At 42.2% G+C, this 119,374-nt stretch overlaps 4 protein-coding genes and 1 long non-coding RNA gene across 10 annotated transcripts; 2 read left to right on the forward strand and 3 right to left on the reverse strand.

Moving 5' to 3' along the window:
- Window positions 1-812: 812 nt before the first annotated feature.
- Window positions 813-79,371, reverse strand: KIF15 (kinesin family member 15). 5 transcript variants are annotated; one of them, XM_086698463.1, is made up of 35 exons: window positions 79,275-79,371; window positions 70,898-70,940; window positions 69,972-70,155; window positions 67,383-67,459; window positions 61,834-61,871; window positions 59,753-59,850; window positions 58,260-58,439; window positions 50,015-50,224; window positions 46,938-47,063; window positions 46,655-46,777; window positions 42,854-42,977; window positions 39,192-39,268; window positions 38,750-38,959; window positions 37,683-37,860; window positions 35,452-35,593; window positions 34,197-34,338; window positions 27,367-27,564; window positions 26,437-26,544; window positions 25,905-26,010; window positions 24,778-24,943; window positions 21,619-21,769; window positions 21,325-21,410; window positions 20,263-20,332; window positions 19,788-19,874; window positions 18,873-18,977; window positions 17,818-17,940; window positions 13,177-13,323; window positions 12,288-12,389; window positions 11,854-12,018; window positions 10,040-10,149; window positions 7,245-7,317; window positions 6,734-6,771; window positions 2,151-2,316; window positions 1,797-1,928; window positions 813-1,463 (listed from the first exon to the last, which is right to left on the reverse strand). In XM_086698463.1, exons 1-35 carry the CDS (start codon window positions 79,354-79,356, stop codon window positions 1,401-1,403), a joined length of 4,230 nt encoding a protein of 1,409 aa, XP_086554589.1. In that variant the 5' UTR covers window positions 79,357-79,371; the 3' UTR covers window positions 813-1,400. The 5 variants fall into 5 exon arrangements, 3 of the variants coding, with proteins under 3 accessions (XP_086554589.1, XP_025771945.1, XP_086554588.1); XM_025916160.2 differs by having other exon boundaries at window positions 79,189-79,293; XR_015248438.1 differs by lacking the exons at window positions 813-1,463; window positions 6,734-6,771 and adding an exon at window positions 6,651-6,677 and having other exon boundaries at window positions 79,189-79,293.
- LOC147583639 (uncharacterized) lies at window positions 44,048-50,544 on the forward strand. Its single transcript, XR_015248440.1, has 2 exons — window positions 44,048-44,190; window positions 50,059-50,544. It is a non-coding gene; the product is annotated as an uncharacterized LOC147583639 (long non-coding RNA).
- A 24-nt stretch (window positions 79,372-79,395) lies between the features above and the next one.
- KIAA1143 (KIAA1143 ortholog) lies at window positions 79,396-86,112 on the forward strand. Its single transcript, XM_025916328.2, has 3 exons — window positions 79,396-79,576; window positions 84,259-84,403; window positions 85,079-86,112. The coding sequence occupies exons 1-3, from the start codon at window positions 79,469-79,471 to the stop codon at window positions 85,291-85,293; spliced, it is 468 nt and encodes a 155-aa protein (XP_025772113.1). The 5' UTR covers window positions 79,396-79,468; the 3' UTR covers window positions 85,294-86,112.
- Window positions 86,113-89,535: 3,423 nt separating this feature from the next.
- On the reverse strand, window positions 89,536-96,767 carry ZNF501 (zinc finger protein 501). The gene is made up of 3 exons (XM_086698465.1): window positions 94,916-96,767; window positions 93,421-93,495; window positions 89,536-90,802 (listed from the first exon to the last, which is right to left on the reverse strand). Exon 3 carries the CDS (start codon window positions 90,336-90,338, stop codon window positions 89,550-89,552), a length of 789 nt encoding a protein of 262 aa, XP_086554591.1. The 5' UTR covers window positions 90,339-90,802; window positions 93,421-93,495; window positions 94,916-96,767; the 3' UTR covers window positions 89,536-89,549.
- A 144-nt stretch (window positions 96,768-96,911) lies between these two features.
- On the reverse strand, window positions 96,912-113,010 carry ZNF502 (zinc finger protein 502). 2 transcript variants are annotated; one of them, XM_025916085.2, is made up of 3 exons: window positions 112,916-113,010; window positions 103,008-103,121; window positions 96,912-102,506 (listed from the first exon to the last, which is right to left on the reverse strand). In XM_025916085.2, exons 2-3 carry the CDS (start codon window positions 103,060-103,062, stop codon window positions 100,933-100,935), a joined length of 1,629 nt encoding a protein of 542 aa, XP_025771870.1. In that variant the 5' UTR covers window positions 103,063-103,121; window positions 112,916-113,010; the 3' UTR covers window positions 96,912-100,932. The 2 variants fall into 2 exon arrangements, with proteins under 2 accessions (XP_025771870.1, XP_086554590.1); XM_086698464.1 differs by lacking the exon at window positions 112,916-113,010 and adding an exon at window positions 112,254-112,909.
- Between the last annotated feature and the right edge of the window lie 6,364 nt (window positions 113,011-119,374).

The following is a 119,374-nucleotide window of genomic DNA, read 5'->3' on the forward strand; positions in this document are numbered from 1 at the left end:
GAAACCATTTTGAATATAGTTTAATTTTTAGTAAACTTACAGAGCTATGCAATCATCACAACAAACCAAATCATTTCCCCTCTATCAAAAAGTTTCCTCCTGCCCATACGGTCACCCGCTCCCATCCCCAGCCAACAGCAACCGCGGGTTTGCCTTCTATCTCTATAATGTTGCCTTTTCTGGACCTTTCCCATAAATGGAATCATACAGTATTCGATCTTTTGGGTTTGTCTTCTTTCACTTTTTGAGGTTCCTTATGTTGTGGCATTTGTCAGTTTGCCTCTTTTTTATTGCTGAGTATCGTGTTCTGTGTAACAAATGCTTAGTATCATTAGTCATTAGGAGAACGTTTACATGATGAGCCACTGCACCCCACCGGGATGGCTACAGTAAGAAACCTGACCAGAACAAGGGCTGAAGACATGGAGAAACTGAACGCCCTGCTGGTGGGAACATAGATGGTGCAACCAAATAGCACATCTGGAAAAGTAAACTGGCGTCTTAAAAAGCTAAACACAAACTTAGTGGCAATTCCACTCCTAGGTGTCTACTCAACAAATAGGAAACATAAGTCACCACCTAGACTTCTATACAAATATTTATAGCCACATTATTCAGGGTAGCCCCAAACTGCCAACGGCTCAGATGTTCATCAAATGGTGAGTAAATACAATGTGGCCTATCCTTTCAATGAGATATTCACAACAAAAAGGAATGAAGTGCTAACACACAGCAGTTCCTGGGGGACAGCAGGCTTTGTTTGCTGTGTTCACTGACAACCAGTGCCAGGCGGAAGATGGACGCTCATTAGGTACAAGTTGAACGAACAAGCCTTTAATTCAGCTTTCCTAAGTGAACAATGTAAATCACTTTACGAAACTGTGTTTAAGGGATTTTATTACATTTTGAAAACTGGCCATATTTACAGTCATAAAAAAAATGCTCATGAGAATAAAGTAGGAATACAAAATAACCTATATTAAACAAGTTTGCCTTTCATACATGCTACGCGAACATGAACCTCATGGCAAGTCCTGAAACCACCACATACTGTTAGAGCTTCTGCTACAGGCCTCCGAGGAGAGTATGATAGCATCTAAGGAAGAAATGACCTGGCCAACACCCACTGCAAACCTTAGCTACAGGTTTTTATTTTAAAAATGCAAAAGGTTTTCCCAGTATTTACAGTCGATTTAAAGCTCTGAAATGGGGTGGTAACTTCTAAGCCCACTGCCACAGGGTGCGTGTGGATGCAGAACTTGAATGTCAGCCCTGCTGCCCCACACTCAGGAATCATGCTCCTTAATTCGGCTCTGTTAAATGCACAAGTGTAGGTCTTACTTTTGCAAGAAGAAAGAAAGTCTCCCAAGAGGTGATGCCTACGTAGTTGACCGAGATCCTTACGATTCATTTCTTTTCTTTTCTTTTAAAAATACATTTTCAGCACGCAACTTTTCGGTCTCCTAGGGAACATATTTTTTAAAAAAGGAAAAGGAAAAAAAAAATTCAGGCTCTAAGGCTTACAGGAAGATATTCTTTGCATTCATTAAGTTTATATGTCAAATTAAGATGACAATTTTCAATTTGTAAACTACTAAATGTTAAACGAGAAGCTGATGTGTAAGAGTATGATAACGGATTGAATGATGCTTGGAAATGACAATGACTGACTTTTTCTTTTTTTTGATTCTAAGTTCCCCCCCAAAAAACAGTTAAGTGATTCAATGATTAAACTTTAATTACACACTCATTCTAAAACCTGACTGAGTTTCTTTAGAATAATTTCCAGAGCTTACCTCGGCGAGCCTGACATTCTCCTTCTTCAGCCGCACCACGTACTGAATCTTCTGATGGAGGTTCTGGTGACCTACCAGCTTTCCATTTTCCTCAGCAAGACTCTCCACCTGCTTCCTTAACATTTCCATCTCCTGCAGGCAGATCAATCCAGGGAGGGGAAAATGAACTGCTCTTAATTTTTCTCTTACAACAACATTATTTCATGCCTTCCAAGAGCACAGGGCGTTAGAGGGCCCGGGTTCCCAGGTTTCATGACCAGACATCTCCACGTGTGCTAGAGTGGCTCTGAACCACAGGACGTGTGGTCCTACACGCGTCCTAACTATATGCGAAAAACCAACGCACAAATGCACCTGGAATATTCTCTCCTTTTCTTCGTACAACTCTTCCAGCTTTGATCTCAGTTGTTCCTTTTCTTGGAATGCTTTGGATTCCAAAGTTCTGGTCCGTTCAACTTCCTCAGCCATTCTAAGGCAGTCCATTTCTTTGTTCTGAAGGGCACTCTGGACTTCCTCTAGGCTGTAGCAACAAATATCACTTTGTGGTATTCCAAAGGAACATAATTACAACAGTATTCAAATTAGACATTTTTCACCCAAGCCCAGAATTTTGATTTGAAAGCATCACAAATTATTCAGCCCTCCCCTAGTGACAGCCTAGGGAGATAGCGAGGGCTGCAGATAGGCTTTGTTGTTGTTACTTTACCAAAGACTTTCATTTTGGAAAATTCCTCAAACTATTTCTTAAATAATGAAAATTTAAAAGGTAAACTTTTGGATTCAGCCCATCCGGAGCAAATGTAATTTAAGTATTATGACGGTCTGCATCATTTATTCAAGGCTCCATATATTAATCATTTTTTTTTTTTAATGTTTATACATTTTTGAGAGACAGAGCACGAGCAGCGAAGGGGCAGAGAGACAGGGAGACACAGAATCTGAGCTGTCAGCACAGAGCCCAACACAGGGCTCGAACTCACGAACTGGAGATCATGACCAAGCTGAAGTCGGACGCTTAACTGACTGAGCCACCTAGGCGCCCCTATCTTAATCATTTCTGATTCCAAAAACTGGTTCTCAGACCATGGGACCTTCGTCATTTCTTCAAGGATGTGCTATTTAGAATTTATACACTTTTGAAAAGGAACATGAGGAACAAAGTTATCATGGAGTTCTATAGAATTTCACTGTTTTAATAAAATTGTGTGAATCCTAGAGGCTTCCCAAAAGAAACAAATACTTCTTATTGTATTTTTATGCATATGGAATAGAAGGATTATTTAATGACATAATACTCAGAATTTAATATACCACTTAAGGCCAACTAATTTCAGGAGCAGTGTTTTTAGACTACACTCCCTGAAACCTCAGAAGAATAGCAGGGGGCGGAGGGCACGGACCTTTCCCCCAGTTCACTTGGAGCTGTTCTCCATTTGTCTTGTGTATTTTGCTCCAGTTTGATGAAAAGGTTCTGAGGCATGGCAGACCCTGCTGCTTACCCAAGGGCCATTCCCTTACTTCCTTGCTTATAAGAACTCACTTTAGGGCGCCTGGGTGGCTCAGTCGGTTAAGCGGCCGACTTTGGCTCAGGTCATGATCTCACGGTCCATGAGTTTGAGCCCCATGTCGGGCTCTGTGCTGACAGCTCGGAGCCTGGAGCCTGTTTCAGATTCTGTGTCTCCTCTCTCTGACCCTCCCCCATTCATGCTCTGTCTCTCTCTGTCTCAAAAATAAATAAACGTTAAAAAAAAAAAAAATTAAAAAAAAAAAAACTCACTTTATGTGGGGAAAAAGGAAAAAAAAAAAAAAAAAAAGGAGAAGCACACCGAGTTCCCAAGGGTTGGTAAAAAAAAAAGTAACTGGTCTAAACTAAGCATGGATCTCTCCACCCCACTGCCAGGTACTGGTTTCCTCAGCTTGCTGGAAGTGTTAATTCTGTCCATTAGCACAGGCTGATTCTTGGGAGCTACTAGGAGCTTTTCCCCCGACAAAAGAAAGCCCTTTTGAACCCACCTCACCATAAGCCGGGATCCTCTTGTTGATGACATCTGGGGCTATGAGAGCCATCTCGTGGCAAAGAGGCCACAAGCAAGGGTGCCGAAAGCAGAAGAATGGTAAGGGTATGGGTCCCTGATGGCATCATTGAGTCAATGCGCCTCCAGACTGCTTGTGGTATGAAATTAAACATCTCGTGCCTACACCACTGTCAGCTGGGAATTGGTTTCCTTATAGCTTTTTAAAGGGGCCTCACATACACAAATAGATAATAACATTATGGTAAAAATCACTGCTGTGGGTTGGGACCGATAAAACCGGGTGTGCCATTTTCTAGTGCGTGCTTCTCTCGCACACAGTATCTTCCAGAGACAATGTATCACTCGAGACTCTTGGTCCCTAGATTATGAAATAAATCACGTGCCAACTTACACAGCTTTTATTCTTTTTGCTAGAAGGTCTAAAATGGGCATTATTTCTAAAATAGCCGCAATTCTACACACTATACAGCTGGATTCTCATAGATCCTGTAAGTGATCAGTATTTCTATCCTAGCTCTACAACAAACTGTCTCGGAGCCAGTCCCTGAACTGTATGTATGATCCAAGTATGAAACGAGCTCTGTTCCACATCTACACTCTTTGATGCTATAAAACAGATGACTGGGTAACAAATCTTTCACAAGATAGCTAGTTTTTGTCAGCTGATCACTAAAAAGAATTTTTGATGACAGATTATATAATCTTTGATGTACTAACTTGGAGCTCAAATAATTAATTGTATGACAGGATTCTAACAAAATTTCTTCTGTTGTCATTTACTTACTATATGAATAAGATTTCTCAGCACATATAGTTGTAAAAACAGAAAGTAGGAATAGAATTGATACTGAATATGGTCTCATTCCAGAATTAAGTATAACAGAAAAATGAGCTCATTGAAGCAAGAGCACTAAAATAAAATGCACTGGGATATGCATTTCCAGTGAAATTTTACCAGGTATACTAATTATTTATAAAAACTTATAATAAATTTAGGACACTGTGAGTAATAATTGTAATGAATACTCAATCCGGAAAAAAGACAGCACTAGAGCCATATGAATAAAAAAACACTTACAAATTATTTCCCACTTATATAAATATTTTTGTTGCCAAGGGTACAAAAAATTTTCCAAACAATATGTTAAATTAGGATATAATTCTGTGTAGGTATGGAACGGAAACTCAGTCTGAAAGGAAAAGGAACAATGTGCAATTTTAAGTTTGGTGATTTATTCCCGTGTTGCTAAATGGATAGAAAGTAGCAAGTCAGTTGGATACTTTTAAAAGAACACCACCTGAGCTTTATTTCTATGGCCAGTTCAAGGTGAGACTTTTGATAGGACAATGGCTGGAACAAAAATGGAGACAGGTCAGAAGTGGGATTCGAGCCCACACCTCCAGGTGGAGACCAGAAGCGCTGACCAGAAGCAGGAGCTTGAGGCTGGTGCCTTAGACCACTTGGCCATCCTCATGCCGAGATCTTTATTCCTAAATGGCACTATTTTCAGTATGAGGGAACTTCCATCCTTTCAATGAAAAATTTCAATGATTTCAATGAAATCAACTCAAAAATGTGCAAGAGGGTATATGGTGTTCCAAAAATCTCTTAAGAGGTATATATAACAAGTGAAAATGTTTGAGGACCTCTGTTCCAGATGAATATCTATTCATTTCTAATGTTTTACCATTTTATTTAACACCAACCAGTATACTTATTTTGAACTTGACAGAAAATACAGTATATCTTGTTCATCAAAAAAAATGAAGCAATTTATGGGGCCCCTGGGTGGCTCAGTAGGTTGAGCGTCTGACTCAGCTCAGGTCATGATCTTGTAGTTTGTGAGTTCAAGCCCCACATCAGGCTCACTGCTGTCAGCCTGTCAGTGCAGAGCCCACTTTGGATCCTCTGTCCCCCTCTCTCTGCCCCTCCCTTGCTTGCACTCTCTCCTCACAAAATAAATAATTAAGAAAAAAAAAAGAATGAGGCAGTTTATAAGATTACATAAATATGAAAACTGTATGAATAAACTAAAAATCCTGTTTACAGAACACATGTAAAGAGACCCAAAGTCAAGACAAGAAGAAATCAAGAGTATTGATCTGTGGGTCTCAGGGGGCCTCAAGGTTTTATTTTTTAATTTTTTTTAAATTTTTTTTTAATGTTTATTCATTTTCGAGAGCGAGCAAGTGAGAGAGAGTAGGGGAGGGACAGAGAGAGAGGGAGACACAGAATCCAAAGCAGGCTCCAGGCTCTGAGCTGTCAGCACAGAGCCCAACGTGGGGCTCAAACCCACGAACCACGAGATCATGACCTGATGTCGGACATTTATTTATTTATTTATTAAAAAAAAATTTTTTTTTAATGTTTATTTATTTTTGAGACAGAGAGAGAGACAGAGCATGAACAGGGGAGGGTCAGAGAGGGAGACACAGAATCTGAAACAGGCTCCAGGCTCCAAGCTGTCACCACAGAGCCTAGTGCGGGGCTCGAACTCACGGACTGTGAGATCATGACCTGAGCTGAAGTCGGTAGCTTAACCAACTGAGCCACCCAGGCGCCCCGGGCCTCAAGGTTTTAAATCAGAGGAAACCAGATGGCGTGAAAGAGTAACCGGGTCAGTTATACTGTTCTCACCATCCACGAGGAGAAGATTCATCAACTACTCAAGAGAAACTAAGCCTTTCGTGACACTTACTTCTTTAAGAATTTGTTTGGAATGGCTTCACGTGAGGAGCCCCATGAGCCAGTGGTGTTTAGGAAAACACCTGCTGTGTCGTGTCCACATACTACTGCAGAAGGCAAGAAGTCACCTACCTTGTGGATACAGGAAGTATTTCCTCCCTGAGAGAAGAAAGAGAAGACCAACAAGAACTTCAATTATGAACGAGTGCACTTACTCTGCTTTCATTTTCAGCATCTCTTCAACTAATTTATTCTGTAATAAGATAAAAAAAAAAGATGGCTTAAGTTTTTACTGTTGCTAAGAAAAAGACTGAAAGTAAGCAGTTCATCTCCCTCATGATAATGAAATTAAACCAACACCTTTTTCTAATATCCCAACTGCGCACCCATAAAGGGAGTACATGTCTCTAAGACTTCATGAACTGTGCCCTGGGAGGCCTCACAAAGATGCCCAAAACTTCCTTCTATTCTAAATGCAAAACTGTGTGCAGACAACCGAGCAGCAGACTAACTGTGGAAACGCATGAAGACAAATTCGCTCTCGATTATCAGTGATGTCTAAAAACTGATGGTAAGTATCAATCTTAACAGTGGGAATACAGAAAAAACAAGTTTCAAAAGTAAAAATGGTTTCTAAAAAACATATAACCACAAATGCTAAGTATAAAAGCATTTCTTGGACAAGAAAAACAACTATTATGTAAAAAAAAAAAAGAAAAATTGTACCTTAGCAAGTCTTTCTTTGATCATTTCTTCTTGTTCATTCTTCAGTTGTTGATGACCTGGATTATTCTGTTGGCTGCATAGATGAGAAAGGGAGGAAGGGGAAACACTGTTAAGCATATTCGAGTAGCAATTTCATATCTATTGTATGCAGCAATGCCAAATTCTGCAACGAAAAGCTAACTCTGGTGATTAGGTCAAGTTAGCACAGTTCACAAATGTGACTGATATATGGGGATGAAATAAGGCACCTCCCATGAATTCAGGATGCCCCTCATAAAAAATGAGGTGAACAGAGCAGGGAATCTAATCAAGGCTTGGCTGAAAGTAAAGTAGAAATTTAGCCAAGAATGGTATCTTATGAGGCTCAAATGTGAGCAAAAGGGGCTGAGAGATGGGTGGTCCAGAAGTCTGGTGATCAGCTGGGAGGGGGCATCTCTGGGTATGGGGAGGGTACCTTGGGCCGGCCTGGCACATGGAGCCCCAACACTCCATCTGCTTGGATTTCATGGTCAGCTGGCAATTTTCTGATGACACTCTGGCATCCCATGTATGCTGACACCAGGAAGGGGATTCCCTGAGCACCAGACATAAATCTCCGGACGGAAAAGGAATGCTCCTCTATATAAAGAAAATTACATTCTGGACGATGCATCAGTATCATGTGAATTTGATTAATGTGAGTTCATTCCCTGTAAGCTTGACCAGGGCAGGATCATAAATTGAGTGTCTGTGGGCAGCTCCTGGACCAGGAGGACATCCCCCAAGGAGAAGCTGCCTGAATGCCACAGGCTCCTCTAGAAATATTTCTCACTGATGAGGAAAAGATCGTTTCTTGAAAGAAAGCAGAAGCTCCAGTAGTTTCTTTCATTTAATGAATCTGGCAGCCTAGACAGAAATGGTAATGAGACCTCAGTGAGGAAAACGCCCGGAATCATTAGGGAAGTGTTTTCTATGCTCTACTCTAAAAGTGGGTAAACTTTTTCCTGTCCAGGGCCAGACAAAATGTTCTAGGCTTTGGGAGCTGTGGGGTCTCTGACACAACTATTCCACGTGGCTGCTGTAATGCAAAAGGAGCCACAGCAGTATTGAAATGAAACAGCGTGACTATGATCCAATAAAACTGTCTTTACCAAACGCGCTGTGGGCTGGATCCGACCCCAGAGTCACAGTTTTCTCCCACTCTAATCTTTCAGGAAGGAGGTTCTGTATGGCTCCTCATAAGGGACATGTGGCTATGAAATAAAGTTGTTTTTTTTTTATTTTTTTTTTAACATTTATTTATTTGAGAGACAGAGACAGAGCATGAGCATGTGAGGGGCAGAAATAGGAGGAGACACGGAATCTGAAGCAGGCTCCAGGCTCTGAGCTGTTAGCACAGAGCCCGACGTGGGGCTCGAACTCACAAACTGCGAGATCGTGACCTGAGCCGAAGTTGGACGCTTAACCGACTGAGCCACCCAGGCGCCCCGAAATAAAGTATTTTTTACCTGTGATTTTATAAATGGGCTAGGAACATTCTATCTTCCATGCTCAAACTAGCTCTTGATAAAAGACAATGTACCAAGTACAATGTTCTTCTTTATTGGGGGCGGGGGGAGGGGTTGATGGGGAGCATGTGGCCAGGCTGCGGACGACCTGCATTGGAATCACCTGGAAAGGGAAGTGAAATCCCCGGGAGGGGCGCTACTAAAATGAGCATGTGCGACGCTCACTGAAACCTGAAGCATTTGGGAAAGGACTGTCAGCACAGCCACCACTACCGTCTTCCAGTATCTGTTGTCTTCGTTAGGTTTCGGACAGAGCATCTCAGGCCCACTTCCGGGCAGGGAGGGGGAACTGCAGGAGGGGACAGTGTCTGCCCGAGACCTGCTGGCAGCAGCAGGAACAGCAGGCACCCTTAATCTGGGAAGCTGAATTCAGTAAGGGCCTTCATCCCAAACGGAGACCTCTCTCTGCTTCACTTCAACTTGCTATACGATTTTCCTGGTCACCCTCATCTCTAAGCCCTCACTCAGAAAAGTCCACAGAAGGGCAGGATCATAATTCCGCCTTGTATACCTAATATCTGCCATTTATTGACTGACTCCCTTCTGCCAACCACTGTAACCGGCACTTTATACATGTTATTTTTGGTGTTTAAAACACCTTGTGAGAGAGCTATCATTTTCCTCATTTGACGGCTAAGGAAACTAAGTCACTAGAAGTCAAAAACTGTGCCCAAAGTCACAGGACTTTCAAGTGTCAGCGATAGGACAAAGCCTAGCTGCCTGGGACATACTGCCCTGTCACTAGCAAATACAACTAGAAAGTGCCTTGGCTAAAGGCAAACCACCTGCACAGAGGTACCCAAACCCAAGGGAATGCTCCTCAGTAAAGCTCCTTCCTGCGCAGGAGCATTCCCTGGACCATGAGTCACGAAGCCAAAGAAACTGGTAGGAAATCCTCCCTTTTTCTGCTGGCCCTCTTGAACCTTCTCTGTTGCTTCCCCACCCCAACCCCCTTTTCTTAAAATAGAAGCAGACAGTTTGGTTCAAATTTTTCACAGGTTTCAAATTCCTTTCAATAGCTCTACAACAATGCGAAGGTTAACAGAGTAGGTGATACCATGAAGGCCTATTCTCCCACTCAAAAAAGCGACCCCCTCATCAGACCTGACTCCAAAGCAACTGACAGAGCACCCCCTGGACTGGGGGTGAACGCTGCGCATGCCGTGAAACCAATTTCAACCGCTTTTACCTAACTGTACACGGGCAGGCCAAGATTTAGCCCACAGAGTTCTGGTGGCTCTTTCTCACCTCTTGTGCTTTTCCCTTTCAAGATCATCCAGCTGACTTTGCAGGAGCCAGTTCCTTTCTCTTAGCTGCTCAGCTTCCAGGCGGAGGTTTTCCATTTCACACAACTGCTCCTAAGAAGACAGCAAATCATGTCTTTTTAGAAGATACATTGTAGTAGGTGTTATTTTGCTCCCCAAGGCCACAAAGGAGACACATATTCATCTTTTTAGCCCCTTCCTATGCACAGAACACTGCACTGGGTGTCGCTGGATAACAAGTAGACTACGACAAGCTTTTGGGGATTTTCATACCCACAGGGTGTTAAACATAGTCTCTTATCAATAGCACACAATTCATTAAAATGCCTTTATGAAAAATGATGGCCAAAAGTCCATACTTTCATAAATGTTCTATTTGATTCTATTTAATAAATTCTAATTAAAAACAAAACTGATACAGGGAATAGAGTCAGTAATACTGTAAAAACGTTGTATGGTGATAGGTGGTAACTACACTTGCGGTGAGCACAGCATAATGGATGGAACCATGTTGTACACAGTGTGCAACTGATGTGCCACAGCCATCGCTCAAAATCCCCAAGTGAGCTCTAATTTGAAAATCACGGGCACAACCATCCAGAAGAAATAAATGCTTGTCTGCAAGGGGTGTCCTTTTCCATTTACTTCTCCTTGTCCATTGTCCGATTTCTTTTAAGCTGACCCAATTTCCTCTGAGTACTAAAATCATGCCAATCTGGGTAACAGCCACATTCCTCAGCAGATTGAGAGCTGCCCTAATTAAAAAGGCAAGGAGTGATCCCCTCCACGAGGAACGAAGCCTGAGAGACAGCTAATTCTGTTCCTGAACAAAACCTCACTCCAGAGCCAAGGCCTCACAGCCTAAATGCGATCTTCTGTGAAGCATCCTATCTACTCCACCCACACCTGTCCACACCTCCACACCACACACCTCCCTCCCCTCGATACTCCTCGAAACACACTCTCCCTGTGCAGAATCACCATAACCCCAAGTCCCTGAGTAAAAAAAAGTAAAACAGAAGTTTAAAGGAATGGCAAACAAGAGAAGATTATTAACTACCTGAGACAAAAGCGAATCTCTAGAATATACAGAGAATGCCTACAAATTGTTAAGGGAAAGTCCAATGATAGCAAGACGGGCAAAGGATATAGGTCAGAGAAACAAAACGTGCTCCATCTTACTCTTTTTCCTTTTTAAGTTTTTTTTAATGTTTATTTATTTTTGAGACAGAGAGAGACAGAGCACGAACAGGGGAGGGTCAGAGAGAGAGAGAGACGCAGAGTCCAAAGCAGGCTCCAGGCTCCCAGCTGTGAGCACAGAGCCCGACGCGGGGCTTGAACTCACGGACTGTGAGATCATGACCTGAGCTGAAGTCGGACGCTCAACCAACTGAGCCACCCAGGTGCCCCTCCATCTTGTTCTTAATGAGAAAAATACAAATTTACAACCGTAGCAAGACAGCGTATTTAGCTATGAAACTGGCAAGGATGTAAGTCAGGCGGCACTGTGATCAGAGTAGCTGGCACAGCCTGTGTTTGACACCATCATAGAAACAGGGAGATGACGGCTGCAGACTTGGTTATATGGAAATGGGGCTACCGTGAGAGCCTCCAGGGACCGCCAGCCAGGTAGTCTGCAGTCTGCGGGGAGAGGAAGGCTTTTCTGCCTGCCCTTTATTTAGTTCTGTGCCTGATGAATTTTGTACCCTCAGTAACCATGAAAGATACTGTTTCTTTTGTTGATTTTGGATACTGTTTCTTTTAAAAGATTTTTTTTGAAAAAGACGATCCAGTTACCTTCATTCTGAGGATTTCAGCATTTTTGACTTCTCGGTCTTCGTTTAGCTTTGTGACAAGGTGTTGCAAAGAAACCTTAGATGCTCTTCCGTCTTCTATCTCTTGTTCTTGGGTTTCTAGGAGTTTTGCCAAGTGTGTTTGAAAGTGAGGTGGTGTTCTAGGGCTCTAAAATAAAATTAAATTCCATCCAAACACCTGATTAAGTGATATTTTATAAAGATTTCATTTCAAATGAAAACACTTAGCTATTCAGCCTATCATTCTAATTCCTGTGCAGGTGAAACAAATAAAACACCAGTACCTTTTTATCAAGTAAAGAGTAGAAAAGGTACTGGTGAAAATCTCTTTCTATAAAAACACAAAGCTACAGTCTTAGTAATGTCCACACTTGCAATCCCCCACGAAACCGTTCCATGTCCCCAGAGCACAGGTACCTGGGGATGCTCAGCAGCAGAATCCATTACGTGTTCAAGCTGTCTCATTTTGAAGTTATATTCATTCTTTTTCTGTTCTACTTCCTCTTTCTTCTGGTTTAGCTGAGAAAATCGAACAGATGAAGGTGGCAAGTTAGAACTGGGCACATGGCCCGGTTAGAACAGACAAACTTCCCAAGGTGTGAGGATACAGACTTTTCACATTATTTTCTCAGGCTTTCATTAAATACTGCTTGAAAAGCAGTAAGGTGTTAAAACCAACCCAAACCACAGCAATGCTCACAGTCCGTAGCTGTCGACCCTGCGGCTGCCGTTCACATCCGTAAACGCTGGTTGCTGCTACAACCCTCCCCTCTCCCTCTCTCCCACAGACTTATTTACACTTTTTTTAAAAAACATTTTTAATGTTTACTTATTTTGAGAGGAAAAGACAGCATGAGCGGAGGAAGGGCAGATAGAGAGGGAGAGGGAGAATCTGAAGCAGGCTCCACACTCAGCACGGAATCCGATGTGGAGCTCAATCTAACACTCGTGAGATCATGACCTGAAACAAAATCAAGAGTCGGACGCTTAACTGACAGAGCCACCTAGGTGCTCCTAAAAACAACTTTTTAAAGCTTCGCTGGTAATCAAAGGGTCGTTTGAGGAAAATAAAATGTAAAACAGCAGCCAAGAGGAGGATACAAGTCAGCCATAACCTTGCCCCAGAGGTTAGAACTTGCTGGCGCGTGTCAGGGGGCCGAGGGTGGGCAGAGAGGCAGCTGAGCAAGTCGGAACACACGTGAGCAACCAAGTTGTTCAGAGCCCGCAGTGCAGCCTGACCACCTAAGTGCCCTGTTGGCCCACCTTGCCGTATACAGAGAGAATGAGCCGCGGCACTGGACCTCACCTCGTGCTGAAGTTCTTGGATCAGGGCCTCCTTCTTGGCCATCTCCTCCTGGGCAGACTGAAGCAGCTCTGAGTGCTTCTTCGAGGCCTCGGTGAGCTTGTTCAGTTGCTCGGTGGCATGAGCCAGGTCCTCGCAGAGCATATCCCTCTGTTGGGATGATCCCCGCAAAGAAAGATTGCTTTCATAATTGTATACTCCACTAAGGATTTGCAAATCACTAGTATGTGCAAATTGCAAAAGGTTAAAAAGTCTTAAATAAGAACTTTTAACTTTTTTTTTTGCTTATGTGCTAATCCAGTCCAAAGCAAACAAGCAGTTATTATTTATTTATTTATTTATTTATTTATTTATTTATTTATTTATTTATTTTTAACATTTACTCATTTTTTGAGAGACAAAGAGAGACAGTACAAGAGGGAGAAGGACAGAGAGAAAGGGAGACACAGAATCCAAAGCAGGCTCCAGGCTCTGAGCTGTCAGCACAGAGCCCGATGTGGGGCTCAAACCCATGAGCGGTGAGATCATGACCTGAGCCAAAGTCGGACGCTTACCTGACTGAGCCACCCAGTCACCCCATTTAAGAACAGGTCTAAAGAGAAACATTACAGGAAATTCATACAGGTATCCCAATTGGGGTTTCAGTGCATTCCACCCCTTTCGCTTAACACTGAACATTTCCTCTGACCCCCCAGGATCTCAAAGCTGATTGGTCGCTCTTTCCGTATGAGGACTCCAGAAACAGGTCCCTAGCTTACCCGCTATCTGACCAATTGACTCTAGTCCTTTATACATTGGAAGGTAGATAGCTATAAAGATAGGTACCCCTCGGCCAGTTGGGGAGGGGCTGGGCAGTCACCAGGTAGTGATACATTGTCATAGGCCATCAGAGTTTCAGAGGAGTAGCTTGATGGAAAGTGGCAGAGAGAATTAGAAGTCCTGTGGGTTGCATACATAATTCTGTGTACACAGCATGTAATCCCTATCAAGTTAGAACAGAATCTGCTTACTCTAACTCTCCAAATGTGCATGTATATATGTACGTATACATATTTATATCACTATAAATATGTTAACATGTGTAATACTGCATATAACAGGTATATGTGATATATATTAATATGTGTATCACCTAAAAAAATGTACGTACATATATAAATGATATGATATAAAAGTATGTGGAAAATGTTTGTAATACGTCAGGCATACATGCACACACACACACATACTTGATGTATCACAAACACTTTTCCACATATTCATTCTTTTATCACATCATTTTTCATTGGGCGGGCTTGAGTTCATCTTAAGTATGCACCACAATTTAGCCCATCACTGAATACTTTGGCTGATTTGAATTTTTCACTATCATATGCATTATATTCTCATACCTAGATTCTTTCTTTTTTAAAAATTATTTTTTAACATTTATTTATATTTGAGAGAGAGAGAGAGAGAGAGAGAGAGAGAGAGCGTGAGCGGGGGAGGAGCAGAGAGAGAGGGAGACACAGAATCCAAAGCAGGTTCCAGGCTCCGAGCTGTCAGCACAGAGCCTGGCATGGGGCTCAAACTCATGAACCGTGAGATTGTGACCTGAGCAGAAGCCAGATGCTTAACCAACTGAGCCACCCAGGCGCCTCCCTACTAGATTATTTCTTTAGGCTAATTTCTAAAAAGTGCAAACTCGAAGCATATGCAAAAAAATTAAGGCTGTGTATTACTAGACCACCTCCCCAAAGGCTGAACTTAAACTTCATCACAAGTGTCAGTAATCACCTTTCTCTGCATATCTTAATATTTACTAGCTGTAAGATCAAACGGTAGCTTTGTGCTTAATTTCGCATTTCTTTTAGCAAGGTTTCTAGGCCACTATCTTCTTCCTGGGGGAGCTGCTCATGCACCTTCCTGTATCCATTCACCACCAGGGTGTGTCTGTCCTTTCTTGAGTATTGACCTAAAAGCTCTTCTATGGATTAAGGCAAAGATCCCTTTGTCATTAGTTGTAAGTACTTTAGCTGAGGAAGCCAGGTGATTAGTAAAAGGGGGAACGTGAAGTGACTGTGGGATGATTCCCCTCGAATCTAAGATACTTCAACATGCACTGTCACACATTTTTTAAGAGAAGAACGAGAAAGACACAGGAGACAAAGGGAGTAAGGAAGAGCCTGGAGGTGAATTGTACTGAGCTCCCATCATTAGCCACTCCCACTCAAACAGCCAGGCTTCCCTCCACGCTTGGGCAACAGGCAGTGTGGAACTGAAGATTTAGTCCCCATTTTATACTTGTACAAGACCTTAGGGTGTGACTTTTGTGTGCTACTTTCCACTTTCTTTTTTTTTTAATGTTTATTTATTTATTTTGAGAGGAGTGGGGGGACGGACAGAGAGAGAGAAGGAGAGAGAGAATCTGAAGCAGGCTCTGCACTGTGAGCGTGGGGCCCAACGTGGGGCTCAATCTCACAAACTGTGAGATCATGACCTGAGTCAAGATCAAGAGTCAGATGCTTAACTGACTGAGCCACCCAGGCACCCCTAAATTTCTTTTTTTTTTTTTTTTAATTGAAGTACAGTTGACACTGTGTACAAACTTTCCAACTCACCTCCTAAAAATACTGCCAGCTCCCACGGACTGAGCAACTCACAAGCTGCCAGTCAGTTCCTAAGCCCTTTCCATGTGTCACCTCATTTCACCTCCTCTTAGGCACTAGGCGGCAGTGTTATCTCTGCTCCAGAGACGTGACGAATGAGGCAGAGACAAGTGTAACTTTCACAGCGTCACACAGCCAGGACTCAGACTCCACAGCAGCCAGCTCCGCAGCCTGTGCCCTAACAGCTTATTACTCTTGTCTTGTGCTCCTGCGGCCTGGACCGTCCTTGTCTATTTTCATCTCCTTGCACTGCAGGTGTGTTAGCTTCGAGTCCTTTCTGGCATACAGGAGGCCAGAAATACAGACTCCTGGGTAAATCTGCCTTGGAGATCTATCCCCACAGGTTCTAACGCTCAAAACTAGCGCATACACCGTGTGTTTCACCAACTTTCCCCAGGCTGCTATTTCTCCATCTCAGACGTACAAGGAACCGTCTTCGGTCACTGTGGCTAGAGCCCTCGGCACCCACTCTGCTTGCTGTTGCCACGGCACACGTCCTGCGGACCCCACAACTGCCTGCTGAACTTCTAAAGCACTGCTCAGTTCTAGCTTGCCAACATTCCCACCACCACTTCTGGGCTCTGGCCTTTTCACCTTTGGCCTGGGCTTGAAGTCTATGCAGCCGACACTCTTGGAGACTCTCGGTGACACAGACTCCATCCGTCTCCACCTCAGCTCTCCCCCCACAGCCGGACAGGCCCCACCAACACCCACAGCCCCCTCCCTAGCGAAGCCCTGTACAAATACTATCTCCTTTGGGAAGTGCTCTGCGATTTTGGCACAGTCACTCCCCTCCTCCCTTTCCTGTGCTCCCAGATCCTTTGTTAGATCAAGATACATTTAACTCTTAAAGTAGATAGCATATTTTGACGTAAGTAACAGTTTCAATCATTCTTCCAGGCAAGGACAAATGGTAGGTGGGTTCAATAAATATTTGTTGTTTCTTTCATGGATAGCATAGTTTAGCAAGAAAGCTTTACTTCTAAAGCAACCACAGAGTAGTATATATGGTGGGTTACCATTTGTGTGAGAAAAAGAAAACTAAATGTATATGGGATTTGCCTAAAATGTCTCTGGAAGTAGGGCATCTGGGTGGCTCAGTTGGTTAAGCGGCCAACTTCGGCTCAGGTCATGATCTCATGATTCACGGGTTCGAGCCCCACATCGGGTTCTCTGCTGTGAGCGCAGAGCCTGCTTCAGATCCCCTGTCCCCCTACCTCTCCCTCCCCCATTCACACTTGCTGTCTCAAAAATAAACATTTATTTAAAAAAAAAAATCTCTGGAAGGATACATGACAGAATATCTACTGCTTTATGTAATTTGAATTTTGAGCCATGTGACAGTACTGCTTGCTTGCTTGTTTATTTACTTATTGAGAGAAAGAGAGAGAGAGAGAGAGAGAGAGCGTGCGCACGTGGAGGGGAGGGGCAGAGAAAGAGGGAGAGAGAATCTTAAGCAGGTTCCACGCCCAACGCAGAGCCTGACTCGCAGAGCCTGACTCAGGGCTCAATCTCACCACCCTGGGATCATGACCTGAGCCAAGATGGAGAGTTGGCCGCTCTACTGACTGAGCCGCCCAGGCGTCCCAGTACTGCTTCATTTAAAAATAGACACATTTACACCAACAACGAAAAATTAAAACCACTTTAGCTAAAACCTACCTCAGCTGGTTAACCTGTTAACCAGATCTTTCTTTGCTCCCTGCTGCTACCACTCCAAGTAAACGCAGTGGCCAATCTGCTCCCCTTTGGGAAGAGGGTCAGTTACAGGAACTTACCAGGTGTTAGCACAAATGAATGCATATCAACTGGATAAAGTATAACAATTTTAGTGTTATCTATTACTGGCCTAACTACCCTATGGGAAAATGGCTCTAATTATGACTTGTCCCTTTAAAAAGCCCTCTATTTCTTCATTAATAACCTCCACACACATACACATACAAACATTGACAAGGAAAAAGGCAAAAAAGAGTCAGGATGTGTTAACATGTACCTCTATGTCCTCAGAGAGTATTCTCAGTCTAAGGGCTTCCTTCAGGTCCAGAATCTCCACTTCCTGTTTCTTAATCAACACTTTGCTCTCTTCCTTGTCAGCCAAAGCAGAGTTGTGTTTGCACTGCAGAAAGAAAGTTGTAAGAGCTGTCTGCTTTCCTGTGCTTATTTTTTCACTAAAATAACAAGAAGGAGTCTGAGCTCCGAGGTGATGATGAGACTAACACAAATAGTTCAATAACTACTTATTGGACAAACGAATGGAAGAATAAGTGCATGAATGGTGAAGAGAAGTCAAAAAGTCCCACAGGGAGCGGTGAAAAACCACTCAGGTTTTCTTACTGTTTTTTGGTCATCTCTGCCCCTAACAATGGGGCTCAAACTCCCGACCCAGAGACCAAGAGTCGCACTCTTCACCAACTGAGCCAGCTGGGCGCCCCATATTAATTATTATCACACCTTTATCAAGAAACTGCCTTCAGCAACAAACGTGAGAACAGCAACCTCCCTTTGTAGCAGAGGAATGACCAACGTGGGCAAAAAACTTGACCTTGACCCGAGGTGAGGAGGAAGCACCAACATTCAACTTAGATATGTGCGCGCGTGAGGGGGAAAGTAGTTACTCGTAGAAAATACTTACTTGAGGAAACCAGAAAGTCCAATAATGGAAAAACTCACTCGCTATACAAGGAATGTCTCTGAACTTAACCAAAATGTGTCACTGTTTTTCCTCAAAGCAACGAAGGAACACCACATACCCTTAACTATCACAGTTTACAACCGGCCTGCTTCTGATCAGCAATTCCCAATCGGTGCACACAGAGCACTGAACCCAGGCCAGGACGATCAGAGCAGGGTGGCAGCGGGCACCGCCTCGCAGGGGTCAGCATATTAAAAGCTCTGTAAGTTCTGCGAATCCAGAAACCTGTTGAGGCTTTGACTAGGATTTCCAAACCGATTTGACCACAGCAATCCTTTTGTTCTGGTGTAGCATTTGTCAAACTCTTGAAGAATTTGGGGAGTGCTCAAATGTATCTTGTCGGTTACAGAACTTACACTGATGTCCTTCAGTTCTTGCTTCAGGGTGTCTATAGTTTCTGTTTTTTCACACACCGATGTTCTCAGCTCCTGGATCTGGCTCATGAGGTCAGCTACAACTTCCTGATGAGGAGAGAAACAATGTCTTCACACCCAATGACATTAAGGAGACCATTACTGAGGTAAACAACAGTTTACCTCTCCGAAAGACAACAGGAGAAGTCCATTTTGTTTTAGCAAAATACGTCACATTATATTATTATCAGTTTGTATATCAATGGCCTTACTCTATTTGATTTCATCATTTGCTTTGGTTTTTCTGAATGAGTTATAGGTAGGCATACAAGAAATTTATACCTAACTTTATACTTGGACATGCATATTTCATTTACTATCCTAATTAAAGACAACACACCAGAAATCTGACAGTTTGTATCATGGGACTCAGAGTCAACCAGAAAGGCTCACACTAACAGCAGCCTAGTGAAGAGAGGCAGGATGGGTTTTAGAAACAGTGCCACCGGCGGGCCACCTGGGTGGCTCAGTCGGTTAAGCATCCGTCTCTTGATTGCAGCTCATGTCATGATCTCACGGTTACTGGGATCAAGCATGCTTAAGATTCTCTCTCTCCCTCTCCCTCTCCCCCCACCCCAAAACAAAAAAAATATATAAAAAAATAATAAAAATAGAAACAGTGTCATCAGAAGTAGTAGAACAGTTTGCTCTTGAAGTTACGTGGAGAATTAATAATAATAATAATAATAATAATAATAATAATAGAAGATCCCCTTCTCTGCCGACCTTGGAAGACAAACAAGGCCTAAGTGTCTACAGGAATGCCAGCTACCAGTCACCCTGCGGGCAGGGGACGGGAACATTAAAGCCTCACTTATGAAGAAAATAAGGAGGGATTCAGCTTCAACCTCTACCAACCTTGTCAGCATCTCTAGACTTTTCCAGAGAACGAATTACTTTTTCGGTAGCATATAAACTCTCTTCCAGTTTCTGTACTTTTGCCATCTATGGGGAAAAATAACTGTTTTTAGAAAAAGAATTAAATTCCAAAGCCAACCACATACACATATAGGGGGGAAAAAAAAGAAGTTGAAATCTCCTTTTCATATTGTATGGTGCTCATCAGGTAACACTTGAAAAGGAGAAGCTGGGTTAAAAGGCATTGATTCTGTGGGTCTCCACCAGGGGGCCACCAACAAAGTATGATTATAGCCTTCCAGGAGTTAGAAAAACAAGAGTTCAAAAATAATACAACCAACCAAAAAGCCCATCTATTTTTACTACCTATTTTCGACACCTGAGAGCTGAAACCTTGTTCATAATGCACCTCTCCAGACACCGGACCGGGAGTTACAGACGTCGAAGGCTAGAATTAAGAGCACAGATCACTCACCTGCTGCTCGCATTTGGCTATCTCTTTCTGTTTCTCCTGGTGCACAACCTCAAGAACTTCTAATATTTCTCTGAAAGAAAAGAATGATCTTTTTTACTCATGACTTCATCCAATGGAAACAGGAAGTGGGTGCATTTGCACAGAAGAGATTCCGTGAACGGCAACGGAACTTTGTTTGGCACACGCTTGGCATCAGGCATTGCGTTCCAGCAGGAGTCAAGATCTGAACCCGTTTCTTCAACAAACCAAAGAGAACCTATCTTTGTGCTATGAGTTTCTCTTTCTTTGGAGCACTCAGGACTTGCTGACATAAGCATGTGTTTATTACCTATCTCTCTGTGCTAGAATGTGAAACTCACGGGGATGGGGATATTTTGTTCACTGTCTTACCTCTAAATAAATGTTCTGGCACTTACCAGAATAGTGCCTGGCTTGTTGGATATCACCTAGTGTTTGAACAACTAAATGGTTAACTGTTTCCCAGCTAAGATGTATGCCCACTAGATGTAGTTACCTCCGTATCCCCAGGCCTAGACGAGAAGCCGAGTCGTACTAAAAACTCTACAGGTATCTGCCGAATAAACAAATACTTCCTCTTGCTACAGTAATGATCATCCTGCTGGCTGAGGCCAAGAGACTGACAGAGATCACCAAGGAAAAGAACTTGGAGAGACAGGCAAGAAGGACAATGGCATTCCGTATTAAAGGACCAAGAGAAAAACAGAGCAGCTAGAAAAAGAATAGTAGAGACAGAAATAAAAATCAGTCCCCACCTTCCAGTTATAAAAATACCGAGATTTATTTATAGAAGGACCAGAGTTCTGATCACCATCAACTGCTATTCATTTCAAAAGTAGCGTAGCTACTTCCTGAATGCTTTTGAAAAATTAAGTTTCTCTACATAGCCTCTTATACAAAAGAATCGGATATTCACTTTGGAATGTTTTAAAAAAATAACCTTACAGGGCATCAGCAATAAAAAAAACCCAAACAACTCAAGATAAAGAATGTGATAGTAAATGATACTCTAGTCAACTAATGGAAAAGATAAATAGCACTCACTTAGAACTGTTTTCTTTATCTTCTTCAAATTGTAATAATAATTTGTTATTGCGTTCTTTTTCTGCCTCAAAAAGCTCCACCAAATTCTAAAAGACAATGTTATATTAGATTTTAAGAAATTGTTACTAGCAATGCACAGTCAACAAACACATCAAGTACCTTCTATGTTGGCAGGCATGAGGGGCCAGTACAGAAGTTAGGAAGAGGTCAATAAACAGGCCTTGCCCTGTGCTCCAGGGAACAATCACACATTCAGGACAAATTCATCAATAACCAATACCTTTCTTAACTTACATTCAGATCAGATTTCAGAGTTTCATTTTCATTTTTGCAGTTTTGGAGGTTTTTTGAAAGTTGGTCAATTTCAAACTTCATTACTTCTTGTAAGTTGTCATAGGAATCCTGTAGGCAGGCTTTGCTCTCAAGAAGCTTTTCCTTTTCTAATCTTTATCAGGAAAACATTTTTACAATGGTCAATATAAACATCAAATGTAGTTCTGCGAGTTCAATTACCGGCAGTTCCACTGCTCCTGTCTACAGACCGTGCCCAACTTACAGAAGCCTTGACTGACGTGACCGTGTGTGGGATGCCCACGATGCACAAACATGCAACACACAATGGACCACAGAGCAGTGTGACGGGGCCGGAGGAGACAGGGTGGGCATGTTAGCTTGAGCCATATACCTCCTCATTCTGCCTCCCATGGTCTCAACCAGACATACTTAACTCGTGGGCAATTTTGAGTCGTGGATTCATTTTAGGGAGTTCCAGACCTAACCCTTCCTTACATAAGCTAGGAAATGGCCGTTCACTTAGTTCTGTTGACACCTCACCTCTATTCATTCATCACATATCCTCTCAATTCTAGGAAGATTTTAAGATGGCAAACGTGGCTTTGGTTTGAGCAAGAGAGTAACTCCCTCAGAAAGAACCATTTCTTAATTCACATGATTATTGTTTCCCGCTTCTCAGGTTCTCATCCTCTCGTTCTGCGCTGCACCTGCTGTGACAGGCCCAAACATCCAGGGCTCGGCCAAGAACTAGTGAACAATGAACCTGACTCTGCACCATCCAAAAGAGATGTCCCAGCTTGTAAACAGATTAGGCAGGGATTCATCTGCTTTACTTGCTGAAAGCAGAGCAGAAGTGTCACATTACAAAGTGGTACAGGGGTGTCTGGGTGGCTCAGTCGGTTAAGCGTCCGACCCTTGATTTCGGCTCAGGTCATGGTCGGTTTGTGGGTTTGAACCCTGCACTGGGCTCTGTGCTGAGAGCGTGGAGCCTGCTTGGGATTCGCTCTCCCTCTCTGCCCTTCCCCTGCTCATGTGTGCTCTCTCTCAAAACAAATAAACTTACAAAAAAACCCAAAAAACAAAACCAAAGTGGTATAAATCAATTGCTAAAGAGAGGCATACAGACAATAGACCAGAGGAGAGATGTGTGTATTTATGATACAAACTGTGTATAGAAAGCAGCCAAATGATTCAAGGAACACATAGCGGTATTGGGCTATTTCACGCAGGGGCCTTCTCACCACTTGTGGGGCCATGGAGTATAAGCAGCCCAAAGAGTGATACACTCGGTTTGAGCAAGAGAGTTAAACCTGAGACACTGAGAAAAATTATATCAAATTTAAAAAGCAAAGAAGTACTCGCTATTTTTAGGACAGAATTTAAGTACATAGTCAAATATAGTGGATTCTTAATATTTTAGATCTGGTTCAAATGACTTATAAACATGAGGAAATTAAAATCCAACGAGATAAGTGGAGTGACCTTTCCAAAAAACTCACACAAAGTTCATTTATGACACAGCCAAGATCAGGGTCAGTGATTCAGATGTTAAAAACAAATGCCTGGTGGGGCGCCTGGGTGGCTCAGTCGGTTAAGCGTCCGACTTTGGCTCAGGTCATGATCTCACGGTTCATGGGTTCAAGCCCCGCATGGGGCTCTGTGCTGATGGCTCAGAGCCTGCAGCCTGCTTCGGATTCTGTGTCTCCTTCTCTCTCTGTTCCTCCCCTGCTCATGCTCGCTCTCTCGCTCTCTCTCTCTCTCTCAAAAATAAATAAAGATTTAAAAAAAAAAACAAACAAAAAAAAACCCCACAAATGCCTGGTAAGAAGAAAACAACAGTGCACCAGGGATGACAAATGGCAACTCGGTGCTGGGGAAACGGGCAGTGGAGGCTGACAGCGCCCGCCCAACTCACGGGAAAGGAGTCATCCAGGGGGCAGGGATGGGATTTCAAGGGATGCTGAAAGATGGATTTTTATAAGAAAGCTCTCAATCTTAAGAATGCAATGCGAAACTTTTTTTTTAAATGTTTATTTTTGAGAGAGACAGACAGACAGAGGCAGGCAGAGAGAGAGGGAGACACAGAATCCAAAGCAGGCTCCAGGCTCCGAGCTGTCAGCACAGAGCCCAAGGCGGGGCTCGAATTCACAAACCATGAGTTCATGACCCGAGCCCAAGTCAGATGCCCAACCAACTGAAGCACCCAGGCGCCCCTATGCTAAACTTTTTAAAAACCACACTGGGAAGATCCAGCAAAAACATGTTTATGGATGAATCCGGTCTGCAGATCTCAAATTTTCTTCCTCTATTTTAATTCCTCGTGCGGAAAACACATAAAAACTGCAGATTTAAACCTTTGCAACGTGTATCATGCTCACAGCATCACGTGCCAAATGTCCATTATTAAATTATTGCCATGGACCCATACGATGGCAACCAAAACACAAAATGATTTTATAAAAGGTTGAAATTGGCAAGGAAAAGAGTAGTAAAAACAAACCCCTTACATCTGTCATTCCTTTATTTCAAGATTACCAGCACTGACTCCTGCCAGCCTCTGACAAGTTACTGTGGACAACAGTGACAACTACTGATCTGTCCTACCTTGTACTGTCCCTTCTTCTAATAAGAGCATACCTCCCCCTCTGGGAAAGGTGCATCACCTATGTTGGGCATATATCACCTCAAACCCCTGGGAAGTGACTGGTCCACAGGTAAGCAGAGGACTCCAGCAAAACCAATTCAGATTTTCCCTGGGATTGATACATGCCTTCTGGGACAGAGGGTTTCATCACAGGGGTCATTATGCTAAGAGAATATGCAGCGGTCTGAGGCGATCTGTTCCCCGTCACAGAGAGGAAGGCTCTCAATAGTAGGACTGAGTAAGGGCAACATAATGAGGGAAGCAGAGCAGGAACTGAGAGAGACAGAGACAGAGAGACAGAGAGAGAGAGAAATGTGCACTGACGGTATCTTTTGAGACTCGGTCTAGTTTGCCCCTGAAACCAAAATCACCTCTATGCCTCCCCGTTATTGTGAGCCAGTAATTTACCTTTTGGTTTAACTAGTTTGAGTTGGGTTTATAGCACTTGCACGGCGAGCAGTCCTGGACTGCAGGCCCCAACCAGGCAACTGGACAGCATAACAGAACAACTCTACCTGACGCTATCCAGCTGGAGCTGTGTGTGCGCGTGTCGATCAGAGAGGCTACTCAGCTCTTTCTCCTGACTCTCTCTGAACGAACTATACTCCAGCCTCACGGAAGACAGCTCCTTGTCTGCAGAGTGAAGAACTACTCGCAGGTCATGCACCTCACTTTTCAAAACTAAAAAACAAAACAAAATACATTCTCAACAGGTTTCTTTACACACACACACACACACACACACACACACACACACACACACACACACACTTTTTTTTTTTTTAACAAAGTAGACAAAGAGGTTGGATGGATATTTTCACACAAACAGCAAAAACAAGTTGGAGAGACCAATCTTAAGATGTTGAACAACCAAGTGGTAGGTACCTAGGAGCACAGAGATTTCTATTTTATTCCTCCTCGTTTATGATTTTTGGTATATTTCTACAAAAAAAGTAAAGGGTTAACATCTGTCCCTGATCTGCAGGTCACTTGACTGTTCCACTTTCTCCTGAGGCATGTGTATGGCAACTTTTAATATAAGGGAGAAAAAAATCAACAGATTTAACATATTTTAAGTGACCTAATCTTACTTATTGAAAACCCTTTGGTGATACACCAGAACATTCCAAAATGGGTTAAACACTGCTGGTGTTCTAAGAAAACTCCAATTGGAGGTGACATCAAGTAACTCTTTAGATCAAAGAAAACATAATGGCCGCCTTTTGTTTTAGCTTTATTACAAACTGCTGCAAACACTTTGATGAAAGGAGAAATAAGCTGCAAAAAATTGGGAATCAAATGATACTCCCACCTCTATGGACATATACAAATACATAGTTATTCTTTATTTTCTCACTGTCAAAATATTATTCATCTTATGATTTCAAGACACTTCATTTTCAAAGCAGTATTAAAAGGTTCAGCAACCAGTTCAATCACTTGTTTATGACCAGTCCTGAAGCAAAGCACCCTTTCTGATATGAGACTATTACTTACCACTGCCTTGCAGACCCAAGTCTGGTCATCTAATTAAAAACAAAACAAAACAACCAAAAACATAGGGGCAAGATTTACTCATAGAGGTCAAAAGATACTGAGTCATGGTATTCAGATTACAAAGCTCCCAGCCGTTCGAACTTACACTCATTCTTAGTTTGAGCGTCCCGAAGCTGCTTTTCAAGGACATTCAGTTGTGAGAGATGCTCTTGCTGCTGTCTGGTCCAATCAGTTCTTTCTGATGAGAAAAGCTTTGAGAAAAAGATAAATTCATTAGAAAAAGGAATACTGGCATGCTAAGATACTCTCCAAATCATTACCTTGTTTCTGTTTTTAAAATCTAGCTTCAGGTGTCTGACAGAAGAAAGTCGGCTGTTCCCACGAACTACAGTGAGGAAGACCAACCAAGAGGCAGGGCCACTGCAAGCACCTGGGCCATCTACCCTGCCTTGTTCCGAACCGAGAGCAAGGGCCCTATCTGCGCTGTCCACTAAGTGAGCTAGAATTCAGCCTAGGCGGTGTGTGTCATTATCAGAGCAGTGTGTGAAGTAACACAATAAAGAATACAACCCAAATGAGCCTTGACAAAGGCTTTGCAAAGTCCTGTTCTTCTTGTAACACTCTTCCTTTGAGGATCTGTTTCATACATCTTCTGAGGCCCTGCTCTTGGGTCTCACCTCCCGCGTTTGTACAGAATGATGTTCCAGTTTGTCAATGTGCTGCTGAAGCTTCAGGTTTTTATGCTCTTCCTCATCCAACTTGACTTGAAGGGCACTCATTTGTTCCTGCAACACAAAAACTTGAGTTGTCAAAAATTCTTTTCAGTGGAAATCGCAAACATTCCACTAAATAAAATAAAATAGAATAAAATTCAAAACCTCACATAGACAAAGATATCAAAGGCCAGTTTGGAGCCAGAAAACAATTTCCAAAGACTACACTAATGACTTCTCATGTTTCAGAATTACACTTGTGGTCCATCAAAGCGGATAATTTGAAACACAAAGGGGAAAAATGATTCAATGGAATCAATCATAGAGCATCTTGAGACTTCTAAGAAGCTTTCCCAAGGCTGCATGGAGTGACTTTACAAGAATGGCCTCCATGCCTTGGAAAGGGCGAACTTTTGGAATTTGAGGGTAGTCTGGCTCACTCTAAGTATTGTCAAACAGCAGAAAAACTTTCTCAAAAAATAAATCACCAGAATTCTGAGACAAACACACTTCACATGTTCTTTCAAATACATCAAAAACTGTCTGCAATTTGATGTATAAGAAGATTCTTTCAATTACTTTAATTTTCTTTGCAGATACAGTACTGTGCTATATAAGCCAGTTCTGGAACTTGAAGCTGGGGACAAGCCTGGTCTCTTCATGTAGGAGACAGCCAAAACCTGAGGAGACTAAACAGTGGGACTTGCTAAATACCACAGAGCAAACAAAAAGAACGAGCAAAAGCAGGCTGATTTCTGCTTTCACACACCCATGTTTAACAAGATACAATTTTAATACCACACAGATTTGAACACTACATATTAGAGTTGACATGATACAGGGAGTTTCTCAATGAATGTCTAGTTACTTGCTTTTTCTAAAACTAATCATTACCTGCACCATCCTAAGCTCTTCAGAAATGGCCTCAAAAGCCTGTTCATTCATCTCAGGTGGAACTGGCTCATTCAAGATATTATCATCTAATGTGCTGGGATTCTGAGCATGCACAGGGCCAGAGCTCCCTGCTTCGGGGCTTAGTTTTGGTACTGGTCGAGACCAAAGTTGATAAGCCTTGGTTGGTGTAGTTATAATCTGCGGCAAAAAGTGATTATGGACAACATTAGCACTCGTGAACAACACAGCCATAGCACTGAGTAATAACCATGTGAACAGAAAGGATAAAATTGAAATTCTAATCATCAAAAGAAGAGTATCCTTGAGAGGCAGCAGAGAAATGCCCAAGTAGAAACAATCTATCAATTCAATGCGGTCTCAAGGAAAATTCTCTTAAGATTTTTAAAACTGAAACTAGATCAGCCAATTCCAAACTTCATACAAAGAGTAATTGTACAAGAAGAGACAAGTGAAAGGAGAACAAATTAGAAAGATTTCCCTGGCCTACATCAAATACACAGAAAAAGAGTGACTTATGTTGAAAGTTCAAATTAGTGAGAAAAACAAGGACTATTAAAAGTTAAATCCCTGGTGCGCCTGGGTGGCTCAGTCTGTTGGGCATCCGACTTCGGCTCAGGTCATGATCTCAAGGTTCGTGGGTTTGGGCCCCGCGTTGGGCTCTGTGCTTCGGATTCTGTGTTTCCCTCTCTTAGCCCCTCCCCGGCTCACTCTCTGTCTCTGTCTCTCTCTGTCTCTCTCTCTCTCTCTCTTTCAAAAATGAACATTAAAAAAAAAAAGTTAAATCCCTAAGTCACATCATTCAAAAATAAAATAGCAGATGCATTAAGCATCTCAGTGTAAAAATAAAATTATACTGATGATCTTGAGACTATCTGGGCCTTTAAAAATACATAAAAGAGGCTCTCTGCTCCTCCCCGTTGGACAGACAGCTTCATCTTCCGCTGTAGCCAGCCATGTCCCTGAGATACCATGGTGAAGGTCAGGGTAACCAGATTCAGCCAAATTAGTCACTTGGTCATCAGCGATGCTTTTAACTCCTGGCTAAGTGGATATTGTTGCCATTAATGATCCCTTCATTGACCTTAATTACATGGTCTACATGTTCTAGTACGATTCCAACCAAGGCAAACTCCATAGTACAGTCAAGGCTGAGAACTGCAAACCTGTCATCAATGGAGAGCCCATCTCCATCTTCCAGAAGGGCCCACCAACATCAAATGGGACAATGCTGGTGCTGAATATATTGTGGAGTCTGCTGGGGTCTTCATAACCATAGAGAAGGCTGGGGCTCATGTGAAGAGTGGGGCCAAGAGGGTCATCACCTCTGCCCCTTCTGTTGATGCCCCCATGTTTGTGATGGGCATGAACCCTGAGAATTATGAGAACTCCCTCAAGATTGTCAGCAATGCCTCCTGTACCGCCAACAGCTTGGCCCCTCTGGCCAAGGTCATCCATGAAAACTTTGGCATCATGGAGGGACTCATGACCACAGTCCATGCCATCACTGCCACCCAGAACATCAGCCCTGCTTCTACTGGTGCTGCCAAGGCTGCAAGCAAGGCCATCCCTGAGCTGAACAGGAAGCTCACTGGCATGGCTCTCCATGTTTCCACTCCTAATGTGTCAGATCCATGGATCTGACCTGCTGCCTGGAGAAAGTTGCCAAATACGATGACATCAAGAAGGTGGTGAAGCAGACATCGGAGGGCCCCCTCAAGGGCATCCTGGGCTACAGGGAGGACCAGGTTTGTCCTCGACTTTAACAGTGACAACCGCTCTTCCATCTTTGATGCTGGGGCTGGCATTGCCTCAATGACCATTCTGTTAAGCTCATTTCCTGGTATGACAATGAACTTTGCTACAGCAACCGGGTGGTAGACCTCATGGTCCACATGGCATTCAAGGAGTAAACATCTCCTGGACCACCAGCCCTGGGGAGAGCAAGGGGAAGACAGAGGCCCTCAGCTTCTGAGGAGTCCTTTCCCCAACTCATCCCCAACACACTGAGAATCTCCTGATCTCTACATAGTTTCCATCCCAGACCCCCTGAAAAAGGAGAGGGGCTTGGGGAGCCCTCTACCTTCTCACATACCATCAATCAAGTATACTGTACCCAGAAAAAAAATACATAAGTCACAAATACAAAAGATGAATAAACCTGGCTATATCAAAATTGTAAGTTCTTTTTAACAGAATCACATACAAAGATAAAAGACAAACAACCTGATGGCGAATACACTGGCAGTAGTACGTACGACACACAAAAGAGTAACACGTTAAAAACTACAAATCAGAAGGTAAAACAACTAATAGGAAAACAGACTTATTTTTCTTTTTCCTCCATGAAAAAGGACAGCAATCATAGATATGAGACTTTAACAGAAGTAAAAGAAATGAGAATTAAAACCTTCACAAGATAGGGGCGCCTGGGTGGCGCAGTCGGTTAAGCGTCCGACTTCAGCCAGGTCACGATCTCGCGGTCCGCGAGTTCGAGCCCCGCGTCGGGCTCTGGGCTGATGGCTCGGAGCCTGGAGCCTGTTTCCGATTCTGTGTCTCCCTCTCTCTCTGCCCCTCCCCCGTTCATGCTCTGTCTCTCTCTGTCCCAAAAATAAATAAACGTTCAAAAAAAATTTAAAAAAAAAAAAAAAGAAAAAAAAAAAAAAAAAACCTTCACAAGATAACATCCCTCACCCATCAGACTGTCACACATTAAAGAGTCAGACAATGCCAGTTCCAGGGGCTGGTGCTGGGCAGTGAGGGCTCCCAGACCTCCTGGGAGAGCACATGGTGCAGACACCCAGTGGTCACTTGAATGGGAATGACCCCACTCCTGAGACATCAGAAGATGACCACTCCGTCCACAGACTCCACCCCCAAAGAACACCTACCCTGGCAAACACCTAAACAAGCCATGGGTTGTCCAAAACATGGCAGCCTAGATGTAAAATGAGGTAGAGCTCTACGTGCTAGTTAATGTGGAATGACCCCAGCATAACCCAGAGTTAAGAAAGGTCCACTGAAGAATAACATACATAGGATGATTCCATTGAATTTTAAAAACAAAGCACAACAAAAAAACAATGTATGAAATAACTTGGCGTATTTTCCCAGTCCATGTATATTTACCATAGAAAATTGCCAAGTAAAAAGATTCCTAAACTGATAACAAATGACTCCCAGGGATGGGGGATGAAGGACTGGATTAGAACCCGACTGGCAATAGTGCTGAACAAGAACTTGAACCGAAACTTACAGATGTATGTATATGTTTCTTCTAAACAAGAAGAACGTATTCATAAAGTACTCATATAGTTGAAAACGAACAACAACGAAAGCTCTGAAGGGCTCGGCTACTCTTGGCAAAACATTATCACTTTAGTCTTATGTGCGGAGCTATAAATGGAGGAAGTAGGACTAGCCTGCCATGCATGGTGCTTCAAGCTCTAGAATTCTACCAAGGTAGAGGGCTACAAACACAGAATTATAAAACATTTGGCAATGTTGTACAAGTATTTTTTTAATGTTTATTTATTTGATAGAGAGAGAGAGAGTGGGGAATGGGTAGAGAGAGAGAGGGATGGAGAATCCCAAGTAGGTTCCATAATGTCAGTGCAGAGCCCAACTCAGGGCTTAATCCCATCAACCGGAGCAGAAATCAAGAGTCAGACACTTAACTGACTGAGCCACCCAGGCACCCCAGGAATTTTTTTTTTCTTAGTTTATTTTGAGAGAGAAAGAGAGAGCGTGTGCAAGTAGGGGAGGGGCAGAAAGAGAGAGAGAATCCCAAGCAGACTCCACACTGTCAGTGTAGAGCCCGATGTGAGGACTGAACCCACAAACTGTGAGATCATGACCTGAGCCATAACCAAGAGTCAGATGCTTAACCGAATGAGCCACCCAGGAGCCCCTCTGCAAATATTTAAAAATAATCTCCTACACAGAATTTAAAGGCCATCATTTTTAAAGACCAAAGAAATACATTCTACCTTTATTTTTTAAAATAGCATTTTCGAGGTTAAATAAATCATGATACATCCATAGAACAGATTTATGTGCAGCTGTCAAAAAACAAAACAAAACAAAACAAAACAGAGAGAAAGTTCTTTTTAGTCATGGGACACACTCTAAGGAAAATCCAAAAAAAAACCAGGTGTAGAATGATATGTATAATACGTTACCATTTGTGTAAAATAAGAAAAAAGGAATAAGCAAGTGGGACATCAAAGTAAAAGGCTTTTGCACAGAAAGGAAACCACCAACAAAAGGGCAACCTACTGAATCGCAGAAGATACTTGCAAATGACATTCAATAAGGGTTTAAGATCTAAAATATATAAAGAACTCATAAAACTCAAAACCAAAAAACCCCAAATAATCCAATTAAAAAAGGACAGAGGACCCAAATAGACATTTTTCCAAAGAAAACATCCAGATGGGCAGCATGCACATGAAAAAATGCTCAACATCACCCATCATCAGGGAAATACAGATCAAAACCACCATGAGCAATCAACACCTCACACCTGTCAGAATGGCTAGTATTAAAAGGACAAGAGAAAGGAAGTCCTCCTGCACTGTTGGTGGGAATGTAAATCGTGCAGCCACTGTGAAAAACAGTATGGAGGTTTCCCAAAAAGTTAAAATAGAACTACAATAGGTCCAGCAAAATTCTACTGCTGGGTATTTACCTAAAGAAAATGGAAACACTAATTTGAAAAAAATATATGCACCCCTATGTTTTTCTGCAGCATTATTTCCAATAGCCAAGACATACAAGCAACCCAAGTGTCCATCAATAGATAAATGGATAAAGATGTCACACACACACACACACACACACACACACACACACACACACACACAAATATTACTCAGCCATAAAAAAGACTGACATCTTGCCATTGGTGACAACATGGATGGACATAGAGGGTATCATGCTAAGTGAAATAAGTCAGAAAAAGACAAATACTATATGATTTCACTTAAATATGGAATCTAAAACAACAAAACAAGGGGTGCCTGTGTGGCTCAGTCAGTAGACTGTGAGACTCTTGATCTCGGGGTTGGGGGTTCAAGTCCCACAGTGGGTGTGGAGATTACTCAAAAATAAACATTAAAAAAATTTTTTTATAAATCTTTTTTTAATGTTTATTTATTTTTGAGAGACACAAACACACAGCACGAGTTGGGGAGGGATAGAGAGAGAGGGAGACACAGAATCCGAAGCAGACTCCAGGCTCTGAACTGTCAGCACAGAGATGTTTCGAACTCATGAGACATGAGATCATGACCTGAGCCAAAGTCAGACGCTTAAATGACTGGGCCACCCAGGGGCCCCTATTAAAAATTAATTAATTAATTAAATACAAAACAAAACAAAGCAGAAATAGACTCATGGTGGTTGCCAGAGGAGAAGGGGTTGGGGAAGATAGGTGAGATGGCCTGAGGGGATTAAGAGTTACAAACTCCCAGTTATAAAATAAATAAGCCAAAGGGATGTAATGTACAGCATAGGGATTACAGTCAATCATATTGTAATAACTCTGTATGGTGACAGATGGGGACTATACTTACTGGGTAAGCACTGCACAACGTATAGAATGGTCACATCACTATGTTGTACATCTGAAGCTACAACAATAATATTATATGTAAACTAGAATTCAATTAAAATTGAAAAAAAGAAAAAATTAAAAATTAAAGGATGGAAACCAAAACCAAGACTGAGTAACAGTGACTGCTTCCAAAAAGGGCCTTGGATGGTCGGCAGGAAGGACAGCAGGGAGAGACTTGTCACCATATATTCTTTGTACCTTTAACAATTCCAGTCATGTGAATTGCCTATTCAAATGAATGAATAAAATTTCTTTTAAAAGAAGTCTCCTATTAAGCGACACCAAAAATATCCCTTGTAAAATAACCAGTAGGGATAAACATCTATTTTTAAGATGTATAAGAAACATTTTTTTAGCCTTCAGAGAATTTGGTCCAAAAGCTCAATCACTGGCATCAGCATCATCACCTCTTTAATCTTTTGCTTCTCCTCCTCTCCGCATTCTTAGATGTTCATTTTTTTTTTCTTTTATGAAGGCTATGGCTGTTTAGGGAAAGAAGCCCTCCTAGTATCATTAGTGTTACCTGGATCCTTCAGGGGTCTTTGTCTTTAAAATGTCTATTCTTCTACAATAGCTGTGGGTACACAGTATATTATAGCAACAGCTGCCGAGATCCACCAGGCGCCAGGCACTCTACTATCCCATTTGACGTTCTAAAAAACCTACAGTCAAATTAGTCTCACCCTTAATTTGGAGATCATAAATATGAGGCTTGGACATTAGGAAACCCTGGGGCGCCTGGGTGGCTCAGTTGGTTGAGCATCTGACGTCGGCTCAGTTCATGATCTCATGTCTCATGAGTTCGAGACATCTCTCTGCTGATAGCTCAGAGCCTGCTTCGGATTCTGACTCCCTCTCTCTCTGCCCTCCGCCAACTTGTGCTCTCTCTGTCTCTCAAAATATAAATAAACATTAAAAGAAATATTTTTTTAAAGAAGTTAGGAAATCCTGCCTAAGTTTAGTGACAGACGAAAATTTGAACCCAGGTCTGATTTCAAATGTCACATTCTTTCCCACCCCACCCCACCCCACCCCTGGAGCCAGACATCAGAACACTAGGACCAGAGTCACCCTGGAGTTAACCGTCTGCAAGAGATTCTATTGTATCTGGCAACCATCAGTGCAGATTCTCTCCACTGTTAACAAAATGAGATCAAACTGACTTAGGATCAAAGAAGTGCTTCAGATCGCCTACCTTAAGCGTTTCGGCATGAATTTTATTCAGCTGAGAAACTTCTTGTCGCTTGCAGGCTTTTGTTGCTTCCAAAAGGTTTTCAAGATTAAGGTTTGCTTTTTGCAAAGACTGAAGCTCTGACTCCAATTCTAGCTGCTTTTTCCTAAGAGATATTTAAAAGTCAAGTATTTTAGGTAATAAGTAATATTATACATTTGTAAAACACTTTACACTTAAAATAAAATTTTTTTTTACCTTTATTTTTGAGAGAGAGACAGACAGACGGAAAGAAAGAGTGCAAGTGGGGGAGGAACAGAGAGGGAGACACAGAATCTGAAGCAGGCTCCAGGCTCCAAGATGCCAGCACAGAGTCCGACACAGGGCTCAAACTCACATTCCTGAGACCATGACCTGAGCCGAAGTCGGACGCTCAATCGACTGAGCCACCCAGGCGCCCGAACACTTTACACTTAAACTCTCACATAACTTGATAGTTTTCTAACTCAGAGATATTCTCAGATTATTACCTTCATTTTCCAGTTGGGGAAAATACAGCATATGAGAATTAACTACAGTGTAAAGTATTTAACTAGTAAATGGTAGAGTTCCAATTCAAAAGCCCAAGTAGTCCATGACGATAGCACACATGATATATTATTTTTAAAATGAACGCTTCTTTTTTTTAGGACAGGATTAATCTTAGTTATAATATGAATGTGGTTCATCTTCGTTTTCTTTTACACAAAGAGCATAAAGAATATTAACAAACCTATAATTTCTAAAAATCCTGACTTCATTCATAAAAACACTGATTTAAATTTGGTAACCAGATACAGGTGTATCAGTGAAAACATCCGTATCATTTAGTTCATTAAATATATTAAAAGAGGGGCGCCTGGGTGGCGCAGTCGGTTAAGCGTCTGACTTCAGCCAGGTCACGATCTCGCGGTCCGTGAGTTCGAGCCCCGCGTCAGGCTCTGGGATGATGGCTCAGAGCCTGGAGCCTGTTTCCGATTCTGTGTCTCCCTCTCTCTCTGCCCCTCCCCCGTTCATGCTCTGTCTCTCTCTGTCCCAAAAATAAATAAACGTTGAAAAAAAATTTTTTTTAAAATATATATATATATTAAAAGAGCTTTTTCTTCATGCCACAGGTTAGTTGCTAAATGCGAATTCATATTTAAACTAAAATGCTCAAATTATCAATATTAAACACGAAAACAACTCAACACTAAAAGATACTGAAATAGGTAAGCACGAATGGGTATTTACACCTTACCTCGTTAGTTCTTTGAATTCTTCATATTCTTGCTTTGAATTATTCAGCTCTGCCTGAATTTGCAGGAGTTGTGTTTTCAACTTCTCAGTGTTCACTAAAGAACATGGCTCCTTTGGTGCTTTAGGAGAAAATCCCGGTTGACCTGGTAATAAGGAAACAACTCGGTCTTTGAAAGACAAGAATAACAGAGTACATTTTTTTAAAGTTCTCGGCCAGGTATTAATTTTGAAGCAAAGAAGGAAAAATGAGAGATGGGTTGGAAGGTGGACCCTAAAAAACAAGAGCCTGTATGTAGCTCAGCAAGAGACAAAGACACCACACAGGGTGTCAGAGAGTACTGGTTTTTAAGAGGTTGAGAAGCCACAGGATGTAGGGGTGTATTTAAGGCAACATGTTTTCCATCAGGGGAAAGAGCAAGCCATGAAGTACAACACACACACCGCTGGATGGTGAACCATCAACAGGCGAATACTGCAGAAATTCATGCCAAAGGCTAATATCACCAGTCAATAAATTATTCAGAAAAGGAACCAAACAGCAAAGGCAGCAAGTTGAAAGAGCTTGGTACCATCTAACAGGTGGAAAATATTTTCAGGGATTGTTTAGAAGACTATTATGTTGAAGAGAGTTCCAATGAGTTCCACCGAGGGAAAACTTCATGTAAAAGTTATTTAGAGAATGATTCTTGTTTGGAAGATGGTGGGATCCAGAAATGACCATTAGTATCTTTCAAAGGTATGTAAGTCAAGGAATTATTTGAGGTCAAAATGGCAAAAAAACTAGAGAGCATTGTAGGGAAAAATAGCTGAAATAAAGAGCAAAAACCGTGACCTTAACTTCACATCTAAAATCAGTCTCTACAAACCAAATACTGTGAATTTTATTCTTTTATTGAGTCATAACAGAATGGAAGAAGGCTTGCAAAATGAAAATTTAAAAAGGGCACAGGGGTGCCTGGGTGGCTCAGTGCTGACAGCTGAGAGCCTGCAGCCTGCTTCAGATTCTGTCTCTCCCTCTCTCTTGGCCCCTCCCCCACTCACGTTCTGTCTCTCTCAAAAATAAAAAATAAACATTAAAAAAAAATTTGGGGGGGATGCGCCTGGATGGCTCAGTCAGTTGAGCGTCCAACCTCGGCTCAGGTCATGATCTCACCATCTGTGAGTTTGAGCCCCATGTCGGGCTCTGTGCTGACAGCTCAGAACATGGAGCCTGCTCTGGATTCTGTGTCTCCCTCTCTCTCTGCCCCTTCCCAGCTCATTCTCTGTCTCAAAAATAAATAAACGTTAAAAAAAAAAAAAAATTTTTTTTTTTTTTAATAAATGATGAGTGCTGATAACATTAGGGTTTTCTTAATTGCAACCTGGAATGACACAAAGGCTGCCACCGAATATGAGAAGAGCCCACAAAAATATTCACTCTAAGAATGGGGCAAATGCACTGGGGTACCTGGGTGGCTCAGTTGGTTAAGCGACTGACTCCTGATTTCAACTCAGGTCATGATCTCACAGTTTGTAAGTTTGAGATATGCATCGAGCTGTGTGCCAGCAACACAGAGACTGCTTGGGATTCTCTATCTCCCCCTCTCTCTGCCCCTTCCGTTTGCGTGCCCTCTCTCTCCAAATAAATAAAACTTAAAAAAAAAAAAAAAAGTGGGGCAAACACAGACTTTGTTGCCAAATCCCACTAACTGAGCCACTTTTCACAGAATACAAATAGACAGCAACCGCCTAGGACTAACAGTGTATGCTGGTCAACATAACTGGCACCCATGTCTTCAGGCTGCAAGTGCCATGCTGGGATCAGGACCCTGACCTTCCATTGCCTCTCGCGCTGCACAGATCTTAGCTGGCCAGGTAAACGTCTCTACTCAACATTCATCCGTGTTGATTAGTTAAGCACTTTTAATTTCAAATACTTCTAACAGGTAAGTTTCATTTAATAAAAATTGTAAGTAATATCTGAATCTTTTATCAACAAAACAGAAATAAAAACTGTCTTTATCAACGCAACAGAACTATGTTTCATTGACATGTCAGTTAGCCTACATAACTCACTACATGTGATTTGTGAAAAAAAGCTTTAGGAAATGCCTTTTGATAACATAAAAGCGTATGTATATGCACACCAGGTCTAGAGGCTAAAATGAAGACCCCGCCTGTGAGGTAATATAAATGCCTTTTCAAACAGCCTCCCAGCCCCTACAAGGCATGCAGACAACCATCATTTCTTACCCTTGTCCTTTTTCTCTGTGCCAGATAGTTCGGAGAAAGCTTTTTCTAGTACTGCAATGGTCTGGGCATCCATTTCTTGGGCTCTTTTCACAGGCTCTAACAATCTCAATCTTCTGTTCTCCTCCCTGAGGGAATGGTTTTCCATAGCATACTTTGCAACCCTGGGGTGGTGCTCTATCTGTGACACAGAAGAATGACAGACTTACGTATGGACAGACATTTCTCCTGAATGGCCAGTCTTGCCGCAAAGCCATCCGGAAACGTTAGGAATGCTGCGTGCACTGGGGGCGGTGGCCCGTGGCAAGGACTGTGGACAGCAACCGGCGTGCGTGATCACACTAAATATGTGCATCGCCTCCAGCGCCATTTTTCCACGCCTGGGTCGTGCTTTGAGATTTTTGTGCAGGCACGGGCTCATAAGGAGAGAAGTACAAAGGGTGCACACTGTGGCCGACTCTTCATGCAGTGGGGACTGGTGACATGAACACAGTGTAAAGAATAAGGAAAACTCTCTCTTGACCAGAATTGAATGCCCTCCAAGACACACTACAGGAAAAGAGCAGCAGTAAAGCATGTCAGGTAAGTTGCCTTTTGTGTTAAAAAGGAACAAGAGTGAAAATATCCACGTTAGTTTGAGTATGCGTTAAAAAAAGCCTTGGAAAGATACAAAAGCCAGAAACAGATTTTCTTCGTTTTTTTAATGATGTGCCTGTAGTAACCACCCATCCTCTCCAGGAAAAGGAAAACCGGCAACAAGAAGTCGGAAGGAACCCACTGTAAGGATAATCTGCCCATTGAGACAAGCACAGCTGCCCGCCTTGCCTGGGAGGAAGCGCTAACAGCAACTTTTCGAAGCTCCTCCCCTCTCCCTTCGGCCGGCCATCTTGGAAAATGGAGGCAGGGGAGGTGCAACCAGACCTCAGCTGAATTCATTCAAAACACTTTCCACTGTATTAACTTAAGCGAATTTGGAATTAACTTAATTAACTTAAGCGAATATAAGGAAGACTTATATTTGCCTCAAACCTTCTTTCTTTTTAGAAATATTACAAATGTCATGCACTCACTTGTTCCCGCAGGGTTTGGATCTCATCCCTTAATTCCGACAACAAGCGATCCTGCTCTGCAGGCAGAAAACTTCCCCGGGATTCCTTGTGGAGCTTCTCCAGGCGCATTATTTGATCCTCTCGGAATTTCACAATCATTTTATTAGACTGAATAAATTTTTCTTTTTTGAGGGTGAGGTCTTCTAATTGGGTAACTTTTTCTACCAGAGACTTAAGAAATTCATAATTTGGTTAAACATGAAAAGTAAATCAGCCTCCCTAAATTTCCACAAACCAAGCAACAAACGCTAACTTGACACTTAATCTCAAAGGCAAAATTAGATTTTACATAGCTTTCCTTTGTTTTATTTAATTGTGCCACTTTTTATTTCACTCAGAAAGGTACCACGTAGTGAAAGTCTAAAAAATCTGGAATCCGCTTTATACCGACTCGGTTTCCTACCTTCTTTTCCTGTTCAGATTTCTTAAAGAACAACATCGCCTCTTGGAAATACTTCATGTAATTAGTCTCATCTTTCTCTGTAATTGATCCAGTAAGAAGGAAAAGGAAACAGGAAAGAAATGTTTATCTCTCAACTTTTAGGACCAAGAATTGAGCTAAAATAGCCTCTGACTGACTGCTCTCAATGAATCTAAAAGAATCAGACTGTCATCACCAGATCACAGATTTCATATTAACCCAATCTAATTAGCGACTCTTTGAAGAAAAATAAGTTTCTCTTATCCTGTTTAGTAATCATAATACACATTACATATGACAGAATCTTGAAAGTGGACCTAAATGAAATTTATTAATATCTCTTTTTAGCACCTGTAAGGGATGAATTGTTCAAAATTATTTCTACTCCCCCTTCCCCACCACATCCCACAGAACTCCGTACACATGGTATCTGTATCTGGTCACAAAGTACAGGCAATTCTTTGCTTTATTGTGCTTTGTAGATGCTGCGTGTTTTACACACTGAAGGTCTGCACAAGCCTGCACTGAACACGCCTCCTGGCACCATTTTTCTGCCAGCAGTTGCTCACATCGTGTCTCTGCTCACATTCTGTTAATTCTTGCAATATTTCAAAAATGTTCATTATTATTACTCTATTTGTTATGGTGATCTGTGATCAGTGATCTTTGAGGTAACTACTGTCATTATTTTGGGCACCACAAACCATGCCCATATAAGATGGCGAACTCAATCAATAAATGTGTTTTCTGACTGCTTGACTATCTGGCTCCTTCTGTCTCTTCCCATCTCCTCAGGCCTCCCTGTCCGCAGAGACATAACAATATGGAAATCAGGCCCATCTAGTAACCCTACAATAGCTTCTAAGTGTTCAAGTTAAAAAAAAAAAAAAAAGTCGCATGTCTCACTTTAAATCAAAAGCTAGAAACGATTACACTTATTTAGGAAGGTGTGCCGGAAACCAAGACGGGCTGGCAGCTAGGCCTCTTGTACCAGTTAGCCAAGTTGTGAATGCGAAGGAAAAGTTCTTGAAGGAAATGAAAAGTGCTCCTCCAGTGAATATATGAATGATAAGAAAGCAAAACCGCGTTATTGCTGATGTGCAGAAACTTTTAATGGTCTACATAGAAGATCAAACCAGCCATAACATTCCCTTGAGCCAAAGCCTAGTCCAGAGCAAGGCCCTAACTCTCTTCAATTCTGTCAAGGCTGAGAGAGGCGAGGAAGCTACAGAAGAAAAGTTTGAAGGTAGCAGAGGTTGGGTCATGAGGTTTAAGGAAAGAAGCCATCTCCCTAACATAAAAGTAGAAAAAGCAAGTGTTGTAGAAGCTGCAGCAAGTGGTCCAGAAGATAATGAAGGTGGTTATACCAATAACAGGTTTTCAATGTGGATGAAACCACATTGAAGAAGACGCCATCTAGGACTTTCATAGCTAGAGAGGAGAAGTCAATGCCTGGTTTAAAGCTTCAAGAGACAGGCTGACTCTCTTGTTAGGGGCCATGCAGCTGGTGACTACAAGCTGAAGCCAGTGCTCATTTATCCTTCTGAAAAATCCTAGGGCCCTTAAGAATTAGGATAAATAGGGGCACCTGGGTGCCTCAGTTAAGTGTCCAACTGTGGCTCAGGTATGATCTCCCAGTTCATGGGTCCGAGCCCTGCATCAAGCTCTGTGCTAACAGTGCAAGCCTGCTTGCGATTCTCTCTCTCTGCCCCTGTCTTACACTCTCTCTCTCTCTCTCTCTCTCTCTCTCTCTAAGATAAATAAATAAACCTAAAAAGAAAAAGAATTAGGCTAAAAAAAAAATCAACTTTACTTCTATTCAACAAAAAAGAATTATGCTAAATCTACTGGGCCTGTGCTCTGTAAACAAAATAGCAAAGCCTGGATGACAGCACATCTGTTTGACATGGCTTACTAAATATTTTAAGGCCACTGTTGAGCCACAGTGCTCAGAAAAAGATTCCTTTCACGATGGCTAAGTCAGTTGAGCGTCTAACTCTTGATTTCGGCTCAGGTCATGATCCCAGAGTCCTGGGATGGAGCCCTATGTTGGGCTCTGTGCTAAGCATGGAGGGAAGGGGAGGGAAGGAAGGGAAGGGAGAAAAAGATTCATTTCAAAATATTACTGCTCATTAATGATGCACCTGGTCACCCAAGAGCTCTGATGGAAGATGTATAATGAGATGAAATGCTGTTTTCATGCTAACACAACATCCATTCTGCAGTCCATAGATCAAGGAGTCATTCTGACTTTTAAGTCTTACTATTTAAGAAATACATTTCTAAGGATATAGCTGTTACTGATACTGATTCCTCTAATGTATCTGGGCAAAGTCAACTGAAAATCTTCTGGAAAGGATTCTCCATCCTAGATGCCGTTAAGAACAGTCCTGACTGATGGGAAAAGGTAAAAATACCAACATGATCAGAAGTTTGGAAGAAGTGGATTCCAGCCCTCATGGATGACTTTGAGGGTTCAAGACTTCAGTGGAGGCAGTAACTGCAGGTGTGGTGGGAACAGCAAGAGAACTAGAACCATAAGTGGAGCCTGAAGATGGGACCGCATTGCTGCAATGTGAATGTGAATGATAAAATGTGAATGGAAGAGGAGTTGCTTTTTTTTTTTTATTTTAAGTTTATTTATTTAGTTAGTTAGTTAGTTAGTTAGTTAGTTAGTTAGTTAGAGACAGTGTGAGTAGGGTATGGGCAGAGAAAGAGGGAGGGAGAGAGAGTCCAAAGCAGGCCCTGCACTGCCAGCGCAGAGCCCGGATGCAGGGCTCGGACCCGTGAAGCCGCTAGATTGTGACCAGAGGTGAAACGAAGAGTCGGACGCTTAACCGACTGAGCCACCCCGTCCCCCCAAAGAGGAGTTGCTTCTAATGGAAAAGAACGTAGTTTCTTGAGCAGGAACCTACTCCTGGTGAAGATGCTGTAGAGATCATTGAAATGACAACAAAGGATTTGGAGTATCACATAAACTTCGTTGACAAAAAGAGCAGCAGGGTTTGAGAGGACTGACTCCGATTCCGAAAGGAGTTCTACTGTGGGCAGAACATGCCACCAAACGGCATGGCACGCTACAGAGAAATCATTCATGAATGGAAGAGCCAACAGATACAACAAACTTCACTACTGTCTTCTTTTTAAGTAACTGCCACAGCCACCCCGACCTTCAGCGACCACCATCCTGATCAGTCAACAGCTGTCAACATGGAGGCAAGACCCTCCACCGGCAAAAAAAAAGGCTCTCCACCATCACAATTCGCTGAAAGCTCAGATGATGGTTAGCATTTTTTAGCAATAAAGCATTTTTTAATCAAGTATGTACATTGTGTTTTTAGACGTAACGCTACTGCATACTTAATAGACTACAGAGTAGCGTAAACAGAACTTTTCCCCGGCACTGGGAAACCAAAAAATTTATTTGACAAGCACTGTTGCAGTATTTGCTAATTTATCGCAATGGTCTGGGACCAAACCTGCAGTATCTCCGAGACATGCCGGTCTCGTGTTCCTATGTAAGTCAAATAGACTTGTTCAAAAGTTTGGGTAGCTTTATTGTATTGTGCCTGTCGTCACAGGGTTCTCCCACTAATATCCGCACACGGTCTTCCCCGGGATAAAGGACACTGTGTTCATCTTACCTTTGGTCAGAAAGCTCTCTGGTAGTAACTGCCCTGAAGTAAGCTGGGCCAGCTGTTCTTTGAGCCTCTTCACTTCAGCTTGGAGCTGGCTCACATTTCCTTGGGTGTCTTCATTTACTACTGCCTGTCCAAGAATTTTTTTAAAAAGTGTTAAAGGAATACTTTTGCGTCATCCAGTCTTGTGTTCATGTTTGTTTGTAGGATCTGGAGTGACAAACACCAAACAAAACTGTGCTTCGACAGTCACAAGGCCACTAGGATCACAGGGTGCTGGAGCGGGGAGGAGGCTTCCTCTCCCCGTGCCTTGTACCTTCGGGCTGGGGCTCTCCCCCTCACCACCCCCTCATATGCTCCCCCTTAGGTATACTACCCTGTTGGGCTGGGTCACCCCGGGATCTGGGTATGTTTACCTAACACTGCCTGCTTCCTGGGACAATCCCACCCCCATGGAAAGTAGCAAACTCCTCTTCCCCTCAGGAAGGACTATCCCCTCCCCTCTGTCCTGGCGCACAGTAAGGATGTGATGAACTGCAGAGGTGGCTTGAGCTCCATCAACCTGGCAGAAACCACTCTCTCCAAAGGAACCCACCCTATATTTCCTAATAGCCCTCCTGGAGGGAGGAGTTGGTCGGACAGCTCCATTTCTGTTTTACTACCACACTAAATGTTATTTTAAAGAAATGTCTCTTGAGAAATTATCTTAAAGAAATTACTTCTTTGAGACATCTTCTAAGAGGTTCAAAAGGCCCATAAAACCCACAGGGTGATAGTAAGAGCCAACAGTTGGCTACCAACCAGATCAAAGGGACCCAGTTGTGAAATACCCAATATCCTAGAGAGGGAAAAAACTGACAGTCCCAAGGTCCCCGTGTTCTTGTCTCAAGCCAGGTTTGCCCATTGGGAAAGATCTAAATAGCACATCCTTAAACAAGTCCCAGATATCCTAGCCACTTTCCACCAGTAGGCTGCAGAAGGGGACTTACCATTGGTAATGACTAGCATAAGTCTCCTGGTTTTATTGTTTGATGTATTCAGAAGTCATTTCTAGTTGTTTCTGATGCTAACGGCCAGCCTCATTATAAGGCACTCCTGTATATTCTGACATCACTGTCACATCAGTGACATCATAATCCTAATTATCCCTGCAGTTCTCCCCTCTCCAAAAGCTTCTATTAAGTTCAAAGAGATAGGGTGAGGAAGCTCTAATGATTTTTCCTCCTCATATTACAAATACCCCACACAGCGTCATAATCCAATAAAATGAATGAGTAACTAGATTTATAGTCTTCTGGTTTACCCAGGAGAAGAGGTAACATGGACCTTTTCACTCTTACATGGTAAGATGATCAGAGAGTCTACTTGGCGGGGTAGAAATGACCAACTTCTCCTTTAAAAGAAAGAGGAAATTGATCTGCCAATTCATGATACTAGGATTCTTTTGTCTAGAACCAAAGGGATCTCTAACGTTTCCAGAAGGAGTGGGGAATCCTTGGTGTTTTAACAGTCTGCACCAGAGGGTGGCAAAGCACTACTTGCTCACGGGCCAAACACAGTCTGCTGTCTGTTTTTAGAAGTAAAGCTGCACTGGATCACAGCCATGCCCTTATGTTTACATACTGCCTGTGGCTGCTTTCTCACTAACAAGGCAGAGCTAAGTAGCTGGGATACGGACTATCCAGCCAAAGAAGTCTAAAATACTTACCTTTACAGAAAAACTTTTCCGACCACTGGTGTACACAAATATCAAGGAAGCTTCTTACATATAAGAAAAATGGGGAATCCTTGCAGGTACAGACAACTTAAAAGACAAAGCTTGCCAATATCATCAAACTATCTTCATAGCAAAACCACACACACGTACACACACCTCTGATTGCATTGGTTTAGGTAAATAAATTTAGTCTCCAACCCAACTGCAAAGGAAAAACTTTGCCTTTGTTTAGGAAAACACAAGTAAATTAATACTAACCATAAGACCTAATCTAGATCTCAAACTACATGAGCAATACAGAAGGCCAGGAAAGAGGAAATAGAAATCTTGCTTAGAATCAATAGCCAAATTATGGAAAGAACCCAAATGTCCATTGACTGATGAATGGAAAAAGAAGATGCGGTGTATATATACAATGCAATATTACTCAGCCATCAAAAAGAATGAAATCTTGCCATTTGCAGCAATGTGGATGGAGCGAGAGCATATTATGCTAAGTAAAAGAAGTCAGAGAAAGACAAATACAATACGATTTCACTCATATGTGGAATTTAAGAAACAAAAACAGATGAACTTAGGGGAAGGAAAAAAAGGGGGGGGGAAGCAAACTAAAGAGACTCTTAACTATACAGAACAAATGGAGGATTGATAGAGGGAAGTGGGTGGGGGGTTGGCTAGATGGGTGATGGGTATTAAGGAGGGCACTTATTGTGATGAGCACCGGGTGTTGTATGTAAGTGATGAATCACTAAATTGTACTCCTGAAACCAATATTACACTCTCTCTATATATACTATATAATGTATATTTTATATAAAATATATACATTTTAGTTACATAGTGTATAAATACACTAACTAGAATTTAAATACAACTTTAAAACAAACAAAAAAAGAAGTCTTGCTTAGAGATAAGCTTTCACAGAGAAATAAATAGAAACTAGTGTTAATATTAGGGCAATCACAAAAGTGAGATGCTACAAGCTTAAGTATTTTTCCAATTTATTGTACTCAGTATTTTACCTTATTTTCTTAATGGTTATTTATTTAGAGAGAGAGAGAGAAAGTGAGCAGGGGAGGAACAGAAACGGGGGGGGGGGGGGAGAGAGAGAGAGAGAGAGAGAGAGAGAGAGAGAGAGAGAGAATCCCAAGAATCTCAACCTCACAAACCGTGAGATCATGACCTGAGCTGAAATCAAGAATTGGACACCCAACCGAGCCACCCAGGTGCCCCTACCTTATTATTTTTTTTTCCAATATATGAAGTTTATTGTCAAATCGGTTTCCATACAACACCCAGTGCTCATCCCAAAAGGTGCCCTCTTCAATACCCATCACCCACCCTCCCCTCCCTCCCACCCCCCATCAACCCTCAGTTTATTCTTAGTTTGTTTTTTTTTTAATTTTTCTTAACGTTTATTCAGTTTTGAGAGAGAATGTGAACAGGGGGAAGGGCAGAGAGAGAGGGAGACACAGAATCCGAAGCAGAATCCAGGCTCTGGGCTGTCAGCACAGAGCCCAACGCGGGGCTTGAACTCACAAACCGTGAGATCATGACCTGAGCAGAAGCTGGACCCTCAACCAACTGAGCCACCCAGGCGCCCCTGTTCTTAGTTTTTAAGAGTCTCTTATACTTTGGCTCTCTCCCACTATAACCTCCTTTTTTTTTTCTTTTCCCTTCCCCTCCCCCATGGGTTCCTGTTAAGTTTCTCAGGATCCACCTAAGAGTGAAAACATATGGTATCTGTCTTTCTCTGTATGGCTTATTTCACTTAGCATAACACTCTCCAGTTCCATCCACGTTGCTACAAAAGGCCATATTTCATTTTTTCTCATTGCCACGTAGTAATCCATTGTGTATATAAACCACAATTTCTTTATCCATTCATCAGTTGATGGACATTTAGGCTCTTTCCGTAATTTGGCTATTGTTGAGAGTGCTGTTATAAACATTGGGGTACAAGTGCCCCTATGCATCAGCACTCCTGTATCCTTTGGGTAAATTCCTAGCAGTGCTACTGCTGGGTCATAGGGTAGGTCTATTTTTAATTTTTTGAGGAACCTCCACACTGTCTTCCAGAGTGCCCCTACCTTATTTTTAATCAGCTTGGCTCTCTGAGCAAAATTAAGCGTTGACAGGGTTTCCCCAAAACACCTGGATCCAGGATGAACATTTGCAATTATGGCTGTTCTGGCATTGCCTCCAAGGGAATCCTGTTTAATGATATGAATGGTACACATTTTCAGGAGAGAAACCACAGATTTTTTTAAGCAAAGAAAATGGATATTCTTACCACTAAGGCTGAGAGATTACCTATCAACCATAGTGAGAGTAACCAGAAAAGGGGTCCAGGAGGCCAATGATCTACTTTACCCGAAGTAGAAAGGTAAGTTTGGAGTCTCTGTAGCAAACATGCCTTTGTTTTCCATTACCCACATCGACAAGCGCAGTGATCACTTGGCCCAGGCAGCTCAACGATCGGTTTATGTTACCTGCCTCCTAAAGGGAAAAAGAACAAAAAGTTAGGTGCACTGGCATTTTGAATTAAAATATGGCTAGCAATGCATTTTGAATGGAAAGTCAAGTCATTGACAATGATATTAAGGATAACTGATTTTACAGCAAAAAGATGTGCTCAACTATCCCCTTTTCCTATTTGACACACATTGCAATTTTAGTGTTCAAAGACAAATACAGAAATTATGTGAAGGAAAAAAAAATATGTCACCTCGTGATTGTAATGTTTTAATTTGACCTATAGGTAGGGATGAAAATCTGGAAGGAACAGAACAAAAAGTTGTAGTAGTGTATTAATAGGCATATTTTTCAATTCTTTTGTGTTAAAATGTTTGCTACTGGGGCACCTGGGTGGCTCAGTTGGTTTAAGCATCCAATTCTTGATTTTGGCTCAGGTCACGGTCTCATGGTTCACGAGATCAAATCCTTCATTGGACTCTGTCCTGAAAGCACAGAGCCTGCTTGGGAGTCTCTATCTCCCTCTCTCTCTCTTTTCCTCCCTTGCTTGCGCATGCTCTCTCTTGCAAAATAAATTAACTTCAAAAATATAAAATTTTAGGGGTGCCTGGGTGGCTCAGTTGGTTATGCGTCTGGCTTCGGCTCAGGTCATGATCTCGCAGTTCGTGAGTTCAAGCCCCGCTTTGGGGCGGTGTTGCTGACAGCTCAGAGCCTGGAGCCTGCTTCGGATTCTGTGTCTCCCTCTCTCTACCCCTCCCCCACTCACGCGCACGCACGTGCATGCGTATGTGGGTGCATGTGCGTGCTCTCTGTCTCAAAAATAAACGTTAAAAAAATTTTTCCAATATAGAATTTTAAAATGTTTGCTACATTAAAATGGTGTGGTAATAGCCCACTCCATGTCCCACAAAGTCACTGATGAACTTATACCAAGAGAATATTCAGTCTAAGTTTGTAAGGTATTAAACCTCTTTAAAAAGTGGTTTGACGGGGCGCCTGGGTGGCTCAGTCAGTTGAGCGGCGGACTTCAGCTCAGGTCATGATCTCACGGTCCGTGAGTTCAAGCCCCGAGTCGGGCTCTGTGCTGACAGCTCAGAGCCTGGAGCCTGTTTCAAATTCTGTGTCTCCCTCTCTCTGACCCTCCCCCGTTCATGCTCTGTCTCTCTCTGTCTCAAAAATAAATAAATGTTAAAAAAAAAAAATTAAAAAAAAAAGTGGTTTGGGGAGAAAAAAAATATGTTACACTAGATTCTCACTGTATTTAGTATACTTCAATAACTGGGTCCGCAGTGGTAGGAGTATAGAAAAAAGAGAGAAAGAGTACAAATTATCAAGCAAGATGTGCTGAGTTCACACGCCACACTGTCTGTTTCAGCAGTCAGTAAATCAGAAAGGTGCTGACAGCACTGTCTGTGGAGCTGGACTCCTTCTGCAGATCCACTACTAGCTGTGTGCCCCTGGACAATTTCTCTTCCGTTTCTCTAAAATAGAAGGGATAACAGATAACAGAAGGGACTACTTCCCAAAGATGCTGCAAAGGCTAAATGAGTTAATATACACAAAACACTTGAAACATGCCCAGCATGTGTCCTATTATAAACATATGCTTTCTCTTTGCTTCATGTCTCAATGGAAATATGAGCCTAAGATCTCCTGAAACTGCCCGACAGTTCAGGAGACTCCTATCTTTACTTTTAATGCAAAAGATAGGCTGTTGGGGCACCTTCGTGGCTCAGTTGGTTAAGTGTCCAACTCTTGATTTTGGTTCAGGTCATGATCTCGTAGTTCGTGAGTTCGAGCCCCACACAGGGCTCTACACTGACAGCATGGAGCGTGCTTAGGATTCTCTCTTTTTCTTGCATCCATGCTCTCTCTCAAAATAAATACAAATTAAAAAAAAAAGTAGACTGTCTTCCACCATTTCCAACTGGCCATCATACACCCTCAACTATAGTATCCACACGTTTTACTGACAATGCAGATCACAATACATGTATACACATCAGCAATACATATTCAGAAAACCTGAGGTCCCACTGCCAATCCCTTAGCCTAGGACGAGGTCCTTGCCCTCCCCCTGAAATATTAACCAGCACAGCTGCCCTCCTTTCTCTCTAGGCTCTCCCTGTGTGAACCTGGCAGTGGTGAGCCAGATGGCGCACCTTTTATTAAACAGGCTTTTGAGGGGCGCCTGGGTGGCTCAGTCGGTAAAGCGTCCGACTTCAGCTCAGGTCGTGATCTCGCGGTCTGTGAGTTCAAGCCCCGCATCGGGCTCTGTGCTGACCGCTCAGAGCCTGGAGCCTGTTTCGGATTCTGTGTCTCCCTCTCTCTCTGCCCCTGCCCCTCTGTCTCTCTCTGTCTCAAAAATAAATAAATGTTAAAAAAATTTTTAAAAAATAATAATAATAAAAATAAATAAATAAACAGGCTTTTGAAATCGCTCAAAACTTTTCAGTGTTTCCCAACGTTTGGAGAGTTGAGCACAAACCTGGCCTGCCACTCCTGGCCCTCAGTGGCCTGGGTCTGCTTGCACCTCAAAACCAACCCGTTCACTGATCCATGCTGAAGTGCTGAAAGCCATACTCACTCTGCATCCACAATCACCCTTGAGATGTGCCCCAGCTGGGCATGTATTCCCTGTTCCTCTCTCCCAGTCCAAATCCTGCCCCCTTGGAGAATCCACTCAAGAACTACTTCTTTTCCATACTTCCCTCAAGCGGTCCAGTCCCTTCTTCCTCTGACCCCAGCTGATATTTGTACTAGCATCCCTTCTGGTATGAATTCAGATGCTCTGGCTACAGACTTGTCTTATCCTACGTATGTTTAATGTCCCTACACCACAACAAAAATTTCTGCACCTTTAGAATGAGAGCAATATCTCATTCCTTTGTAACCTTCACACACTTACCTTGGTATTGACTTTTAGTAATTAATTCACACACAAGTTGAGTTGAAGACCAGAATTCCATTCTTACCTTCAACCTCATCCCTTCTGCATGGGTGTCTTTTTGCCTTTCAGATCCTGCTAAGTCCACCAGATTGAGTAGAGAGGTCCGTATATTCACAGTCTCATTGCTTTTCTCCATTGACTCTATTGTAATTGTAAACACTGCATGAGACCGAGAAGATTCTCTGTTCATTGATGTTGATGCCACACGTCTGTTTCTCCACCCTCCAGACAGCACCTAGGCAACAGGGAAATATATTGTCACAACTTCCAAGTGACACAACAGCCACTATCCTCAGTATGAAATTTTGTAAAGGACAACGAGAAGAAATATTGGTCCATCGAGGAACACACTCAAGTTACTCTCCCCTTTCTGGTTCCCTCTCCATGTTACGGAAAGAGAACAAATAGGAAATCAGCAGGCTGAGGATCCAGAACTAGTTTTGCTGTTCTCGATTTGTATTAACTTAATGCAAATCATAAAATCTCTCTCAACCCTTTTGCCTAGATAATGAGAAAGTTAGACAAAATAAATCTCAAAATTACCTTCAAGACCAACATTTTGTCGGCTCTTTTGGTCTATAAAGACCTCCCTGATCCCTAAAGGCAAAGAGGATGCATGAAAGTCCAAACTGCAGGCTTTGGAATCAGATGGACATGAAGTCAAGCCCTGGTTCCACTATTTACTAGTGTAAGGTCTGGGCCAGGTGAACCTCTTCAAGGCTCAGTCCTGTATTTGTAAAATGGGAACATGGGCACCTACCCGACAAGGCAGAACATCACCAACGGAAATGAATGTGCTCACTAATCACCTTGGGATCGTGATAAAATTCACATTCTGATCAGTAGGTGTGAAGGCAAGGCCTGACATTCTGCATTTGTAACAAGCAACCCAGGCAATGCTAACAGTCTGAGAGCTACGTTTTTGAGTAGCATGGAAATAATATGTATAGGATAAAATGGGCGAATTAGCATCTTACATCAAAACGTAGATTAAAAAATTTAAACGAAATAACAGACACAAAACAAGTTAGCACAGTGCTTGGCACATACACTCAATAAATGGAGCTATTAGAATCCTATTAACCAGGCAAAGCATAAAATTGAAGCTATTGGTTTCTTTTACATTTTTTGGATAGTACTTTATGCTTATTTTTCACAACACTAAATACTGTATATAAATATTAGGTAAGTCATAATACATTCTTCATACAGCTGGAAAAAGAGAGACACAGACCCTCAAACATGGGACAAATTCTAAAATACTATTGTCTTAAACAAGCAAGGTACAAAGGCAGCACAAGATGCTATCATTTGTGCAACATATGGAGAAAAAGCAAACACAACTGTGTTTCTTTAAATCCTCATATAACGGGCAACTGGCTGGTTTAGTCAGAAGAACGTGCAAGTTTTGATCTTCGGGTCATGAGTTCAAGCCACACATTGGGTGTAGAGATTAAATTTAAAAAAAATTTTTTAGTAAATAAATCCTTATATAAAAACCAAATACAAACAAAAATCAAAAACAAAACCAAAAACTACTTGGTGAATGTTCATGGACTGGAAGACTTAATAGTGTCAAGAGGTTACTTCTCCCAAATGTAATCAACAGATCTAACACAATCCCACTCAAAATCCTAGCAGTGTTTTGTGCACAAACTGACAAGTCAATTCTATAGGTATGAAATTGCAAAGGACCAAGAATGACCAAAATAATTGTTTAAAAAAAAAAAAAAGCAGGGCGCCTGGGTGGCTCAGTCGGTTAAATGTCCGACTTCAGCCAGGTCACGATCTCGTGGTCCGTGAGTTCGAGCCCCGTGTCGGGCTCTGGGCGGATGGCTCAGAGCCTGGAGTCTGTTTCCGATTCTGTGTCTCCCTCTCTCTCTGCCCCTCCCCTGTTCATGCTCTGTCTCTCTCTGTCCCCCAAAAAATAAATAAACGTTGAAAAAAAAATTAAAAAAAAAAAAAAAGCTGGAAGATTTACTCTACTTGATTTCAAGACTTAACTATTCAGCAATAAGAAGCTACCAGAATCAAGAAAGTTTTATACTGGCAAGAAGAGATACCTAAATCAATTAAACAATACAGGTATAAATCCATACACATATAAATCACTGATTTTCATCAAAGGTGCAAAGGCAATTCAACGGGAAAAAAAATTGTTTTCAACAAACAGTGCTATATAATGGATCAAAAAAAAAAAGGCAACTCATAGAATGTACAATACTAAGGGTGAACTCTAATGTAAATCATAGGCTTTGGGTGATGATGATCATGTCGATATAGGTTTATCAAATGTAAAAAATGTACCACTCTGGTGAGGAATGTTTATAATAGGGGAGGTTACTATGCATTTGTGGGGACAGAAGGGTATATGGGAAATCACTCTACCTTCCCCTTACTTTTGCTGTGAACCTAACATGCTCTTCAAAACTGCAGTCTTGGGGTCACCTGGGGGCACCTAAAATGCTCTTCAAAACTGCAGCATCTGATTCTTGGTTTTGGCTCAGGTCAGGATCTTGTGGTTCATGGGTTCAAGCCCCACATCGGGCTAGATGCTAACAGTGCAGATCCTGCTTGGGATTCTCTCTCCCTCTCTTTGCCTCTCCCCTGCTTGTTCTCCAAAGTAAATGGATAAACTGGGGGCCACCTGGGTGGCTCAGTCGGTTAAGCATCCAACTTCGGCTCAGGTCAATGATCTCATGGTTAGTGAGTTCGAGCCCCATGTCAGGCTCTGTGCTGACCGCTCAGAGCCCGGAGCCTGCTTCAGATTCTGTGTCTCCCTCCCTATCTGCCCCTCCCGCGCGCTTGTTTTCTCTTTCTCTCTCTCAAAAATAAATAAAAACATTTTAAAAATAAAAATATATAAATGGATAAACTTAAAATAATCAAGAAAAAAAAGAATGTTTTTTTAAAAAGGAAAATACAGTTATGTGGTTTACAAGAAACACCTAAAACATTAACACAGAAAGATTGATGGCAAAACATATACCAGGCAAATTCTTTTTTTTTTTTTTAATTGTTTTTCCACTTTTGAGAGACAGAGACAGAGCATAAGCAGGGGAGAGACAGAGAGAGGGAGACACAGAATCTGAAGCAGGCTCCAGACTCTGAGCTGTCAGCACAGAGCCCGACATGGGCTCAAACCCACGATCCGTGAGATCATGACCCGAGCTGAGGTTGGCCACTTAACCAACTGAGCCATCCCGGTGCCCCTATACCAAGAAAATTCTAATCAAAACAATGAGAGGTACCTGAATATCAGACAAAAGAGATTTTTAAAGCAAAAAGTGTTAATATGAAAATATAGGGATACAGGGTCAAAAAAATATAGATTTAAATAAAAGGAAGTTATACTAACTCTACTGCTTACATATGCATCTAATAAAACATTCTCTTTATGTATATATATATGTGATAAAAACAATCAAGATGAAATCATTACAACCAACACCTTAGCTGGAGATTAATACATCTCCTTCAAGTACTGACAGATTATACAGAAAAAAATCTGAGTAAAAATACAGTATAAATCCTTGTATTCAAGGATATTCTTCTCATGAATACATTTATAAAACTGTCCACTGTATTAATTCATAAGTCGTTTCTCAATAAATCTCAAAGACCAAGCATCACAGAAGACCACCTTCTCTGATCACATTGCAATTAAGAATTAACATGAAAAATAAATTTTAAATTATCATAAATTTGGAATTTCAAATCACATTTCTTTTAAGTTTATTTATTTTGACAGACAGGGAGAGAAAGCACATTCCAAGCAGGCTCACCCTGTCAGCACAGAGCCCAACGTGGGGCTTGATCCCATGAACTGTGAGATCATGACATGAGCCGAAATCAAGAATCAGATGCTTAACGAAGAGAGATAGGTGATTCCTGTCAGAGCTGCTGGGATTGAGAGAGTATTTGGGACCGTGTCTGAGGGGAGAGACATCTTTGTAATGGGAATTCCCAAGTCTTGGAACAAATCCACATAGGTGTTTGGGTAGGAGATGTGTACCCTTGGGATATTGATGAAACCCAGTGTTTGATTATCTCTATCTAATGGCCTGTGTTTTAGCCTTTCTTCACCTCTCACCTGACTGGGTAATCTGAACCTCCCTCTCTCCCCCAATGAACTCTGACCTATAACCTCTGAGCATACCCCACAGGACTGGGCCCTCCTTAACCATCCATCTTGCTTCTAACCTATGTAAATTTCTGTAGTGGCTATCTTATGTGAGATACAATAAAAAAATTATTGTATACAGTTTCTATTAAATGTTATGAAAATGTTAAAAAAAAAAACAAAGAATGGGATGCTTAACTGAGCCACCCAGGTGTACCAAATTTTAATATCTTAATTGTCCTGTGGATCTAAGAACTGTTCCATTATAATTTCATTTTGACCCATGAATCACTGAGAAATGTGATCTGACGGGCACCTGGGTGGCTCAGTCAGTTAAGCATCCAACTCTTGAGTTCAGCTCAAGTCGTGATCTCACAGTTCGTGAGAACAAACCCCATGTTGGCTCCGTGCTGGGCATGGGGCCTGCTTGGGATTTTCTCTCTCTCTCTCTCTCTCTGCCTCTATCCCTATCCATCTCCCCAGATCGCATGCACATGCGCTTTCTCTCTCAGAAAAAAAAGATATTAAAACTTGTGTGAAATTTAAGCAATAAAGAGTAAACTTAGAGCATTAAATACTTACGTCACAAAAGAAAGGCCAGATAAGCTAAGCATCCAGCTTAAGAAGTTGGAAAAAAAGCAGGATGAGAAAGAAAAAAACGCAAGCCATATAAGCAAAATCAACTATGCAAAAAGAAAACAAAATAGGGGGCACCTGGGTGGCTCAATCACTTATGCATCCAACTCTTGGTTTCCGCTCACGTTGTGATCTCATGGTTTGTGACTTTGAGCCCTGCATCAGGCTCTGGGCTGGGAGCGTGGAGACTGCTTGGGATTCTCTCTCTCCCTCTCTGCCCCTCCCCTGCTTGTGCTCTCTCTCTTTCTCTCTCTCAAAATAAATAAATAAACATTTTAAAAAACTTTTAAAAAAAGAAAACAAAATTGTAGTTACAGCAAAGATTTTAAAGATGAGAATACTGGAAAAAACTTTTTGTCAATATATTTAAAAACTGAGAGGAGGGGCGCCTGGGTGGCGCAGTCGGTTAAGCATCCGACTTCAGCCAGGTCACGATCTCGTGGTCCGTGAGTTCGAGCCCCGTGTCAGGCTCTGGGCTGATGGCTCGGAGCCTGGAGCCTGTTTCCGATTCTGTGTCTCCCTCTCTCTCTGCCCCTCCCCCATTCATGCTATGTCTCTCTCTGTCCCAAAAATAAATAAACGTTGAAAAAAAAAATTTTTTTTTTAAATAAAAAAAAAAAAAAAAACTGAGAGGAGACTGAAATTTTCTAGGAATAAAAAGCGTCCCTGAACTTCTGACCCAAGAAGAGGTAAAACTGAAAAGCTCTATTACAGAATTTTCATTGGTAGCTAAAAATCTTCTCTCAGAACATAAGGCCCAGATGATTTGGGGAAACAAATGATTTTTATGAGCAAGTCTTTCCAATCATACAAACTTCCAAAAAAAGACAAAGGTGATAATAAAACAAACGAAAAAAAGTTAGGAAAATGGAAAATCACAGGTTGATCTCAATCTTTAACACTGAGGGAAAATCCTACACAAAATACTAACAAATGTAATCCAATATTCTATCATGTTAACATGTTAAATGTTAGCAAATGTTAACAAGATCATCTCAATAGAAGCAGGAAAAGCACCTAACAAATTTAACACACACTCTTCATCTCTGTAAGGCAGCAAGGTGGATTATAAAAGCGTTCTATAAAAATTAACTGCATTTCGGGGCGTCTGGGTGGCGCAGTCGGTTAAGCGTCCGACTTCAGCCGGGTCACGATCTTGCAGTCCGTGAGTTCGAGTTCGAGCCCCGCGTCAGGCTCTGGGCTGATGGCTCAGAGCCTGGAGCCTGTTTCCGATTCTGTGTCTCCCTCTCTCTCTGCCCCTCCCCCATTCATGCTCTGTCTCTCTCTGTCCCAAAAATAAATAAATGTTGAAAAAAAAAAAAATTAAAAAAAAAAAAATTAACTGCATTTCTATACACATGAAGCAAAATGCAATTTTTTTTTAAAAGTAGGCTTTACTCCCAGCATGGAGTCCAATGCAAGGCTTGAACTCACGATCCTGAGATCAAGATCTGAACTGAGATCAACACTCGAATGCTTAACTGACTGAGCCACCCAGGTGCCTTATAAAGTGCAATTTAAAAAACAGATTACCTTCTATAAGAGCAACAAAAAATATAAGGTATATTGGAAAAAAGTTAATAATTAGCTTACATAATTATTTTTTAGGTGAAAATATTATATTGCAAGACATTAAAGACCTAAATAAATGAAGAGATATATCATGTTCATGTATGGACTCAATATTGTAAAGATGCCAATCCCTCCAAACTGGTCTATAACTGCAATGTAATTACAATCAAAATTTTGGGGGGTATATATATATATATGTACACACACAAACACACACACACTGGGTCACATGTAAAACCTATTTCTTACTATGAGAGTCACAGTGTAAAATGTTTGAATCATGGGGCACCTGGGTGGCTTCAGTCGGTTAAATGTCCGACTCTTGATTTTGGCTCAAGTCATGATCTCAGGGTCGTGAGATTGAGCCCCGCGTCAGGCTCTGCACTGGGTGTAGAGCCTGCTTAAGATTCTCTATCTGCCCCTCCCTCTGCCTCTTTCCCGCTGTACATGCTCTCCCTCTCTCAAAAAGTAATGAATAAACAAACAGAATCTTAAAAAAAAAAAAAAAAAGTTTAAATCAGGAGGCTTGCTGAAGATGGAAGATTTTTTTTTTTTTAATTTTTCTTTTTTAACGTTTTATTTATTTTTGAAACAGGGAGAGACAGAGCATGAACAGGGGAGGGTCAAAGAGAGGGAGACACAGAATCTGAAACAGGCTCCAGACTCTGAGCGGTCAGCACAGAGCCCGACGCGGGGCTCGAACTCACGGACTGCGAGATCATGACCTGAGCTGAAGTCGGCCGCCCAATCGACTGAGCCACCCAGGTGCCCCGTGATGGAAGATTATTGAACTATAACTTTTTTAATTTTGTTTAACGTTTATTCATTTTTGAGAGACAGAGAAAGACACTGTGAGCAGGCAAGGGGCAGAGAGAGAGGGAGACACAGAACCCAAAGCAGGCTCCAGGCTCCCAGCTGTCAGCACAGAGCCCAACATGGGGCTCAAACCCAAGAACCACAAGATCATGACCTGAACTGAAGCCGGACACTTAACCAACTGAGCCATTCAGGTGCCCCGAACTATGATTTTTATACACACACAGATATTCATACAATGGATTGTATACAGCAGTGAAAATAAGTGAAATGCAACGTGGATAAATTTCGCAGACATCATTGATTTTAAAAAGCTACAGAAGGCTAAATATGCACAATTTATTAAAAGTCCAAAGTAGGCAAAACCAACCTTTTCAGAAATACACACATTTATGATTTAAAAGTACAAGGAAACGATCATGACATTCAGCATAGTGCTCATGTTTAGGGAGGAGCCAGGTACATGAGGCAGGAGAGGCATATAGATTGACAGGATAGTGTTGGTGATATCTGGGTCTTGATGGTCTAAGGTCCTCCAAGTTCATTTTGACATTAAGCTTAGTAACTTATATGCATTTGCCAGTATTTTGTATGTATCAAATATTACACAATAAAAATTTGTTTAAAATCAACTGGCCAGGTCAGACCCCATAAAAATGCGAGTATTTTGCAAATTCCCATCAAGAGGTTTGTTTGTCCTGAGGCGAGTGCTCAAAAGAGGTTGGCTTTTGACACCTAACAAGTAAACAAGGGTAGAAAATAAAGGGAAGAGAACAGCCAGCTGGTTTAAAAAGTAGCAATCCCAGAAGCTCCTCAAAAGCACAGCTTCTAGGAAGAATCACTAGAGATACAGACGTTAACAACGTCCTCCGGTGGCCTACAGGGTGCCTGACCAGAATGAACGGCACCTAAATAATGCAAAACCAAGAGGCTCAAAGTTCTATTTTAACTACAGGGGAGAGCTATATAAAACAGTCATATTCTTTTTTCTCCTCATGAACCTTCTGTGTCATGCCTTTACAAAATTATTTTTAGTAGCTCAATTCTTGCTTTTTTTTTGAGATCAAGGTGCTTTCACAACACATTACATTGCCTAAGGATCAAGCTGCTGAAGGGAGCGTACCTGATAGGCTTCAGCCGCTGAGGTCACCACCTGTTCCACTGCACCAACAACAAAGACTCCCTTCTTGATATGCTCCCTTAAGTACAGTCCGGCTGATGCAGAGTCCAGTAGGTCATAGATCTGCTCGTTGTAGATCTCAATAAAGGAACACTTGCAAAGGAAACTCTTTCCAGCTCCAGCCTGGAAAGAGAAGCCTCACTGAGATACATTCTTTGCATGAGTCCTCCCTCTCATGAGTGCTACCCTTTCAGTTGCTTCACAAGGCATGCATTTCCTACCATGTTGTCCTTTACACGATACAAGATCCCTAAAAGCCAAGTAAAAGTCCAGAGAACTAGTTTTGACACATCATTACATCTTAAGGCAGCATCAAACTGTGATCCCAGGAGGCCTAGGTCTCCAGAGGTGACTCATAAGCAAGACAAAGAGATGGAACTTAGGCGGTTCAGATGGGCAATTCCACCTTCTTAAACTGAGGTGAAACTGACATACACCATCATATTAGTTTCAGGTGTATAACATAATGATTCAATATTTATATATATTGAGAAATAATCACCACAGTAAGTCTGGTTAACATCCATCACCATACACAGTTACATATTTTTTTCCTTGCGATGAGAAGAACAATTCCATTTTTATCTGTCACATACTGGACTTGCTCATCAAGTTTTACCTGAAGCAAGTGTTATGTTCTTTAAAGACTGAAAATAATTTGTCTCAAAAGCCTCTCTATAGGATTTTTAGCCACAGAAACACATGGCGCTAAACCTACGTCACTGGCACCCAAGGTGCGTGTCTAACTGCAATTGTTAGGAATAGTTTCTGCACAGGGTAGTAATAATAAGTCAGTGTTATGTGTCAGTCTCCTTGGTACACACAGACTGGAACATGCAACACTAATGGCTCTTAAGCCTGGAATCTACCAAGCTAAAGAAGCACAATCATGAGAAAGGCCCAACTTGGGAGTCAATGGAACAGAGAAGCCCACATCACCAGGGTGATGGGGTCACACTGCATATGAAACCATCAAATTATCCTCAGGTGGTAGAAGGTGCTGCAAAGGAGGCAAGGATGGTTCCAGCACTCCTGGACATCCTGAGGAACTAGGGACACCTGTAGTCAAGTGTGAGCCTATGAGCAGTAGGTGATGGGGCTTAATGAATCTGTTTTCCTTAGTTAAAATTCTCTTTACACTTTCTCTCTTGCAAAATCTGAGAGCCTAAGAAGCACACATTCTTTTATCTTTTAATCTGAGTTCATGGATGATAAAAATTTTAGAAACTAAAAATTTTTAGAAAATTAATAACTCAGAATCCTTCATTTTTTCTTAAGAACTGAGAGGTTGTTTTTTTTCATGCCACACCAGGCTATCCACATTGCAGAGTACCACTTAGGACCGACCCTCCACGTGTTATGAGCTAATTACTAGCAGCTAACTGCTCAAAACTAGGTATTTCATAGAACCACTTTATTTTCATAGCAAGTTTTACCTTCTCTTTTTCACGATCAATCAAAGAAAACAAATATTCAAAACTTCGTGGGATTACTCCTCTCAGGTTATGAGAAAAATGATCAGATTCAGATGGTCCTGAAGAAAAATGTATAAAAACATATATATATATATATTCATTATCTTTATAACAAGAGTCCTTCAAAATGGCAATATTGAAAGGAAATTTATTCAGAAATAAGATGACATTGTACAATCAGTTTCTTATTTGTGCCCCTGAACAAGTTTTAGTCTGAGAGAAAAAACAGACCTTGCCCATCAACGGGACTGAAGGAAGGGCCCTCAATAGCCACTAATGCTAGCTACACCTGGAATATTATAAATGACCCTTGTAAACTGTACCTAAAATCAATCAATCAATCAATCAATCAATGTCAGAACTGCGTAAAGTAAATAAACAAAGAGGACAAAGAATATGAGTATGCAGATAATTTCATAACATTTTCCTGTTAAATAATATACGAAGATATTCAACATATTCTTTATGGTTACCTTCATCATCTCCTGCCTCATCTATGCCTTAGCTCCTCATCCTGCTTCCACTCACCCCCTCCCAGACTATTCCATTCAGCTGCCTGAGTAACCCTTTTAATTATGTATCATATCATGTAGTTCTTTAAAAAACAAAACAAAACAAAAAACCTCCAATGACTTCACATCGCACTCACAAAATACAAAATCCCAGCCAGGTCCCACATGAGCTGGCCTCAGAGTATAACTCCAACGTCCCTCCCTACAACCCCTTGGTCTGGAAAACTCCCCTCTAGCCCATGGGTCTTCTTGATGTTTGAACACTCTTGAGCAAGTTCCCAACTCAGAGCCTACAGCCTGGAAGATTCTTCTCCCAGAGAGTCTGTGGTTCCTTCTCATTTCACTCCGTAATTCTCTTTCTTACTATAACTCACAATTCAGAAACCATTAAAAAACAACAACCACCGAAATTCAACCACCAAAAAAAAAATTAAAAACTTTGGCAGAGGGAAAAACCTTAAATCAAAAGACAAATGAAAAAAACTAAAGAAAAATCTGTTATGTTGTACACAAAGGGCTAACCTATTTTACAAAAATCCCCGCAAATGAGTAGGAAAGAGATAAGCCAATTTTTTAAATGGGAAAAAAGCTCGAAGGGGCATTTTACAGAAAGGATATTCAAATGTCCAATAAACATATGAAAGATGCTCAGTTGTCAACAGACATCAGGGAATTGCAAACAAAAACACAATGAGATAATACTACACATACTCCAGAAAGGCTAAAACTTTAAAAACTGACAATACCAAGTATAGACAAGGACGTGGAGGCCCTAGAATTTCCATATCTATCAGGGCCATATAAATACTAAAGCTGATACACACGTAACTATGATCCAGCAATTCCACTCCTAGAGATGTACCCAACAGAAATGAACTTGAAAAGACACATACAAGATAAAGTGGCATAGCAGCATTATTCATATGGTCTAAAACTGGAGACAATCCAAATGTCTATCAACAGTAAAATGGAAAATGTGGCATATTCATACAATAACACATTATACAGGAACAGGATACAGGAACGGGATACAGCAATGGAACAAACTAGCACTACATGCAACAACATGAGCGACTCTTAGAAACTTAATGCTGAGAGGAAGAAGCCAGACACAAAAGAGCGCATACAGTACTCTCATCTGTAGATGTTTAAAAACAAGCAAAACTAATGATGATAGAAGTCAGAGTTATAGATACTTCAGGGGAAGGGGGTAAAGTAGTGACTGATTAGGAGTCTTGGTCTGGGTGGTAATTTTACAGATTTATAAGTATATAAAAAGTCATTAAACCCAATTCAAAAACTGTTTATTAAGCACCTACTCTGTGCTAAGCACAGACGGAACACAGCTGCAAACATGGACTTTGTTATCATGGAACTCCCAATTTGACATAAGCCTGGGAAATATCTCTAATTTTATGAGGTCAACATAGTATATAGAAAGCATGACTTCCCCCAAAATGTACTTGGTGCCTAGGTGCTGTCATTGCAGAGTAGATTAAGCCAGCAAATAATAAATTTTAATTCACTTACCCATCATCGTAAATGTTTTCCCTGAGCCAGTCTGTCCACTGTAAAAACAAATGTTTTATATGTTATTTTTCCACACAAAACTTAAAAGACTACCCTTCTACTTTAATAAGGTCTACCAATAGATCAATTTTCTCCACAAACATCGGGTGACTGGGTGGCTCAGTTGATTGAGCGTCTGACTCTTGATTTCGGCTCAGGTCATGATCTCATGGTTTGCAGGATACAGCTCCGCATGGGGCTCTGCCCTGACATCGTGAAGACTGCTTGGGATCCTCCTTCTCTGCCCCTCTCCCATGCGTGTGCGCGCATGCTCTCTCTCTCTCTCTCTCAAAATAAATAAATAAACATTAAAAAAATTTTCCCCGCAAAGATCTTATTTTCCTTCTTTTTTAAATTTTTTTTTTTCAACGTTTATTTATTTTTGGGACAGAGAGAGACAGAGCATGAACGGGGGAGGGGCAGAAAGAGAGGGAGACACAGAATCGGAAACAGGCTCCAGGCTCTGAGCCATCAGCCCAGAGCCCGACGCGGGGCTCGAACCCACGGACCGTGAGTCCGTGACCTGGCTGAAGTCGGATGCTTAACCGACTGCGCCACCCAGGCGCCCCTTTTTTTAAATTATATGAGGTAGAGACGCTTGGCTGGCTCAGTCAGTAGAGCATGCAACTCTTGATCTCAGGGTAGTTAAGTTTAAGCCCCACATTAGGTGCTGAGCTTACTTTTTAAAAAAATTATATTAGGGGGGCGCCTGGGTGGCGCAGTCGGTTGGTTAAGTGTCCGACTTCAGCCAGGTCACGATCTCGCGGTCCGTGAGTTCGAGCCCCGTGTCGGGCTCTGGGCTGATGGCTCAGAGCCTGGAGCCTGTTTCCGATTCTGTGTCTCCCTCTCTCTCTGCCCCTCCCCCGTTCATGCTCTGTCTCTCTCTGTCCCAAAATAAATAAACGTTGAAAAAAAAAAAATTAAAAAAAAAATTATATTAGGTAAAAAGTGAATGATTCATTTTTTTTCTCTCCTATTCTACCACCAAGAGCTACACTGTTAATTTTCTGGTATTCTTCAGGATTATACAAACATAGCCATCAGAGTTTTTGTTTAATTGTTTTTTTTTTTTTTTTAAGGGAGCTAGAATGCAGGAGCTGGGGACAGGGGCAGAGGGGGAGAGGGAGAGGGAGAGAGGGAGAGAGAGAGAGAGGGAGGGGGAGAGGGAGAGAGAGAGAGAGGGAGGGGGGGAGAGAGAGAGAGAGAGAGAGAGAGAGAGAGAGAGAGAGAGAGAGAGAGAGAGAATCTCAAGCAGGCTCCATGCTCAGCAAGGTGCCCAACACAGGGCTCAAACCCATGACCCTGGGATCATGAGCTGAGCCAAAGTCAAGAGTCAGACACTTAACAGACTGAGCCACCTAGGCGCCCCTCATTTACTTTTTATTTACAAAACTGAAATACTGCTCTGTGATCTGTTTTGTCCTTTAATTTTATCTCAGATATTTTTCTATGTAGTAAATAGAGATCTACTTCATTATTTTTAATACCTACATTGTATTCCATGAATGTATCATTTATTTAACCAGAACCAACTAGAATTTTGTTTTCAACTTTTTCTGTTCTAACAATTTAGCAATTCCTTTCCTAAATTATGCCTTTAAAGATACTTAAATGTCTTCATTTAAAAACAAAGCAATTTCAAAAACCCTTATGGTACAGGCCTGATTTTTGTGCGTAGTGTCACGTCTCCTCCATTACCCCAAGAAACAAGAGTAACAAAAACTGAAACTAAAAACGTTTATGTTAAAGATAGATGTCAATCAGGATGTCAAATGTCTTTAGTTTGGATTCACAGCCCAAATATTAAAGAAAAAATCTGAATCGACTTTTTGGTTAAATGTCCCCAAAAGATTAAAAAAAAGAAAAAACGGGGCACCTGGGTGGCTGTCAGTTAAGCATCCAACTTTCACTCATTTCTCTCCAAGTGTTTCTCATTTCTACCTTCTTCTACCAAAAGAAATTTTGGTTAAATTATTAATGAATATGTCACAAATTAAACATAATTAGTAGAACTGTAAGGTATTTAAAGATAACAGTTCTAAAGATAACACAGTCTCTGGCAATTGTGGCTCTATTTCCAATTCATTTTTTAACTTTACCACTCAAAATACTCTGTGGGGAAAAAAAAATATTCTCTTAAGACAAATGAGAAAATAGGCCTCTGCCTTACTGCTCCAGAGAAAACACTCAGCTCTCCTGAACACAGCTGAAAAGTAAGCATGAAAAGCAAAGGCAAACTTTCAAGTTAGTATATATGTGCATATGAGCCTAAAGTTCATACTTCTTAATGTGTTTTTTATTTTCTTGTGTTTTGACACAATTATAAACCAAGGGCACATGCACAAAAAGCATTAGATGCCCAAATATATTTTTAAAAATTTTTTAATGTTTATTTATTTTTGAGAAAGAGTGTGGGTGGGGCAGGGGCAGAGGCAGGGGCAGACAGAAAGGGAGACGCAGAATCCGAAGCAGGCTCCAGGCTCTCAGCTGTCAGCACAGAGCCCGACATGGGGCTCGAACCCACAAACCGCGAGACCGTGACCTGAGCTGAAGTTGGACGCTCAACCGAGCCATCCAACCGCCCCTCAAATGTATCAAATAATTCACTACATTCTATTAAAAAGCTCTAGTTCTAAATACAATTTGAAAGCCTACTGCTAAAAAAAATAATACACTACAAATATATGCCCATTAATCTATATATCCTATAAATCTGAAATGATACTAAAATTCACTTTGTACAAATGCCAAGGTCACAATGCCTTCTGGACTCCATCTCACATTCCACATTAAATCTATAGCAATATTTTAAGGCTGCCAAAATTTAGAAAGTTGAGGATCATGACTCACTTTAAATATACATATAGAAAACAATTTGGCAAGTTTCTCATAAGGTTAATCATAGACTTACCATATGACCCAGCAATTGCATGCCTACGTATTTACTCAAATGATTTGAAAACTTATGTTCACACAAAAACCAACATTCAAATGTTTGTAGCAATATATTCATAATCACTAAAAACTGGAAGCAACTAAGATATCCTTTCACGGGGAAATGGATAAACAAATGATGACAAATCCATACAGTAAAAAAAAAACTACTGAGAAATAAAAAAAAGTTATTTATGCCTGCAACAACACAGGCAAATCCTATAGGCATTTTTAATAAAAGAAGGAAGCCAGATCCAAAAGGCTACATATTGTGTGGTTCCATTCATATGACACTCTGGAAAAGGCAGAACTATAGGAACAGAAAATGTATTCGTGTACCCTGGATGTCAGGGGTTGAGGGAAGGGGGAGTGGCTGACTACAAGGGGGACAAAGAGGGGAAACTTTTAAGGTGAAGAAACGGTCCTTTTCAAACAAAATTGGCGGGGGGGGGGGGCACCTGGGTGGCTCAGTCAGTTGGGCATCCAACTTCAGCTCAGGTCATGATCTTGCAGTCCATGGGTTCAATCCCCACATCAAGCTCTGTGATGACAGCTCAGAGCCTGGAGCCTGCTTCGGATTCTGTATCTCCCTCTCTCTCCCTCTTTCTCTCTGTCCCTTCCCCACTCATGCTTTGTTACTCTGTCTCTCAAAAATGAATAAATGTTTAAAAAAAATTTTTTTTAATTTTTTTAATGTTTGTTTATTTTTGAGAGAGAGACAGACAGAGTGAGCAGGGGAGGGGCAGAGAGAGAGGGAGACACAGAATCTGAAGCAGGCTGCAGGCTCTGAGCAGTACAGAGCCTGACACGAGGCTTGAACCCATGAACGGTGAGATCACCACGAGATCATGACATGAGCTGAAGTCGGACGCTTAACCGACTGAGCCACCCAGACATCCCAGAAACAGTCATTTTCAGTGCCGGGGTAGTAAATACATGGCTCTCTACATTTATCAAAACACGATACAGCTGTATATCACAAAGGGTGAACTTTAAAGCATGCAAACTAAAAAACAAGCAAAACACATCAACTAGGATGTCAGCGGTCCCAGAATGGAATGCACATAACTACCTCACAAGTGTGTGACATTACACCAAAGTCAGTGGGCAGCAAAGGAGCTGACCTAAGTAACTTTAGAAAAGGAGGTTTTGACTGGAAATTATTAAGGCTTTAAAAAAAAAAAAAAAAGAGGGGTGCCTGAGTGGCTCAGTCGGTTAAGCATCCGACTCGTGGTTTTGGCTCAGAGCATGATCTCATAGTTCGTGAGTTCGAGCCCCACGTCAGGCTCCGCACTGACAGCACGGAGCCTGCCTGGGATTCTCTCTCTCCCTCTCTCTCTGCCCCTCCTCTGCTGTCTCTCAAAATAAATAAACCTAAAAAAAAATTTTTTTTAAAAAAAGAAAATGAACTGTACATAAACATTGTACTGTGTAAATTTGTTTCTCACAGGGATACAGGATAACGATTCTGAAAGTACTTCACATGTATACTGGGGCTGAACGAATCAGTAAAGGGATGATAGAAAGTGGCAGCCAGGTTTCTCAATGCCAGCAAGGGAAGTTACAGATAAACAAAGAAGGAAGGTTAGAATGAACCCATATGGATTCTAACCTCCTGGATTAGAGTCAGAGACATAAGCATGAACTCATGTTTAACTTAATATATATATATGCAAACGGATAGATACAGATACAATTACAGGTATGTCCACATACACGACTACTTATGTATACATATATTACCTAGCTGTCTACTGAGAAGGCCTAGAAGCAATGACACTCCAGTAGCAACAAACACACCTAGTGCCCACATCCTAGTTTCTGAATACCATTCTCCAATAAAAGGAACCAGGGCTCCTTGTCGAAATGGCTGATTCTAGCCCTAGGACAGGGAAAACACAGATGAGCCAGGAACAGCTTGTATTGTCATAAAGGAAGTGCTCAAGCAAAAGGACACAGAAACCAGCCTCAAACAGCTCCCAATGGCCAATCTAGGACAACATGAGCAACAAGATAAAAATAAGGTATTGGACTATAACCCAAAGTATAATCTAAAAAATGGGGGAGAAGAGACAAATCTTCCTCAGAAAAGAATTTCAAATAATATAAATACTCTTTTCTCCACAAGGTAGCGTTTAATCCCCCCCGCCACCCTCATTATCCAGGTGAGTCCAATCTAATCACATGAATTAGAGAACCTGTCCCAGCTGTAGTCAGAGGGACATGTGACTAAGGAAGCAGAGTTGGAAGGTTACATGTTGCTGGCTTTGAAAATAAAGGGGCCTGGAGCCAAGTAATATGAGTGGTCTCTAAAAGCTGGAAGAGGCAAGGAAATGAATGGAATTCTCCCTAGAGCCTCCAGAAAGGAACACAGCCCTGGACACTTATTTATTTTAGCTTATTTATTTTAGTGAGACAGCAAGACTCATGTCAGACTTGGACTTACAGGACTGAAAGACAATACATTTGTGTTGTTTCAAGCCACTAAGTTTGTGGTAATTCACGGTGTGGCCATAAGAAATGAACAGAAGCGCTCACTACTGCACCCTTGTGTAAGGACAGAGTCGGCAACTTACTATGCAAAGATGGTGCCATTATACCCGCTCATGCAAGACTCCACAATGCCCTTGGCCACAGTCGAGAACACGGATTCCTACAAATGTAAGCACCAAATATGTTAACATTTCATAAAAATGAATTCCTAAATTACATTCTAAAACATAACAATAAAAACAGTGTGCTTAGACTTTACAACACTTGTAATAAAAATTGTATCCAGTATTGAAAAAAAGCTAAAACATCTAAGATGATAAAACGTTAAACATAATTATGTCTACTAACCCCCTATACAACGCTAGATTTAAAACTCACATCTAGAGGGGCGCCTGGGTGGCACAGTCGGTTAAGCGTCCGACTTCAGCCAGGTCACGATCTCGCGGTCCGTGAGTTCGAGCCCCGCGTCAGGCTCTGGGCTGATGGCTCAGAGCCTGGAGCCTGTTTCCGATTCTGTGTCTCCCTCTCTCTCTGCCCCTCCCCCGTTCATGCTCTGTCTCTCTCTGTCCCAAAAATAAATAAACGTTGAAAAAAAAAAAAAATTAAAAAAAAAAAAAAAAACTCACATCTAGAATCCATACAGAATTTTGTCGGCACATTACATACAAATATCATATGGGTATTAGCATCAGATACATGGCCCTGTGTGTTCTTCAGTGCTTTTCCCACAAGTTTGTACTAAATAATCAATACCTGATTTTTTGCTTTCATTTTTACACACATAAGTAGATGCAATCTTATCAACAGTGCAAGAATTCTTAAACCTACACTAATACAGTAGCCATGAGCCACATGTAACTATTGAGCACCTGAAACATGGCTACTCCAACTTGAGATTTATTATAAGTATAAAATATACACCAGGTTTAGAAGACTGAGCATGAATAAAAAGAACGGAAAATACCTCATTAATAATTTGCTTTATATTGATAACATGTTGAAAAGATATTTTGGATATACTGGGTTAAATAAAATATAGGATTAAAATTAAGTCTGGGGCACCTGGGCGGCTCAGCCAGTTAAGCATCCAACTCCTAATTTCAGCTCAGGTCATGATCCCACAGTTGTGAGATCGAGCCCTGCATCAGGCTCCATGCTGGGCACAGAGCCTGCTTAAGATTCTCTCTCTCCCCCAGTCCCTCCAAAAGGAAGGAAGGAGGGAGGAAGGGAGAGAGGGAGGAAGAAAGGAAGGAAGGAAGAGTGAGTCTGCCTCTTTTTTTACTTGTTTTCAACATGACTACTAGAAAATTTAAAATTATATAGGTGGATAACTTTATATTTCCATTGACCAGCCATGTCCTAGATGAAAAAAAATCCAAAGATCCAAATGTCTCACTAAAAACATCCATGTGTATAAAGGAATAATCAAGATCTGTGATGTCTAATACACTAGTCATTAGCCATATGTGGCTATTAAATTCAAATTAATTAAAATTAAATAAAACTTAAAAGTCAAGTCCTTAGACGCACTAGCCACATTTCAAGTGCTCAACAGCCACATGCACTAGCATATCTGAGAAAATAAATTTTTAAAATTTTTTTATTTTTTTAAGTTTATTTATTTATTTTGAGAGAGAGAGAGAAGGAGAGAGAGAGAATCCCAAGCAGGTTCTGCACTGTCAGCATGGGGCCCCATGAAGGGCTCGAACTCACCAACCGTGAGATCATGACCTGAACCCAAATCAAGAGCTAGATGCCTAATCCACTGAGCCACCAGGCGCCCTCTAAATTTTAAATTTTATTCAATCTTAATACATTCAAACTTAAATAGCCACATATGGCTAGGGGCTACTGTAATGGACAGTGCAGATATAGAACATTTCCCTCATTACGGAAAGTTCTAATGGATGGTGCTGACTAGATCTTAACTAAACTGTCCTGAATTAGAAAACCAGTTACTGACATCATAGTAATCTTAAACCTGTTACTCTCTGCTATGGACTGAAGCAGAGTCTTCCCCAAAGTTCCCCCAAAGTTCCTGTGTTGAAACCCTCATCCCCAGCGCCATGGTTTTTGGACTTGGGGCTTTGGGGAGGTAATCAGACCATGAGGGTGGAGCACTAGTGAGGCGAGTAGTACCCTTCTAAGAAGAGACACAAGAGAATTGCTTTTTCTCTCTCTCCACAGTGAAAAGGCAGCTGTCTAAAAGCCAGCAAGCAGGTCCTTACCAGACACTAGATCTCCTGGCCTGGATCTTAGAATTCCCATCCCCAGAACAGTGAGAAATAAATGTTTGCTGTTTAAGCCCCCCTGTTTTTGAGATTTCTGTCACAGCGGCCACAACTAAGATACTCTCCCTAAACTAGGAAGCTGAACCATACTTATTGTCAATCACCCAAGTGGCTCTGAAAAATACACCTCCACTAACCCCCATCACTGGATGGTGAGAGAAAAGTAAAGCAGGCTGATCATTCTGGTACAAAGTTGGATGAAGGAAAAAAAAAACTAATAAAATTAAATTTAAAATATTTTAAAATCGATTACATCTAAAATATCTAATGTTTGAGCTTCCTTATCTGAGATCTATCAAACTAAAGAGACCAGAAATGAAATCCTCACAAATCATAGAGTCTTATCCAAGAGGAAAGCGAAGTTTCCAAAATTATCATTACCTGAGTGGTGTGCATGTCTGCAACATGATCAAATGTGAAGGTCTTGGGCTCAGGGTTGGAGTGCAGCCGGAGAGTGGTAGAGGAGAGCACAGACAAACATAAGTTTTGCTCTCCATCAGCTGATCCAGAACCTTCTGTAGGTGGACGGATTCGCACAAAAACTTTGATGGCATCACCTTCATTACTAAAGACAAGAAATGTACCAGCCTAAGTTTACTGGAGAAAACTAAAAAAGGACCTGAGTCCCATACTGCCTGTAATGTTTCCATACTGAGATTCCCCAACAAAGCCCCCAACCTACTCACTTACATTCACCTCTTCTAGAAGTGTCGCACGTGACTCACACCCTTTACTGATTTGCTTCACGATACTCATCATCACAAGCTTTTACGTGAAATCAACTCAAAGGAAGTTGATTCCACGGAGCTCTAAGCATTGCTTGTCTCTGATTTCCCTCTTAACAGCCATAATAAAATAGTCACCCCAAGGGAGAATTATGTTACTGATTCCATCTTTTAGCCTGGAAGGTAAGAGGATGGAGGGAGAGTTGGGGAAGAAGTGTGATGTTTCCAGATTTCCAGGTAGCTAAGAACTGAGCTTTATGCTGAAACAAGTATCCCTTACTTTGTTAAATGTTCTAAGAATGCTACATCCGCATGGGTGGGGTACCCGAGTGCCTGATTGTTGATTTCGGCTCAGGTTATGATCTCACAGTTCGTGGGATGGAGCCCCACATCAGGCTCCTCACTGACAGCACAGAGCCTGCTTGGGATTCTCTCTCTCTCCCTCTCCCTCTCTCTCTCTCTTTCTCCCCTCCCCTTCTCACATGCTCCCCCCACCTTCTCTCAAAAATAAAAAAATAAACTTAAAAAAAATATATTACATCCCTAATTCTTTTGGTCTCAGTGACAAGATTTTTTTCTTACCTTGGTTGGTTAGACTGACAGTTTGTCACATTGCGTAACTCAGCTAGAAAAACAGACAAGAAGTTATTACAGGCATTTAAAATTGCAATACAGGGGCACCTGGGTGGCTCAGTTGTTTGGGTGATGGACTCTCGATTTTGGCTCAGGTCATGATCCCAGGGTCGTAGGATCGAGCCCTGCATGGGGCTTGGCACTGAGCATGGACCCTGGTTGGAATTCTCTCTCTCTGTCCACATTCCCTGCCCCCACTCACGTTCTCTCTCCCAAAATAAATAAATAGACTTTAAAAAATTGCAATGTAAAATCCCATCCTTTTAAAAAAATATTTATTTTGAGGGGGGTGCACATGAGTGGGGGAGGTGCAAAGAAAGAGGGAGAGAGAATCCCAAGCAGACTCTGTGCTGTCAGCACAGGGCTCGAACTTACGAACCCCGAAATCATGACCTGAGCTGAAATCAAGAATTGGCCACTTAAAGGGCACGTGGGTAGCTCAGTTGGTTAAGCGTCCAACTTCGGCTCAGGTCATGATCTCTCGGTCTGTGCGTTTGAGCCCCTTATCGGGCTCTGCGCTGACAGCTCAGAGACTAGAGCTGCTTCAGATTCTGTGTCTCCCGCTCTCTCTTCCCCTCCCCCACTCACACTGTCTCTCTTTCTTTCTTTCTCAAAAATAAACATTAAAAATTAAAAAAAAAAAAACTGGCTGCTTAACCAACTGAGCCACCCAGGTGCCCCTAAAAATCCAATTCTTATCTACCCTACTCTTCTATTGCTAACACTCCTCAGTCTCCTTGGCTCCTTGACCTTTTGACAGTGAGGCATTCTAGGGCTTAGGTCTCAATCTTCCTTCTCTTCTTTCCACACCCACTCCATTGGTGAGGACATCCAGGCTCATGGTTCTAAATGCTAAGTATGTGTCGATGAGTCCCAAATGTAAACCTTCTCCCTGGACCACTCTTTTGAGCAACAGACTCTCACATCCAACTGCCAACCTGACATCTCCAGCTGGAGGCCCAATTGGCAATGTCTCAAATTTAAAATGTCCAAAACTGAATTTCTGATCACCCCACCCCTACCCCAAACATGCTTCTCCACCTTGATTAATGACAACTCCATCTTTCAGTTGCTCAGGCCGAAAACCCTGGAGTTATCCCTCACCCCTTTCTTTCTCACGCTTCATATCCAACCTGTTAGCCAATCTCTGGCTCTACCTTCAAAATTCATCAAGAATCCTACAACTTCTGGTTAAATCCACTGCTATGACCACCATGAAATCAAGCCAGCAACATCACCTATTTGAGCTATTACAACAGTGTCTCTGTTTGTCTTTCTCTCACTCTCTCATTCTCCCAATTGCCACCTATTTTCAACCTAGCAGGGAGAATTATTCTGCTAAAAAAGAAGCCAGAGATCAACTTCCAGCATGACTGCAAGAGGAACTATACTGACCCACTGTCCAGTGAAACTGGTAAAATAAAAAAATAAAAGCCACTTAAAGCCTCTAGAAACAGCCATAAAGGCAAACAGCAAATGAAAAAACATCTAGTCAAGATCACTGGAAACTTCACAAGAGAAGTGAGCGTCTATTGAACCAAGATGGCTCCCTCCCTCCCAGCTCAACAAGTTGGGAGTCTCCACTCCAGACTTTGCAGCTAAGAACACAGGGATCCTCCTCCCCCCACTCAGTTCCTACTTGGAGGGCTTTCTTCCCAGGAGCAGGTTACCAATTTCTCATCCAGCCTCCAGCCAGCTGCTAAGGCTAAATCCCAGGTAAGTATGACTGAGAGGTGGGGGTTCCCTTCTTCCACCCAGCCTCCACTTGTGGAACGAGGCTCTACCTTGGACATAGTGTGCTGAGAACACTGGGGCCCTGACGACCCTTATTCTGGCTGGTGAGACAGTGTTTCTCCACTAGGAGAGGCAAGTCAAGAGGACCCCAGGCTGCTGGGTGGGCCCGCACACAAGCTCGCGCGCGCGCACACACACGCGTGCGCGCGCACACACACACACACACACCCCCTCCTATTCCCAACAAACACTCAGCAACTAGACCAGAGGTGTCACTCTGAAAGAACACTGTTGTTGTTCTCACCCCCAGCTCCAGAGCCTATGATGAGACATTTTGCCTCAGAGGAGAGACAGACCACAAAGACATAGTTCCAAAGGAGCTGACTTCATTTCCAACAAAGCAAGGAGAAGTTCAAGCCCAATGGCACACTCAAGAACAGTGAAGGTTGTGGGGAGAAGCAATTAGGAGGAGATTCAATATTCAAACAAAACTTGCAGGCCTATTAATTTGCAGGTGAGAACTGGGACCTAAGACAGCTGGAAGCGGCTTTACCGGGATGAGAACAAATATCAAACACAGACCTCAGAAACTTTTCCTTCAAAAGGGCAAGAATCTAATTGGACTGATTTATAAGGCAATATTCCAGGCATTGTTGGAAAACAACAGGGCAATCAGCTGGTATTCCTGAAGTTTAAGAGCTACATGTGGTCAGGGAAAGAGAGAGAGATCCCCACCAAAACCACCAAAAGTCATCAGGGTGACTGTGGGCATACCCAAAGCTGGACTTCTCTGAGGAGCAACATCAAAAGCTTAACGTTGGGAGGGAAACAAATGTCACTACAGCAATCCAGCCAGTTATTAAACAAACAGGCAAATAACCACCCCCAGAGGGCGTGTATCCAAAGTTGCTATAAATTTATTATCTAAGATGTTAAGTATCCAACAACAACAAAAAAAAAATGACAAGGCATTCAAAGAAACAGGAAAGGATGACCCATAAACTATGAAAAACAAAAAAGAAAAAAAAAGCTGGCAAGAGAAATTGCCTATGACAGCATCTAGATGTTGGGAGACCTCAAAGTCACCATTATAAACATGTTCACATTACTGAAGAAAATCATAATTAAAGGGTTAAAGGAATGATGACAATGCCCCATCAAATAGAGAATAGTAATAGAAATTATTCTGAAAAACTGAAACTCTGAAGTCCAAAAAGTACAATAACTGAAATAAAAACTCACTAGAAGGGCTCAACAGTATATGTGAACTGGTAGAAGAAAAAATAAGCAAACTCAAAGACAGATCAACAGAGATTATACAAGCCAAAGAACAAACAGATGAAGGAAAGTGAAGCAAGCCTCAGAAAAATGTGGGACACCATTCAGCACACCAACATAGGTGTAATGGGGAGTACCAGAAGGAGAGAAAAGCTAAATAGCGGGGAAAATTTTCAAAGTATTTTAAAGCCAAAGACTTCTCAAACTCATTGAAAAAACAACATATACCTCCAGGAGGTTCAATGAATTCCAAACAGGATAAACACAGTGATCCACAAACAGACACATTATCGTAAAAATGGTGAAGGCCAAAGAGAAGGAGAAAATCTTGAAAGCAGCAAGAGAAAAACAACTTGTTACTTACAAGCGAACCCAGTTACATTACCAGCTGACGTCTCAACATAACCGATGGAGGCCAGAAGGCATCTCAGAGAGAATTTGCTGCTAGCAGACCCATCTTTCAAGAGATGGTAAAGGTGGGGAGCCTGGGTGGCTCAGATGGTTAAGTGTCCCACTCCTGGTTTCAGTTCATGTCATGATCTCACGGTTCTTGGGTCACAGTTCTAAATGCTAAGTGTATGTTGAAGAGTCCCAAATTTAAACCTTCTCCCTGGACCACTCTCTTGAGCACCAGATTCTCACATCTAACTGCCTACCTGACATATCCACGTCAATATCAAAAAAAAAAAAGGGGGGTGAGAGGGAATAGAACTACATAGGAGTAAGGTTTATATCATTGGAATTAAGCTAGTATAAACCCAAAGCTAATTCTGATAAAATTTGCATGTTAGGGGCACCTGGGGGGCTCAGTCAGTTAAACATCCAACTCTTGATCCTCACTCAGTACTTGATCTCACGGTGGTGAGTTCAAGGCCTGCATTGGGCTCCACATTGGGCATGAAGCCTACCTTAAATTAATTAGAATGTTAGGATATGCATTTAAACTTTTAAAAAGCTTTAAAAAAAAAGCAGTAAAGGAAGAACAGAGGAACATAAAAGATGTGAGCTGCATAGAAAACAAGAAGTAAAATGGCAGATGTAAATCCAACTGTATCAATAACATGCCAATGGATTAAATAACCCAGTTAAAAGGCAGAGACTGTCAGACTAATGAAAACATGCTCCAACTATATACTATCTACAGCAAACACACTTTAGATTCAAAGATAAAAATACACTGAAAGTAAAAGAATTAAAAACGGTATCTCACCTAAATCAAAATTGGACAAAACAACAACAAATGTTGAGAAAAAGATAAATGAGATAAAGAGGGACATTTTATAGGGGCAGCAGGGTGGCTCAGTTGGTTAAGCATCTGACTTTTCAGCTCAGGCCATGATCTCGCGGTTCGTGAGTTCCAGCCCCGCATGGGGCTCTGTGCTGACATCTCAGAGCCTGCAGCCTGCTTCAGATTCTGTCTCCCTCTCTCTCTGCCCCTCCCTGCTCGCACTCTGTCTCTCTCTCAAAAACAAGACATTAAAAAAAAAAATTTTAAAGAGGGACATTTTATAATGATACAAAGGTCAATCCCTCAGGATAATACAAATACAAACATATATTCACCTAATATCAGATCACCAAAATACACAAAGTGAAAACTGACAGAAGAGTAGGGAGAAATAGAGAATTCAACAATAACAGCTGGAGATTTCAATACGCCACTCTGAATAATGAAGAAAAGAGTAGATGTTACTTAGGGCTGGGGGTTGGGGGATAAGGAGGTGGGAAGGGTGAGGACTGAAGATATGAGATTTCTTTGAGGTGACCAAAATGTCCTAATGGACGATGCTGATAGTTCCACATTATCTGTGAATATACTAAAAACCGTTTTACACTTTATATGTGCGGATTGTATTGTATCTGACTTACATCTCAAACTGTTAAAAAAAAAAGTCAGACATCAGTACTAAATGCAATGAAGGATCTGGTTCTAGAGAAAAACTATGAAAGTAGATTATTGGACAATGGATAAAAGTAAGATACGGACTGTGGATTAGACAAGAGTGCTATATCAATGTAAACTTTCTTGATAACTGCAATGTGATTAGTCAACAGAATATACCTGTTTTTAGAAATCACTCACTGATAAGTATACATATTTGCTCACTGGTAAAGGTATATCATGTCCCCATTTTACTCTCAAATGGCTCATAAAAAAATATGTATACATACACACACACACACACACACACAACACACAATTGGGAGGGTAAGAGAGGAGGGAGAAAGAATGATAAAGCAGATGTGGCAAAATGGAAAGTGGTCACTATGGGTAAAGAATATTATGCAAGATTTCTTTGTACTACTCTCACAATTTTTCCATAAATTATAGCAAAAGTAAAAGTTATTTTTTATTATTTTTTCTTTTTTTTTAAAGCTGCTATTCTTGTGGATGTCTTTTTTTTTTTTTAATGTTTATTTATTTTGAGAGAGAGACAGAGGATGAGTTGGGGAAGAGGAGAGAGAAAGGGAAACACAGAATACGAAGCACACTCCAGGTTCTGAGCTGTCGGCACAGAGCCTGACGGGGGTCTCGAACCCACAAACCATGAGATCATGACCTAAGCCGAAGTCAAACACCTAACTGACAGAGCCACCCAAGAGCCTCTAAAAGTTATTTTTTAGGGGCGCCTGGGTGTCTCCATCGGTTGAGCATCCAACGGGCTCAGGTCATGATCTCACATTTTGTGGGCTTGAGCCCCGTGTCGGGCTCTGTGTTGACAGCTCAGAGCCTGGAAGTTGCTTCAGATTCTGTGTCTCCCTCTCTCTCTGCCCCTCCTCCACTCTCTCTCTCTCCCCCTCAAAAATAAATACAACATTAAAAAAAAGTAAAAACAGGGGCGCCTGGGGGCTCAGTCGGTTAAGCGTCCGACTTCGGCTCAGGTCATGATCTCACAGTCCGTGAGTTCGAGCCCCGCGTCGGGCTCTGTGCTGACAGCTCAGAGCCTGGAGCCTGCTTCCCGTTCTGTGTCTCCCTCTCTCTCTGACCCTCCCCTGTTCATGCTCTGTCTCTCTCTGTCTCAAAAATAAATAAACGTTAAGAAAAAAAAATAAAAATAAATAAAAAGTAAAAACAAAAATACAAAACTCTGCAGTGGTTGTCCATCTCAGTCGGAGTAGGCAAAGTTCTTAAAACAGCCTACAGGACCGGACATGATCTAGGGCCCCTGCCTCCCCCGTCACCACCTCCACAACTCATTTCCTATTACACTCCTTGCTCCAGTACAACCAAACTAGATTTCTTGTTATTTCTAGAACATGCCACCCTTTGGGACCTTTACACGTATTGTACCTTCTGCCTGTAACATTTTGGGGGGGATTTACTCAAGTATTGTCTTCTCAAGTACTGACTTTGGGGATTTACTCAAGTATTTACTCAAGTATGGGTCAAGTATTCCATGACCTTGAATTATGGGAAATACCAGCTTATCTCCATACACACCCACCCAATTATCTATCACTCTAACTCCCCTTCTTGGGCCTGTTTTCCCTCAAGGGACTTACAGTCATCAAAATGTATATTAGTTTACTCTCTTTCTCTTCCAAATGAACTGTAAAGCATTATCTAGAGCATTGCCTGACACACTGTGAACACTCAATAAACTTTGAATAAATAAATACTAGGACATCAGTTAAAAAAAAAAAAACACCTTAATTTCTATTCTTCCTATTCTGCTTATTTCTATTCTTAATTTCATAGCACAGAAGCTCAAAGTAAATATTCACACAGAACAACTGTTCTGGAAACTACCCTTTGCAGCTATATCCCCTCAAGCAGATGAAGATCTGTGAAGTGGGAAATGCACCAGATTGCCCAGTTCCCCACCTGCCCTTCCTCCGCAGCTTCTCCAAGAGTTGGCAGCAAAGAAATAGTCCCTGTGTAGCTTTGGCAAAAGGAAAAGCGGTGGAGAGCACTGCCTGAGTTCCCCAAGTCCTGCTCCAGATCTCTGGACTGCTGGGAATGCAAGCAGCACTTGGGATGTCCTCAACCTTGACGTTGTTAAGAGACTTCAAGGAACAGAAGCGTTTCCCATGGAAATCACCATTTTCACACAAGAGAGCTGTGAATACCCTTGTTCCCATCACTTACAGATAGGTCAGAGTCCTTTCATAGACAGTGACACACAGATGTCACTTTCCATTATGTAAACAGATGCTCTAACTTTATCACAGGTTATCAGCTCTCTCGTGTGAGTCCAGATTTACAGAATACCACGGTTGCGCAGAACGCACACTGAACATTTCACCCCACAAATGAACCAATGTGCGCGCTAACATTCCCTGAATACTGAAAATGACAAGAGAAACATTTCAGATGGAAAAAGAGAGCACACTGTGATGACCTAAAAAGTTCACGAAAACAACAAATCCATTAGAAAACAATTACAACTGACAGCTGCAAGCGTTAATGCTGTCGGAAGTCTCATCAACGACCACGAATTCAGTTTCTTCAATCTTCTAACATCGGCCTCTCCTCATTACCATTCATACCACTCACCAAGATCCATCGAATTAGCTCAAAATCTAATCCTTAAAGGATTAGGCAATGTAAGACATGGGGCACGTACACGAGAACGCCAAAGGACGAAGAAATTAGTGAAAACTGGAGGGTTTATCAAAATCGGCAGTGCTCCTCTCCAAAGGAAAAAGGAAGAAACGGAACGGGTCCCCTTGAGAAGAAAATAGGAATCTGTGATAATAGAAAGACATCCTGTGCTTATCTGAAATTGTACAGCAGGCCCTCCAGAAGGCAAAGACGTGCTTGGAGCATGAAAAGTTCTCCCATTCAGGACAGTCAGTAACGTGGAAACACGCAGAAGGTGGTGAGAGCCTGGGCCGACCTCAGGCAAGGATACTTAGAGACAGCCCCGGTCGGGACACGGGAATAGGGCAGCGACGAAACGACAGAACCGAGAAAGGGAAGGAAGAACCAGCAGGTCGCTGGACGTCAAGCTCCTGGAGGGCTCTCCGGTTCCCTGCTCAGCCCAAGCGCCTAGAACTGTGCCTGGCTTGTGGCGTGGGCCCAATACACAGAGACAAGGGAAGATAGCTGTTCGAGCCGCGTTTTGACTGAGGGTCCAAGAGAGGTCCCAAACGCCCCGCGACGCTGGGTCCGCTTCTGCCCTTCACGCCCAGCCAGGAACCCTGCGGGCGGCTGGGGCTTGCCGTCCTGCACAGTTGCATTTGGGGGCGGAGACAGGGTCACGAAGCCGGAGCTCCTTACTTACTTTTGCAGCCGGGCGCCATGGCGCCCTCACGCCTCGATCCCAAGACCAATGCAGCGGATACCCCCACCTCCAGCCGCGCAGCGCGCCGGGATTCCGAACGCTCAAGATGGCCGCAAATTTGAATTTGGCGCTCCGGTCGGACGTTGACGCCAGCAAGGGGGCTGCCATGTTGCCCGGCCTCCGGTCAGGGGGCGGGGACTGCGTGACGTCACGAGCAGGCGCCATAACCAATGTACACTCTCAAGCGGGCCCAGGGAACCTGTCTTTTCCCGGGACAGCCATGAGCAAGCGGAACCAGGTTTCGTACGTGCGGCCAGCCGAGCCGGCGTTCCTGGCCCGCTTCAAAGAGAGGGTCGGCTACAAAGAAGGGCCCACCGTGGAGACCAAGGTGAGCCCAGGGCAGTTGCGTTACCGGAGAAACGCTGCCCTCCCGCTACTTCCGGCTTCTGCCTGGATTTGAAGGCCTGCCTGGCAGTGACGGGTCCCTCCCCTCACCTGCGCCCAGCCCCTAATCTGGGTGGGCTTCAGTCCCCAGGCTGGTCCTCTTCAAACTACTACAGCCTCTTATACCCAGGAAGATATTTGTCGTTTTTCGTAGTGCTGTTGTATTCTTGAAAATGACTGGACCCAGGTAAAGCGCCTCGTCCTTGGTAGATGGCTAAGAAAGATCACTTTTCTCTTACTTGCTTATCCCAAAACCTGTAGTTAGCAGGATGGGTGGTAGCGTAGTCTCGTTTTCCAGATAAAGTTAATGAAGGCCGCTCGATCAAATGACCTGATGTCCTAGACCTGGAGTCTGGATCTTTGGAAGAATGCCCTGGATCTATTGTTATGCTTTATTGTTTAACAACCACACCTCCCTCCTCCTCCTCCCCACCAAAAGTATGTTTAAGAATATTTTGGATCTAAAAAAAATTAAAAAAAAAAAAAAAAGAATATTTTGGATCTAAGTAGAAGAGGAGCTTTAGGTAAGAGCAGCCCCTCTATAGTTTAAGGATAGAGATCAGTGGGAGTCAACTTCTGAGCCCTCCCAGGCTTCAGCCCTAACTGGTTCACGCTATCTCTTTCAGTAGGAAGAGACTATTATGCTTAGGGGATGTGTGGAGAAATAAAGAATTTACTTAGCATTCTGTGTCTAGCACTTTCGCTAATACCCGCCCCTCAAGTCACTTAGAGTTTAGTAAAGGAAACAAGATTGACTTGTGTGAAATTACTCAATCCAATGAGAATATGCTAAGTCCAGGCATTGTGAAAGAAAATGAAAGAACACAGAGATGTATCTCCAAAATACCATATTCTTTTAAAACCTTCTTCGCTGCTTCGTCTCTGCCTTCACAGGTCACCACCTCTGTGAACCTCTTCAAAGCTCCTACAGATACTTTTCCTCTGTTCACTTTGTCCATATCTGTGATATTTGTCTTTTTGCATTGCAACTACTTGCTTTCCTGTGATTGTCACCACTAAATCAAACTCTGTGAGTTAGTATCTTAATCTTTCTGTATTTTCCTAGCACCTGGCACAGTGCCTGGACCAAATAGTAGGTGACCACTTCTGTTGACTGTGCTCATCATCAGGCAAGGCTTCAAGAGGAAGGGATACTGAGATTGAATCTTGAGCATGGGTAGGTCAGCAGGTAGAGATGGAAGGAAGGGTGGATAAAGGTGTAAAGACGGGGAGTGAGCAGGGCATCTGGCTGTCTCAGTCAGTGGAGCATGCGACTCTTGATCTCAGGGTTGTAGGTTCGAGCCCCGTGTTGGGTGTAGAGATTACTTAAAAGTAAATCTTTAAAAAAAAAAAAAAAAAAGATGGTAAAGCATGGACTGTGTGATTGAGGAACCGGTTGGAGAGAAAGCCATATAGACTATTCATTTGGCAACAAGGAGCCATTTTTGGTTAGCGAGAATTTGATCAGGGAGTGACGGATCCCCAGGACCAAAAACGATGATGACACAAAGGATGAGAGTTGAGAAAAGAGATATGGATTCATCAATGAGGAGACTATGAAACCTAATTTTATAGTTTGTTTGAAGTCCTTGTGATGATCATGTGTGTGTGGTTAACACCCTGAAGATTCTAGCTGGGAATGCTGTTTTAGGAGAACCTGGGGTGGGGGTGGTACTTTCCAACTCATATCAGTGACTTAAACTTATGCAAGAGACTTTTCCACAGACAAATACCCCTATGTTTCTGTGTTTGAGAAACCAACTGCACTCTTAATCAGGTTGGCAATATAATCATCAAACTAGTCATCTAGTCAGTCTAGTAATCTAGTAATTCTAGTAATCTAGTTAACAAAAAGAAGAGTTTCATGGGAAATCATTATATAGTCAAGTTAAATTACCTTATTCACCTTCTTGAGAGTTAATTCAGGAGTGGCTTTGAACAACCACTGTTTCTTTAACCATTTCTCTATTTTCCAGCCGGTCATGTAAACAAAAAGAGAAGAGTCAGAATTAATGATTCTCAATCTAATAAACACCAGGAATTTTTTTAAAGATTTTATTTCTGAGTAACCTCTGCACCCATTGTGGGACTTGAACTCACAGCCTCAAGATTAAGAGTCACATACTCCACCTATTGAAGCAGCCAGGCACCCCAGGATTTATTTTATTTCACTGTCCCATTTCCTTGGTTAAAAATACTTACTGGGGCTCCTGGGTGGCTCAGTTGGTTAAGCATCTGACTTGGGCTCAGGTCATGATCTCACAGTTCATGAGTTTGAGCCCCACATCGGGCTCTGTGCTCAGAGCGTGGAGTCTGCTTCAGATTCTATGTCTCCCTCTCTCTCTGCCCCTCCCCTGCTCGTGCTCCGTCTCTCTCTCTCTCTCTCAAAAATAAATAAACATTAAAAAATTTTAGTCCTAATTACCCACTAGTTTGTGATCATTTATTGGAAACTTTCAGAAAAAAAATAATGCAAAACTAATGAATAATCAGTGAACTAACATGGATATTATTAAAGAGAATGCACTTGTGAAGTGATTGAGCAGATTTGGGATGTAGACAAAATGAGCGAATTTGCCTGTAACTTGCCGGCCAGGGCTTTCAGGTTCATCATTTTTCATCCTATTAGTCATTCATGAATAGATCAACAAATACTTCTTGAGCCCCTGCTGTTTGCCAGGCTCTGGGCCTCTAGAGGCTCGGTGCCTCTAGTACCTCAAAGGAACTCACCTAGCAGAACCAGATAGAAAAATATTGGCAACTCAGTATGGTACATGCACCCTATGCGCTATGCACAGTGTGAGAAGGAAGACAAGGTGAGATCAGGAAAGTACTTCTAAAGAATCTAAGTCTAGAAGGCAGCTTGAGCAGGTATGCACCAGGGGCAGTGGGGCTTTCTAGGCACTAGGAACTGGTTCAGAGATAGGGGAGGCAAAGGAGCTAATATGGTCATGTGTCTGCAATCCTCCAACCCGGCTGGAGTCCAGAGGCCATGAGTGTGGTGTAGGAGAAAGCTGTGTTTCTAGGCCAGATGCCGTAGGGCTTTGTTGCCTTGTCTAGGAGACAAGGAAGGCTCTGTGAGAGGTGCAGTAACAAGTTATTTGAATAATGTGTGGTGCATGTATATACTTTTCAACCCAGCAACTCCACTTCCAGGAATTTATCTTACACATGAGTTCACAAAATTGAACAAAAATAAGTGCATAGTAGAAAAAGTAAATAAAAATGTGTGCATAGTGGAAAAAACTAGAAACAACCAAAATTTTTATGTACAGGGTACTGGTCAAATAAACCATGAGATGACCATATATATAATTAAATACTAGTCAGTGGTTTTTGAAATACAGAATTTCATATTAACAGATAATTCCAAGGTACTATACAAAGATTATTTTTGAGTAAAAAAGTTGGGGTGCAGGGTGCCTGAGCGGCTCAGTTGGTTAAGCATCCGACTCTTGGTTTCAGTTCAGGTTATGATCTCACGGTTCGTGAGTTCAAGCCCCGAGTCGGGCTCTGCACTGACAGTACAGAGCCGGCTTGGGATTCTCTCTCTCCCTCTCTGCCCCCTACCCCATATGCGCGTGTGCGTGAGCGCTCTCTCCTTCTCTCCCTCTCTCTCTCTCAAACTTAAAAAAAAAAAAGAAGCTGGAGGAGTGGGGCTTTTATGGTAGCTGACATTTTTTGAAAACGAATCAACTGACCCAAGGTTACCACTTGTAATGTGTATAGTGACTACATGTTTCCTGTTGGTATTCTCTGTACTTTTATGTTTGGGAAATTTCATAAAGAAAAGAAATCAAGTCCCATAGTATGTACAGTCTTCTTTTTGCATACAGAATGTTTTCTATACTTCCATATTTTTTTTTTTAAATGAATAAACATTTTATTTTTTAAATTTTTTTTTTTCAACGTTTTTATTTTTATTTTTGGGACAGAGAGAGACAGAGCATGAACGGGGGAGGAGCAGAGAGAGAGGGAGACACAGAATCGGAAACAGGCTCCAGGCTCCGAGCCATCAGCCCAGAGCCCGACGCGGGGCTCGAACTCACGGACCGCGAGATCGTGACCTGGCTGAAGTCGGACGCTCAACCGACTGCGCCACCCAGGAGCCCCTATACTTCCATATTTTTATACACTTAGGAAATGGCTGTAGGATTCCCACCTGACTGAAGCTGTCAGACGGGAGGAGAGATAATCAGAAGTGGAAGAACACCTTTTACTTGCTGCCTTCTGTACTTCGGCGTTGATTATTTTTTGTCTAACTTTGAGAAGAGATGGAAGTGAAAACAGTTGGTGAAGAGCAGACAGAATTGATGTGGTTCAGCACTGCCCTGAGTCGGCTGGGTGGGCAGTACTTGAAGCAGAGGGCCCCTGACACTGGGAACCGTGAGCTGGGGTCCTGCTGAGATGGAAATTAATCCCTGTGGGCAGGCACTTCAGGGTAACTGGCAGGTGGATCTCTTCCCTAGTGTGGCAGGGTTAGGCTCTTAAGAGTTACTTGGAAATTCACTGCCAAATACATTTTGTCAATAAAGTTACCCTTCTCCCTTAGTAATTACGGTGTCTCATGGTTGTATTTGGTTCAAGGTCAGACGTTCTACATGTGGTGTTTGTGTTTTCCCCTAGAGAATCCAGCTTCAGCTCCCAGATGAAGATGGTGATCACAGTGACAAAGAAGATGAACAGCCCCAAGTGGTGATTTTAAAAAAGGGAGACTTGTCAGCTGAAGAAGTCATGAAAATTAAAGCAGAAATAAAGGCTGCCAAAGCAGGTATGTCTAGAAGTAATCTGATTTTTTTTCTAACAATTTAAGGAGCCTGAAATACGAAACTATCTTATGTAATAGCATGGTATGTTTGAAGGAGACGGTCCTAGGTTCAAACTTCAGCTGTAACACTCACCAGATGTGTGATCATGAACAAGTTATTTCACCTCTCAGCCTCAGTTCCCTCATCAGTAAAATGGAGACAATAATGGTGCCTACTTTATTGGGTTGTTACAAGGATAAAGTGCAAATTTAAATAAAAACATCCTGTTTAAAAAAAAAGTGGTTAGGTTTACAAATTAGTCAACAGAGGTGTATTTATTTAATCAGTGCCTGAACTGCAGTATGCTACATGGTATGTTTTTCATTATTCCTAAATATTAATTACATTGCTTTAAGGAAAAATGCTAGAGTTCAAAACAATCACTTTTCAAAACACTTCAAAATACAGCCAGATTATAACTAATTGGGGACTGGCAATGTTATGGAATACTTCACAGGAAGTGAGTTTTTATTAAGTGACTGCCCATCTTGTGGGTATGTAGCTAGAAGCAGTGGAGAAAACCAGATCGAATGGACTCAGGACATCTTTAAATACCATCTGAGATTTTTCTTGCCATTTGACTCTCCAATAAAGGCAAAATGAGAGAAGAAAGTTCTTTAACTTTGTCTTTGCTGCAGATGAAGAACCGGCTATGGCTGATGGAAGAATCATGTATCGAAAACCAGTCAAGCGTTCCTCAGACGAAAAATATTCAGGTCTAACAGCAAGCTCAAAAAAGAAAAAGGCAAATGAAGGTCAAATAAATAAGCAGGACTCCGTTAAAAAGAACTCACAAAAGCAAATCAAGAACAGTTCCCTCCTTTCTTTTGACAATGAAGATGAAACTGAATAAGTGTAAATATTTTGGACTTGGTCTTCCTTTAGAGTATATGGGGTATTTTTTAAAATGGCATCTTTTTTCCTATTTAAAGATAATACAAGTTCATTACAGAAAATTTAGAAAATTCGGAAAAAATGTATGATAAAAACTTTGTTTATCAATACCCCTTTGACATGATGCAAACTCTGTAGATATTACCAACTATTAACATTTTGGAACTTCCATGTGTGGGGCATGTATGTATGTATGTAAATTATATTTTTTAAACAAAATTGGGATTATGTTGTGCATATTAATCTGTCCTGCTTGTTACATGTCGTTATGAGTGTTTTTCCTGATCAGTAAAATTCAAAAACTTAACATAATTGCTATTGAGAATTTTGTCATTTAATGATTTTGTCATTAAATGACAAAATCTTCAGTATCTTCATGAGCAGAAGGCCACTTCGGATGAGGAAGATGATAATGTGGCTAGTTAAGAATACTTCCCCAGCTCCTGCTAAAGGTAGCCGTATAACAATTTTAGAGATAGAAGTGGGTCTTGTACAGTTGAGGACCTAATACAAGTGATCTTGATACAAGTGAGGATCTAATATATAACATGATAACTATAGTTGATAACAGTATAAAAGCAGGGAGAGGCTCTTGGGTGGCTCATTCAGTTAAGCGTCCAACTTTGGCTCAGGTCATGATCTCACGGTTCATGAGTTTGAGCCCCGCCTCAGGCTCTTGGCTGTCAGCACAGAGCCTGCTTTGGATCCTCTGTCCCCGTCTCTCTCTGCTCCTCCCCAGCTCATGCTCTCTCTCACACGCTCTCTCTCTCTCTCTCTCTCTCTCTCTCAAAAATAAACATTAAAGGGGCGCCTGGGGGCCTCAGTCGGTTAAGCTTCTGACTTCGGCACAGGTCACGATCTCACAGTTTGTGAGTTCGAGCCCCGCATCAGGCTCTGTGCTGACAGCTCAGAGCCTGGAGCCTGCCTCGGATTCTGTGTCTCCTTCTCTCTCTGCCCCTCCCCCACTTGTGCTCTGTCTCTGTCTCTCAAAAATAAATAAAGGTTAAAAAAAAAAGTGTTAAAAAAGATAAAAAATAAACATTAAAAGAAGAGAGAGATGGAGCACCTGAGTGGCTCAGTCAGTTAAGCGTTTGACTTCGGCTCAGGTCATGAACTTGCAGTTCATGAGTTCGGATCCCACAGTGGACTCTGTGCTGACAGCTCAGAGCCTAGAGCCTGCTTCGAATTCTGTCTCCCTCGCTCTCTGCCCCTCCCTCGCTGGCATTCTGCCTCTCTCTCTCTCTCTCTCTCTCTCTCTCTCAAAAGTAAACATTAAAAAAAGAGAGAGAGATACAAGTGAAGTCTACTTAATAAAGCCTCCAGGTGTTTGATACAAAAAAGCAGATTTGGCAAGCATGAACCTTCCTCCTCGCTACATACCGTCAGGAGCACATACATGGAACGTAGCAAGAGCAGAGCCATTTTCTGGCCTAAGGAAGGCAGACCTTTGCTCTGGGTGGTACAGTGGAAAGACTGAAGGCACTTGGGTCTTGGCAGCATGCCTGGAGGAGCTGCTACAGCAGCCACAGACTGCCAGCCTCTGGACTCGTTAACACATGAGAAGAATAAACCGAAAGTTGTCGCTCAGTGGTACCTCCTGCTGACACCTGAGAACTCCACGCCTCCTGCCCTTCCTGTTCCCTTAAGAGGCCTCCTTTCCTGTTGTGCTCCGAGAATTCGTTACCTTTAAAAATAAAAGTTATTTTACGAGCAAAATGGATTTACTTGAAAATGGTAGACGGTTGCAATTCAGGACATGCAAGCTACTATAAAACCATAGGCAAGTCAGGAGAACAAAGGAGAGGACGGCTCTTTTACAGAGGAAAGGGGGAAGTGGGAGGAGCTGCTATAAACAAAATTCCTTTAGCTACACTGGGTGTTTCAAGTGTAATGGCTTTTCATTGGCTGAGCTGTGACCGTCTCCTGGGCTGGGCTGTTCCCTGGGCGGGGATTAGTAGAGTAGGCTTCTTCCCTGTTAGGAATGCAAGGTGTGGCTCTTTTGGTTCTGCGAAGGTGCGAGGTGTGAGGTGTGGTATGTGTGAGCTCCCCCTTCTGGCCTCCCAACTCCCATTTTATTTATTTATTTATTTATTTTTTTTTTTAATTTTTTTTTTTTTCAACGTTTATTTATTTTTGGGACAGTGAGAGACAGAGCATGAACGGGGGAGGGGCAGAGAGAGAGGGAGACACAGAATCGGAAACAGGCTCCAGGCTCTGAGCCATCAGCCCAGAGCCTGACGCGGGGCTCGAACTCCCGGACCGCGAGATCGTGACCTGGTTGAAGTCGGACGCTTAACCGACTGCGCCACCCAGGCGCCCCTATTTTTTTTTAATGTTTATTTATTATTGAGAGACAGAGAGAGACAGAGCGTGAGCAGGGGAGGGGTAGAGAGAGGGGGAGACACAGAATCCGAAACAGGCTCCAGGCTCTGAGCTGTCAGCCCAGAGCCTGATGCGGGGCTCGAACTCACAAAGTGCGAGATCAGGACCTGAGCTGAAGTCGGTCACTCAACCAACTGAGCCACCCAGGCGCCCCCCAACTCCCATTTTAATTTTTTTTTTCTCCACGTTTTTATTTATTTTTGGGACAGAGAGAGACAGAGCATGAACGGGGGAGGGGCAGAGAGAGAGGGAGACACAGAATCGGAAACAGGCTCCAGGCTCTGAGCCATCAGCCCAGAGCCTGACGCGGGGCTCGTACTCACGGACCGCGAGATCGTGACCTGGCTGAAGTCGGACGCTTAACCGACTGCGCCACCCAGGCACCCCCCAACTCCCATTTTAAATGAGGTTTTCTTTATTCAGTTTCACAAATTCCAAGCAAGCACAGCCACATACTAATCAACATGCTATTTCCACCCCTCTTTATTTTCACAGAACTTCTCCTCACCACTCCCCAACCAAACAAAAGGCCCACCACACGAGTTTTTATTCAGTTAGAGTCAGCAAGGCTTTCCTTTTCATGGAAAAGGGAAGTCTAGAGTTTACAGTGACATAAGGTCCAATAGTGAGGGTAACAAAATCTAAAGAAGGCGCTTCAGGGGACCCAGAAATCCACTGCACAATGTCCAAATACCAATAATTTCCTTTTTCTCTAAATCTGAATTTTCCCAAGGGCAAACTAGTCTTATATTGTATTCTCCTATTTAAATCTAGACATAGTTTAAATAACCTTCTGTAGATAAAGTATGAAATCATAGCCCAATTTCAAGAATGTTAAGGGGCACCCGACTGGCTCAGTCAGAAAAGCACGTGACTCTTGGTCTTGGGGTTATGAGTTTGAACTCCATGTTGAGTATAGAGATTACTTTACAAAAAAAAAAAAAAAAAATGAAATCAAGAATGCTCTTAAAAAATATACCGAGGGGTGCCTGGGTGGCTCAGTCGGTTCAGCATCTGACTTCAGCTCAGGTCATGTTCTCACAGTTTGTGAGTTCAAGCCCCAAGTGTGCTGACAGCTCAGAGCCTGGAGCCTGCTTTGGATTCTGTGTGTCCCTCTGCTCTTCCCCCACTTGCACATGCGCTCTCTCTCTCCTGCGCGCGCAAAAATAAACATTGAAAGTACATCAAGAACCAAAAACAGTAATGCTGAGCATTGCTTCTTTTCAGTAGCCAGATTTAAATATTTTTGGAACATCTATAACTCAAAACCAATTAATGGCAGTTATTTATTACATACAACTCATTTTATTCTCAAGATAACCCTAGTAGGGGCGCCTGGGTGGCTCAGTCGGTTAAGCGGCCGACTTCGGCTCAGGTCATGATCTCGCGGTCCATGAGTTCGAGCCCCGCGTCGGGCTCTGTGCTGACAGCTCAGAGCCTGGAGCCTGTTTCAGATTCTGTGTCTCCCTCTCTCTGAGCCTCCCCCGTTCATGCTGTGTCTCTCTCGGTCTCAAAAATAAATAAACGTTAAAAAAAAAAAAAAAAAGTCTTAAAGATAACCCTAGTAAATATCGTCATTATTCTTTTGAGGAGGATGGGGAAAGCAGGCTCAGAATCAGGTCGTACACCCATTATGTGGCAGAGAAGGCATCAAACTCAAGACTATCTAATTCTGATCTATTTTCTTAACTTTCAGGACACACTGCCTCTTGCTCAACATATAGAACATTCATCCCAGCTGAAGACTTAAGTCTTCAATATCTAAGAATTTGGCGGGGGGCGGGGGGGTGGCATTTTCATACAAATCTTTCCACATGGGTTACATCCCAAGTTTTATTCTCCAGCATGAAGCCTCTGGTGTCGAACAAGTGCTGAGCTGTGCCTGAAGGATTTCCCACATTCAACACACTCATAAGGTTTTTCTCCAGTATGGATTCTGTAATGTTCACTAAGGTGTGCTTGCTTGCGGAAAGTTTTTTCACACTCACTACACTTATAAAGTTTCTCTCCAGTGTGAGTTCTTTCATGTTCAACAAGGGAAGAGTTCTGAGTGAAGGCTTTGCCACATTCAGTACATGTGTAGGGCTTCTCTCCTGAATGAATTCTCTGATGCTGCATGAGGCATGCACTCTGATTAAAGGCTTTCCCACATTCATTACACTTATAAGGTTTAACTCCAGAGTGACTTCTCTGATGACGAGTAAGGCAAATGCTCTGACTGAAGGCTTTGCCACATTCAGTGCATTTATAAGGTTTCTCTCCAGTATGAATGCGCAGATGTTTGATAAGGGAAGGGCTCTGACAAAAAGCTTTGCCACATTCAGTGCATTTATAGGGTTTCTCTCCAGTATGAATTCTCAGATGCTGAACAAGGATTGCTTTTGTTTGAAAGGCTTTCTCACATTCATTACATTTATAAGGTTTCTCTCCTGTGTGAATTCTCAAATGTTGAGTAAGATTTGACTGTTTACGGAAACAAGTTCCACATTCACTACATACATAGGGCTTCTCTCCCGTGTGAATCCTCTGGTGCTGAGTAAGAGACGATCTCTGAGTAAAGAATTTCCCACATTCACTACACCTTGAAGGCTTCTTCTGCATGTTAAGTTTCTGATGGTTCATTTGCAGTGAAATTTGGCGGGCATTTGTGCTGCTTGTAACGCACTCAAGGAACGTCTGTCCAATAGGTGCAGTTTACAGGAAACTGTCTCTCAAGTTCGTGATACTTACAAGGTACTTTCTCAAAGATGACTATGGTTACAGTAACACTGTCCTGGGAATGTTCTGTGTGTATGTGTGCATGTACTGTACTCTCAGGCATTCCTGCAGGATGCCCCTCCTCTTCCTTGTCCGGCATGTATCATCACCTTCTCCGATTGTAAACCCCTGATGACCAGGTTCCCTGACCCTCGACATCCTCGTCATCTTCCACAAGTCACTTAACACTGTTTGTTACATCAGGCTTGGTCTTCTTGCCTGAAAAAAAAAAATCATGAAGGAAGATGTCCTCTGTGCAGAACAAGGGACCTGCATTGTAGAATCTTGATTTTATCCTCTTCTCTATAATATATACAGATCACAATAACCTGGGGAGAAGATTAGATAATAGAGAGAAGAGATTAAGTAGTGACATATCTTGGGAAATCTATACAATTCCCTATCGTGATTGATTCTGAAACACTCAAGTACTAAAAATTAATCCAGGTAATTTAAGATGATCCAGAGTGATAAATAGTAGAATGTGAAAAGGATAAGTATTCTAATCTTGGGTAAACCGTTAGGGAAAAGTACTACCTACCTATAGTCTCTACTCCTCAAAAAACAGATGAAAAGTAATTCCATTTCCTTAGGATACCTATAAGCAATGTCTTGCTCATGCTGCTTGAGAAAATTACAAGTTTACATCATTGTCTAGTGACAATTAGAGTTTCTCTTTTAAGATTTCAAAGGTTATTCCAGGCTGTTACTTTTACCGGGTCCATCATCCCAATCCTTCCTATTCACTCACCTTGATAGGTGTCTCTTTGGACCTCTGTCTCCAAAACATTCAGCATCTGTAGCTCTCCCCTGTGTCTAACTGGAAGATCTTTAGGTTTAAAAACTAGAGCCTTACTTACTGAAAGCAAGTAAGATATCATTGTTTTGTTTAGAGAAAAATTAGGATGGGGTGGTCCTTGGGGAAGAGATTCCCATTAGACGGTAACTTGACTATACCATCATGGTCCAGAAGCCAGCCTCACCTGTGACACTTTTAAAGTGCTTCAGAATGTGATGTATACTAATCAAATTCACAAGATGATACAGAAAACAGAAAGTCACTTTGCTGATCTATAATGAGAAATTGATATGCTGCATGTCCAGCTAGTTGACACATTCTCTCCACTACAGAAAAACTGCATGGGAACCAAATCATTGTCATCAGGACACTCCTTAGAACTGGAGAAAGAGAAGTATTTAGATGATCTTAATGGCATCAGACTTTGAAATCCCGATGCTCTGAGTAAGGGCACAGAATCTGAGAACAGATGTTCATGTGCCACACATTAGCAACCTCCTCCCTGGATGGTGCTGAAGACACTGACACATTCTTCTCCTCTGAGACCGCTTTTTATTTCAATTTTTAAATATAAGTTACATATGAATATATCCTCACTTTAAAATACTCAAATAATATAAAAGTATGTAGGATAAATTAGTCCTTTTTTATCACCGCCCACCCTACCCAAACAAACCTAATCCCTTCCCAGAGATTATCAAGTTTGGGGTAGATTCACTCACTCTTTTTTCTATATATTTTTATACACATACCATTTGCTTCTTTCTGCATAAATAAAATTGTTCTATAGGTTCTGCTGCTCTATTTGATTTATTCATTTTTTTCCCAGTAAAGAATGTGTCTTCAGGATCATTTTTTCTTGGTCCATACGGACCTACTGGGGCTGAGAGTTGGGACACACTGGGATCTCTGCACAAATTGTGTAAAATCAGAGACTGATCTGATTGGGCATTACTGTACCACACTGGTGGTTAAATATATTGAATATTTTTCCTGACTGTATCATCTTTATCTTCTGTATAAACTTCCAGTATAGATATGCTGTATACAAAAATTAACCCCATATGGTTTCAATAGTGAAACATAACACCCAAACTCTAACCACACTTTTCTTTCCTTTATTTTGATTGTCTCAAAAAGTTTTGTTTCGTTTTGTTTATTACGGATACAAACAACGTACGCTCATTCTAAAACAGTCCACAAAGGAAATTACCTGAAATCCCACCACCTAGTGAAAATACAGTTGGTTTTTTGATGACCTTTCTTCGAGGCATGTGCACGTGTACATATATTATGCATACATATTAAACTACACTGAATCCTTCAGACCATAGTCACAACCTATTCATAGAGTTCCCATAACCTACGAATCCAGTTCACACCGTGCTTTTCTTACTGAATTTAACAGATCCCAGGCTCCATCTTGCCTTCTGATGCACAAGAACAGAAGTTGCTATTACTTAGACTCTTGTGCCAAACAGAGTCGGGAGCCCATTCATATTCCCTGAGGAGACACTTAAATCGCCTTTGTGATGGGTCTTCCAGTAATATCGTACCAGTTTTCTCACTGGTACACCATTAAGGCATTATACCAAGCAGTTCAGTGAAGCTGCCAGATGTTCCACCAGATAACTGCAGAAGGGGTAGCTCCTCTTGCTACAGTTTATTAAATTTTTTTTTTCAACATTTATTTATTTTTGGGGCAGAGAGAGACAGAGCATGAACGGGGGAGGGGCAGAGAGAGAGGGAGACACAGAATCGGAAACAGGCTCCAGGCTCTGAGCCATCAGCCCAGAGCCCGACGCGGGGCTCGAACTCACGGACCGCGAGATCGTGACCTGGCTGAAGTCGGACGCTCAACCGACTGCGCCACCCAGGCGCCCCGCTACAGTTTAAGTACATGTGATATACAATTAGTACATTCTCTGATCTGTCCTGTAGCCAGTTACTTCATTGCCTGCTTCCATAACGGGCCGCACTCACTCTGATTGGAATAAGGTGGGCCCATTTCAGGGTGGTTCTGTGTTTTCAGTCTGCAGCGTTTAGGTGTGGAGGTCACTGGTGGGTCCCACTGTAGGTCTGCCACCACTTCTGAATGAGCACCCCCGTAACAACCCATCGTGGGCTCTTTAGTTAGATTTCACTTACCCAGAGATAAGCTGTTAGGAACACAAGCGACACTGGTTTCTCTCCTGGGACCTTCTCTTGAGGGAGGGCAGAAATCTAAGGCATGGAGGAAGGAGAAAAAAGCACCCAGACATTGTCAGCTGCTGGATTCAGAGGAACTCAGGAATAGCCCATCCCTAACCAAATAACTATTTTAAGTCTGAATGAAGAATATCATTATTCTCCTGAAAAGAGTATTACCAATGACAAAAATCAGTAAGTGGGTAGTCTTCTGAGAGACCTGACAGTGCACAAAGAAAGGGGGCAGGTGCTCCTAAGGACTATCCTGGGGTAAACATTCCTCCACAGGAGATAAGGTTGGAACCGAAGCCCCCCCCCCTCCCCCCACCTCTCCGCCCCCAGCCCAAACCTACTGGAAAAGCCGTTGACTTCAAAAGCCAAAAACTGGGGCTACAGTAGAGGACATTAGAACAAACACTGGCCTGATTCTCGTCTGGGGTCTGCCACTAACTTGTTCAATGACCTGAAGCTAGTCACTTGGTTTCATCTGTGATTTGTCTTCGTATCTGAAAGGAAAGTGGAAGACTAGTACAAACATTCAGTGATCCTTTGATTCTAAAAACAGATGGGAAAAGAGCAAAAACCTCAGGTCCAGTCCGTCTGTGGTTGAGGCTGCTTATTGAATTCATTTACTTGGAAAATACTGATTGAGCAGTTACTATGCATCAGTGAGATCAGCTCTTCTTGAGAAGAGGCTGAGTCAACAGCAAGGAAACTCCCCTACAGTTATCTTCCCACAATCCAAAGTAGAGGAATTTCAGGAAAATAAGACTGCATCTCTGTAAAGCAGAATCTCCAAGAAAGGACAGGGGAAGTCTTTTAGGGGAGTCTTATAGAAGATGTTCAGGACCCCTCTTCAGAGGAAAGGTTTTAAGAACTCCCTCTGAATGGAAAGGAAAGAACACTCTAGCAAAAGGCGCGGATCTGGTTACCAGTCTAATCGGTCCCAGTCCACAAACACCTTCTATTTGACACTGAACAAATGAATTCAAACTGCTACTCGACTTTAATATTCAGCTAAAATGTGAACTGTACACTTCTCGTTGGTGAAAAATTTTTGACTTGCAATGCCCTTTCTCCTCTAGATTCCCAAAGGATTTCACATGGCTCTATTGTAGCACTTTCCACTGGTTTGATGCTCTGATAAAATGTCTTCCTCCACTAAACTTGAAGTATGCCATTGGCTCCTCTGGGTTTGAATCCCTGTTCTACCGTTTATTAGACAAGTGATCTTGGGTAAATTACTTATTTCTGAGATCTGTTTTCAAAGGTTACATGGCTGGCGTTGACAATAACTACTTAATAGGGTTGTGATGATGCATGAATTAGTCAATACATGGAAGTATTTAGGAAAATGCCTTCAACAAATAGGACCTGCTGCTAAACGTGTCTTCATATAGTACCTATTTTGTTGCTATTAGAGGATAAAAACTTAAAGGAAATTGCAAACTCTCACCTATACTCATTCAACCCACGCAACTCTGCCAACTGGAAAAGCAAGGAACAGCATTCGCTTCTGGAAACCAGAAAAGCGACGCACCCAGAAGTTCGCTTCCTCCCTCAAGTACATACAAATGGAACCCGGGTCTCCCGACTGCCAGACCAGGGCTCTCGAACAGCCTTCTCCTTTCCCTCTTCAGGGCAAGCTGGCCCCCGCTGGCGGCGCCCGACCCCCGCTCCAAAGGTTCCCGCGCGCCGGGGAGGAAGAGGCGCTGCGGGGGGCCGGCCCCGGCTCGGAAGGTGGCGCCGCGACGAGATCACCGCAGCCCGGCACGGCCGACTCAACTCCCCGGGTGCTGTCCGCGGCACCGCCCGCCACACGTCTGGACACTCGGCGTCGGGACGCTCCCAGGCAGCCTGGACGCCGGGCGGGCGAGACGTCAGCATCCCGCGCCGGTCGGAACCACTGCGGTCTCCTCTCTAGGAAGGCGGGAGCGGCTTCCTCTCGCTGCTTCCTCCCCGGCTCAGAGCCAGGCTTCAGCCCGACTCGGGAGCCGCCGCTGCGGAAACAGCCCGCAAACCCACCGCACCAGGCTCCCTCCCACTGTAAGGACACCAAAAGGGTGAGGGCTGGTGGCCGGCCAACGAGGCGCTCTTATTACTCATTCTGCAACCTGGCCATATTTATCTTCCTATAAACTCTTCCACGTCACTGCCTTTTGGAGGTCTTCCCAAGGGTCTGGGAAGCGGGCTTCAGCCTTCCTTACATTCTCACCTGCCAGAAAATTGGCCTCCTCACAGGAGCCCCAAACACCCTCTGCTTCAGGATCTTTGTTCAACAGTTGGCCGAAAGAATAGGTCTGTTTTCAGCTTAAGTCCCGGATTCTCAGCGTGTAAACTTGGGCAAGTTACTTTATTTACCTCTCTGTCCCTGTTTCCTGACTTGTAAAATTGAATAGTGGTACCAAATTTCATAAGGTTATCATGAATATTAAATGGAGTCAATGTGTTACTACTAAGACCTCCTGGCACTTCAGAAGAGTTCAGTAAATGTGCATCCCATCGTGCTCCGCAAATCCCAGCAGCCCTCTTTGTTCAGCATTGGCTTCAAGGGACCTTCCCAGCCCTCAAGGCCCCGGTCCCCCCCCCCCCCCCCCCCCGCTGCAAAACTTCAGGTCTTGCTAGGACTCCTTCAGTAAGTACTTGCACATACAGGCACCTCTTGACAGTGTATTCCTGGGATGAAGGGCAGCAGGGCACCTAATCCGCTTTCAGGCAGGATAATAGGGCACATGATCCACTTGCAGGCGTTTGATCTGCAAGCCCTGGAAAATAAGGCTGTCTGCTCACCATATCCCTAGTGGTTAATCCATAGGGGGTTAAACACTTGAAAAAAATGAATGAGATGCAGCAGAGAAGTTATCTGCTCAAACTTCCAGCCTGGCTGTTTTACCAAAATGAAGTCCCCTTAGGAGGCTGAAATTAGGAGTGGAGATGCCCTGTACTAAGGTCATCGCTAACCATGTACAGCTAAAAAAGAACCCTTTGTAGAACTGTCAGCTGACATGCCAGGGAACAATGTTGCGCTCCCCTTACTTTTTACCAAGTGTCACATTCTCAGCACGTTTGAAATCAGGTAGCAAGTTCTTCCCCTGCAAGCCCTAACATCCCACAGGCCAAAGAGCCTAGGCCAAACCATTTTTCCTTAACTTTTAGGCTTCAAAGAATCTAACTCAGCAGGCTCTGCTGTGTGGCAACTAACTAGAGTGGGGTACCCTAGGCAGAGCAATTCACTGGAAATATGAATCTGGGGCTTAACATAATTTGGGCTGAGCTTCTTCAAAGAGGCAGAAAATGGAAGGGGGTGAGGGGGGAAGTGGACACCAAAACCATTCCACAAAACTAAAATGACCTTAGTCCTGTGGTGGCCAGTAGCTGAAGGAGAGTGAAAGAAACCAAAGCCACCTGAGGTCAAAGCTACACTTCTGCATTATGTAGGAATAAAGGCAAAATCAAAATGCAAAACCATTTTATTTCTCACACTCACACACAGGAAGGTCTGAGGGCAAAAAAGCTTTTTCATCTAAAAGGAGCTCTCAGGGGCACCCAGCTGTCTCAGTCAGTAGGGCATGTGACTCTTGATCTTGCGATTGTGAGTTCAAGCCCCATCTTGGGTACAGAGATTACTTAAAAAATAAAATCTTAAGGGACACCTAGGTGGCTCAGTCAGTGGAGCATCCGACTTCAGCTCAGGTCATGATCTCACGGTTTGTGGGTTCAAGCCCTACGTTAGACTGTGTGCTGGCAGCGCAGAGTCAGCTTGGGATCCTTTCTGTGTCCCTCTCCTTTGCTGCCCCTCCCCCACTTGTGCCGTCTTTCAAAATAAAAAAATAATAAACTTTCAAAATAAATATAATCTTAAAACAAGCTCCTCCCATCCTCACAAGCAGGGCAAGAGTGGAGCCCTAAGTGGTCAACTCTATAATAAACAACTAAAGGGGCATCATGGAACAGAAGTATGACCAATAAAGAGAAATCTGAAGGAAAAGCAAGAAAAGATACAGGAATCTAAATTTCACATGACACTTACTAGCGGTGTGACCTTGGGCAAGTCCAACCACCTGTTGTCTCTATTAGTTTTGAGGATCTGATGTGGCTTCATGCCATGTCCTTCTGAAATCACAAACTACATTTCAGCACACTGAGAATAAGCAACATATTCCAGCTCTTTATCATCCTGAGCCAAGGAAAGCCATGAGCTCAGGAAGCGCTTCCATGGTTGGGATTGCTACTAAGCTCAATCGCTCCCCTGCCAGGCCAGCATCACTATTCAGCTCCTGCTTATTTCACGGATATTCCAGCTGAAGTGGTTGTGCTTCTACAGCTGCATTTGCCTCTTCCGGTTGACCCTGACATCAATGTGACGTCTGAAAATACTCGGTTAAATTGTGATGGGACATTTAAATGGTTAATTTATAACAAGTGGAGTTTTGGGGGGTTTTGCTACAAAAGGTTACTTTCTCTTAAGAGACCCTCTGCTTAATACAACCACACCATCTGTATCTTGGGGAAAGGTTTGGAGTTCTCGCACCTGGCAAATACTTCACGGACACGGTCCTATACTTACCACACCTCCTTTCTGCTGGTGACTGTGGACCTAAGTTATAGCCTGGCAGGGAGGCATGGAGAAATGTCTGACTCAACGTTTTAGTGTAGCTCAACAAATATTTACTGAACACACTCTAAATTCCAGGGACTGTGGATACAAACCTGAATAAATATCACATGGCCCCAGCTTTGACGGAGCTGATAGTTCAGTGGGAAAAGATCTGTAAACAAGCCATTACAATGCAACATGATAAACAAAATGAAGATATAAAATACAAAAATAAAAAATATGTGAGGCCAGACACAGCTTCAAAGGAGATGTTGCATGAGCACGTTCACAAGTGACAAAGGGGAGCTTCCCAGGCAAGCAGAAGGAAGGATATCGAGGCAATAAAAACAGGATGTGCAAAAGGTGCCAAAGTTGAGTCCAGCAGTGATGGGGAATCACGGAATTTGCACAATGGAACAGCATGCAATGCAGGGAATGGCACCTGAGGATGATGATGTAGGCATGGGGCAACATAGGAGCCTTATGTGCCTTTTAAGGGGCTAGAATATTCTGAGGTAACAGCAGCACTGCTAGTTGTGTCTTTCAAAGACCATCAAGAAGAAACGTGAAAGACGGCCTAGTGGGGTAACTGGAAGACTGACTGGGAAAATAGGAAAATGGTCTAGGAAATAAACCGGGGAGTGGACTAAAGCAGTAGCAATGGAAATGGCTTTGAGATTTAGGAGATGTAAGCAGGATACAGTGGCTGCTTGGATACGAAGACTGAGTACAAGATTGACAGAGGGGGCATTTCTAGGATTTGGGGCCAAGCTAGAGTAAGTAGGCACATGGTTGGCCAGCGAATGAGAGAATTTTGCCAGGAGCAAATATTTGCAAGTGTGAGAATATGGGATAAGGAGAGCGGAAAGATGACAAGTTCCTTTCCTTCCTGTTTTCCCAGGAAGTGAAAATGGTGCCAAAAAATGGTACCATTTTAAAAAAGAGTTGTGTCTATTCTCTTTTTAAAAGCTTTCGAACAAAAAGTTGGAGATGTCTCATCCTTAGATTTCCCATTTCTTCCTTAAGAAAACTCTCCCAATTCTCTCTAATCTCAAGACTCTAAAGATAGTAGTGTATAAATATTCTAAACACCTACATAACCCAGGAAGTTGCTAAAGTTTCTGGTGGGCAAAGTTTGATTAAAATATATTAATTCAACAAATATTTATTACACATTTACTGTGTGCCAGCAATTAATTCTTTAGCGTTATTTTCACTTAGTACAAATACATCAATATTTCCTTTCAATAATGTAATTTTTCATGAACATGAAGTTTTAACAGGGTTATTTTTGTCCATAAAGCATTGATTTACTCAATTATTAGTTGCCCTGTGGCAGGTTTTGAAAATATACTCTTCACAGCTAGAGAGGAAGAGAGTGATATTTCTGCCACGTTCCTATTCATGGTAATTAATAGCTCAAACCACTACTTACAAGACAGTTGCTCTGGAAAAAAAATTAATACTGAGTTCTAAGTAACCAACCATTCCAGAATCAACTGACTTTGTTTTTAACAGTCATTATTTTTAAAACTGTATAAACTTCAGAGCATAGAAACTCTTCCAAATACCAGACAATGGCTATCCTCACCTCATCTCTCAGAGCTCAAGCTCTGGGTAGCAGTGAAGAACATGAAAGGGAGTAAGGAAATAAAGGGAAAAAAAAACATGCCTTCTCTCTTAAAAGAATAAAATACCATCATAGTCAGTGGCTAACTGTGCTGTCTCAACATTCAAGGATTTGAAAAAGAGGTAATTCTCTCTAGAACACTTTCCAAATTTATCCCATGACAGTGTTTCCCTAATCACACCTAACCTGCAGGGAAGGGTAAAATATCCAAGAATAAGATAGTGCCAATAAAAATGGAAACATCTGAAACCTAACTAATCTGTTTATAGCTACCAATGGCATAATTAAATGAAACCTAGCCCTCCCTGCTACAATGACCAACATTCTCTTAAGGACTGGTCCGGGCAGCCCTGAATCCAGCCAACCTAAAAGGCTGTCTTTATCACCAATGGTTTCCCCTCCCTAAACACCCATGAACAGTTGTTTGGACGTTGTCCCTCAGCACCAGCAGCCTAGCACATACTATGTCCCTCCTGGGTAAGTCAGTGTTCCTCTGGGACAAAGTTTGGACCTTCCTCTTCCTGGCCCTCTGAGCAGATCTGACTCCCTTTCCAAACTGGCATCACTCAAGAGAAGTTTCTCTTGACCTCCTACTTCCACTTTAGCCCCAAATTGCCTTCCATCTTGAAAGGATCAGGAACGATCTCCCTCACCCCGAGAAAAGCCTTCTTCACTAACATATCTGTAGACATAAGCCCAGTGCTTGCCACATACGCCCTTATTTGTTGAATGAATGAATAAGGATTCTTTGTTTTCCCTTATTTCCGCCTCTCCTTCATGAGACCCCGTCTACAGATCGCATGTTGAAAGCAGCCTGATACCTGGAGGCTACTTAGCACTACCTCAGAACTCTTGCCACTTTCACACTGAATGTTTGGGAAAGCACCTCAGCCTACTGGCCAGAGAACACAGGTCACAAGCTGGGAAGGTGGGGCAGGAGTGCAGTAAGGGAAACACAAGTGCTAACTTAACAATGGCACCTCAAGGTATGAAAGTCACAAGGAGAAGTGGCAAGCAGCAAAGATTCATCTGAAAAGCAGGGAACTTCCTTTCTACCCTGAATTCCCAGATGCCCAGCTGTAGGCTCTGCATTCTCCAAGCTCCCGCCTCCGTAACTGGAAATACTCTTCTGAGTGTAACAGTCGGTGCTCCCTCCAGGAAATGTACCTGCCCCCCCCCCCCCCCGGCCCCAGCCAGATTCCTAGTCACTATTTCTAGAGAAGCTGTCATAACCTGAATGCCAGGGTTATTCACCATTGTGAAGTTTCTGATGTCTGAAAAGGACTGAACTATGTCTGAAGAATTTTCCACATTCAATGCATTCATAAGGCTTCTCACCAGTGTGAATTCTGTAATGTTCACTAAGGTGTGCATACTTGCGGAAAGTTTTCTCACACTCGCTACATTTATAGAGCTTCTCACCAGTGTGTGTTCTGTGATGTTCAGTAAGAGATGAGCTATGAGCAAAGGCTTTCCCACATTCTTTACATTTATAGGGCTTCTCTCCAGTATGAATTCTCATATGCTGAGTGAGGCAGGTATTCTGATTAAAGCCCTTCCCACATTCATTGCACTTATAGGGTTTTTCTCCAGTGTGACTTCTCTGATGCCGAATGAGGCAAATGCTCTGAATGAAGGCTTTACCACATTCACTGCATTTGTAGGGTCTCTCCCCTGTATGAATTCTCTGATGTTTAGTGAGTGGGGTGCTCTGAGTAAATGCTTTGCCACATTCCTTACACTTATAAGGTTTTTCTCCAGTATGTATTCGCTGGTGTTTAATAAGGGATGGGCTCTGACAAAAGGCTTTGCCACATTCCTTACATTTATAGGGTTTCTCTCCAGTATGAATTCTCTGATGCTGAGAGAGGTTTGCCTTTGTTTGAAAAGTTTTCCCACATTCATCGCATTTATGGGGTTTTTCCCCAGTGTGAATTCTCTGGTGTTGTGTAAGATTTGAGTGTTTACGAAAAGAAGAGCCACATTCATTGCATAAATAAGGTTTCTCACCAGTGTGAATCCTCTGATGATGAATGAGGTGTGTGTTCTGATTGAATGCCTTCCCACATCGATTACATTTGTAAGGTTTCTCTCCAGTGTGAATTCGCTGATGTTCAGTGAGATGTGAATGATTGCGGAAGGAATTCCCACATTCATTACATTTATAAGGTTTCTCTCCAGTATGGATTCTCTGATGCTGAGTAAGAAACGACCGACACCGAAATGTTTTCCCACACTGCTCACATCCATATGGTTTTACTCCAGTGTGAATTCTTTGATGTTGAACAAGGAAGGAGCTACGACTAAAGGCTTTCCCGCATTCCTCACATGCATAGGGCCTCTCTCCAGTATGAGTCCTCTGATGCTGGGTAAGGGATGAGCTCTGAGTAAAAGTTTTTCCACATTCATTACATTCCCAAGGCTTTTTCTGTGTAGAGAGGGTTGGACATTTACTCTGGTCTGAAATCTCATTGGTGTGTATGCTACTTGTCTCCCACTGATGTAGGCTCTCTTGTGTAGAAACCCTGAGATGTGTGACAAAGCTTGAAGTCAAAAGTAAGCTTCTCTCAAAATTATATTCTTGGCTAATCATTTCAGGAGATGCTTCCTTGTGGATAAAAGTTATTCCCCCAAAACCTCCTTCTTTGAAAAGACATGGTCCAGGAACCTCTCCAGAAGGGTTTTCCTTCATGCTCTCACATGCATATTTTTCTCCAAATGTAGAATCCTGGTATGCATCGTCTTGTAATCTCTTTGCTACTATCCCTGGTGAATCAATTTCAGAGACATCCTGCTCTGGAACAGACTTGCTCATCAAATCTGAAAGAAGACATCAGAGTGAATATCTCTCGTGCAGGCCAGAGGGGAAGCCCCTGAAGTTTACAGGGGCCTAATTCTGACGTGACTCAATAATGGCATATAAGTAAGGGCCAATAAAAGCAAACAGAGCAAGTAATTCCATTACAAGTGGTGGAAGAGATCTGTGTTGGGGTAAGGTGACCACCATTAATAAGGTACCCCACAGAAGAGGAAGTGAGAGAGCCAGAGACAGTAGAAATACAGGGAAAACGGTGAAGATCAGGGCGTGGTTTGTATTCAGTGTGGACCATGGGCAAATGGACAAGCGAATGCTGGAAAGGAGACAAAATGAGTACTGGGGAAAGTTGGTCCCCGGAGACGCTCACCCACATCTTCCCCAATGTCCCCCCAACATCCCTAAAATACAGGGTAATCTTCCTTCCTGAGCTTCGGTCACTTTCTCTTGTACAATGTCCAAAGTCCCGCTGTCTGTCCCCCTGGTTTTCCCTTTTGCTCACTCACCTGGACAAACCTCTCTTCCGAGCTCTTGCTCTTCAGCTCCTTGCATATTCAACATCCACAAATCTTCTCTTTGCTTTGATAGGAAAACACTTCAGAGTTGGAAAACTGGGAGCCCTGCTCATAGGGGGAAAAAAGGTGGGGGAGGGGATATCACTGTCCCAGTAAACAGGAAAATGAGAAAGAACGGTTGCCTAGGAACACTATCTACTAACTGACACAAAATGTCTAGATAGCAGAGTGACTGCATCAGCACAAATCACAGTGGGCTTCCAGCCTTCCAGCTTCACAAATGCCATTGGTCAGCTGTATAAAAAGTGACGGCCAGACTGACACATCAGCAAACACTCAAGCGCTGGATGAATAAATCAGAATGATACCTATGAAGTGGATGGAAGTATTCACGTTAATTAGTGCCCTGTCTTTATATACAACAATCCATATAAAAAGTCAATATAATCAAAAGTTGCACAGGGAAATGGCCTCACAGTAAAGCTAATGCTTTAAAGTCTGATCCACTCATCTCCACTATATGCTATGGAGCTGGACAGTAGTGAGGGAACTCTATTTGTACAACTTGAAAGTATACTGATTGCCCTTTCTTCTAGAGGTCAGATCAACTAAACAGTTTCTCTTCAGGCATAGCTCAACATGAAGAGTGTAGGCTGCAGTTTAAAAGGGAAAAAAATTCATTTAAATTGTGAAATAATTTTTCACTTAGAAAAAAAATTGCAAAAATAGTACAGAGTTTCTCATGTTCGTAATATTTAATCACAACTGTTCATCCAAAAATGTCTCTCCATATAATCCTGAATTGAAAAGAAAAATCTGCAGCATTATTTCAAGGAAAAAGGAAGACAGAGAGATGATTTTACCATAACCGAGTGCTCAAAACACATGTATGCATGGCACAAGTCTACTGAAATATATAAGGCTGGTACTGTGGTATTCTCATCCAAAGCCTGTGGCTCTGTGCTAAATTTTAAAGGTTTAAAAGGATTCTATCTGGGATTTCCTGATCCTATTCTATAAGAGGGGCATAGAAAGAACCCACAACACAATCCTATAGAGAACCATGAAGTAGAGTGGGGTTTCAGTACAATCAGAGGTAAACAGTGAAGAAAAAGTCAGACGTGCCCCGACCTGCCCAGAACTTACATTACAGCTGGACAAAGACGTTAAAGTGTAGTTACAATTATGGGAATTACAAAAGTAGAAATATGAGATGCTGGAATGTAGAGCAGAGGGGCCCTGATGTAGTCTGGGAAAGAAAGCCTCGCTGAAAAAGAGATAAAAAGGAATGAGACAGGTAAGGACAGAAGAGAATATACCAGAGATATGAAACGATACACAAAAGGAATCCTGCTCAGTACTTTGGAAAAATGAAAAAGAGATCCAGTAAGACAAATTATTAAGCACAAAAATAAGACATGAAGCCTAAGGCAAGAAAAAGCCAGATCAAATCCAACCCTGAAAAACATTTTAAGGAATTTACCTGAAAGTGAGTAGAAAGCCACAAAAGGAATATGAAAAGGTTTGGGGGCAAAAAGTAACAGAGTATATCTACTGTTTAAACAAAAAACATATCCTGGGGCACCTGGGTGGCTCAGACAGTTAAGTGTCTGACTTTAGCTCCAGTCACAATCTCAGAGTTCATGAGTTCGAGCTCTGCATTAGGCTCTGTACTGACAGACAGAGCCTGGAGCCTGCTTCGGACTCTGCGTCTCGCTCCTCTCTGCCCATTCCCACTTGCACTCTCTCTTTCTCTCTCAAAAATAAGTAAACACTGGGGCACCTGGGTGGCTCAGTTGGTTAAACGTCTGACTTCAACTCAGGTCATGATCTCACAGTTCGTGGGTTCAAGCCCCACATCGGGCCCTGTGCTGACAGCTCAGAGCCTGGAGCCTGCTTCGAATTCTCTGTCTCCCTCTTTCTCTGCCCCTCCCCTGTTCATGCTCTCTCTCAAAAAATAAACATTAAAAAATTTTTTTAATAAATAAACGTTTTAAAAAAAACCCCACACATCCTTCTGCCCATAGCACAGAGGAAAACTGTGTATGAACGGTGGAAGGTGGAGAGGCAAGATGAAGGCTGGAAGCTTCCATGGGAGGTTGTTTCAGCAGTCCAGTAAAGAGACTGGACCAACTAAAAGACAAAATCCACAGGACTGGATGAATATTTAGGAGAGGTGTAAGGGTGAGGCAGAAGTCAAGATAATTTGCCAGTTTAGGGCTTGAGTGATGACAGTGACCTTTAGAGAGAATGGGAACACTAGTCTGGAGAGAAAGAAGATACGCTTAGTTTTCAAATATCCAAGTAGAAACTAGACTTACATATCTGGAATACAGAAGTGTCATAAAGAGAGTAATTAACATCCTGGGAGTAACAGATAAAACCAACAAATAAGTGTGGCTAGGAAAACCTCAACAATGAGTTTACATATTTAAAAGGAAGTTTGGGGTGCCTGGGTGGCTCAGTCGGTTAAGTGTCCGACTTTGGCTCAGGTCATGATCTCATAGTTCGTGAGCTCAAGCCCTGCATCAGGCTCTGCGCTGACAGCTCAGAGCCTGGAGCCTGCCTCAGATTCTGTGTCTCCCTCTCTCTCTGCCCCTCCCCTGCTTACATTCTGTCTCTCTCTCTCTCTGAAATAAACATTAAAAATTTTTTAAAATAAAATAAAAATAAAAGGAAGTTTAACTCTGGCTTTTGATTTTAGAGATTCCTAATCCCCAAAGAGAAATAAATAAAAGAATTTAATATATGAGAAAATTGGCATTTCTAGTCATACAAAATTGATTACTTATGAATTATGTTGCAACTGTTGCTTACCTGGAAAAAAACACTTAGTAAGATTCCTACCTCACACCATATACCAAAATAAATCTAAACTGATTAAAGGGTTACATACAAAAAGTGAAACCACAAAATATTAAGAAATGACGGACTTTAGGATTAGAGAAGACTTTTCTAAGCATTATGCAAAAAAACATAAACCACAAAGGACAAAACTTGATAAATCTGGTCACAGAAAAGCAACAATCTCTATATCCAAAATACAAATAAAATCAAAAGACAAAATCTGGGAGAAGTACTTTTGATTTATACGTCAAGGAGTAGATGGACCTAATGGATAAAAGACTTATTAATGAGTAAGGAAAAAAGATGAACTCATAAAAAATATGGGAAGTATAACATAGAGCAAGAATTATAAAAGACAAATAAATAAATAAATAAATAAATAAATAAATAAATAAATAAATAAATAACAAAAGGCCAATAAACCTATCAAAACAAAATTCCATCTTGGTGGTAATCAAAGAAATTGAAAAGAATAAAGAATCTATTTTTAGGTCAAATTGGAAATTTTCTTTTTAGTGCTAAAAGTCAAGACTGGCAGGGACATCTGGGTGGCTCAGTTGGCTAAGCATCCCACTTTGGCTCAGATCGTGATCTCGTGGGTCGTGAGTTTGAGCCCCGGGTAGGGTTCTGTGCTGACAGCTCAGGGCCTGGAGCCTGCTTCAGAATCTGTGACTCCCTCTCTCTCTCTCTGCCCCTCCCCCACTCACGCTCTGTCTCTATGTCTCTCAAAAAATAAAAATAAATGTTTAAAAAAAAAAAGACTGGCAAAGGTATGGGGAAAGAGCTTCTCATATACCAGCAACGGGAACGTAAACTAGTACCATTCTCCTAGAGATACTTTGGCAATATACATCAGGTCTTAAAGTTGTAGGCTAAGTTGCGGTTGGAATACAGGATCACCATTTTGTGGGTATAGGAACTCAGATAAGAATATTCACTATCTGGGGCGCCTGGGTGGCTCAGTCAGTTGAGCGTCCGACTTCAGCTCAGGTCATGATCTTGGAGCTCGTGAGATTGAGCCCCGCGTCAGGCTCTGTGCTGATAGCTCAGAGCCTGGAGCCTGCTTCAGATTCTGTGTCTCCCTCTCTCTCTCTGCCCTACCCCACTTGCATTTTGTCTCTGTCTCTCTCAAAAATAAATAAACATTAGGGGCGCCTGGGTGGCTCAGTCGGTTAAGCGTCCGACTTCGGCTCAGGTTATGATCTCGCGGTCCATGGGTTCGAGCCCGCGTCGGGCTCTGTGCTGACAGCTCAGAGCCTGGAGCCTGTTTCAGATTCTGTGTCTCCCTCTTTCTCTGACCCTCCCCTGTTCATGCTCTCTCTCTGTCTAAAAAATAAATAAATGTTAAAATAAATAAATAAATATACATTAAAAAAATTTTTTTTAAAAATAAAGAATACTCACTAAGTATATACAATGTATCTCAGAAGGTCCTTAGAGTCATCAGTATGCCTATAAAACGCCTATATTCTTCAAATAGTAGAATAGTAATTCTACTAATAGAACTCTCTCAGGGCGCCTCTCCGTGGCTCAGTCTGTTAAGCATCCCACCTTGGCTCAAGTCATGAACTCGCAGTTTGTGAGTTTGATGCCCGCCTCCAGCTCTGTTCTGACAGCCCAAAGCCTGGAGCCTTCTTCGGATTCTGTGTCTCCTTCTCTGTTCCTCCCCTGCTTGCACTCCTTCTCTCTCTCAAAAATAAACAAAGATTAAAAAAAGAAAAAGAACTTTCTCAGAAAGAAGGAACTTCTCAAAGAAGAAAAAAGCTGTATTCTTTTGTTACCTGTAAAAAAAAAAAAAGGGGGGGGTGCCTGGGTGGCTCAGTCGGTTGAGCGTCAGGCTTCAGCTCAGGTCATGATGTTGAGGTCTGTGGGTTCAAGCCCCACGTCAGGCTCTGTGCTGTCAGTTCAGAGCCTGGAGCCTGTTTCGGATTCTGTGTGTCCCCCTTCTCTGTCTCTGTCCCTCCCCCATTCATGCTCTGTCTCTCTCTGTCTCAGAAATAAATAAACATTAAAAAAAAAAAGATACCCTGCAATGTTGTTGGAAAACACAATCTTTCTACTAACGGACACTGATGCTTAGCAAATCATGGTACTTCCACGTGGTGGCAATTATATAGACATTAAAATAATTAAAAATGAAAATATGTGATCATTTGGAAAAATATGCTCTATATAAATGAAAAACATGCAGGATATAAAATTTTAAAGTACATAATAATATCATGCATATGTTAAAATGTGCATATGAATAAAGTCAAGGAGGAAAATTAATCATCAATCACTATGGTATTATGGTATATTATGAATGATTTTCCCTTCTACTTCCCAAATTTCCCCTATTATCTACATCTTGCTTTCTTTTTTAAAAACTAACTTAAATCTCTAAGAATATATATCAAATTGTTAACCATGATCATCTCTGAAGAATACAATTATGGTAAACTTTTGTCTTAAGGCCTATCTTTGTGTAATGTTTTAAAGTTTTCCTGTAGGAATAAACAGCTTCAATAATCAGAGAAAAAAGGGAAAAAATATAATCAGCGATAGGCACAGAAATTTAAGTACAAAGATCACACTGTTAATATAATTGTAAAACAACAGGCAAATAAACATTGATGGCATATCGATATGATAGATTTTATAACTCTTAAAAGTCCTATTTTCAAAGAATATTCATGAGAAGACATAGTATGTTGAAATAGGAGAATACAAAACCAAAAATCGGAAACACAAGAAACAAACGTTGAAGACAATGTGGAGAAAAATAAACCCTCGTGCACTGTTGGTGGGAATGGAAACGGGTGCAGCCACTGTGGGAACAGAATGGAGGTTCCTCAAAAAGTTAAAAATAGAACTACTCTATGATCCAGTAATTATACTACTAGGTATTTACCCAAAAAACACAAAAACACTAATTCAAAGTGATACATGCACCCCTATGTTTATTGCAGCATTATTTACAACAGCCAAATAATGGAAGCCACTTAAGTGTCCATCAGTAGATGAATGGATAAAGATGTATATATACACAATGGAATATTACTCAGCCATAAAAAAATAAAATCTTGCCATCTGCAACAACATAGAGCTAGACAGTCTGTTAAGTTTAATAAGTCAGAGAAAAACAAATAGCGTATGATTTCACTCACGTGGAATTTAAGAACCAAAACAAACGAGGGACACCTGGGTGGCTCAGTCGGTTGAGCATCCCACTCTTGATTTCGGATCAGGTCATGATCTCACAGTTCGTGGGATCAACCCCACATCGGGCTCTGCACTGACAGTACAGAGCCTGCTTTAGGGTCTCTCTTTCTCTCTCTACCCCTCTCCTTCCCTCCCTCAAAAATAAATAAATAAACATTTTTTTAAAATGAGCAAAGAAAAAAGAGAGAGCTAAACCAAGAAAAAGACTCTTAATCACAGAGAACAAACTGATGGTTCCCAGAGGGCTGATGGGAGGGGGATGGGTGAAATAGGTGATAGGGATTAAAGAGTACATTTATCAGGATGCCTGGGTGGCTCAGTCAGTTAATCGTCCAACTTTGGCTCAGATCATGATCTCATGGTTTGTGGGTTTGAGATCCGCATCAGGCTCTGGGCTGACAGCTCAGAGCCTGGAGCCTGCTTTGGATTCATTCTCTCTCTCTCTCTCTCTCTCTCTCTCTCTCTCTCTCTCTCTGCCCCTCCCTGATTCATGCTCTCCCACTATCTCAACAATGAATATATTTTTTAAAAAAGGTACACTTATCACGATGAGCACTGAGTAATGTATGGAATTGTTCAATCACTCTATTGAACACCGAAATAGAATACTCTGTGTTAACAATACCGAAATTAATATTTAAAACTTTTTAAAAAGGGGAACACCCGGGTGGCTTCTTCGGTTAAGCGTCCAACTTCAGTTCAGGTCACGATCTCACGGTTTGTGAGTTCGCGCCCCGCATCAGGCTCTGTGCTGACAGCTCAGAGCCTGGAGCCTGCTTCAGATTCTGTGTCTCCCTTGTTCTCTGCCCCTCCCCCACTCGTGCTCTGTCTCTCAAAACATTTAAAAAAATTTTTTTTAACTTTTAAAAAAGGAACAAGAGAAAACTACATAAATTTTATTTTAGAAAAATTATCTAAATGCCTACTTGATTTTGTTGTATTCGCTCTGCTGGTCTCTTAGGTGTCATGAAGTCAAGGGGTTGTTTGTCTTGTTCACTACAAAATTCCTACATTCTTATTACAATATCTGGTTCTCAATGGTTACAGAGGAAGATGGATTCTCAGTGGTTATTGTTCTGAAATGGGGTGAGGGCAGAGAAGCAGAATCTGGCAACTTCATAAACTTTTGTGTATGGGAACTGGAGAACCTTTTAGTGAATGAATCTGCAAAGAAATACAGCATATAATTCTCAGGACTCCTGCCTTCACTCATGAATGAAACGGATAACCTCAATCTAAAACTTCAAAGGTACACCTTTTAACTCTGCTACAGTAATGGCTCAAGGACATATTAACAGCTCTCAAAAACCTGGACCTCACTGACTAATGGGAACCATCAGTCTTGATATATAGATGTAATGGTTGTTAATATAAGAGCTACACTCTGGAAGAAAAGACCTTAAAAAGATCATTTTGGGGGGCACCTGGGTGGCTCAGTCGGTTAAACATCTGACTTCAGCTCAGGTCATAATCTCACAGTTTGTGAGTTCGGGCCCTGAGTTGGGTTCTGTGCTGACAGCTCAGAGCCTGGAGCCTACTTCAGATTCTGTGTCTCCCTCTCTCTCTGCCCCTCCCCCACTCGTGCTCTGTTTCTCTCTCAAAATTAAATAAACATTTTTTAAAAATTTAAAAAACCCAGAATGCAAAACATTAAAATAAAAAAACATGCATACATATACCAGCACTAAGTAAACATCCAATAAACAGAAACTATTATTAATACACAGATATATACAAAATACAAAGAACAGAAGAAAATCCACCAAAATGTTAACACACTGATCCCTAGGTCATTTAATGTGTTACTTTCCTTTGTCCTTTATACTCTTCTACATATTTCACTTTCCCTACAACAAGCATGAATTATTTTGACGGTGAGAGAAACAATCACATAAAACAAAAATGACAGTTCTTGCTCACAGGTTTCACAACCAAAAAAACCAGAAACCAAAACAACAACATCAAAATGCCAGACCAAATGGGTATGGTATTGGCCTCTTGTTCAGAGAAAGATTAAAGTGAACTGAACTGGGAATCAGAAACTGCTGTCACAGCCCATGTGAATGGGCCTAAAGGACGAGCTATTTATCTGACAAAACTGACAAAACAGATAATATCCATGAATCCATTCAGCTTTAACATTCTGTGAATCCTTAACTAAGTGAGTTAGTTCACATAAAACATTTATAAAGATGTCTTCCACATGGCAGGCATTCCACAGGGGTCAGGCATCATCATGTTTGATACTAAAATCTATGGAGAAGAAAAGACATCTTGGTGTCAACCCTCTCCTCCAAGCGTGGGTCATCTGAACTGTCAGCAGTTCATATCAAACTCTAAATATTTTCTGTAAAGGGCTAGAAAACTAAATATTTTAGGCTTCATGGGCTGTATGGTCAGTCTCTGTCATAGCTATTCAACTTTGCCTTTGTAGCTTAAAAACAGAACTAGACAATATATAAACAAATGAATTCGGCTGTGTTTCAGAAGACTTTTTTTTTTTTTTTTTACAGAAACAGGTGACAGACCAAATTTGACCTGTGGGCCATAGTCTACTAACCCCTTGCCTATAAATTTCCCAGAAAGGAATGTACAGGTGTCTCCACCAATGCCTAGTGTAGAATAATCTGACTGTCAATGATTTTAAGATGATAAAAGGATGTGTCTGAATCCAGGTTTTGGGGAAGAGACAGGTATTGTGGTGAAGGGTAAAAAGAAACTTTTAATAGCTTAATCCTGTTAAAAGTAATACAGGATTAAGTATTTGCTTACCCTATAAGCTCTCTCCTCGCTGCCACCTCCTTACCTCTCACTAATTAGCCAGAAAGGATTATGGGCAAGCCAGGCGGGGTTTTTGATGAATTTGAAGCGACAGTTCCCTCAATAAGGCCCCATTTAACTGTACTCCTCTCTGAAGCCCTTCTTGGATTTGTCGGTTGGCCAAAAGTAACCTACTCATGCAGGCTGCAGCAGCACAGTCAATCTCTCTTCTGCACCTTGGGTCACTTAGTAGCAATGTGTCCTTAGTCATCTAGTCTTTCCCTATCTCAACATGCTTATTAAGAACTACAGATAATACACTGCGGTTTAGGTCAAATAAATTAGCACAACTGTTTCGAACAGTGCCTGATACATGTTAAGTGTTAATAAGTGTAGTTTAAAATATTATCACAAAAATCCGCTCACATCTCTATCTTCCAGCGCTAGACTGGCTGCATCTTCGCAGTCGGCAGGCTCCAACGTCACTCATTCTGTAGCCCCGCCCCTGAGTTCTGGATCAGGTTCGGCAAGTAACGGAGAGTAAAATTTTGTAGCCAGACACTGACGTTTCCATATGTGCTATCGCATACATGCTGTCAACTGACTACTGGAAAGTCCAACTTTATAGATCAAGAAACAGCCTCTGTAGCCTCAAAAATTATGACTCAGACACTCGAGACTAGCCACCTGGTGCGCTCTACACTACCGCCTTTTCCTATTACGACGGTCCCTAAAAATGTTTCTGAGCTGCAGGATTCATGGCGGGGGGGTGGGAGTAGCTGGTACTCAGCCGGAGAACTCTGAGCCCCGGGACTTCGTTTCCGAACACGGGTCCTAGCTCTTGATCACCTATCTACCCATCACTCAGTCATCACTCATTCGTTCATTCCCTCCACCATGTTCTTAGACTTCTGCTCCGTGCAGGGCCCGGTGCCGAGGCCGCTGGGAGTTCCGGGCCGCACGCGCAGGCAGCAACCTGGGGGGAGATGGGGGTCGGGACAGGCTTTCTACAGAAGCCTCGGCCCGCCGCCCCAGCCGAGGGCGCCCGGAGCCGCTCCTTTCCCCTCCCGAAGGCCCCGCCCGCTCACCGTGAGGTCCGGGGGCTCCCCGCGGGGCGGCAACTACTGTCCCACAGGTGCGCGCCAGCCCAGGGAGCAGGTTTACCCGCCAGGCCGGAAAAGCAGTGGCGCGGCCGGTAGTGCGTCACCAGCGGCTCCTCGCCCCTTGTCGGGCGCATCCTTCCGCTGCCTCTCTAGGAAGCGGGAGGAGCATCTCGATGGCGTGCTCGAAGGCCGCGATTCGGGCCTGGTTTCCCTCCAAAACACAGCCGAGTCCCTGATGTCCCGTTAAAGACTACCTCTGCCCGGAACACAGTGACCACTTCATCCCTCAGGCCGACTGTAGATGGGGTCGTGAGGGTTGGAAAGAGTGCTGGGTAGAAGTCGGAAGGGGCCGTCTCAGCAAGGCGCTAGTCTATTCATCTGCTAAAAACAGCCCCTGATTAAGAACTTCGAATGATCCATTAGTTAGAATGATAGATTCCCAATCTAGGCCCCCACACACTGACCTCACCCAGCAATATCTCTTGTTCTGTTATCATTCACATTCTCTTTTCTATCATAAATGACTTCCCATTGGCACCCTGAAATCTCCAGTCTGTTCCTGACACTGGATCTCTTTTCCAGGATTTGCCCCTCTGGGATAGTCTCCCTCCCTTCTACTTACTCCCTGCTACCTCCCCCATTCAATTTGTACTGGTTCTTCAAGACCCAGTTCAAATCTTTACTTGACCTTCACTAGTGTTTACACTCCATTATCACCCCATGAGTAATTCCAGCTCTAGCTGGCTTCCTAAATACACACACTGGTCCACTTTCACACGTTATTAGGGAGATAAACACAGGTAACATTCCCCTCACAGGCAACTATGAAGAACCCAATTCATCTTCTGTACAACTCTACCCAGTTAATGTGGAGCTATTACTTACCATCATATCACAGTGTTTAGCAGTATCTGGCAGAGAAGGTATTCAATAAATGTGTTGAATCCATTAATCAAATACAAAAGTAAAGTTCAGATTAATTGCATTTTTGAGAAATTGAAAAAATGTGAATATCATAGCTTAAATCCAGAAAACAAGTTTTTGAACATCCAAAAGGATCATCTAGCTGGCATATTCCCATCTACTCACCTCAGTCTACCCAAACTGTGGTCCCCTTCAGTAGGATGTAAGCTTTGTGAACACGGGAACCTTTTCTCTCTTACTCTGTCTAACCACATCTAGAACAGTGGCTGACACATACTTGGCACTCAGTAGATATTTGGTGAATGACTGACTAAGCCACCAGAATCAGATTTCTTTCTTGAGCTGAGGAACTGCACCTTCATTACTGATACTGATCCACCTGGAGTCTCATCTCTAAACATAAATAGATCACTCAAAATCATGTGATTTTTGAGGAGCACCAACACAAGAGTTTCAAGTTCAGCATCACCAGAGTTATAGGAGATAGGATAGATGGTTATAGTGTATGTTCCAATAAGTTTCATGAAGTAGTTACTCCACACAGATGTATATTTCTTATATCTGAGAGATAAAACTCATGGAAAATCAACTTTCTTCCTCCAGATTACCTACGGCACATATTCTAAATAGGTTAATGTTACTTCCCCTGGGGAAATTAGAAACTCCTGGTAAATCATATTTAACCACCCTTCAATAGAGACTACATGAAGAATATGCCATAAAGATGTCTTGTTTTTCTATGCAAGATGCAACCACTGTTACCATTCACAGTTGCTTACACAATGTCTCTATCTCCCTTTCTCTCTAACACTCTGTGCCCAATTTACCATCAAGAGAAACAGGCTAAGAGAGTCTGATGCAACCAATATCACACAGACTGTAAGTTAAAGAATCGGCTTAGAAGGCTAGAACTTCAGGCTCCAAACCCAGTGCCCTTTGAAGGTCACGGCAGACAATCCCCTCCCCTTTCCATGATTTAAGTTGCCCCCGTCTAGATCGTCTCCTTTTTCTTTACATTGCTTTAAAGGGGCCAGAACTATATACACAAACTTTAGATCCAATGATCAACATTTTAGCAAAGATATCATGACAAACACTACATGGTGCCCATAAAGTATCCATTGTCATCATTTTCCTTACTAACTAAACCAAATTTTTATTCAGGGTAGCACTGTGTCCAGAATTCTCAACTTGCTTCTCAGCTAGAGCTGGCCATATGACACAGTTCTGGTATAAGAGATAAATTATAGAGGGCTTATGAGTGGAGCTTCCAGAACACTGCTGTTTTCCTAATTGAAAAGAACAGACTTGGTTGGAAAATGTTTTGTGTCCTTGGCACTTCTCCCTTTGTGGGACACAATTACGAGGCTGATGATGCAGCAGCCATCTTGTAACCATGAGGTGCGAGCATGAAGATGGTAACCACATTATAAGAATGGCATGACTAAAGGAAAGAAGAGGCTTGGTTTTTGAGTCTCCTGGACGCCTTGTTAAGTGATAAAAATTAACCTCTTTTGGACCATCCACCCTAGTTGGGTTTTTTAATATGTAGCCAAATGCTTTCCCAAATGATTCATCTCTGCAAGGAGAATATATTAAAATACACACCTAAAAGTTTTGTCTCTAGGAAAGATAAAATTACAACTAATTCAGCTTTTTTAGTCCAACCAGGTTGCAGGAAACACAGAGTCCACAGAGGTGAATTTCCTTTCTCTGTGAGATACAGTTACTGAAAACTCGGGGCTTTTGTTTGTTTTTCACCAAAGCAAGTTAAATGAACACACTATTTAGAAATATATATTGGGCCACCTGGGTGGCTCAGTCGGTTAAGTGTCCGACTTAGGCTCAGGCCATGATCTCATGGTTCGTGAGTTCAAGCCCCACAAGGGGCTCTGTGCTGACAGCTCAGAGCCTGGATTTTGCTTTAGATTCTGTGTCTCCTTCTCTTTCTGCCCCTCCCCTGCTCACACTCTGTCTCTGTCTCTCAGAAATAAATAAACATTGAAAAAAAATTTTTAAGAAATATATATTAATAGAAATATATGTTGTGGCGCCTGGGTGGCAGTGTCGGTTAGGCGTCCGACTTCAGCCAGGTCACGATCTCGCGGTCCGTGAGTTCGAGCCCCGCGTCAGGCTCTGGGCTGATGGCTCGGAGCCTGGAGCCTGTTTCCGATTCTGTATCTCCCTCTCTCTCTGCCCCTCCCCCGTTCATGCTCTGTCTCTCTCTGTCCCAAAAAAAAAAAAAAAAAGCATTGAAAAAAAAAGAAATATATGTTAATATATATACATACACATATACATACATACATATACACATATGTAAATTTCATCTAAGTGAGATACCCTTGCTAGTAACTCAGGTCTCCTTCTCAAGAGGACAACACAGTCAGTGCTAGATTTTTGAGACACTAAGTATGAAAAGATATGGTGAGACACCCCCAACTTCAATACACAATTAAAAAGTAATAACCAGGGGCGCCTGGGTGGCTCAGTCGGTTAAGCGTCCGACTCTGGCTCAGGTCATGATCTCGCGGTCTGTGAGTTCGAGCCCCGTGTCGGGCTCTGTGCTGACAGCTCAGAGCCTAGACCCTGGAGCCTGTTTTGGATTCTGTGTCTCCCTCTCTGCCCCTCCCCTGTTCATGCTCTCTCTCTGTCTCAAAAATAAATAAATGTAAAAAAAAAAGAAAAAAAGAAAAGTAATAACCATGGTGGGGGGAGGTGGAATTAGAGCAAGACGGTCAAAGAAAGAATTACACATCCACAAAGATCTATGTTACATGAGAAAGTAGTGCACCTAACTTTATTCCCCTCAGCAGGTTATATAAAGAAAACAGAGCACAACATGGTAAGTTTATCTCTGAAAAATAAAGAGCTGTTAACACACCTTTCTTCCCACATCAGGGGGCATGTAGCACCCGATGCACAATACAATTATTGCTTCTCTCCATTAAGTATAACTGCTGATCACTCAGCTTCCCCCCCCCCAACAAAGTTATATGAAATGTACAACACAGATGTGCATGTTGGGTGGTAGCTGATTGCATGAAACACACAGCACAGCATTTCGCATTGCTTCTTTCATAGAAAGGTTGGGAATCTATGGCTCACAGGCCAGATCTAGCCCACTGTTCATTTTTAAAGTGGTTTTATTCGAACAGGTCAGGCCCGTTCATTTACTTTTTGTCTGTGGATGCTTTTACACTACAAGGGCAGAGTCGAGAAATTGTGACAGAGACCATATGGCTCATAAAACCTAAAACATTCACTATCTGATCCTTACAGAAAAAGTTTGTTGACCCCCACCCCCCACCCCGTCCTAGTGAAATCCATGCTTTGGTTACTCATCTGCTTTCTCAGGAGACTCCATGATATTTTCACTGCTTAGAAATATATGTTGCCTCCTAAGAGACATCCATTTAATGGTAGCTTAGTTTTCCTTCTTATACAGAGAGGCAACATAAAGCTCGATGTAGAGGGGCACCTGGGTGGCTCAGTCCCTTAAGTGACAGACTTCAGCTCAGGTCATGATCTCACAGTTCGTGGGTTCAAGGCCTCCATCGGGCTCTGTGCTGACAGCTTGGAGCCCGGAGCCTGGAGTCTGCCTTGGATTCTCTGTCTCCCTTGCTTTCTCTGCCCCTCCCCTGCTTGTGCTCTCTCTCTCTCTCTCAGAAATAAACATTTAAAAACAAACAAACAAACAACAACAAAAAACACCGTGCCTAGTATACTACCATTTGTACTGTTTTTGAGAGAGAGAGAGAGAGAGAGAGAGAGAGAGAGAGAGAGAGAGAAAATCTCAAACAGGCTCTATGCTCAGCACGGAGCCCAACACGGGGCTCAATTCCATGATCCTGGAATCATGATCTAATTGGAAATCAAGACTCCAATGCTCAATCAACTGAGCCACCCAGGTGCCACTACCGTATATAGTTTCATTTTTGTATTTTTTTAATGTTTATTTATTTCTTTTGAGAGAGAAAGAGAGAGAAGGAGGGAGGGGCAGAGAAAGAAAGAGAGGGAGAGAGAGAATCCCAAGCAGCCTCCCCACTGCCGTGCAGAGCCCAACTCAGGGCTCAGTCTCACAAATTGTGAAATCATGACCTGAGCCGAAATCAAGAGTCAGATGCTTAACCCATTAAGCCACCCAGGAGCTGTACTTTTAAATGGGAGAGGGGTGAAGGAGAAATATATATATCCTATATGCGTGCGTGTATGTGAAATATATATATCCTATATGCATGTGTGTATGTGTGTGCGCGTGTATTTACTTGCATATATGTAAACACCCACAGGGGCTAACTATGAAGGTTAGGGGTCCTGGGCATAAAGGGAGGTGGTAGGAGGCCCATCAGGATGTCTTTTTATATTTTTAGGTTCTTGAAACATGCATATATATTATAACCTCTTCAAAAATTTCAAGAAATTAAATTTATTATTTTTAAAGCTTCAAAGATTAAAATGCATAGTACTATTTGTGCTGACTGAATGAATTTGCCTTCCTTGGACGGGCCCTCCCTGAATTTCAGGGCTCCTGAGAGGTTTGTCCCCAGGCCTGAAGGCAGTGTCCGCCTCCCCATCTCTGGTAGCATTGGAGTCTGATTTGCAGCCCCGAAGGCTAAGCCTTTGTGGCCCTGGGAAGTTTCTACTAAACAGAAAAGGATTTCAATGAAGGGAGGTTTTTTGTTGTTTTTCTTATTTTTAAACAAAATGTATTTCTCTGCAGGCTACATTCTGGTGTTATGGTACTCCTACATCAGAATGGCCAGTTTGAGTCCTCTGCAAAGGGAAGATGGTCTACACTCCAGAGTGTGCTGGTTAATTCCCACCCCTCCCAGAAATAGACATCAGTTTCAAGTGAAATTACTCCAGGCAAAAAAAAAAAAAAAAAAAAAAAAATCTTTTTAGGGGTCAATACATTCCCAAAAAAAAAAAAAAAAAATTCTCCAGCCTGTTAAAATCCAAGTTTTGAGTTGCAATATCTATTCTAGAAGCAGATTTCTTTTATACAAACATGTAACACGGGAGCAGGGGAGCCCAGCTACGTGAAGCAATGAATTCCTTCCACCATTTCTCTGTAGAATCATTTTACTATGACACTGGTTTGATCATTTCTTTCGTGTTCATCCCTCACTCCCTCCATGGCTTCTGGGTGTTGTTAGTCCTGGAACAAAATCTGCTTTGCCCCCTGTTCATATGAAGCAGATGAAAGTGAAGCTACTCCAGGGCCCCTGGGGAAACATATTTTGAAAACATCTGCCCTACACCATGGAGACGATTCAGTGGCAACGGTCCTAAGAGTCATCAGTAACTGAACACAGAAAGCATGTTTCCATCATGTGTCATTGTCCCCAAATCCTCAAAAGGTGGCGGACCTGAAGCAGCCTCATGTAGGTTGTCTCCACTTATTTCCAGAGCCTTTCTAAACAGATGTCTGACTGTATCGTTTGCACCCACTGTGGTGTTCCCTTTTTTTTTTCATTTTTTTTAATGTTTATTTATTTTTGAGAGAGAGAGAAAGAC

Source organism: Puma concolor, chromosome A2, assembly GCF_028749965.1.
Source record: "Puma concolor isolate L17-30 chromosome A2, mPumCon1.1.hap2, whole genome shotgun sequence".
Lineage (NCBI taxonomy): Eukaryota > Metazoa > Chordata > Mammalia > Carnivora > Felidae > Puma > Puma concolor.

What these genes read in the sequence shown, in the direction of transcription:
- KIF15 (XM_086698463.1), bottom strand. Translation starts at nt 79,356, where the DNA reads ATGGCAGCCCCCTTGCTGGCGTCAACGTCCGACCGGAGCGCCAAATTC. An exon ending in TACTCTCTGAGGACATAGAG is followed by an intron (nt 13,324 to 17,817) that starts GTACATGTTAAC and finishes TCATCCCAACAG; the next exon opens with AGGGATATGCTCTGCGAGGA. An exon ending in TCAAAGAAAGACTTGCTAAG is followed by an intron (nt 6,772 to 7,244) that starts GTACAATTTTTC and finishes ATCTTATTACAG; the next exon opens with AATAAATTAGTTGAAGAGAT.
- KIAA1143 (XM_025916328.2), top strand. Translation starts at nt 79,469, where the DNA reads ATGAGCAAGCGGAACCAGGTTTCGTACGTGCGGCCAGCCGAGCCGGCG. An exon ending in GGCCCACCGTGGAGACCAAG is followed by an intron (nt 79,577 to 84,258) that starts GTGAGCCCAGGG and finishes GTTTTCCCCTAG; the next exon opens with AGAATCCAGCTTCAGCTCCC. An exon ending in AATAAAGGCTGCCAAAGCAG is followed by an intron (nt 84,404 to 85,078) that starts GTATGTCTAGAA and finishes TCTTTGCTGCAG; the next exon opens with ATGAAGAACCGGCTATGGCT.
- ZNF501 (XM_086698465.1), bottom strand. Translation starts at nt 90,338, where the DNA reads ATGAACCATCAGAAACTTAACATGCAGAAGAAGCCTTCAAGGTGTAGT.
- ZNF502 (XM_025916085.2), bottom strand. Translation starts at nt 103,062, where the DNA reads ATGTTGAATATGCAAGGAGCTGAAGAGCAAGAGCTCGGAAGAGAGGTT. An exon ending in CGGAAGAGAGGTTTGTCCAG is followed by an intron (nt 102,507 to 103,007) that starts GTGAGTGAGCAA and finishes GTCTTCTTTCAG; the next exon opens with ATTTGATGAGCAAGTCTGTT.